At 38.6% G+C, this 144,179-nt stretch overlaps 6 protein-coding genes and 1 long non-coding RNA gene across 11 annotated transcripts in view; 4 read left to right on the top strand and 3 right to left on the bottom strand.

The window, feature by feature from the left end:
* The window catches only part of SNF8 (SNF8 subunit of ESCRT-II), a 10,375-nt gene extending 7,142 nt beyond the window's left edge, over window positions 1-3,233 (top strand). For both annotated transcript variants that reach the window (XM_014073944.2, XM_087713602.1), the window contains exons 7-8: window positions 741-815; window positions 1,359-3,233. In XM_014073944.2, coding sequence (XP_013929419.1) covers window positions 741-815; window positions 1,359-1,496 — 213 coding nt within the window. In that variant the 3' untranslated portion in view covers window positions 1,497-3,233. The remainder of the gene's footprint in view (window positions 1-740; window positions 816-1,358) is intronic.
* A 2,465-nt stretch (window positions 3,234-5,698) lies between these two features.
* On the bottom strand, window positions 5,699-31,288 carry UBE2Z (ubiquitin conjugating enzyme E2 Z). The gene is made up of 7 exons (XM_014073943.2): window positions 30,895-31,288; window positions 28,752-28,824; window positions 23,828-24,015; window positions 18,446-18,557; window positions 15,098-15,210; window positions 13,207-13,297; window positions 5,699-6,880 (listed from the first exon to the last, which is right to left on the bottom strand). The coding sequence occupies exons 1-7, from the start codon at window positions 31,269-31,271 to the stop codon at window positions 6,710-6,712; spliced, it is 1,125 nt and encodes a 374-aa protein (XP_013929418.2). The 5' UTR covers window positions 31,272-31,288; the 3' UTR covers window positions 5,699-6,709.
* A 2,792-nt stretch (window positions 31,289-34,080) lies between these two features.
* Window positions 34,081-40,604, bottom strand: ATP5MC1 (ATP synthase membrane subunit c locus 1). Of its 3 annotated transcripts, none has more exons than XM_014073945.2 (6): window positions 40,491-40,604; window positions 40,090-40,240; window positions 39,064-39,112; window positions 37,597-37,674; window positions 36,266-36,441; window positions 34,081-34,272 (listed from the first exon to the last, which is right to left on the bottom strand). In XM_014073945.2, exons 3-6 carry the CDS (start codon window positions 39,100-39,102, stop codon window positions 34,158-34,160), a joined length of 408 nt encoding a protein of 135 aa, XP_013929420.1. In that variant the 5' UTR covers window positions 39,103-39,112; window positions 40,090-40,240; window positions 40,491-40,604; the 3' UTR covers window positions 34,081-34,157. The 3 variants fall into 3 exon arrangements, with proteins under 3 accessions (XP_013929420.1, XP_087569729.1, XP_013929421.1); XM_087713603.1 differs by having other exon boundaries at window positions 40,584-40,599; XM_014073946.2 differs by lacking the exon at window positions 40,090-40,240.
* Window positions 40,605-55,642: 15,038 nt separating this feature from the next.
* CALCOCO2 (calcium binding and coiled-coil domain 2) lies at window positions 55,643-73,620 on the top strand. The gene is made up of 11 exons (XM_014062013.2): window positions 55,643-55,859; window positions 56,952-57,054; window positions 57,977-58,110; window positions 59,719-59,844; window positions 60,769-60,875; window positions 66,195-66,285; window positions 67,720-67,842; window positions 69,530-69,616; window positions 70,857-70,977; window positions 72,130-72,158; window positions 72,573-73,620. Exons 1-11 carry the CDS (start codon window positions 55,665-55,667, stop codon window positions 72,747-72,749), a joined length of 1,293 nt encoding a protein of 430 aa, XP_013917488.2. The 5' UTR covers window positions 55,643-55,664; the 3' UTR covers window positions 72,750-73,620.
* Window positions 73,621-82,098: 8,478 nt separating this feature from the next.
* Window positions 82,099-83,010, bottom strand: LOC106545447 (uncharacterized). The gene has a single exon (XM_014061999.2). It carries the CDS (start codon window positions 83,008-83,010, stop codon window positions 82,447-82,449), a length of 564 nt encoding a protein of 187 aa, XP_013917474.2. The 3' UTR covers window positions 82,099-82,446.
* A 1,643-nt stretch (window positions 83,011-84,653) lies between these two features.
* LOC148046003 (uncharacterized) lies at window positions 84,654-92,171 on the top strand. Its single transcript, XR_015696441.1, has 3 exons — window positions 84,654-84,860; window positions 90,173-90,268; window positions 91,603-92,171. It is a non-coding gene; the product is annotated as an uncharacterized LOC148046003 (long non-coding RNA).
* A 454-nt stretch (window positions 92,172-92,625) lies between these two features.
* Window positions 92,626-138,749, top strand: TTLL6 (tubulin tyrosine ligase like 6). 2 transcript variants are annotated; one of them, XM_087713601.1, is made up of 14 exons: window positions 92,626-94,072; window positions 94,577-94,695; window positions 94,814-94,944; window positions 95,385-95,541; window positions 97,359-97,502; window positions 99,279-99,364; window positions 107,791-108,016; window positions 109,487-109,668; window positions 112,208-112,396; window positions 124,546-124,663; window positions 133,378-133,674; window positions 134,437-134,797; window positions 136,188-136,400; window positions 137,562-138,749. In XM_087713601.1, the coding sequence occupies exons 2-13, from the start codon at window positions 94,594-94,596 to the stop codon at window positions 136,397-136,399; spliced, it is 2,205 nt and encodes a 734-aa protein (XP_087569727.1). In that variant the 5' UTR covers window positions 92,626-94,072; window positions 94,577-94,593; the 3' UTR covers window position 136,400; window positions 137,562-138,749. The 2 variants fall into 2 exon arrangements, with proteins under 2 accessions (XP_087569727.1, XP_013917466.2); XM_014061991.2 differs by having other exon boundaries at window positions 124,546-124,699.
* The last annotated feature ends 5,430 nt before the right edge of the window (window positions 138,750-144,179 follow it).

Below are 144,179 nucleotides of genomic sequence, written 5' to 3'. Positions count from 1 at the left end.
AATTCAGGGATTGTATAATCTAGTTTTGGGAGAGAAGAATTAATCCTACCTTTTTGTATGCTACAGTGTCAGTCTGTATTGGGTCTTATGTTTATTAAAAATAAAAAAGTAAGTAGTTGGGAAACATTTAGAGCAACAAAAGATGAATTAATAATTATTCGTAGATTGCAATTCCTTTCATCTAACATATATTATGCTTGTTTCACAGAACTATGCACATGAGCTATGTACATCACATTGAAGCCACAGTCAATAAGCCAAATACTAAACTATCATTTCAAACTGTTTTTTTTTTACCCTAAACAAACCATAGATTATTCAGATCTCTATTCAATGTCATGCTAAGCAAAAAACAAACATACTGTAGGTTTCCTATTAGACAGCTTATCAACCGAGCAGTTCTTTTTCCCAACGTGGACAGTTCAGTCTTAGCTGTTCTTTCTCCAGACAGATTTTAGAATTCTGTTAATAATTTTGAGTAAGTCCCATTTTGTATTAAACTGTTTCCTCATAGTTTCATTAGGAAAAAACTGGTAAGGAAATCTTTTCTGAAATTAATTTTAAATCATAGATATTAGGATATTATTTGATGTTTGGGCATGCAAAGTACATGTTCTGCTTTTGATATATCTCCTCCCAAACAGCAGTCACTAAATGTATTTTATTCTCTTTTTTTAATGCATTCTTTTTCTGACTGGGTAAATTTACTGAAATCCTATTTTTTCCATTCTTAATTTCAGAAAAAAGGGTATGTGACTATAAGTGAAATCAAGTCCAGTTTAAAGTGGGAAATGGAACGAGCCAAGCAAGTGCTGGTATGTCAGTAATTTCGATATATAACAGCCTGAATTTAGGTTTAAAATTGAGATTTTTAAAAAGTTAGAAATACTATTTTCTCCAGAGGCTGATAATATTTACAGAATCCTCATATGTCATCTTGTTTAATTCATTAATGGGGCCAGCGTCACAGTAAATTTTGTAATATTTCAGTTTTTGTTCTTCAAATATTTCTTGTTTCTAGGCAACCATCAAAGCCATGAGATTTTGGGCAAGATCACTGATATATAGGGGAATAAGCTTTTTCAACTTTAAAATAATAATAATAATATGTAGTCTTGCTTGAAATGACTCAGTGGCATAAAAATGTTGCTGAGCTTTGCATTGTGTCAAGATGTTTATAATTATATAATTATGAAATTCTCCCTATTCAGCATTTCAGTCAGTCTGTTCCCACCTTCTCTCCCAAATATGAACCAGTGTTTCATGGTCACTAAACATGCTCAGTACCTATGACAGTTTGTACCATCATCCACTTACTTTTGGTTACTATTTTTCTGTTCTTTTTTCTTCCCCAACAGGATCATTTGCTGAAGGAAGGGATGGCCTGGCTTGATACACAAGCTCCAGGAGAGCCACAGTACTGGCTACCTGCCCTCTTTACCGAACTGTACTCTCAGGAAATCACACCCGAAGAAGCAAAGGAAGCTTTACCTTGACAGTATCAAAGATGTGTATTAACTGAACATGGAATTAGGTTGATTGCTGGTTGTTAATATGATAACATTGAACAGTAGTTATTATCTTGGATCTTAAAATATAAGAAAATTTCTGCTTTGCTAATAACTAATTTCAGCATGTGTTTGATACTAAATGTGGATTTCTGCCAAATGAAGGTTTTTATTTCACAAGCAAGTTTCTGGTTCTTGTAATGGGGATGAGACAGCAGGAGTCTGTCCAAAATTGTAGCCTTTTCTTTCAGTTATTGTAAATGTTTAGAATGAGGACTGATGTCAGATGCTAAAACTGTTTGATTTCTTTTCATTTGCTTATCCCAAGATTGTTGAGTAGTATATTGGCTGAGCTATATACATACTGAATCCCTTCTCTTGTAAAGGGTTCTGTGTAAGTCTTTCTCTGTATAATGAAACAGCAGGAATTCTTTATTGCTACTTGGATTTGGGGTAAAGGACCAAACTATTATTATTGTTATTTCCAACTTATGGATCATTGGAGGTTTCCACTATTTCATTTTTTTTAAAGCATTTGGAAAGACAGTTTAGAAAGTCATGGGTAATTCTTAGTCCAATTTCAGCCATTCAGGCAGTCAGGATTCCTCTGACCTGAGATACTGTGTGAAAATATACCTTCACAACCGTAACCATGTTGTGCCTTAGCATGTTGAAATCTGTAAACAGTAAATATACCCTTCCATATTTGTGCAGTGCACATACAAATTTGAAATTCATAAAGCTATGTCTTAAATTTCATGTTGTGAATATAAAACTTTATTGACATTTGAAAAACCATTGATTGCATTGAAGTCTTACTGATTTCCATAAAATAACAAGCTTATGTTCTGGATATAATTCATGGATACAAAAAAACACCAGGATAAAACTTATTTGAAGATTTATTACTCATGACCGAAAAGTTACACAGCCTGGTAAAAGAGTTTTCTGTAGCTATATTCACAGATCATGCCACGTGGAAGAAGAAACTGCTTCCTTTAACATCCTAAGAATCATCTTATGACTTCATACAAAATACAAGGGAAAATTTATTGGGAATAATTTATGTGCAGAGTTGGCCTGCTGTAGATTGATGCCCTATCCAATGATGTTGAGGTTACGAATATATCAAGAGACAGCTGTTTATCTAGAAGATGCAAGCAATAGGCTAATGACTTCCCACAAAAATTACTGGACAGTCATCCTGTAGTGCAGGAACTCAATCTAAGCTACATTTTACTTCAGCCTATTAGTAAAAAAAATTCCCCCTCAGAATTCCCTATCAAGAGGTGAAACAATACTGATGGAACATTGGCAATAAAATGAATAGTAAACTATTTTGAATGTGAAATTAATATTTCCAATGTACAAAAAATAAAATCTGAATTTCACATTAATTTGGAAGATTAACTTATTAACCAAGCAGATCAGTGCTTTGGGAATTTTTCTCGTTATCCAAAAATGTACAAAAAGCCATTTTCTTTTCATGCATTTTTGAAATAGTCAGAACTTTTATTTTTCAGGTTGAAATGTAAGGTTTCCAGATGCCTTATGATTTTTCAGGATTCAGATTAGCCAATATTTGCTTGCAGTCAGTGCACTGTATATCTGGTTGCTTATCTTGAAGACTAAAAAACCCAAACTTGATAAAAGACTGATGCTTCAATTTCTTAATTGTGACTGAGCTTGTATCATAAAAAGAACCAACACCCAACAGTACTGGATTCCCCCTCTTCTCCCCCCCCCTATTCCTTGAAATTATATCAGTTTGTAACCAATGATTGGTATTTGAAACACTATTAGGCTTATTTTTAAAAAAAACAACAACACTTATCTACTTGAGCATTGACGGCATGGATTTCTTTCATTGTGATTGCCGGAAGCTACTGAAGCACCACCTTCCTATTGCCTTTGCAAACACAGTTCTCCAAGTTTGCTCTGGAGAAAGTTGCATTCCAGAGCAATTTCAGGTATACTGCACACTGCAGCCAACAGTATAATCTTATATTTCTTTACCACTGGTAATTCCTGTAGAGCTCAACAGGACTGTTTAGCAGGCATGTACATAGGAAACCCCCTTAAATATTAAACATACATTCACATACCCATATGCAAATGCTGTCTGTAGTGTTGAAGTGGAAGGAAGGGAATCACCACAATCATTCATTCAGAATCAGAGTTTGGCCTTTTTTGGAATTTGGGGTAAGATAGGGAATCAAATTTATGTGTTCACAAATAGAATGGGAAAGGCAGCCGTCACTTCTTGTTCAGTGCTTGCAAATCCTAGTGACCGGTACTGTCAAAATGAGAGTGAATGGCAGGAGGTTAGTGGGTTTTTTCCCTTTCTCTTGTGCAACTCATTCAAGTCCTCCCAGAACCTAGCATGGGAAATCTATTTAACCAGTCAAAACCAAACTTGCATTATGGCTTTGAATAATATGTGAAACAATTTTGCAATTTGCCTAGGAAAGCATTGTGGCTCAATGTACTTCTGAATTGGAAGCACGAAAGGCGCTTCCATTTCATATATTCTTAAGTTCACATGATTATTATTCAGGTCTGTATTTTCCTTTGTTGGCCACACGATTTTTGGAAGCCTTTTGAGAATGGATGTACCAAGGGATTTAGTTTATATGCTGCCTGGAGAACATCAGTTACACACATCTAATATACATATTTTTATGTCATCTGAATTTTGCAATTGGAGATCTCTAGAATGCTTGATTAGGATTATTCTCTTATCTCCATTGCTTTTGGAAGAACAGAGTTTAGAACACTTTCAAGATCATAGGCTGGAGCTGAACAATCTAGCCTCCAGTAGGAAATTCCATCATTGCAGATCTGGTAATGATGCTGGAGAAAGCATATGTTAAGTATATTTATATAGTTGTTCTTCCAGTCTCTAACATACATTACGGATAGGTAGCAGCTTTACATTTCAGATATGACACAGTTGAACTCCAGATCCTGCCAAAACAAACTTTATTGCACCAAAAAAAAAAAAAACCCTTATGTACAACTGTATATAAACAAGGTTTCTTTATTTGAAGATCCTTGTGCATGTTTCTTTTTTTTTCTTAAGCTTGCTAGGTCTAAAATTATGTCACTAACATTTGTCTAGATCAGTCATCTAGGATTGTCACTTCTTAAAATGGAAACGTTCAGAAGACAGATAATTATGGGCAGCTACAAAATCAGATTCCTTTTTTTCTTACACCCACATGCGAGCCACATGAAAAAAAAATCACATAAGGCATTTTTCATGTTTTGTTTTAAAGAAATGTATGCAATACTTCCAATAGCCAACATGCACCTGGAGTTAAGATGCCTTGAAATCACAGTGCTCTAATCCAGAAGCACTTCTAGCCCTAGTGAATAGCCAAATTTATTCAGTTGGCACAGAGTGCATAAGGCCTAAGTCTCACTGATACCAGGAGGACTTAAAAATTACATCCCTTTGATTTTGAGGGAAGTGAGAAGAGAATAAGTAAATCTGTCTTTTGTTGGATTATATCTAGAGATTAAAATGAACATGATAAAATTTGCCTCTTGAAGCCTTCCCTTTTACAAGGCATCTACATGTAAACTTGTATTGCAATGTTTTTTTCCAGATACCACCAGCTATTCATATCCCTTGGACAGACTCTTGGGGGAGAGGAAAGACAGAGAAACAATTCTACTTTGTTTTTAGATGTAATTAATTTTTCCAATACCCCAAACTGCTGGGTATTTTGAGCAGCAGAATGCCCTCTCTTATATCCCAAAGGAAGTACAAGAACAGCTGGAAGGATGCTGCCTATGAACATACAGGATGTTTAAAGGGAGAGGTGAGATGGATGGCAGGTACAAGCATTGAACCCTGTACATTACTAGGCTGATGGCTAAATACAGTCTTTCCCATAGAATGGCTCCTGCTTCAGATCACATGTGCATCAATAATTAACATAAATTCCTCCAATTTTCTAAAAGCTTAGAGACAGTTCTAAAAGTGCTAAGTCGTCTGGATTTTCTCTAGAAAGACTTTAAATTCCTACATTTAAAAAAATCTTCAGAAATCTGGAATCTTTTCTGTATCATAGATGCAACCTGTAAGAATGGAGTTATGATAGATTTTATAGAAAAACTCATCCACTACCGTGCAATTCCATATTCCAGGTTCAATAAATTCTTATTAAAATAAGATCTGATCCTTTGACTGGATAGTAAAAACAATTTATTCCCCAGGCGTAACAGTCTAAAAGACATTGAGGATATTTCTTCTTTCTCTGTCATGAAACTCCTAGGTAGGTTCCCCCTGCCTCCCAAAAATAAAGCATGGAAGCTAAAGCTACTTCAGATAAACATGCTAATTTGTTGGTTCTGCTGCACTTATTTGTACTTCAGTTCTGCAATCATTATTTCTCCCTCACTATATATAACCCATCCCCCAAATTATATCCACCTTACTAAAGGAGATATTTTTTTTTTCTCCTTTAGAACCATTGACTTGCACAGTAGGCTTGAAACCTGAATTTTAATTCTTTTCCTGGGTTGTGTTTTACTCCTTTCTGCCTGGACTTCCTGAAAGTCACGAAAACAAGAAGTTAATAAAGCTGTGGAAACTTCAAAACAAAGCAAAACAAAACATGAAGCCCAGTTCCAGCAAAAATTCTTCTTTGGTCTGTCTTTAAGACAGACAACATCAAACCAATTGGGAAGCTACAGTGCACCAGATCTGAAGAAATAGGATGTGACGTACAAATAGTCAAAAAGTGCTTTAACAGACTCAATTACTGGGAGCCCATCAAGGTGTCGAAACAAGCTGGGAGGGAAGTGCCAGGAATATGCAGTACATTTATGAAACAAGGACAATGGAACAAGGAGCCATGCTTTATCTCATGCTCTTTTGAGAATTGGCGGAAAGGGAGACATAAACCTGCCTACAGGTTTTTCCAAAATGCTTTTTTTTTGCGTGTCATTCACTCAGAGGTCTCCAGCAGAGGGAAGGGTCATTTCTAAAATGCAGCCTCTCACAAGCCCAGTTCGGTTTTAGCTCTTTTAACAGGATGTACCAGGTAACAAAAGGCTGTTTTTTTTCCACTTGTGTGCTCACTCTGGAACCTAAAACAGTTCTTAGGTCTCTCTGGGGTCCTCCACAGCACCTGGAGTTGGAAGATCCCACCCTCACGTTTTGGATTCCCAAGTGATCAGGTGGGAGGCATCTAAATCTTAACGCTCCCCTGAGTGTCTGTTTCTGTTTCGGAAGAGCTGCTTTCTGAGTCTATATCTGGATTCTCCTGCTGGTGCTTCTCCTGAACCTTCAGGCGAATTCCTTGCAAACGTACTAAAAGTGACTGGTAGTCAAAGTGTCCTCGCTTCTCTCCAAAGGGATCCTGGAAGTGGGAAAAAAGTGCAGATTTCAGTTGTCATTGGAAGATCAGTAGATTGAACGGAATTTAAGCATCCATCAAGTTAATTATTCCAGCAATAAAATAACACTTCCCTATTCACTATAAATTACATTAACAAATGAAGAGAGCTTGAAAAAGTTGGAAAGAGATATGTAAATCCTGTGTGAAATGCTAATTGGTGGGTTCAGAATTTCTGAATTAGGCTGTAATTTAGGTGCCAGTTCTGATTCCCCAGCTGCTTTGGCATTCTTGATGACATCCTTGCTCCTGCAGTAGAATGCTATCTCTGACATCCTCTTTTATTCAAGCAGTGTTTTCTTCTGCATGGATAATTACAATTTGTTCTGGACAAAATTGAGGGCTGGTTTTGGCCTTGCTGCCCTGCATCAAGCATCTTCAATCATTTTTTTGCCTTTACCCCAAAAGGAAAGTTTTAAAACTCAAATCCCTGCAGATTGGGCTCTTTCTAAACTGAGTTGCTTCAAAGAAGGAGAGAGGTAAGGAAGAGGTCTGACAGCAGAACTTTTGGAAGAGAAAAAAGCTAATATAACTATGATTTATTTGAACTAACTTGCATTGAACCACACAATAACCACAATGACTAAGTTCAAACAACGTATTGAGCTACCAATGAGCCAAAACAAGGTAGCTTAATATGATGTGTATTCCCAGCCAGACTGCCCACACCTGATTGAATCCTCAATGGCTTTAATCCTGTAAATCCAAATGTAGCTTTTTTACAATGGAAATTTTGAGTAAAAATCTAGCATGCATTTTAAGATGCTGCTATGGTCTAGAAACAGAATTCACCAAAAATGTCTTGCACAATAAATTTCAGAGGAGCATGCATAGGAGAACAGTAAGCTGAACAACAGCCAATGGCTAAAACTACTAAAGATCTTGTCAGTATCAAAAATATTTACAAATATCAGTATCAAAACAATAGTCTACATTTAGGATGTTGCATTGAGAAAATATGATCAGTACAAAAATAACGTAAAGATTGTGATAGCTGTTTTGTGAAGAAAATGGCATCCCTAAACAAATTTCTTATTAACACCAGAAAATGCAATAGCAATAGCATATCGCCCCCACAGTCTGGGTCCTCATTTCACCCACCTCGGAAGGATGGAAGACTGAGTCAACTCTTGAGCTGGTGAGATTAGAACCACTGAACTGCAGATAACAGTCAGCTGAAGTGGCCTGCAGTACTGCACCCTAACCACTGCGGCACCTTTTATATTGGGGTCAAGCAACCTTTTTGGTGAGCACAGATTCATATTTTATATACAGTGGAAAGAGCAAAAGCAATGGTCCAAAATAGGCACAGTCATGCCACATATATGTGGCCACGATCCTTAGGGTTTTTTCCTGATCTTTTTGTAGGGAGCAGAGTTGTTACTTTTTTGGAAAAAGAGGTAAAGCAATTTTCAGGCAAATGCTACACCTCTGAGTTTATTCTTCAAAACTGCTGGAAAGGAACCACTAATTTTCAACAATCATACCACTATCATTTAGCGGCTCAACCCTAGGACCCACAAGAAGGGATTTGGTCTCCCACATAAAATTCTCTTGTAATTTCTGTTTGTAGAACAGGTAACTTTTGTAAAGTCTGCCTACTATCTTAACATTCCATGTGTTTAGGGAAGCATTCAAACTAAAGCAGCATAATCCAGAAATATGATAATCAAGCAAGTTTGCTGATTGAGAGAGAGACCAGAAGTACCTCAGCGAGACAGACAGAAAAACCATGGGCTCTGAAGAGCCTCACGTAAATTCTGGCTGACAAACCGATGCTGAGGCTCTTTGGACCAGAACTTTCCTGAAGGAAAAGTGAAGGAGGAGCTGCGTCTCATTAGACCCAGAGGAACATAACAGGTTCCTTGTAGGTCAGAGATTAGCTCTCTGAATCGGGGTCGGGAGAGGCGGCATTGTAAAATGGCTGCTACAAAGCTGAAGCTTCTGGACTAAGCATTTCAGCAGGAGTGGTGTTTGGAAGGAGTGATGAGACCTGGAGAGAAGATTTAAATAACCAAATGACACAAATCAGAATTTGGAAAAGGCAAAGAATCTTGTGAGTAGAAAATAACATTAACAGACAGATTGGGACTTTGGCAGAACGAAAAAAAAGGAAAACAATAACTGCTTGCTTTAAACAACTTGGAGACAGAAATAAGAACTGACTAACCCATTGAAGTACAAACTTTGAATATGGATCTGAAAAGATTGTGTCTTTAAAAGAGATTGACAATTGGGAAATTCACGGGAGAAGGAGGTGGGAACAGAAGCTAAAAATACCAACACCAAGGAGACTTGCTTTGTTTGAGCTTGTTCTAATTTACATATTCTAAACAAGCCTAATCAATGAGAGGTGGAAGATAAGAAGAAAAATGAAGAAAAAGCATTATTTTTTTCGTTCATAATTTTATCTTTCCTGGATTTAAAAATATCAAGTTGTATTGCTGAAAATCATCGAGTTGAAAGAATACGGAGCATTTACCAGAGGGAAGAACAAAGAAAGTGAAGCGTTTAAAGAGGGTTCAAATTTTGGCTGCGGAGGAAAAGAAGAATGTCCCCCCTTCTCTTTCTCTCCACTTCAGCTGAACTGGAATATTGGAGCTGGATCAGAATTGGGAAATAAGAAGAAACTGTGGAACTTAAATTATAATTAACTGTAATTTTTGAACTGGACATTATGAAAAGTTGGAAATTTGAAGAAATATATGTCATTATTAAAAATATGCATGAGTCATTAAAATTAAAATTAAATAGAACTTTCAAGTTAGAAATTAAGACGAAACAAGAAGCAAAGGACAAAGAATGAAAAGAAAGACTAGGGAAGACATGATAGCAGTGTTCCAATATCTCAGGGGTTGCCACAAAGAAGAGGAAGTCAAACTATTTTCCAAGACACCTTAGGGTACAACAAGAAGCAATGGGTGGAAAGTAATCAAAGAGAGAAGCAACTTAGAACTAAGGAGAAATTGCCTGACAGTTAGAACAATTAATCAGTACAACAGCTTGTCTCCAGAAGTTGTGAATGCCCCAACACTGGAAGTCTTTAAGAAGATGCTGAATAGCCATTTGTCTGGAATGATATAGGGTTTCCTGCCTAGGCAGGGGGTTGGACTAGAAGACCTCCAAGATCCCTTCCAACTCTGCTATTGTATTGTATTGTAAGAAGGGGAAGGTAGTGAAATTACAGAAGCAATAGAAAGCAGACAAAAGATTTCACTGAGTTTGACAGTGGCGCAGGGAAAATTGAAGCGGGGTGGGGGTGGGGGTGGATATGTCTCAACAAAGAAAAGGGAAGGAATTACAGAAGAAAGGAAAGGAAATGGCCAGACAGGAATAGAGAAGATTTAGATTTAGATTGTTTAAGAAAGAAAGGACTGATAAGAGAAAAGAGGAAGAGAAGACAGGGAGCTAGAGGGTACATCGAAAGATGCTGCAGTGGGTGATGGAAAAGTTTGAGAAGGAAGAATATATACCCAGTAGAAAGAAAAAGCAGCTTAGAGTTTGGGATAAAAGGCTCACTATAAAGAAATGGAAAGGATAAGGGGAAAAAAAGAAGATTGGCAAGAGAGAGGAAGAAGGGAAGCACTTATATATACAGAAACACATATATTAATATGAATGACTAGCTAATTGGATATTTAGAAATTACTATATGAAGAATATAAAGTAGAGTTATGTGATTTACTCTTTTACATGATAGTTGAACTGAGTTGCTAATTGATTATGATAATGAAAAGATAATCAAATATAAGCTAAAATATATGAAATATAGTTACATATAGAACTTTTAAGAAGAGAATATAGGTAAGGTGCATATTGCTTGTTATTTTATATAGTAGATCAATGGAATTGTAATAAGCTTTGAACAGCAAGGATTGTAATTAAAAAATAATTAAATATAAGCTAAGTAAAGATATGGAAAAATGGAGGAGGAACTTGAAATATACTTATAATGGAAAATTATTGAGATTATAAAGAGAGAACTAAAAATTTGGGATATGTAATGATGTATAACTATACAATATTATGATGGAAATAGCTAGAAATTATAACCAGGTCCACACTTCGGCCAAAAAATAGGTTGGGGGTGGGTTTAAAAATATAATTGCTATACATTATACTTTTTTTTAAAAGGAGGATATATGTTAAAATTATTAATATGAAATATGTTTATTAAAATGAAATTACTAACACCATCAATATTAAATGGAGCTGGCTCAGATGCTGAAATACACCATGCAAATGAGATGAAGAGTGTGGAAGAGAGGAAAGAGGCAAGGGGAAGAAGAGAGAATTAGGAGAGGGGGGGAGGAAGAGAGAAAGAAGGAGTGCAAAGAGGAGAGAGGAGAAGGAGAGAGGAAGGGGTGAAGAGAAAGATGACGGGGAAGAAAGGAGATAGGGAGGAGGAGAGGGAGAAGAAAGTGATGGATAGGTTATAAATATGATGTATGGAGAGCAGAAGAGCCAATGATAGTTTTGGGGGTCTGATGGTAAGACGAACTGACATAATATTGAATAATACAAAATAGTGTTGGTTATGTAACGGTATACATGTGATTATTTGTATGAAAATGAAAAAATAAAAAACTTTTTTAAAAAAGTTTGCTGATTGCAAATCTCAGCTTTTATATCCTAAATTTGTGGCAGATGTTAAAAGTTTTGATAAAGCAAACACTTATTTAGTCCCTTTTACTTTTCCACCTGCAGGCAGTACACAAACACAATTGCACTGCAGATTTTGTAAAGTAATTACAAATTTGTGAAGTTATGATAATTGTTTTGAGCTATGGTGGTGCAGTGGTTAGAGTGCAGTACTGCAGGCTGCTTCTGCTGACTGCCTTCTTCTGCTGCTTCTTATGCCATATCCGTCATTGGATGTTGGCGATCATGTTGGCAATCCTATTTTTATCAACAACCACATGAAAAATTGCTGTTGAGTTTTGTTCAAACCAGATCCTTAGATTTTGAAGCCATGATGTTCTTCTGCTTGGACCTCATTTGCCTTCAATCTTTCCTTGGAGGATTAAGTGAAGTATGCTGTATTTTTCTGGGTGTCGCATCACATGGCCAATATATTCTAACTTTCACTTTTTTATGGTTTTAATGATTTTCCTTGGCTTTCCCACATGGCTTATCACCTCCTGATTTCTGATTTTGTCAACCCAGTTGCCCGTAAATCCACATTGCTGACTGCCCATTGACTGCAATTTGGCAGTTCAAATCTCACCACGCTCAAGGTTGACTCAGCCTTCCGAGGTGGGTAAAAGGAGGTCACAGATTGTTGGGGGAAATAAGCTGACCCTGTAAACCACGTTAGAGAGGGCTGTAAAGCACTGTGAAGCTGTATACAAGCCTAAGCCTTCACCGTATTGGGCTGACATTTGAGAGAAATATATTGTGTTCTTGGAGGCTGTTCTTGCTTCTCATACACTGTGTTAATCTAGACCAGCAAAGGCATTTTTATTCAGACAATGAGAGTTATGAAGTTACATTTGGTAAATATTTTATTTTTATTTGTTACTTATGCATGGGAGGAAACTAAGTTATAGAGATTTATTTTCTGTTAATGCAGGTGGCCACAATTGAGCTAACTAAGACAGTTAAATAAAATTTGCCCAATTTGCAACTTTTCTTGCAACAGTTGTTAAATGAATTGTTGCAAAGTTGTTAAGTTAGTAACATGCTTGTTAAATCAATATGGCTTCCCCACTGACATTGCTGGTCAGAAAATCATAAAAGGTTATCACATAATCCTGGGATACTGCAATTCTCATAAACACATGCCAGTTGCCAAGCATCTGAGTTTTGGTCACTGCTGCAATAGTCATAAGTCACTTTTTTCCATCACTGTTGTCAACGCTGAACTGACCTGACACTGTTGTAATTTTAAATGGCTACTAAATGACTTGTTGTAAGTCAAAGACTACCTGCATTTTATTTTTATCCTTTAATACATTTGGTGGGTAAAATGGTAGGATTTATTTTTCATGAGTATATGAAAAAAAAGAATGAAGATTCCCCTTGTCCAACAAGCCAAGACTGATTCAAATTGCCTCCCATTATTCATAATCATTTCCTGCTTCCTTATAATATATTAGCACCCGCTGCTCTAAAATCTTTGAATAATATGAGGATTCCAATTCAGATTTTCATATTCCTATTCAGAAAAAGGTCCTGAATGACAAAGTTATTTTCTCAGATCAGAAGATGAGAAGTCAATCCCCGATTATTGTTAATGTTTTTACAAATCTTCCTTGCCAGTCAACATGTACACATCATCTCATCCTTACCTGTATGGACTGTCCTTGGAGGTGAAGCCTCTCTTTGCATACCCCCTCATAAAAATCATAGTATTCCATGAAGGATTTCTCCATAACTCCACTAGTAGAAAAGAAACAATAAAGTATGAGACCCACCAGCAATAAAGCCGTTTTATTCCCATCAAAGAGTTAATGCCCAGTTTTAAAACTCTTTTTTAAACCCAGACAGAAAACAACAGCTTGTTCAAAAAGGGTGTTCCCATTATGCATAATATTCCTAAATCTTGAGGTGCAAGAGCAGACTAGCTTTTCATTTATGTTTATTACATATGACTAAATGGTTCCACCACAAAAGCGCGTAGGACAAAATCGCGCTCGACAAAAGCGCGCTGTGACGTCATCACAGCGCGACGAAAAAGATCGAAAAAATGTAAAAATAAAGCTAAAACCTTCCCCTAACCCCCCCAAACCTAACCCTAAACCTAACCCTAACCCTAACTCTTAACCTAACCCTAAACCTAACCCTAAACCTAACCGTTAAAGTAACGAAAAACGTAACGCTAACCCTTATCCTAACCCTAACGCTAACGCTAACGCTCTAAAGCTAACCCTAACCCTTAACCTAACCCTAACCCTAACCCTAACCCTAACCCTTACCTTTATGTGAATCGGCTTGCTTTAATTTAATTTTTATTAATTTTTATTTGAATTTTTCGATCTTTTTCGTCGCGCTGTGATGACGTCAAAGGCGCGATTTTGTCGATCGCGCTTTTGCCGTCCGCGCTTTTGACGGGTCACGGACTAAATATCTATATGTACCACACTATTTTCTTCTCGAGTAAAAACAATAAGATCATTTCTTTCAAAAGAAAATCACCTCAGTATTTATAGCTGTGTTTGTATAAATAAAAAGGCAAAATTCTGAGAATCTCATTTTATCATCCAAAGCAAATGTGCAACTACATGCTAGTCAGAGGAGCACTTTGCGTTTTCCCATTAATTGAATTAGTTGCATCAATTAACTCACTTTCAGGTGAGTTTCAGAAAACTTGCACCAACATTTCTGGAACCAGTGAGCTCCAGATAGATTGCAACACTCAGAATTGAGCATGGCTATTGTAAATACATCTGGAGAACACTAGTTTGAAAACACTGATATATTGGCAATGCTTTCATCAAAGAAAGGATCACAAATGTATTTCATATATAAATTCCTTAATATATAAATTCAAACATTTTATAAATTGTTCTAAATTTTTTGGGATGGAAACACAATGAAGATGATAAAGTGTAGCCATTAAGAAACCAAAATTGAATTTGATGATATTAGTACATTTCTATTAAATGATTGGGGTGTGGAAGAGGGAGTGAACAGCTTTAATAAAGGCCTAAGATTGTGAAGAAGAAATCTGAACATGGACCTTCTGAACTTTTTAACTCATGAAAAAGGGGGGAAACACCAGTCAGATGTTATGTGATGGGATTTCTTTGGTCCCTGCCAAATTATTTTGCCTACATCTAATGCTTTTTCCTATCTTGACCAAAAAAAGAAAAGAACTACCATATCTAAACACTGCAATCTTATTATTTACCTAAACCAAGTTTCCTCAATCTGATATACACTAAATATATTGAACTACAACAGCCATCAGCCAACATTCAACATAAGTGGAAGGTACAAACCTTGAGAAGCCATATTATAAAACTGCAAAGTTTTTCTAGAGTAGCATGCAGAATCTGCCAGGATATTAACTATGTGGCTATAAAAGCAGTGGAGACTGAATACTCAAATGGTGAAGATTATATTGCCAATTTTCCCAGAAATGGGCAAAGCCTCATTCAGAAATATATTTTCTGATGTTTTCAATGGAGTATAGAAAGTGAACCTGCTAGTTAAATCATGATGTCTCTCCAAACATACCGTAAAGGTTCTGGACAAGGGCATTTCCCTTCCAGCATGTCACATACAGCGATGCGGATAGTTTCATGTCGAATGCACTCATTGTAATTTTTACTGTCTCCTGGATGCCTTTCCTACAAAACATCAACAATTGAGAATCTCTCCACTTATGACATACAAACGGAATAAGAATTATTACAATATACCCCACCACCAATATAGAAACGTACTCTTTTCACCATTGAATTTTATTTTATTAGATAGTGCCCAATGTTCAAGTTTGTCAAGATCCTTCTGTATCTTAAGCCTGTCTCTGGAGTGTTGGCTATTCCTGCCAGTTTGGTGTCATCTGCAAATTTGATGAGTTCCCCATTTATTCCTTTCTTCGTTGTAAGCCTTAACTTTCCTCACTTCATCTTTGTAGGCTCGGGCTATTTGCTGACATTCTGCCTTAGTTATGTCTCCCCCTTTCCACTTTTTATACTTATCTTTTTTGTCTTTCAATTTGTCAGAGAGTTCTTTATGCAGCCATGCTGGTTTCTTTTGGGAGCTTTTATTTTTCTTCTTCATTGGTATTGTGCTAGACCTATGGCAATGTCATTTCCCCCCCCCCCGCCAACCTTTAATATTGACCCAAATGCATTCAAGATAGTTCTCATCATTATTGTGCTCTATTTCTGTAGAGATGTAGTTATTTCTTATATATAGTGCAACTCCACCTCCTCTTTTATTTGGTCTATTTCTTTTAAATAATTTAAATACTTCTAGCTGTATGTTCCATTTGTGGGTTTCATCCCACCAAGTTTCCATAATGGCAACAATATCGTATCTGACCTCATTTACCTGAATTTCTAATTCACCCTGTTTATTCCTCATACTCTGTGCATTGGTGTATAGACATTTGAATCCATTTTGATTGATCTTGTATTTACTGTCTACATAACCTGTGTTATGCCTGACTGCCCCTATTTTCTTGTCACTTGTATGATTCGTGCATATGGTATTGCACTAACTATTAAATGCTTGGTTTTGCTTGATAGCAAGAGTGATAATCTTACCTGCACAAACATCTATGTTACATGCACTGATAACCCTAGGAGTTTTAGATTGCTGGGGACAGAAATGTTCTGTATCAATTAATTCTCTGTCCCCACTGTTCAGTTTAAATGTTTATCCAGAAAATCTGTGAATTTAATGCCAAGTAACTTGGTCCCTTTCTTGGATGGGTGCAAACCATCTCTTTTGTACAGAGATTGTTTGCACCTATCCAAGAAAGGGACCAAGTTACTTGGCATTAAATTCACAGATTTTCTGGATAAACACTTAATTTTTATATATAAATATGTTATATTTATGCTGATAAACCACACTTGGGCATACCAGGGGTTGTGACTTTAAGTATATATATATATATATATATATATATATATATATATATATATATATATATATATATATATATATATATATATATATATATATATATATATATATATATATATATATATATATATATATACAATCATTATAAAGTAGTATATAATCTTTTATTTGTTATTAGTCACTAAGTCGTGTCTGACTCTTTGCAGCCCCATGGGCCATAGCACGCCAGGCCTACCTGCCCTCCACTGTCTCCCAGAGTTTGCCCAAATTCACGTTTATTGCATTGATGACCCTACTTAACTATCTCATCCTCTGCTGTCCCCTTTTCCTTTTGCCTTCAGCCTTTACCGACATCAGGGTCTTTTCCAATGAGTCTTCTTTTCTCATTGGGTGGCCGAAGGATTTGAGAAGTTTAATACTATTATAGGAAATTATATTTCAGGTAGTTCCCAAGTTGTGAATATAATGGAACCTGCCCATTCTATTCGTAACCCGAGGATTCGTAGGAGTGAATTGCATAACTTGAATGCGATCACTCCCCCCTTTCGCCCATCCATTCTCTAACCGAATGTATGGCTCGTTAAGTGCACATTAGAAATTTCAGGGTGGGGTACTGATGGAACAGGTCACCTGCTTCAGACCACCCAAGCACTCGAACCCACTGAGATAACTCATTCTCCCTCCTCTGGGGTTCCCACAATTGCTCCCCACTCCCACCTCCTTCACTTACCTTGTGAAGATCTGTTTCCTCTCCAGCCCATTTCTTTGCCTGTGAGCGGCAAGAGCAGAGGGAGAGCAGGACAAGCACCCTGATTGGCTTTTCTGATTCACCAAGGCCGCCTGCCACTTCTGGAGCGGCGGGCAGTCCCAGTGACTCTCCTCCAAAGCTTTAAAGCCTCCCGCTGACATACAAAAACTTTTCGTGCACCGAAATCTTGGGAGATTTCAGGCACCTATTCTCTGAAAAAGTGCATGTGTGCCTGAAGTTGCAAGAGATCATGGACCCCAGAAGCTTTCAGTCTCTGGCCAAAAAAGTGTTTATGCCCCAGTAGGGCTTGAGGAGGCCTTTGCCGAAGATAAGGGAGCCCCCGGAGGGAGCATACATTGCTCCAGTTTTATTTTCTCCAGAAAAACCCTTTCCTCAAGGCCTCTGCCTAACAGAACGGAGCTCCGGAGCAACATGTGCTCCCTCCAGGAGTTTCGTTCTCTTCAGCAGAGGGCTTGAGGAAAGGCCTTCCCTGGCAAAAACAGAGGTCTGGAGTGACACACATATCCCTCCTGGCCTCCATTCTTGGCAACAAAGGCTTTTTGCAAAGATGGCAAAGACTTTGTGTTTCAGGCCTTCCTTCCATTTGCAAAGCCTTTTGCTGCAGATTTCATCCAAAACCTCTATTTGCAGAGAACAGAGGCCTAAAGTACCGTGAGAGCACAAGAGATCAGTAGCATGAGATCTCGTACCACTGATCTTGCGTGATCTTGCAGACTTTAAGCCTCTATGCTCTGCATACTTACTGAAGGCCTGAAGCACCGAAACAGGCCAAGAAAGCGAAGGCTCTCTAGATCTTCACGGGTAGAATCCAGTGCCTGTGAAAACCTGGAACTGGGGATGGGGTGTGTGGGGGAAATAGCAGGGTGAATGTTGCATAGTCTGTCTGGTCATTTGTACGGGTAAACAACCACTGTGGTGCTGCAACATTCATAGTTTCAAGACTTGTTCATAAATACTAGTGGGAGTTTAATGCATTACTGTGAATGTTCACTAAGGGAACAGTATTAATTTGGGGCTTACCTCTATATGAAAGATTTTGAAGCTGAAAAAAAGGTCACTCATTGCTAACTCCAATCTAAATGAGGGAATCGAGAAACCATGCTCCGCATGCTTTCTCTAGTCTAGCCTCTTTATATTCATATGTTACACCAATCTTTTCAAGTATCAAATGAAAAAATGTCCCATTAGCCATATAATCCCAAATCTGGGTTCCTTACCTGTTCAAAGCCAGGTTCATTGTGATAGGGATTCTCAGTCATTAAAGACTGTATAGATATAAGTACTGAAGAAATGCTCTGTGCAGGACTCCAAGCTGGACCAGTCCATGTGCTGTGAGATAGCAAAAAAAAAAAAAAAAAAGCTTATTTCCACAGATGCAAACACAAAATAATTTCTTAAGGACGCATAGGTATTTTGATGTAGCTTATCACATTTATGAACCCAGCTAAATAAAAAAGACATGTTGTAGGGGGAAATAGCTCCCAGGATTCAGAAGCAAAAAAATACTTCAAAGCTTTCAGGGGCACATAGGTAATATCTGTCCACAAGTCTTTAAGCAGTTGTGCTTAAACTTTTATTGGGATCATGTGGCCACTGCAAAAGATACCTAATATATGCAAGGAAAAGATGTCACTTCACTATAAAGAACTCTAGATGAATGCCATGTGAATGCTACAAAAGGCTCAAGTCCCCTTTTCTGCTTGAATTGAAAGCACTGTATCTAGGTCCACAAAATGGTAAGTCAAACTGAAGATTGTCAACACTTTGAAACAAAGAAGAAAATATTACATTCCTGAAATGTTTAGTAGTATGAATAAGAAAAACACCAATAAAGATCAATATATGTTGTCCAGCAATAATGCCTAGCCTTACATCTGTTGACAACTTACTTATAGGCAATAATCAATGTAGTAACATGAGGTACTGTATTTTTCAGAGTATAAGACACACCGGAATATAAGACGCACCAAGGTTTTGAAAAAAAAGTTTTTTGCACTCTGCAAACTTCCCCAAAATGGCCCGTTTTTCGTGAAAATGGGCCCATTTTTTTAAGGGCATGAATAGCCCTTTGGAGGTTTCCAAAATGTTCATGGGGGCCAAAAACGAGAAAAAAATGAGCCCTTTTTTTGTCAAAAAAGGGCATTAGGAAGCTTATAGAGTCCTCCTGGGGGCTGGAGGGGGCAAAATAGAGCAAAAAACAGCCCATATTTTGCTCATTTCTGCCCTCCCCAGCCCCCCAGGAGCTCCCTGAAAGCCCCCTACAAGTATGCACACCCTTTTGATGAAAGGGCAGGGTTTCAGGAGGCAAAACAATGCTGTATTCAGTGTATGAGACGCACCCAGATTTTCAGCCTCTTTTTTGAGGGAAAATTATACTCCAAAAAATATGGTAATACAGTCGTAATCAGAAAATACTTTCTGTAGTTTGCAAGTTTGCAAGTTTAATAACATTTATATGCCGCCCAATCCCGTAGGACTCCGGGCGGCTTACAGTACAGACATAAATAAAAAAATAAAAAAATAGAGAGAAAGAAAAGATAGATAGGGAAGATTATTGGCTATAAGTAAGTTGTCCAAAGTCAGCAACAGGTAAGATTAGACCTTAATGTGTTGTGTGACTCTTCTTCTCTGACTTTTCTGAGCTGTTTGGAAAGGATACATTATCACAGATCTGAACTAATTGCTAAAGTCTTCTGTAATTAGGCTTAAGGCCATATTCATAGTGTCTTAGGGCTGGAAGGACCTGAGATGGTCCTAAGGGACCTACTCAAGGCAGGACTCTTATACCAGCCCAGTCAAATGGTTAACCAGTCTATTCTTGAAAACCTCCTGTCATGGAGCACTAACACCACCAGGGGGCAAGCTATTCCACTGATTAATTGCTCTCTGTGTCAGAAAATTTCTCCTTCTAGGTTGGCACTCTCTTTAAGAGTTCTACCCATGATTTATTGTTTTGTCTCTGGTGCCCTAGAGAATAAATCAACCCCCTTTTCTTGAAGTTGAGGGAGCTATTATACCTCGCTCCCTCAAACTTTTGTCATATAGCTTCGATTTAGCTTCGAGATGCTTTATTGTTGTTGCTCTTCTGTGCAAACTTTCCAGGGTCTCAACATCTTTTTTGTAATATAAGGACAAGTACTAGATGCACATTCCAAGTGTGGTCTGCAGGATCCAATCTGGGTCGGTCCAAAATCAGAGGTTTAGTCTTCTGAGCTTTTGCATTTATGCTGTAGCCCATCCACAGGGAACATGAACACATTCCGACAGAGACAAGTTCCCTGTGGATGCGCTCCAGCAGGGGCCTGGAAGTTTGGAATACTCAGATCAGATCCTGCAACATTATCCTGGGACATGTATATTTGCCTTCATTCACAAGTGTGGTCTTACAAGCACAGTGAAAAGTGGTGTTATCACTTTTCATTGTCTTGGTGCTGTTGATGCAGCCTAGAAATCCACTGGCTTTTCAGCAGCTGAAACACATTGCTGACTCCTACTTAAATATTGATCTACTAGGACACCTCCTTCCCTCCCTCTCAAGCCAGGCCCTTACTTTTCTCATCACAGAATTGCATCTTCTTGGAATAGATCCAATGTTCAAGTCAGTAAAGATCCGATCAAATCAGTAAATATCTTGAGCTTATCTTTCAAAATATTGGCTATTGCCCCCAGCTTGGTGTTGCCTTAAATAGGTTCCTCCTCTATCCCCTCATCTAGATCATTTATGAAGATGTTTAAGAGTCCTGGACCCTGAAACTTGAAGCATCTCACTGCATGCTTTCCTCCATGTAAATGTGGTTCCATGAAGATTACTGTTATTTTTCGGAGTATAAGATGCACCAAGGTTTTGAAGAGACAATTTTTTTAAAAAAGTTTTTTTGTGAAAACTGGCCTGTTTTTTCCCCACAAAAAGGCATGAATAGCCTTTAGGAGGCTTGCGGAGTGCTCCTGGGCGGATGGGGGCCCAAAAATGAGCAACAAATGGTCCGTTTTTTTGTAAAGAAAAAAAGGGAAGGCATGGATAGCTTTTAGGAAGCTTATAGAGTGCTCCTGGGGGCTGGGGCAAACAATGGGCTGTTTTTTGCTCATTTCTGCCTTCCCCAGCCCCCAGGAGCTCTCAAAAGCTTCCTAGAGCACAGCCATTTTGGTGAAGGGTTTCGGGAGGCAAAAAAATGCTGTATTCTGTGTATAAGATGCACCCAGATTTTCAACTTCTTTTTTGAGGGAAAAATATGGGTCTTGTACTCCAAAAAATACGGTACCTACTGAGTGTGGTTAACCAACCAATTGCAAATCCAACTGATGGTGATACTGTCTATCCCCTATTTGTGGTCTAGTTTGTTAAATGCTTTCCTGAAGTCCAAGTGTGCTATGCACATTGCTGATTCACTAATTTAGTTACTTTATTTTAAAAAAGGCATGCTGGTTTTGACTAATCACGTTGTTTGTTTCTAGGTGTTTATAAATGCTCTGCCTGATTATCTTTTGCGGGATTTTTCCAGGTATTGATGTCAAGCTGATTGGCCTATAATTTCCTGGATCCAAAAAAATTGGAAATGTATCTGCCATTTTCTGATATTTCCCCTATTCTACATAAACTTTGAAAGATTATACTGTATTCTTCAGCTCCAAAGTTACATCTACCAGCTCCTTCAAAATCCTAGGATGTGAACCTATCAAATCTAGGATTACTGGTTATCAATTCACTGTAGAGATTAGCCTGGATATGCAATCTCACAAAAGGTAGCATAATATATGCTAATGTTCTGAGCAGACATAGAATTCAATATTTTAATAATTGTTAGGCTAAAATGGTTTTGTTTTTATATACAATAGTACAAAAGCTGGCTAGGGCATTATAGAAAATACCCAATGGTCAGCATATAAGTAAACAAGGATTACTTATTTAGGGTTACGAATCATTATACCATCTATAAGCATAGTCTATTAGAGACCCTATCTTCCCTTTAATTATCCTTGGCAGAATTTCCACTATCTAAAGTTATGATCAAGTCTCTGATAAGATGTGCCACCAAGCCATTGTTATTATTTATCTCATTTGTCTCTTAAGTATAAAAAAGGTGCTGAAAGTCCCTAAATAGGGTGGGATACGAAGAGCCCCTAGTTCTTGCTGGGAATTATTTTTGGCAATAACCTGATGTCCAAAACCATTAGATGAAGAGTAACAGTATATAGGATTTCTTAGAGGGGAACATGGAGGATCAGGTAACAGTCCCAGACAGGCCGCAGTGTTAAAGGTAGCCAATGCAACCGTACTTCTAGGACAGCAGTACACAATCCCATGTGGGGTAGGTGTGCTCTGTATCTTGATCCACCTGGATACTACAGTAACTGAAACCTTGAAGCCCAATTGGAATGCTGAACTTGACCAAAATTCAAATAAAGACTAAATTCACCATGAATTGGCTATGCCCCAAATATCTGTGTTTTGTAGGATGTGTAGAGCTCCTTCTTGACAGAGACATCAATTTTTGACATTCCTTTGGCTCAATTTACAGGTCTTAGAAATACTGCTTTCCACACTAGATGTTTTATGGCACAAGGACTGATCTGGGCTCCAACTGGATTTGGACTCCTAAGATATGTGAAGTTTTACACAAAACAAAACAGTTAACAAAATAAAAAGTTTAGAAATGTACCTATGCTTGTGAGTTAATAAACATTCTATAGAAAGTGATTACAAGTAGTCCTCATTTAGCAACTGGTCAAAGTTACAATGGTGATGAATGAGGAGGTTTCACCACAAAACCGCGTTCGACTAAAGCGCGCTCGATGAAACCACGTAGCTGACGTCATCACAGGGCGACAACAGCACGGAGACAGAAGCACGCTGTAAACGCTAAACCTAAAATTAACCCCTAAACCTAAACGTAACCCCCCTAAACCTAATCCTAAACCTAACCCTAAACCTAACCCTTAACTTAACCCTAAACCTAACCCTTATCCTAATCCTAATCCTAATCCTAACCCTTAGAAATATCATTGAAGCATCCAATGGATCCACACAAAGTCAAGTAACTGAAACAAACAGATGGAATACAGGAGTATGGAGCATGTTTTTGAAGTAATTTCTCTGTGGTTTCAAACAGTACACATGTATTTTTTTGTATGTGTGCACTTTCTTCCTTTCTTTCTATACATCTATACCAAACTTCTACATACATTCCAACAAACATACAGAAGTTTTACAGTATTTTTTTTTCTGGATTGAAAAAAACACCAGATGCCTAGAAAGTTAAAAGGAGCACCACTCATGCCGAGTACTACTGTGTTTGGCATAAGACTGGGGGGGTGCACAAACTGATCAAAAGTTGTAGAAAAAAAGTATGCAAATTTAATTGCCCCAAGTTTGCCTCTTTATTAAAAGATGAGAAATAACAGTTTGTGACCAGGAATGGCTTGCAGTTATGTGGTTGATTTGGCCCCACTGTGCTGTAATTCTCATGCTTTTCCTCTGCCCTATTCTTTTGAAAAACACACATTCGCATGTGGTCCTTGAGGAAAAATAACTGCATATAAGCCTTCCAAAGCACCACCCTGGGTTTCCCCTGGAAAAGAGCTTGAGCTGAATGGGTCCTTACCCTAGAATACTGAGGCAGACCTTCCCATTTCGGTAGAAGTTAGGGTTAAACCTCACTGTATTATTCCCAGTTGTCATCAGTTTGACCCGCGGCGGATGGATAGGATAATCTGGAGGACAGCGAAACAGGAACAAGAAGAAACCCCCTTCGTAAGGCGTGTCAAAGGGGCCTGTGATCAACGCATGAATCTGCAAGAGAAAAGCCCAGGCTTGCGCAAATACTTCTGATGGAAGCATCAGTGGCAGCACCTGCCCAGTGCCAGCAGCTGTTGACACAAGTCAGGGGAGGCAGAGAAGGTTCTCTGCAAGCAGTCAGAAGAAAAAAACTCAAATACTTCTTTAAATGGTACAAGTCTCAGATTTCATTACTACTTATTTAGTTGAAACGGTGAAAAACGGTATATGCAATGCATATTTTTTTGCAATGCACAGGAGAATTCCATAGCAGCTTCTCCAGCTTTTTCTATTTTCCTTAGAGGCAATCCTTGAGTTACAAACATTCATTTACCAACTGTTCAAAGTTACAACAGCATTGAAAAAAGTGACTTACGACCCACGCCAGAAGTTATGGCGGTAGCAGCACCTTCATAGTCATGATTAAAATTGGGGTGCTTTGCAGCCTACATGTGCTGATGACTGCAAGAGCACTGCAACTTCCCCACTTGCCCAGCTCCCAGTCTATATAGTTTTGCCCCTCTGCCGCCAAGCACTTCGTCACCCCAGCTGACCTTCACCTTCTTCTTGCTCTCATTTTTGAGACATGGCTACCCTGGCTGCTGACCAGACTAGAGGTGACTTCATGCTGCAAAAAATAAGGCAAAGGCCCTTTTCCTTTTTTGCAGCTCAGCCCAGCCCAGCCAGCAGTAGGAACAAGAAGATGGGTGTGGCAAAGTGTAGGGGGGCAGGGCTCTCAGAATTCAGGATGACAAGGGCAATTGAGAATGGGCTGCGGGTGGCTGCGGCTTTCCAAGGCATGGCAAGCAGCTCCAAAGCCATGCAGTCCTGGGGTTGATTGTCACCATGAAAAACAGGGTGCAGGGAGGCCAAAAGGGCAGAAATGTGGGGGGGGGGGATAGGTGGGTATAGTGAGTAGAGACATTCCTTTCCTTACTCAGAAGTGGGAGGAACCAAGCCTGAAATGGATTTGAGTGGATCATTTGTTAACAATGGTAAAACTTGCTTAATGATGGCGAAAGGAATTACTAGGATTACAGTTGCCAAGTCACATGACATTTCACTTTATGATTGTATTGTTCAGTGACCAGAATTCCCAATTGCGGTCCTAAGTCCAGGACTACCTATAATTAAATTAAACCAATAATTTTGATCTTTAAAGCCTTAAGTGGATTGGGAACACGTGAAGGACTCCCCTCTTCAATCTGTCTAACTTTTAAGATCAGTCAAGTGACTCTTGTAGGTTCCTAGTAGTTGGCGAACACAAGACATGCTTGTCAATTCTGCACCTACCTCATACCTGCAGAATTCCTACTAAAATTAGACAAATTTTATTCCAGCTTTATTTTTTGAGTGGAATTTTAAAACATTTTTACTTCACCAGTTTTATTTACTACATATCTTTTAATGTGGTTCCACTCTATCTTCACAAGTTATATAATTTTCTTTTCTCTCAAACACCCATGCAACTGTCCCAGGTGCTCTAAATTTTGGTTGGAAATAATGTCATCAAATAAGATGGTCATTGCAAAGCCTTGGTTGCCTACCCTTAACTCCACTGAGGCCTGATTTTAAAATGTGTAAGGGCCATTTCCATCCCTACTAGTTAACCCAACAAAACTTTACCATGAAACAGAAATGTTTTAGTTTTTAACAATCACGCTGGAAATCTTTCTGAATAAAAAATGGGACAATATATTTTTAAAGAAAATAAACACTTACTCAAATTTCAAATTTGCTTCAGAAAATCCAAATGCTTAATAAAATATCACAAATTTTATGTTTCAATGAGAATTTCAATTTCCAAGAGACCCTTAGGGGTATAATCTATTTCCCCAAAATAAGACCTATCCTAAAAATAAGCCTTAGCATGTTTTTACACATGCACCTAATATAAGCCCTACCCCCAAAAATAAGCCCTACTTAAGTGCTTGTGCAGCCGGCTGGCCAGCCATTCCATCTTGTTGCTCATGGTGCCGCCGACAGAAGGTGAGGCAAAGGGGATGGAGCTGTCCCACGTGCCCCATACCGGTTTACTTCAGGCCCCCGCAACCATCCCATCTGCACCCCAACTGCCTTGTGGTTATGGCACCAGTGCATTGCTCGGCCTCCTGCTCTGTTGTGGCTGTGAGCAAGCAGAAGAAGTGGGCTGGCGGCCATGCGGCGTCCTGTTGGATAGGGCTGCTGGAGCCGCCACTGCAAGGCAAGTGTCGGGGGGGGGGTCAATGGCCTAGCTGTAGGGGCCCTGAGATAAGCCAGTACAGGGCCCGTGGAGCAGTTCCAGTCGGTGTCTCATGGCGGCAGCACTGGCACACCACATGGCCTCCTCCCCCACCATGAGCAAGCAGAAGAAGTGAGCCTCCCATACATGGGAAAAAATAAGACATTCCCCCAAAATAATCCCTGGTGCTTATTTCAGTACCCCTCAAAAAATAAAACTGGGTATATCAACCTTGGATTGACATACTATTCAATTATAAGATCAATTATTATAACTGACTGGTGAATTGATCATTATTTTACTCTATATACACTAAAAATTATGTGAATGATAACTAAAAAAATAATACTGTCAGCAAATGTTAGATTGAGGCTTGCTGTCTGTCCTTAGTCTTACAGCATTTGTGGGGGAAACCCAGAGATGGAGCACTTTTTAAAAAGTAGTCATCTGTTATAACTGCAAGCATGTCAAAACAAGAATACTGTCACTAGTGCTCAGTGTCCAGTGCTTAAAACAATAGACTGTAACAACTTTTCCACTCTAATTCATAATCTTGTTAGGAAATATAGGGTCATTAAACATTGTTAGTCAAATTTTCCTCCTAGGGCATTTCTGAAGGGAAAAATGGGAGGGAGGCTAAGTACATCAAGGCAAGCTAAGAACTTTGGAATAAAAGACAGAACACAATAGCAATAAACAAGTGGTTCTTACTTACATTTACCACTACCTATTTTATGTATTTATTATTATAAATTAATCCAATTCACAGGTTATGTTTATGGCAGTTCTAATGGCAGTGCTTAGAGTATTTGATGAAATTTGATCTGTCACATGGCTTAATCTGACAGAACAGGCAATAGCAATAGCACTTAGACTTATATACCACTTCACAGTGCTTTACAGCCCTCTCTAAGCATCTTACAGAGTCAGAGTATTGCCGCCAACAATCTGGTCCTCATTTTACCAACCTCAGAAGGATGTAAGGTTAGGTCAACTTTGTGCTAGTCAGGATTGAACTGCCAAACTACTGGCGATCAGCAGTCAGCAGAATTAGCCTGTGGTACTGCATTCTAACCATAGTGTGCTGCAGTGCAGTGCATAGCATAGCACAGCATAGCATAGCAGAACAGACTAGAACAGAACTGAATTCTTTACTAGCCAAGTGTGATTGGACACACAAGGATTGTCTCCAATGGATAAGCTGACAGTGTACATATAAACAGCAAATAATAGGGCAAATATTATAAATTATAACTGTTAATCATAAATTGCGAACAACAATTGGTAAGAAGAATAAGAAACCAAAAGGAGAAGACAATAGGAAAGATGAGGAGAAAAGATAGGAAATGAGACAGTATTGTGGGTATTAAGTATTCAGCAGTGATGGCATGGAAGGGTGGGGGACTGTCTCTGTGTCTAGTTGCAATGCTCTATAGCAGTGTTTTTCAACCTTTTTTGTGCAAAGGCACACTTTTTTCATGAAAAAAATCACGAGGCACACCACCATTAGAAAATGTTAAAAAAAATTAACTCTGTGCCTATATTGACTATATATAAAGTAATTCTCCCACGGCACACCTTACACTATGTCACGGCACACTAGTGTGCCGCGGCACAGTGGTTGAAAAACACTGCTCTATAGCAGCATCCTGAGGGGAGAAGTTGAAATAGATTATGTCCAGGATAGGGGGGCGGTCGTCTTTTTAGTTCATGCAGTATACAGATCCTCAAGGGAAGGTAGGCTGGTTGTGATTATTTTTTCTGAATCCTAACTATCAGTTGAACTCTGTACTTGTCCTGTTGACAGTTATTGAGGTACACATACTCAATAATTCATCTGTAGAACTGCACTGGCAGATCCTTGGACATATATGAATAACATACAACTTAAGTGACGTAGAATTTTTTTTCCTTTTCTGTAAGGAACTCAAATCAAGGGAAGTTTCTGTAGTGTTTAAAACATTCACGGTTTTAAAAAAAATGTTATCTCCATGCCTCAGCCTTTTTCTTTCATAAACATACTATATTTTGTGCCTGAAAAAAAAAATCAACGTTACAAGACTAAACATGTCTTCCTAAAGATCAATACCAACAGAAAAATTGGCCCAGTTCTATTTTTATATAGACACCTTTTAGCAATTTCATCTCCTCCTTACCACCAATTTTCTAATCCACTTCTTCTTTTTGACTGCAAATCTGAAAGCAGAATCTGTGCTTTATATTTTTCATAGCAATGCAGAGAACATAAAAATATTAGGAATGGCAATCTAAATATATATACTGCTTTTTTTAATATCACCCTCCCTTTGTTTTGTCTCATTTCAATTAACTTCTCAATATAAACACAATATGAGCATTACTGAAAGCTTCCTAAGGTGATATTGCAATCAATTAATCTCATTTTGCTATTTATAGCAGTTTTTCCAATAATTAGAGGCACCCATGCCAAGTCATTATATTATGAAGTACTTCTTTAAAATTGTTAGAAAAACCTTTTAGTTGGACTACAGACCACTTGAATACCACTCACCTTGGTCATATCATGTGGGTCAGGTACGACAAACATTCCAGGAGGTGGTTCCTTATAAATTGACATGATATCCCTAGGAAAGAAATACAAATATATTTCAATTTAGATAATAATTTTCTTAAAGATTTGTTCTGGTCATACAGTAAACTGTTTCTGCTTATTTGTAATTCACATCTATTCTTATATCACATAAGTCCAAAAAGAATGAGAGAAAAAGAGATCTCCTACAAAAGGGGAGGGAACATAACAAGAAAGGACTTATCACAGCCCACGCCTGTTCATAAGGATCTATTGCCTCATCCCTCAATCTGTCAGCATACATTTATCAACAAAAGTGTCTATGTTGATAAGCTGTTTTGAAAGTGGCTGCTCATCAACTTACTTGTTACTTGTTTCTTCTCACTAAAGTATAAAATAAACTGAAAGGTTGAGCATAGTAGCCTTGCAGTCACCAAATGTATAAAATATATATCAATAGTGCTTTACAACAATAGTTTTGCTTGAAAATAACAGCCCAAAATCCCTGGAGGCATTCAGTCAGACTTCTGTGAAATACTTCTGCAAATTGATTTTCACTTTGATGCTCTATATCCCGACAATATAACTTTTGTTACTGTGGTTACATAAAACTGTTGTTAACTATTTCTGAAGTATTTATATGACTAATTATTGGAATAACCTCAAACTGCCCTTTATAGTTGGTCCTCACTTTTTGCCTAGTAAACTTTGCTTAGCAGCTGTTGGGAAATGAAGCATCTGCAAGAAAACAATCAACCTCAGAGAGCACCAAGGACACCCCCACCCACCGCGCTACAGTTCTCGTTTTTTCAGAATCTCCATTGCAAGTGTCACCTAATTGTCCAGGAAAAAATTAACTTGTGGCCTTGTTGGTGCTAAGGAATATGTTAACTAGTACTTAGGCAAATAATGGAAGGGACTTCCCTTCTATTGCACTTTTGACATGATTTAATAAGATTAATTAAAAGAAGAGACTGTTTAGGCTCATAAAATCTTTCTTCACCTCCACCATTTAGTTACACCTGGATACATATATGTTGGGTATCTTTTGAACCAGTGGTTCCTAACATGGGGTCCATGCACAACAGGGGGCAATTTGATTTTTAATGGGGGCAATTTAAACCTTGTTTAAACCAAGTTAATGGCCTTTTAGGCTTCCTTTGAGTTCACTTTTGGAGTAAAATAAGAATTATAAATTGGGAAGGGCATCAGAATTTTAAAGATGCAGGTGGGGCATGGCCAAAAAAAGATTGAGAACCACTGTAATTAAAACAGATAAATGTTTTCTATTTGAGTAAGAACTCAACAGATAATATGTACAATAAGCATGTACAATAAATTACCAGTACACAAAAGGAGCAAACTGGAAGCATGAATGCAGATCTATTTCTTCTATCAATTCAACATATGTCCTTGGCCAATAACCTACACAACAAAATAATGCTGATTGCCTGCCTTTAAAAGCTGTTGATGCAAGACGAAATGCATACAGAAAAGACTACAAAACGATATGCAATCAAATAAAGATATAGCACTGCTTAGAATTCTCCTTCCTTGGGCAGCTATAAATACACAGAACATATTCTTTGAGTATACTCATTAGTAGAAATTTAACTGAAGTTGTAAAGTGTTAAATACCAATTGCTTTCTGATGCAAAATAAGGAAGTCAGTTTTACAATGAAAGCAATTTTCGTTCAGTGCCATTAAGGTTCAAATGACATTGGACTTTTGTGTTCATGGAGTCTGGGAATTGCCGGGTGACTGGAAAGCATAAAGCTTTTGTAATCAGAAGCTTATTCTATTTGCATTTAATACGTTTAGAGATCTGTATTTTTACAGGAAAATGCAGGGAAGAAACAGGTGAAGCTGTCCCAAATGCCACAATCTATCACCAGCAGGAATATAAAATAACATTTCAAACGGGACTGAACTGTGGAAGCATGAACCCGAAATACAAGGCGCAAAGCGGAAGGCTTGGGTGGGGAACGAAACTAAGCACTCTGCCCATGCTCAGAAACTCTGCCCTTTCCTAACACTTCACGTTTTGCCAGATGTTGGCTAAATTCTCTAAGGGAAAGATGGGACGACTAACATCCTTCTTTCGTTTCTTCCGGAGTTCCTTACCGTTTAATGCGGAGCAGGCAGGCAGCGCTCGGTCTCTCCCCGTCCCAATCCCCACTGGTCGTGGGGTCCCAGAAGGCCGAATGTGAAAGGAGCACTCCGGCAGCGGCGGCGGCGGCGGCGGCAGCAGGGGGAATCCCAGGCACCGGAGCTCCTGCAGAACCGACTCCCGCTCCCGCTCCTCCTCCCGAACCCAACCCCGCTACCGCCCAAAGCTCGGCTGGTAGGAAGACGCCCGTGCCTCCGCCACCGGCTCCGGCTCCAGGCCCTCCGCCTGCCGGGGCTGACAGTACCGCGGCCGAAGCTACCTCCTCAGCAGCCGGACTCTCCGCCATCATCGCCAACAGTCCCGGCTGCGCTTCCGGGACTTCCCACACCATCGACAGAGGTGGGCAGAGCGGATCACGATGCTCCGCCCACTATCGACAGCGGGGGCCTATCAACCATTGAGGTACAGAGTTCCAGAGCGCCCCCATGTCGTTAATTCCTTCAATCGCGGCTAATGGAACATTGATTGTATAGAAATTCTAGAGCATTGTTCTCATTTCCGGTCCCGAATAGTTAAGTTCTATCAAGCGTGGGTGAAAAAGTTCTCAGGAAGACCATTGGGAAGGGAAAGGCTCCCGATACACGCGGTTGGCGTTATTGCAAAAAAAAAAAAAAAAAAAAAAAAGCAAAAACAAGCTTCTGCTGTTTGCTTCCGGGATGTCTTTCTGACAGCTGTGGGTTTTCCTCGTGGCCATCTGTCCCAAGAATTAAGCAGATCTGACCCTGCTTAACTTTATTCAAAGAACTTCGAGTAGGAAAACTGGGATGATTTCCCCCCCACTCTGTGTTGGCACATCGACAAATCTTTAATGCCTCTAAAAGCAACATAATAACTAGTTTTATCGCTTCCCAGGCAACGGTCGTTTTGATTTTATGATGCTTATTTTCGTAGAACTACCACCCGGAGTTTTCAATTGTATTTTTAAAAAAATGAGATGCCAGGTAGAGATTAAATGGGTAAAGCATTTCACTGCTGAATTATTCATTTGATTGGCAAAACAGCGTGAGATATGTATGTATGTGTATATATGTGTATATATGTGTATATATGTGTATATATATGTGTGTGTATATATATATATGTCTGTCTGTCTGTCTGTCTGTCTATCTATCTATCTATCTATCTATCTATCTATCTATCATCTATCTATCTATCTATCTATCTATCATCTCACGCCATTTAAAAAAGATTCTGAGGGGAAACCCAAAGATGCTTTTTCAGGAGACAACTGCATTTTTTTTCTTTCAAGACGTTTCGCTTCTCATCCAAGAAAGCTATCTTCAGGGAATATAAATCCTTCCGTTCCACACTGTCCTGTCAGAGCTGAAGAAGCTTCTTGGATGAGAAGCGAAACGTCTTCAAACAAAAATCAGAAACTCCTAAAAGCACCTTTAGGACAACCATGACTGAGAATCTCTACAGACCATTATGAGGGGAAATAAAATTCCTTTTGCATGACTCTGAACATACAGCACGTGGCAAAGTGGAATCTCCCGCATGATCATCCTTATTACTTATTCGGCGTCAGCTTCAATTTCCAACTTGATCTGCACATGGAGGACTCTTACATCGGGAACCAAATTTCAAGGGGGAAAAAACAACCCTGCAGCTCTGCATTTTTCCCCCTTTTCTGCAGCCATGCTAGAATATCGCCCCGGAACCTCCTAAATAGCTACAAGATTATATCTTTTTTTCTTTGAACGGGGCACTAAAAACCTAAGAGAATATATTTTGAAGGAAACTCTTTGTCGATAGTTAATCCTACGAAACTCAAGGCAACGAATTCCCACCTGCCTTAAGTAATTCTTTCAAAAAATTCCTTTTACGGTCGTAGACACCACCCTTCCGCTTCTTACATAGAGTTTGCTCAGTCGCGAGCAAGCATAAGCTCCGCCCTCGAGCCTTCCTGGAGATAGATTATGTTCCCTAGGCTACCTGTAGGAGCTGTGCGGTAATCTCCGTGCCAGCTAAGGTGTATCTTTATAGCAGTATCGCTTTTATGCTCTTAATTCTGGACTCCGCAAAAACATCGTCCGTTTTACCCAGTTAATTCGTCTCCATTCCTCATAGAAAAGTCGAGGTCAGAGTCCAGTTCTTTGTCGAACTGAGAATAATCCTAAAAAAATAAACCTTTCTCCAATATGTGTGTGTTGTGTGTGTTTTATTTGTGCTTTATTTGTATACACACACATACACACACACACAGACACACATATATGAAGAACTCTGCAGTATTCGGAATGTTCTGCTACCTTTTGCACTTGTTTTGGTGGGAGCTTAAGCTTTTCCCATATATATGTTGTATTTGTGCTAATATATATATATATATATGCGTGTGTGTGTGTGTGTGTGTGTGTTATTTGTGCTTTATTTGTATACACACACACACACACACACACACACACAAAGACACACATATATGAAGAACTCTGCAGTATTCAGAATGTTCTGCTACCTTTTGCACTTGTTTTGGTGGGAGCTTAAGCTTTTCCCTCAGAAGAACCAAAAAGCAAAACATCAGATGGAAAATAAACAAATTCAGTATGGCTTTAACTTTCATAAACTTTATTTAAATATCGGTTGCAAGAAACAACTCCTCTAGGAGAGAAGTGAATCAAAAATGGGTATCAGATGATGGAGTCTGTGAATGCTGATTGGCAATTTTTCGATTTAAGGTAAAACTATATGTCAACAAGTTGCAAATCTCATTACATACTTTTGAATACCAGTATTAAATAGACTCTCTTTTATTATGTGTTTTGTGGACTAAAATCCATTTTGTTAGATGATTGAAATATCCCGAGGTTTCATAAATTGGCAGAACAGTAAACAATGAAGTAAAGAAAAAAAATAGGATGAAAGTACAGTACATTATTTTAGTGGGAAGTATTTTCTATTTTAATTCGAGCATAGTAGAAACTTGGAACCAACTTCCAGTGCAGATAGTGGGTCAATCATCAATAACTGAGTTTAAACATACTTGGGATAAACACATGTCCATCATCTGACAAAAAATTAAAAATAAAATTACAAACATCAGAAGGGCAAGCTCAATGAACCATTCGGTCATTTTCTGTTGTCAATTTTCTGTTTTCCTGTTTCTATGTGAAGCATACAGAATAATGAATGACAAAAACAAAAACCTTGAATTATATTTATTTAAAGTTTGTTTATATCTCTAACAGAAGGCTTAAACTGAGAGGACAGCAGAGCCTTTTTACATGGCAAACAGAATCAGGAACGCCACCATCAAACAGAAGAGCCCCATGGCTTCCGAAAGGGCAAAACCAAGGATAGCATAAGAAAACAATTGCTGCTTGAGGGATGGGTTCCTGTAGATAGAAAAAAGAAAGAAAAGCCTGTGACATAAACTCTTATTAAATTCTCCAGAATAAAATATTACGTAATTTTTTCCAAACCATTATGGATCCTGATAATTGTTAAACAGCATAGATGATAGGTACTTGACTATAATTTAAAATCTTAGGAAAGTTTGCATAGTTCTGCTCCTATGTAAATAAAGGCTATATATATCCATAGAAACTGCTTCTGTTTTGTCAGCAGTGGATGATACATTTTACCTTTTCTTCTGGGTTCTTTGTCCCTAGAATGAATGGAAGGAGAGATTCCAGAAGCTAGAATGAAGCTGGAATTATTTTTCTCAAAACAAGGATAATTTAAACCAAAAGAGCTGAATATGATCTCAGTATTCTCGCCAGTTTAAAATTCAGTAAAAGATGTTCCTAAATGCAAAACGCTTTACAGGTAATCTTCAACTTACAACCATTCATTTAGTACCTAATAAAAAATTACATTGGTACTGGGGGGGAAAAGACTTATGACGAATTTTCACATAACCGTTGCAGCCTCTCTGTGGTCATGTGATGAAAATTTGGATGCTTGGCAATTGGCATGTATTTGTGAACACTGCAGTGTCCCAGGGTCATGTGATCACCTTTTGTGACCTCCTCACAAGCAAAGTCAATGGAAGATCTAGATGCACTTAACAACCTTCTTATTAACTTAACAACTGCACTAATTCACTGAACTGTGGCAAGAAATGTCATAAAATGGGGCAACATTAATTTAACAATCATTGCTTAGCAATGGAAAATTCAAGGTCAATTTTGGTCAAGTACTACTTGCATCATTTTTCTTTAAAAAAAAAAGACATGATTTGATTCAAAGTTTTATGAACACATGAATCTATATACCATGCAGAGGGGAAGAAAATGACAATAAAGCAGAAATATAATTGTTTTGTGAAAAGGGAGATAATGCCCCAGATGGTAAAAACATGCATTTAAGACAAGTATGCTTTGCGTGCTTTGGAACTGTTTATGATTCTCTTAATCAATGGATTAAGCCCCAGACCACAGACCACTACCGGGCCATGGCCTATTCAGAACTGGGCCAGGGGGAGGCATACATGCACATGCAATTCATGGCCTGGTTCCCCTCTCTTCCCCAAAGCCAGACCACCAAACTACAAAGATTGGGCACTGCTGGGATGCATTCATAGCATTAGCTGCATCTCTCCTGAAAGTTGATGGTTTGAGTCCGAAAAGTCTACTCTTTTGCAATGCCTTCTTTTGGGAATTACTGGAAGGTATACAAAAAGATACCATCACCATTATATCCATATGAGTCAGGATAAGTGGAATCCATTAAGCATGCCACTTTTTACAGATTGAGAGTGTTTTAACAAACTGCATCACTGTTTGGTTTGGTGGCTGCCGTGCCTGAGATAGAAACTCCATAAAGAGAGTGGTAAAGACACCCAAGAAGATTATAGGAAGCTCGCTTCCTGTCATTCAGGATACTGCTTATAAGTACTATGTGCTTAGAGCTCAAAGCATTGTTAGAGACCCTACACACCCGCTCTACAGTCTGTTTTTGTTGCTCTCCTCTGGGAGGAGGTTTTGAAGTATTTCTAGCAGGACTACCAGATTCTGTAACAGCTTTGTTCCCTATAACATTTGTCTGATAAACTCACAAGATTCTCTTGCCATATACATGTATACATGTGAACTAGACTTATGTTGTTTCTCCTTGTCATATAGAATTTTGTATTTATGTATTTATTTTGTCATGTTTTTTTATTAGAGTTGAAGACCATTTAAGAGCTATATGCAATCTAATTTCATTTTAATGTATGCCAAAGTGACAATAAAATTATTCTAAGTCTACAGTCTTCCCTAACTAAAGTTTCAGTATTTCTCAACTATCAGTAAAATTTATTTCTTAGAAGATGGATCTATTTGTGGACAAAGGTTATAAAATAGTTTCTAACTATATAGAAATAATTCTTGCATATTAGTTTACCTGGCATAACCAATGATTAAGCTGCCAAACACTGTTCCAATCCCAGCTCCTGAACCAGCTACTCCCACTGTAGCAGCACCAGCACCAATGAATTTAGCAGCTGTATCAATATCACGGGAGACAGAGCTGGTTTGGATTTCCCGATGAGCCAGCTGATGAGTGGAAAAGCCAAACGGCTGTGAAATGAGCAAATAATTAGTACAGTTAGAGCCAAACATCTGAAAGTTCCATTGTTTTCTTACACAAAAATATGTAATTCAGCATTTAGCTGGTAATGTATTAGGATACATCAAACACAGATATATGATGAGAGTAAAGAAACAACAGAAAGGTTAATGGCTTGCCAACTTTTAGCCAAAGGTAGAAGTATAATTTTCATAATAGTGTTGACCTCTACCTCCCATCAGCCCCAGCTAGCATAACTGATAGTGATAGAGACTAGTATTCAACAGCATCTGGAGGACTAAAGGCTTTTTATAGTTTCTAAGTACTGGAGGTCCATAATAATAAAATATAGAAAGGGAGTTTTTGTAGAACAAAAACAAAAGTTAAATTTCCATAAGTCAAACTCCCTATAAGAAATTTTAGAAAATCCAAACCTCATCTGTGCCTTTTTAAAGATGACAGCTACCACTAAACTGAAAACCTCAGTACTGGACAGATTCACTTGAAATGTTTGTCCATATATGAGATCCTAATTGTGTGATCTTTTATGATTAAGAGGAAATTCCAGAAAACAACTGAACAAGAATAATAGAAATATAGGCAGTTGGAATCAGGTAGCATTAACATTGAATGAATGAATGAACGAACGAACGAACGAACGAACGAACGAACGTACATACTTACGTATGTATCTATGTATTTATGTATCTATGTTTATTTAAATGGTCCTTGGAAGTTGAAATTCATGAACCATCTAATTTGAAGTAATTTTTACACTAATGTGAGAGGTAAAGAAACATCAGTTGGAAAGATGGCAATTAGACTAGGGGGAAAATAATATCAGGATGCACACTGTCTTCTTTCCCATATTTGTGTTCACCTATGCTTGTGGTTTATGAACATTACGAAAGAATTCTTTCTGGTCTTATTTAAGTAACATTAAACCTTCATGATCTTATGGAAATAATTCCTATAGTGACATTGCCTCCCTCCCTTTTGGGGAGACCAACACTGATGTGCAAAAGACTATATAAAATTCTTCTTATGTTCCCAGTTTGTAAAATATTGTAACAGGAGGCCAGTAATGTCCTAGAGTTCCAAGGGTTAAATAGCGCCATTTCTGTACTTTTAGAATATAATGTGTAATAATAACTGTTTATACTTACCTGCACAGTTTGTGTCTCAGGCCTACTCAGTAAAGATAGGGAAGCTGGCCTAGTTAGAATTCGAGAACAGCAGCGGAGCTAGAGAGAAAAACATTTCAGTTTATATCCAACTACATACAAATCTATGCAGTGGTCTAAACTAGCTATTCAAATCTTAACTAATCCAAATCAATTTAAAATTCCTTACGTTTACACTGAAATTTTTTACAGTGACCTTCAATATGTTCTCAAGGAAATACCAAAAAAATAATCTTTTTTATATTATTCAACACATCATTTATACACACGGACAGCACCAAATGGACAAATCTGATAGATTATTCTATATAAAGTACTTTATTATGAGTAAAGTACTTTAAATAGTACTTTCCTATTTTAATTGTGAGAAAATGGCAAATATTGTAAATATATAGTGTACAATTTAATTTGTACTTCAAAACATAAAACATTAGATTTTTTAATATTCAGGATATTATATATTATGTTGCCAGACATAGCAGAGCCGAGGTGGCGCAGTGGTTACAGTGCAGTATTGAAGGCCACTACAGCTGATTGTTATCTGCAGTTTAGCGGTTCTAATCTCACCGGCTCAAGGTTGACTCAGCCTTCCATCCTTCCGAGGTGGGTAAAATGAGGACCCAGACTGTGGGGGCGATATGCTGACTCTGTAAACCGCTTAGAGAGGGCTGAAAGCCCTATGAAGCGGTATATAAGTCTAACTGCTATTGCTATTAACAGTCTATTGCCATTTTCTCTTAGTCACATTATTACAAGGCTGTCAAGTAAAGGCACTTTTTTCTTTCTATTGTAAATTTTTGGATAAATTAACAGTCATGGGAAATGTGGAAAATTGTCCATGTTGAAATAATCTGGCTCCAGAACAAATTGTTTTTTTCCTTATATCTCTAATCCAAGAATTCCAGGGATAATTTGTGCATTTGTGGAAATGCGCTGTTCAAGAAGAGAAAGAAAATTTCAGTATTTCAAATATAGGCTGCTTCTAAACTTGTCTGGAACCAGAAACCATTACTATGCTAACCACTTTGTAAATGCATAAACTATCCTTGAAACACACCAATTGGCTTTTTTTTTTTTAAGGAAAACAGATTCCAGAGTAGAGAATTAACAAGATGCTCCACGACCTGATTATTCCAGGAAGTCCATTTTGCCCAAATGCATCAGTTATTAATAAATGACAGAGACCTTGCCTAGCAGATGAGCAAATACAATGGGAGACATTTTGTTTGCACTTTTTACAGAATTATTTGACCATTTTAATAATTTTTTTAGAAACTAATTTCACAAGGATCAGCAAATAATCTGCCAAAATTCATTGTGCGGCTTAGAAAAAGTCACTTAGCTTTCTCTGTAAAATAGAAATTATATAGATCAGTAAGATCAAATAATTTAAGAAAAATGTATTTATTAGTTTTCCATTAAGCCAGGTGTAAGGCAAACATTCCATACCAGAGCTGGTGAAGCTAGAAGAGTTACTGGAGTCTGCATTCTGATTGTCCTGAATGAAGAAAAGAGCTACAATGAGATACATATAGCTTTAAAAAATAATTGAGTTAAAAAAGACACACACAACACCTCCACCACTGTATGGCAAATATTGCCATTATTAAAAACTTTTTTTTCTTTTACCTGTTGGCTTCCCATTACTAGTATATTTTTAACGAAGTATAAATACAAAATTAAATGATAGATTTAGCAACTACAATTGAGACTGGCAACTCAGTTGTTAAGCAAAGTGTTGCTAAATGAAATCATGGCTGTGCATAATGATCATACTTTGGCTTTCCTTTGTTTTACAAACCTTCAAGGATGACAAATGCCACTATGGTCACTAAATATGGAGTATTAAATCTGTAAGTTAACATGACTACTATGGAGTGAAGGAGGAAGGAAAAGAAGGAAAGAAAGGAAGGGATGTGAAAAGTATTAATTCTGTTACACTACTCCAACTGACATAATTACTATAAGATAATGAAAAATTATCAGAAAAGTACATGTTAATATGGCTATGATATTCAACAGAAAATTACTTTTTTCATTCTTTTACAGGCTATAGATTCTATTAGTGATATTGAAAAATATTAAGCTGCGATGGAAAGAAAATGCTCACAGGATGACACATATCGGACTCTAGTTACAAATATCTAATATTTGTACAGCTATCTCTACAAAATCTCTTTTCTCAGTTTTCCTGCTTCAAACAAGAGCTTTCTAACCAAACCAGATACTAAAATATATCACTAACAGTATCCCAGTACTTTTTCTTTAATATACCCATCCTAGGCATGTAAAAATTTTAGATGCACCATTCATTTCTCTTTTCCCATTTAAGCTCCCATTTTTCATCCGTTTTGCCAGTTTCTCAAAATGATACAGCACAACATAAACAGCTTTTGAGGATTAGAGTAGAGCCACACATTTGTTTGTTCTCCCTAACATCAGTCAAATATATAATTATCCAGAAGCCAGTTTCACCGTGTTCAATGGAGTTATTCCTTGTTGGCATCAGGATTACACCTTGAAAAGACGGGTTGTAGTCTAACTCAATAATAGTAACGTCGATCAATCACAGGTTGGGAGTTCTCCGAAATTTGTCAGAGAAGAGGCTGTGCAACTTCTAGAAGCCCTAAGAGATTTTAAGCCATGTTATTTTGGTTAGTCAGAAAAAAGAAGCTGTTATGTGGGGGAAATGAAAATACCACCGGGGGGGGGGAGACCTTCGTCCTATCTGACTTCCTCATTGCATCTCTGTACATCATTAATCATTATTTTCTAGCGGTCTGTACCCTCAAGTAACCAGTCTTCCCTTGCACAGCTCCCCGCCTCCTTCGGGTGCAGCACCTACTGCTGCTTACAGTCCCTCCGAAGCTGCTCACCTTCTAGTCTAGAGCAAAGGAAGATTCTACTGAACCCTCAAAATCGCGGCTCTTCCAACCAGCGAAAACCAAGCTCCGCCCGCCCTCGCTCACCTTGCCAAAGTATCACTGCGTCCTCCGCTCCTATTGGTTGACGCGACGCCCAGGGGCTGACGGGATACAACTTTCTTCACTATTCGCGTTTTGGGCGGGGACTCCGCGCGCTCCCCCCCCCCTCTCTCTCCCCCTCTCTCTCAAAGAGGATTGGGTAATTCCAAAAGACTCCTTGCTCGCCCATTGGCTAGCTCCCTTACACTGTCGGAGATGGTTCATAAGATAATGCTAACTAGAGGAAGACAGAAGGATCACACGTTCTGGTTATTTCGTGATGTGGAACGTGGAGAGCCTATTTGTGCAGGAAATGGACCAGCCACGTTTTGTAATGCATGGGAAATTCCGAATACGAAATTGTATTCTGTGTCATTTTCGTTGATGTGGCATTTTTGTTGCCATCATAAATTTTGGTTTTCATCAAACGTATTTCTAAGGCTCTTGCCTTAGATTTGATTTACCTGCTGCTTTTCTATCAAGGGCCTGTCTTCCCTAATCTGGTACTTTGCGGATTCTTCCTATATGGGATCTCCATAGATTGTAGCCTGCAAAATATGGAGATCTGAGGGATAGTTGAATGTGAATAACTGTTAGGATTTTTAAAAAAATCAATGTGAATTTGTAACTTGCAGTTTTGTTTTTACACCACTTTTATTTTGTATACCTAATACAAATCTTTCATACTGAATCAGAATAGAGCTGGAAGGGACCTTGGAGGTCTTCTAATCCAGCCCCCTGCTCAAGCAGGAGATCCCATACCAGTGGTGGCGAACCTTTTTGGCATGCATGAGTGTGCACGCCGGAGAACCAGAAACCCAAAGACCAGCTGTTCTTTGGGTTTTCAGCATATGCATGCACCACAGCCAGCTGGTCTTTGTGCATGCTAGAAACCCAAAGACCAGCTAGACGACGTACATGTTCATTGGCCAGCTGGTCTTTGGGTTTCTGGCACACAGGAAGACTAGCTGTCCAGTGTACATGTACCTGCTGGAAACCAGAAGAGCAGCTGGTGATGGTATGCATGTCCACAAAGAGGGCTCTGCGTGTCACATGGCGTGCCATAGGTTCACCATCACGGTCCTATACTGTGTCAGACAAGTGATTTAAAACCTCCAGTGATGAAGCAATGATGACGTCTGAAGGCAAGCTGTACTATTGGTTAATTGTCTTCACTGTTAGGTAGTTTTAAATCAATTCCAGGTTGCTTTTCTCCTTGATTAGTTTCCATCCATTGTTTTTTGTCCTGTCTTCTCTGCTTTGGAAAGTAAATTGACCCCATCCTCTTTGTGGCAGCCTCTCAAATACTGGAATACTGCTATCATGTCCCCGCTAGTCCTTCTTTTCTCTAGATTAGCCAAACCCAAATCCTCCAAGTGTTCTTCATATGTTTTAGTCTCCAGGCCTTTAATCATCTTAGTTGTTCTTTTTTGCACTTTCTCAACATCTTTTTGTAATGTGAACAAAACTGGACACAGTATTCCAGGTGTGGTCTTACTAAGATTCTATAAAGTGGTACTAATATTTCATGTGATTTCTATTCTATGCCTCTATTTTTATACAACCAAAGATTGTATTAGCTTTTTTGGCGGTGGCTGCACACTGCTGACTTAAGTTTAAGTAATCCTCCGCTAAGATTCCAAGGTCCCTTTTACAGTTTAGGAGCCAAGTTTCACCAAAGCTGTACTTGTACCTTTGGTTTTTCCTGCTCAAGTGTAAAACCTTGCTTTTTTCCACATTAAATTTCATTTTATTCAATAAAATAAATGCCCAGTGTTCAAGTCTCTCAAGATCTTTTTGGATCTTGAGCTTGTCTTCTGGGATGTTGACTATACCTGCCAGTTTAGTGTTATCTGCCAACTTGATGAGTTCTTCTGTTATCTAAATCATTTATGAAGATATTGAAGAGTACTGGGAGTAAGACAGAACTTTGTGGTACTCCATTGCTTACTTCCCTCTATCTAGATGTAGTATCCTTAAGAACTACTTGTTGAGTATGGTTTGTCAGCCAGTTACAAATCCATCTATTGATATGCTATCTATTCCACATTTTTCTAGCTTACTAAATAGGTTGTGCTTACTTTGTCAAATAATTAAATAAGATTGGTTTGGCATGTTTTGTTTTTAACTAACCTGTATTGGCTACTAGTTTTAACTTTATTTGTTTCTAGATGTTCGCTGATCTATTTTTTGAATAATATCATTCCAGGTATTGATGGTAGGCTGATTGGTCTGTAGCTTCTGGGGTCTGCTTTTTCATTCCTTTTTTGAAGATGGGAACTACATCAGCTCTTTTCCAATCCTCTGGTAACAACCCAGTGCTCCAAGATTGTTTTAAAGATATGATACTGTAGGAAGTTATCATCCAGCCCTCTCCCAGAAAAATGAAATATCCTAGGAAATATTGAAAAGGCAGAATATTTCTCTGGATATGAAAAGAAAGAAACATGTTTTAAAAGACAGAATAGTTGCCTGTAGCTTCCTGTCCATCCCCACTGTTAATGGGCCATTGAGAAGGCCAGGCTAGTCCCTTTTACATAATAAAGACTTCTCCACTGCAGCCCCAGGGGGTGGGTGGGAGTAAAGGCATGATAATATTGACACTTTACTCAACTGACCACATGGCATCTGAGAACTCATCCATACCTAGATTCAAAACACAGCCTAGAGAGTAGCCCCTGCATGGCCCCATGGGAGTCTGACAACCAATCAGAATACATTTCTTACACAGGAACAGGAAACAGAGAGGTGGGACTGAACAGGTTATAAAAAGCCTAGCAAGCCCCTCCCTCAGCCCTTCTCTTCTTCTTCACCAACATTGAAGCATGTGATCACCTTTTCTGTTCAGGGCTCAAGCCATGTGGCCCTGTCCAACAATAAACCATCTTTCCAAGCAGCCTCCATGTCTCCAGTGTCTTTATCCTCACTTGGAGCTGAACCCAGAAGGACATTTCTTTCATCAATACAATGGTTCTGAGATAACATCTGCTGACCCTTTCAGAACTCTGGGATGTAATCCATCAGGTCCCAGTGATTTATATTCATCAAAGTCAGATAGGTGTTTTCTTACCATTTTCTTGCTTATTTAAATTTTTATTTCTACTCTGTCTTTTACAGTTATGTTTTTGGTATGTTGGCCTATAGTTTCATTTTCTGTGAAGAATGATGCAAAGAATGAGTTAAGCAGCTCTACTTTCTCTTTGCTCCCTGTTACTTTCATGATATCTTCTCTCTTTAATGGGAGGTTTAATGAGTAGAAATGAAGAGCATACTTCCATTGTTGTTGTTGTTATTTGGAACTTTAAAAAGTAGTGGATTCTAAATGATTGCTTAGCTAAGGATAAATTGTATCTGTCCTCAAAGGTAAGTGAACAGTATAGCAAAGATAGGGAGACCATAGTCTGTTGTAATTTTCTATGGAATAAGAAATTCAATATTCACAGGAGATGGAAGGATTACTTTTAAAAGATTGACAAAATAATTGTGGACAATGTGTAAAATAGATTTGGTGGCAAGTTTTTTAAAAATCCTGCTCTTCTATAAATTTTGCTTAAGAAAATTTCTTCGGTTTATCAGAATGGATAGCAATAGCAAGAGTACTTAGACATTTATACTTCATAGTGCTTTTACAGCCCTCTCTAAGTGGTTTGCAGAGTCAACATATTTTCCCCAACAATCTGGGGCCTCATTTTACTCACCTCAGAAGGATGAAAGGCTGAGCCAACCTTGAGACAGTGAAATTTGAACTGCCGAACTGCAGCTAGCAATCAGCTGAAGTAGCCTGCAATACTGCGCCACCTCGGATGAAAGTGAAATCCAGACCTCTCATTTTTTAATAAATCCTGTCCTTAGTTTTTTTCCTCAGAATTCTTAATTATGAAATCATGAATTTTAATCTTATTCTGGATTTAATCCTGTCATAAATCTTAATACTAGCCTGGATTAAATCCTGCCGTCTGTTTTTTTTTCTGTGTCCACAATGGCATTGTCATTTTTTTCTCCATCTCAAAGCTTAGGCAGCCTTAAGTAATTTTTAGCTGATCCATTATTAAAGTGTTGAAGCCAAAAGCCAATTCCAAGATGAGTAAAATATGAGACACTGTATTCTGATGACAGTAAGAGGTGGAGTCTATTTAGTACCTAATGAGCATTTTAGACTGGAATAAACATGTCCCTTCTGCAAATTACCAAATTACCTGCAAATTAACTCTATGCATGGGGCTACGAATATCATTTGTTTATTAGCTAGGGTCTGCCCATTAAATCAAACTCTCCCTCTGCCTATGACTTCCTGCAGTCTGCAGATCATCTGATTGGTGGGTTTTAGGAAGTGATGGGTATCAAAAGAACTACATAGTTTTGCTGTATCACACTATCAGAATCTGCCAATGAAGTGATCAATAGACTACAAGAAGTTCAAGCTTGATATTCTTACCTAGCTGATTCCCATCCTGCTGATTAATATAGTTGGGGATTACCCAGTAAAGTAGGAGAGTTCAATTCTTTCAAGACTTGGATTCTTTGTGAACTTGCCTAATTGTTCTGCCATTAACTGATCATGTGATCAACATTTATCATCACTCCACAAGAAAAATGTACATTTATTTGTACAGTACACTATGCTCTGTCCAGCAATCTTTTTACATCAAGCTCATCTGTCAATTCTCTCAGATACCACCAGGAGGAGATATTCACCAGTCTTCTATTTTAGAAACAGGTAAGTCACTACCTGTACATGAGATCCACCAAAGCATTCTTTTCTAAGGTTACTCAGATAGCAACTCAGTACATGCGATTTGGATAGTATTCTTTGGTGACTTGTAATGACAAGATTTTAGACCAAGAACCAATTTTCACTTCATTCTTTCTTGCTTTCTGTTTTTGTTACCATTATTCCAAGAACTGAAACTTTCCCATAGTAATGAAAGAAAATGTACATTAAAATGTTTGCAAGATGCTTTAAGAAAGACAGTTGAGCATTTTTTCCACAAGGAAAAAAAGTAAGGAAATAGTCTCTTTTACCATTTGTATTACAAATGAACTAGTGATTTGACAAGCTTCAGTTTGGAGGGTTGATCTGAAATCACAAAAAATAAAGGATCTGCTAAAAGTGATCCTTGATTCTTCCTCGTCCTGAACCCCAATTGTTATTAACTTAGAAGATTATAGGTGCGCTGCATTTGCACACATCTGAAAAGAAGGTCTGCGAAGAATGCCTGGAAGAAAGCTTTTTTAAAAATTGCATTACAGAACTACACCTCCCAGCATTCTTTGCAACGCTTTAGGTTGTAGCATCCCACAATGGGCGTGGGTTTTTCTTCATAAACCGGGCAGGCGTCTCTTACTGCGAGTCGAGTTGCCGGCGTCTTTCGATTCGAGCAGTCTTGCAGTTCTCGTGGGAGATCATCGCTTCTGCTAACCACCGGCAAAGAGGTGAGTAGGAAGTTAAAGGAAAGTTTGGTTCTGGCAACAAAGTAACTATTTCGTTCGCAGGTCCGAGGAAGAAAGGTGCTTTTAAAAGGCGGGGTGAAAAGTCCAGAAGGGATGTTTTAAAAATTGCCACACTCTCGCTGTGTATTTTGCTTCTCTGGTTCGCTGCTATGTTGACTTATTTCTGGGATGACTGTTCACCTAATTCTGTAATGCATAAGTCCTCCAACTTTCATTTCATTTCGACTCTTCAGGACATACATTTAGGGGATATTGTACGTTTTCTGTGTTTTTTTCTGATTTCTACCGCAATTTATTATTAATTGGGAAATGTGATTAAATGATTACTGGGTCTCAGAAAACAAAGTGCATTACCTGTTACTTTCTGCTGTAATGTAATGTATAATGGTCAGGAATTCATTGGCGGCGGCGGGGGGGGGACGGACGGACGGACGGACGGACAATGCATCAAAGCTCCTGCTCCGCTTTTGCTTTGATTTCTCCCTAGGAATTCTGCACACATGCAAGCACAATCCTTGAAGGCAGCTCCGAAAAATGAACTTTATTTATTTGCAAAATTCAGATCATGCATGTTAGAAGTCTTGTAATGCATATTAGCATTAAGATGGGACTTTTTCACTTGATTGCTTATATTTTAACTAGGCTATGTTTTCCATAAGAATACTAAGGACCGAGAGGAACTTTGAGACAAAAGTTGTATAATATTATACAAAGCATTAAACAAAAGTTATATACAGCGTTTGTTTTGCACTTGTTAGAACTCTATTTATTCTTCTGACTTTTCCAGGATTTGTTTCAATCAGTAGAAAACTATTAACAAAGCAGATGAGCCTTAATTGTTTGAATGTATATAGAAGATAGCATCCTCAAAGGAATGGTGTTTGAAATAGTACCTTACTAAATCCAGCAGAAAGTTTCATAATTGCATAGCTTTATTTTTTGATTCTCCTTAATCATGACTAAGCATTACAAAATGTTGTAGGGAGAATCTCAGATTAGATTTAGTGGCTTCTATTTTTGTAGGTTATTGGATTAATGCTATACCTTGCTCATTTTCTAACAAGTTCTTGCCAAATAGTTCAGAGTTTTTCCTGCAATAATACTGACAGCTGTGTAAGTCTAACTTGGTTCTGGTCAAATTTTCAGTTTCATCGTGCATGAACAGATCCTGTTGCTGACGGTCCTATTGTACATATTTGTGTATAATCACAGTTTCCAACTTTGTTTTGTCCTGGTCTTTATTCATCTACTCAGGTAGAATTTACTTTCCCAACACTTTCCCCATATTCAGAAAGAAATGCCATATTCTATATTTACATATCAGACCACTGTGCTGTTTTATAGCCCGGGGGGGGGGGGAGAAGAGCAGGGGCGAGGGTTATACATTGGATAGAGTCCATAATATAGCAAACAAACTGGATTTCCAGAGAGTTTAGTGTTTTTTTAAATTTTTGTTTATTTTATTTGTATTTCCCATTTCTAAACCACCCATCTCCATCAGTCTTTTTAACAATTATGATTGTTTCAGAGATTCTGCTGACGTGTAAGATGTTTTGCCTTCTTAATGTGCCTACCTATAGGTTTCTCATTTGAAAGTGTACTCATTAGAATAAAATAACACTTCTATTTTCTATTTGTATTTACTTTAAACTTCTTTGTAATGTATCTTCTGTATCAGAACTCTAAAAGACTTGTTCCATTTGCGATCTAGAGTAATAAAAGAGAAGTCTGGTGCCCCGTGGGGTAGGTGCTGCATCAAAGAAGGCATGGCTCCTGGGTCGCACTAGATGGCATTTTTTTTCAAGGAAAGAGTTGGAGCTTGTCCAGTAAAGTAAAGATTATTTTGACACAAATGCGCAAGTACCCAGCCATAAAGAGTTTCTGAGAAAATTCTAAAACAAAAACCATGCTCAACCAACTTTCAGTAATATATTCAAGGTTGGCCTTTTCATTTACAATTAAATCACAAATGAGAGGAACATTATTGCATTCAATAGTAATGCCCCCAAAGTGGGACCACTGGGGCTCTGATCACTAGGCATCACAGGTGATTGCATCACAGGTGAAACTTTGGTTTCAAATGATGCAATCACCTTTCCCATGAACAATCTGCTCTCAATCTCCACTATATTATTGTCCGTCCTTTCCTCTCTTCCCATCCCCACACTATACAATGATGTATAGTTTTTAACATGCTAGACTAGAACTGGGAGAACCTGAGTTTGAGTCCTGTCTTAGGTATAAAGTCAGCTTCATATCTCCCTCTCAGCTTTCATTGCTGAGAGGGAGTGACAAGTCTGTCACTCCCTCTCAGCAATGAAAAGATGGGAATGAAAAATTACTTCTGAAAATTCTTCCCAGAAAACTGCATATAGTTTTCAGAGGAAAGCATAACTTTACTAAAGACCTGTTAAGAAATACCAGTGTGATCTATGGTTAAAGCACCAGGCTAGAAACTCGAACACAATGATTTCAAGTCTAGCCTTAGTCATGAAAGGCAGCTGGGTGACTTTGGGCTAGTTACTGTCTCTCTCAGCTGTTGTGGGACATCATCACTAGGCATCTGTTTTGGCCTATACCCATGATGGTGAACCTATGGCACGCGTGCCACAGGTGGCATGCAGGACCCTCTCTGTGGGCATGCGCACCATCGCCCTACCTCAGTTCTCCGTGGTGTTTCTTTCGTGAGCTTCTGTTTCCCTGCAAACAATGCTCACGAAAGAAAAATATCTCACCTCTGCAAAGTTGCCAGTGTTGGGCTGCCCCGCCTCCCTCTGGTCAGCTGATCTTCGGGTCTCTGCTGTGCATGCGCCTTGCAGTTTGGGCATGCGCACGCACAGTTTGGACATTCGGTACCTAAAAGGTTTGCCATCACTGGCCTATACATATCTTAATATTGGCAACTCATTAATCAAAACACCACATTGGATCTCTATATATGAAATGGCAGGGATAGATTGGCAAGCTAAAATGGTATTGTCAAATATTAGACAATACCATGCTAACTTGTCAATCTAGGGGGTGAGAAATCTTCCTAAAAATTTTGTTTTTAAGCTTCTGTTTCCCTTCATACCCCCAAATCTTGTATTTTTTTCCTCTGAATATTGATATCTCTGGCACTTCAGAGACTTTGCAGGACTGTGTTTACTCAATAAAACAGACTGAAATGCACTGTATAAATTGTTAGGCAGTGAACTTTCTTTGGAAGAATTGAAGAAACAACGAATAAGGAGTGATAATGAGCCAGGAGAAATTCTTGATGCACTTGATATAAATGTCAATTGCTTTTTTAATTTATTATTCAGCTTCTTATAAATTTGAAAATTAAACCCATAAAAAACAAGGGTGGAAATAACAATTTTAAAATGTTTGTAGCTACAGCTGTTGGAGATCACATGCCACAGTATAGTTCATGCAGATTTAGCCCTTTATGTATAGATGCAGAAATTTAGATTTCTTGAAGTTAATATTGAATTTTCTTTGCATCCAGGGACATCGAGTTCGGTTCCTGCCTGTCACAGAGCTCTTGAGACAAGCACAGGTTCAGAATTCTGTTTCTGCTCTTTGGTAAGTACCAGTAGAACTTATTTGATGGTCTCATGACACAATTAGTAGATCCCATTGTTTCAAATGTTAAAGAGAGTGTGGGTTTCATTAGCATATGAAAAGTGGAAGTAGAATACAGTTGGTTCTTTAAAAAATTTTTTAAAAACATTACAGTATTTTTGGACTAAAAGACGCACCAGTTGTTCACCAAGATTTCGAAGAGGTAAGAGGTAAGTAAGAAAAAAAAGTTTTTGTTATCCCCAGCCCCCAGGAGCACTCTGCAGGCTTTTTCTGAAAAATGGGTTGAAAGAGGGACTTTTTCACAAAAACAGGGGCATTTCTTGCCTTCCCCCAGCCCTGCTGAAGCCTGCAGAGTGCTCCTGGGGGCTGAGAGAAGGCAAAAATGGCTGTATTTGGGGTATAAGATGCACCAACATTTCCACACTCTTTTGGGGGGGGTGCATATTATACTCCAAAAAATACGGTAAAATGCTTTTTCACTGAGCAGTTGGCTCTTATTTAATTATTTTACTAAGATCTAGCAATATGGGGGGCCACTTCAGCCAAGGTGGTGGTAGGACTGCCTGAAGAAGTCTAGCCAACATGGATTGAATTCAGAGAAGGTAGAGTTCATGCTGGTAAGACCCCTGCCTCACTTCCTGAGATTATAACAAGGTCAAGACAATTTGTACCATGTTTCCCCAAAAATAAGACATGGTCTTATTTTCTTTTGACCCCTGAAATAAGCGTTTGGTCTTATTTTCAGGGAGGTCTTATTATTTTTGAGGTGCAGGAGGAGGCGAGTGTGGTCACCTCATGGCTGCTGCTGTGTTGCAATATTTTGGGGGGAAGGCTTATTTGGGGGGAGGGCTAAAGCGCATGGGCTCAAAAGCCCAATTGGGCTTATTATCCAGGGAGGTCTTATTTTCGGGGAAACAGGGTAGTTACTTTGCAAGTCATTGCCCTGATATCTTTCTTGCTTCTGCCAACATGGAATGTAACTCAGCATGAATACAAGTGATCTAGGCTGTAAAATAGTTTGCAACCATATCTGAATAGCCTTAAGGAAGGTTGTTCTGCCCTCCTTTCTCAATAAGATAAGGGCCAAAAGGCAAGCATGCTTTGTCTTTAGTGTTAAAGGTAGCATGACCATGTTTGGAGGATAGATAGTTTCTGTGCAAAGTTCTTATCATTAATTTGGCTCTCTGTCTGCAAAGGGAATCAGAAGGAGGGGAAGGGAGAAGGGACTGAAGGGCGGGGGTGGGTGGGGGTGGGGGGAGGAAGTAACTTCAAAACTGATGGAAGAGATTTACAAACACTAAACACAATTAAGATTTGGAGGTCAAGGGGAGCAATGTTATTTTTGCTTATTCCTCATGTGAATAAATACCTCAAAATTGTATTTCATAGTTGTTTTTTCACAGTTTGCTACAGCTTCTACTAATACATGTGTTATATTCAGAGACCCAAAGCCAGGGTTTGAGAATTTTATTAAAAGGAATAATGAACAAGCAGTAGAATACATTGGTAGTTAACTACTTTGATCTGACACTTGCTTTGCTACTATTAACAATGACCAATATATCTTTTCAGGCTGTCTTGGAGTTTTCTTATTCTTATTTTCATTCTGAGCTGGGATAATTTAAAAAAAGCAGACAGTTGTATGAAATTAAATTAAGTCAAGAATAATGCAAGCAAGTTGTTGTTTGGTGGGCAGAGGCAAGCATCCAGCCAGCCAGGTTATAGACATTACAGTCTTATAGACATTACAATCTGTCCCCCTATCCAGTCATCCAGTTCCCTCCTCAAATGGTTCCATATCAAGGACCTTCTTTCTTACGTCTAAGTTGTCCTTGGGGGTGTATACCTTATCTCACTTTCCTGGGCAAGATGTCTCCAATGCCTCTGAGCAATGAAGAATAAGAAAGTCAGCAAATCTTAAAACAAGATACGGCTTCTCAATCTAACTAAAAGTGTAAATGCTTAAATAAAATGTTCTAATACTAAATACTATAAAATATTCTAACAACCATTTAAGAATTTATTTCATTGTAGGACCACTTCTCTCCTTCTCTGCTAATGACTATTAGGTCTTTATTCCAAATTCCAGATACAAAAAAAAGAGAGGAGTACCGTATATACTCGAGTATAGGCCGACCCGAATATAAGCCGAGGCACCTAATTTTACCACAAAAAACTGGAAAAGTTATTGACTCGAGTATAAGCCTAGGGTGGGAAATGCAGCAGCTACCGATAAATTTCAAAAATAAAAATAGATACCAATAATGCCATTGCCCATTGAATAACATATACAGCCTGCCTGTGCCCATTAAATATACAGTAGCCATTGTAAAAATTTGCTCTGCATAACAAATTATTATCACACAATACCGGTGTATTCAATGAAATACTTCACTCACCTCATGATGCTGATGTCCCGCTGTGATGATGATGTCCCGCCTCCTATGACACACGGCACAGTGATTCCTATCATTGGATCACTGTACCAGAGAAGGTGGGACATTGCTATGTGGCTGCTTGCCATAACAAGGAGGAGGTGGGACATCATTGCAGAGCGGCAGGAGGGGGAGGAAGGGGAATCGTAAGATAGCCCTGCATTACATTAGAACGTGAGGAGGGGGGATGGTGCGGTGCACGCTGCGCGGCAAACTGACACAGAGGGAGGGGAAACTCAGGGGCGCTGGGCCATTCACGAGCGTCACCCAGCGGCATGGCCCCGCCCCTTTTTCTCCTCCATTTCGGGCAAATTTTTCACTGACTCGAGTATAAGCCGAGGCGGCTTTTTTCAGCTCAAAAAGTGGGCTGAAAAACTAGGCTTATACTTGAGTATATACAGTAGTATAATTCAGAAACTTGAAACCTAGTTGAATTGATTGGGAACTTTTCTTCTTTTCCAGTTTGGTGACATACATTCTTCCAAACATGTCCCTTTGCCATTTTTAAAATTTCTCCTATAAAAATTATCAATCAGCTACTTGTTGCTTGAGAAATTAGAATTTATTTCTGGCAAGCTTCAAGGACTTAATTTGATATCCATGTTGCTTAGAGCTATTGTGTGTTGAGCAATAGATTCTTGGGAGACACAATAAAGTGATACAACAATGATAGATACTGGTATTCCCATCCAGACTCATCCTCATCTCTGACATCAGCACCATCCCCATTGCTACATCCCAACTCCATCCAACCCTGTGCATGTCTACATTCATTAGATTTAGCTTACAGAAAATTGTCAGGGGATTTTGTGGTAATCTTAAAGAGTAACTACTGGGTTGCATTGTGCTATGATTTGAATTAGATTGTTTGCATCCCAAAGTGTCTCTTCACAATCACCTGTCTACAGTTCATTAATCAGTCACATATTTTTCTAGCATCACTCAGCTGTGTCAGAGGTTTCCACCACAGCTGTACAAATCTGGAAATAGAGGTAGGAATTGCTGTCTGGGTTCCTGAGTTTCCAAAGTTCCTGTTTCCAGTTAAATTCAAACCATTGAAAACCCTACTAATAAATGCATTGTTGTATCACTTTATTGTGTCTCCCAAGAATCTATTGCTCAAGAGGACTTATATGAGTATCTGTCTAGGTAATTTTAAGGCATGTTTTTCCTCATCTTTCATAAAAATGTAAAAGCAATATGTACATAAATTTGTCATCAACAATTGTGCAGCTTCCCATTTTTTTTTGTTTTATTATTTGTATCTCACTTTTATTAGTTTTACAAATAATTCAGGGGTAGCAAACATATACCTTCCTCCTCCATTTTCCCCACAGCAACAGCCCTATGAGGTGTGTTGGGCTGAGAGAAAATGGCTGGCACTAAGTCACTTAGCTGGCTTTCATGGCTAAGACAGAACTTGAACACAAGAGTAGTCTCTGCATCAAACAATGGTATATCACATGGTAAATGAGAAATTCTGTTCTTGCCTCCCTATTTTTAAGTGTTCTTTCCAAGGAAGCTATGCTAATACCAGTATTGTTTTTGTTTCAATTGTTGGCTCAATCCAACACTGGGTTCAGGTTATCTAGCACTGTAGGCCAATGAATTCATGAAGAATAAGGTGTAATGCAAACTCTTTATTTCTGTTACAGAAGTAAAGAGATACACTTGGGACCCAAGTTCAAATCAAGCATACTTATTGAAATTCAACAAGCTCTTATTATGCCATAAAAAAACCACATGTACACAAAATCACATGTCTTTTTTTTTAACCTACTAATGATAACCTTTCTTTTAGTTCTGGACCATTTGCCGACATGTTGTTAAACTCAGCTAAATGCCATGTTACTTTCCTTGGTTCCATTAACAGGCCCATTGGCAGAATTCCTTCCCAAGGATACAAAGCCGCATTCTGTCAGCTAGTCTATGTATGTGATTAACCTATGAAGTGTTTATTGTCTTCCCCTCTAGCTCCTACTAGCATGTTCTAAAGAAGACATCAGTTAACTGCTAGTAACTATGTCTAGTAAAGGCACAGAGAAATTAATAAAAATGGAGCAGCCAATTCATGATTTACAAAAGCTCCTGATGATTTGTTTGCAAACCAATGTGCCAAGTAGTTCACAAGCTACTAAATGAAATCATTTCCTGTTTATTTTCATTTCCTATTAATTTAGATATGTTTTGCATTTGATTGTGCAAACTTATAAAGTTTAAATTCCTTTTTTCTAAAAACAACATTTTTAAATGATAGATTTATGATTTTTATTCTTTTCCTAAAGAAGAAGGGCTAATTTCTCTAATCATGTTCTTTAAAGGCTACAAGGTGAAGAGTTTGCATTATAGAATCTAGTTTTATTTTTCATCCTTATTATACTTTTACACTATCCTAATAATTTGCAAGCAAGACCATAGTGAGTCCTATCACATATGCTGGAGATAAGGGAAGCAGGAAAAGGCATCTCCCCAAAAAATAGTTGTAGGCTACACTAATTACCAGTCAGCTACATAAAGGCAAGAAAGTGGGTAGAGGAATATAAACATGGTGTTTCTGGGAAAGGAGGTTTGAGAAATTCAATGTTTTACTTTATGGTCATTAAATGTATGTTGCAGTGCCAAGCTCTAAATAAGTGTACTTGTTCCATTCAGCCATGTTTTCTTCCCTGATAATATTTTCTGTGATAAGCAGTACAGAATTACTACATCTATCCTTTGCCATTGGTTGTGCTGGATAGGGCTGTTGGGAGTTGATCCAAAACATTGGAGGCATTCAATTTGATTTCATTACTCCCCCCTTATGTTTCCTGTTCCAACCTCAGAGAACTCATTCTGTATCTGTTGACAATCTCTACTTCTGAGAATTGCTGTTATTTCTCTCTTGTCCATCTGGCTGGCATCTGTTGGGCAGTGTCCAGCCAGGCAGGGCAGAAGAACCAGTTGGGGATTTAGCCTTGAATAATTGCCTAGTTGCAAGAGCTTTAGCACTGACACCCATGGAACCTTATCTATCTGTTTTCAAGGAGCCTGGAGTCTTGCGGATGTTGATCTACTGTTTGGGTTTGACAATATCATTTTGATTGCAGAAGAAGTATTGTTTTTAAAAATGAGTTTGCTATTAGTTTTAGAACAATTAGGGCATAGTTTACTGGGCTGTTCTCCTATGCAAGTCTATTTCATTATATTATGTCTTATGAATCAAATCTGCTGCCTCTACTTTGATGTTGTCCTTGAATAGAAGTTGCTATGACATTATCATATTACATAGGAAAGTCATTTATGTGCCCATTATTTTGAGATACTTCTAATGGTCAGAAATCTTGGGAGCCCATTTTAGATAATGCCACTAATTTCTTAACACTTTAAAATGTTAGTAAAAACATCATTTAGCCCAGGTTGCTAAAACTTTAAAGTTTGGATTCATCTTAATATGGAGTACAGTGTCTTGCTCTTTTGAATAATAATTACCCATAACAGAAATTTAAGAAGTTCAAATAACCCAAGAACTTTGGGTACAACTTTGCATCATGGGGTCAAGATTGATGAGAACATTTTAATAATCTTGCCTTTGTGTTCTCCCCCCCCCCTTTCTCTCTCTTTTTATATTTAGTTCTTTTTATTACAGGACTTCAATATGGAGGATATGTTTTGTGCATGCAACACTTTGGAGGAACCACCTACTTCTGCTGTCATGTTAGAAACCCATTTCTCTCAGGTGGTCTTTGCAAACGTAGAGAAATTCTATGTTCCTGGAACAGATGTAACTTGCTTTTATAACATTTCCCAGTACTTCATGCCTCAAAAGAAGGATTGGGTGGGCATATTCAGAGTAAGTTTGATTTGCAAAAACCACTGATATTTGAATAGTAAAACACACCAATTGGAACTGATGTAGGATAGTTGATCTCTTTTGATAAAGACATCTGGAGAAAAAAATTCAGGTTTTTGGAAAATTGAGATTTGGTAGTTTTTAGGTTTATCTGAGATCCATATGTTGAGGTCAGGAAGAAATAATACAGGATGGAAGCTATTTTTTCCATTCAACTTTCAGTTTTTGTTAATAAATTATATGTCTTTTTAGCATGTAAGTAGTGCTTGTGCCATTTTCAGCTGTTTACTCTGCCAATTGTACCAAGCCAACATTTATATCTTACGGTTCTTCCCCCCACCAAAAAAACCCCAAACCTCAGTTGAGTTTTACTTTTCCTTGAATATTACTTTCCCCAAAATTGTGAATGGGTACTATTAATAACAACTTTAAGAGAGAGTTCCTAAAGTAATCCAGAGATAAAAATAAGAGAGTTAAAGGTCTCTGAAGTCCTTAATGGAAAATGATATTTCAGTAGAATGATAAGTTATGCCACTACAGGTTCCTTAAAATGCAGAATAAACATTTTGCCATGTCCAATGTTTCCCATTGTTGCTCCATAGAGATGTGTTAAGATGAAGTTTTCTCTCTGAAAGCCTTACAATTTTCCTATCTGTCTTCAAAACTCTTGGGATTTGATTCTAGCCCTATTGCTAGTGTGGGTAATGCCTTCCTATTCATTGTAATTTGAACGTTGAAGGCTTTCCCTCTCCTTCTTTCCTTGGATGAAGCAAAGCAATAGGGCCAACATGGATCATTATTCCTTCCTTCTTCCAACATAAATTTCACATTAATATTGCTCTGTCTGAATGCAGTTTATAATTCCTTCACTCGGTAACTATTTATTAGTTGGCGCCAAGAGGATGCAAAACAAATAACCACAGCTTCTCCAAAACATTTGAACAGTCTTCAGCCTGAAACCTTGAAGATGTGCTTGGACTGCAGTTCCCCAGATCCATAGTTAATATAGACTTTTAGCAGTCCCAGGCTGGGTGATGACTAGTTGGAGCAGGAATCGGAAGCCTTCACATGCACTTTGTGGTTGCCTTACAGGTGGGATGGAAGACAACTCGTGAATACATCACATTCATGTGGGTCCCTGAGTTCGGTGATTCCAAGAACAGATATGCTGAACAACAGCAGGTGACTTTTAAAGGTCAGTGATGAGAAGAGAATTGGTGGTGTTTTTTTGCAACAGGAAACCTCCTACAGTAATCATCACACCTGCTGAAAACCTGCCTTGCATATGGTGCCACAGTGGCATCCAAAATGGGTTGATTGAAATCTAGGCTTTATTCACTAGCAGTCCCTTAAAAAGAACCTGTGAAACCAATTAATGTGTTTATTAAATTTATGAATTATTTTTATTATTTGGCCAGAGTGAGAGTTAGTTGCTGATAGTATTGTTTGAAGTGATTATAGAAAACAATGTTGGGGGTGGGTGGGGAGAGAAATGACATTGAAGGACTTTGTGGAGGTCAATAAAATAAGAAGAAGGAAACAAAAGATAGTTATATAAACAATTTTTTTTTACTTCTTATACATTGCTGTATGGCTGTTACTTCCTGGCTTGGTAACTTTTACCACTGGAAAGAAAAAATAAAGCTGTTTGTTAGGAAGTGATTGTAGTTCAGCAGTAAATTCTATCCTGGGAAACCTGGTGATATCATTTGTTCCCCACCAGCTATGGCTATGGTGAGACATGAGCCTGAGATATGAGAGAGCTATTGATAGTAAGAATATACAATATGAGACTGCAGTCATAAAAAGGGAAGAAAAGAAGGGTGAGTGCACTAGGCTTAATTTCATTTTACGTGCTTAGGCTTAATCTGGGTATGATTTCAAAATCCTTGTGCAAGGATCCAAAATCCTTGTCCAGACAGATATCTACCTAGAACTGTCAGCTTTGCTACTTGGGGAAGAGACACATTTTAAAAGCTGTCAGCCTTCCTTCTGTTTGGCATCCAGCAGATTATCTCTGAAAGGTAAGTCTTAACTAAGTGTTAGATAGCTAACTTTTGTATTTCTTCTCAGTGACTGAGACTCTAAACAAGGAATGTGGCTTTTTGTTTTTACAGCCTACTATCTGCCAAAGGATGATGAGTATTATCAGTTTTGCTATGTTGATCAAGATGGGCAAATCCATGGGGCCAGTGTTCCCTTTCAATTCCGTACTGAGACTAAGGATGACATGCTGGTAGTTACTAAAGAGGTTAGTTCCCTTTCTTAAGTCCTAAACTGAATGAAGGCTTGTGCAGAATGGGTTAGGGTGTTATGGTCTTCAAAATGCGTGGCTCTAAGCATAAAACAGCTGTTTGAGTATTTTGGAAGTGTTTCATTGGAAATTGAAACATTCCCAATCCACTTTAAATCTTTTCACATTAGAAACAGTTGTTCCAAGCCTTAAGGGACGCATTTTGAAGTCAAAGAAGTTTGAAAACATTTCGCATTTTTATAATGGTTTGCCTGAGATAAGGTAATCTACACGATCAATTGAATGCCTTTTTGAATTTATTCTATGTTTTTTAAAAAATTATAACATCCTTTTGTGAAAAAGAAAATCCTTCCAATCTGGCTTCTATTGTAGCATTTTTTTAAAAAAATAGATCCTATACAATAGGAATGGGCAGCTGGTTGATTGGAGTATAGAGGTCTGGATGTACCCATATTTACACCTGTCTTGACAGGAAAAGGTACTTCTTCCACCTTATCTATAATGTGATCATCTTGAGTAGCAAAGAACTGCCAGACCTCCTTTTGTCTCTCAGTGCTACTGAAATTGAAATATTGACATAAAACCATTAAGCGCTCACATAGAAACATCCAACACAGATTTTTTTTAAATAATCAAAACTAACATTAAATATTTCTAGCAATTTGATGAAATAATTGTAGGAGAAGGGCATTGAACATACATTCAGAACAGAATGCATATTGATGTACAGCGAATTCTTATACCTTTGTCAGGGTGCTGCCTGCTAACATGGGAAGTGGAAAAAGGCTTAGTCCATATTATCTCCATGACATCTTTGGTTAAACTCTTGCTAGTATGTATTTCTATTTAATCTTTATTTAGACATCTGGGAAAGATTTTTGAACACTCATTAATGTAGACATGTTTTTAAAATATTCTCTTAATCCACTTCTAAGCACAAAAGAGATGGAAAAGCAGTATTTAAAAGTAGTAGAATGAATCATCAGCATCTTTTATGATCACAACAGTAGGAGTTCAGATACTGATGGAATATTTTAACAGTTTTTTTTAAAATGTTGTGTTACCAGATTGATCTCAGTAGTGGCTACTTACTATAGAGAATGGACACAAAAAAAGAGTTTGCTGAGATGTCTTAGTAGTTTCCATTGTTTGCATATGTTGGCTGACTTACCTAAATTAAGTAGTCCACCCCATTCATAAAAATAAAATCTATTGAATGATTTTATCTAAAAATGTTCCATAATTCAAACAGCTAGTGCTTCATCTGTGACAGATGATAAAGTATGAAAATAATGCTTACTAAGATAGTGCAGCATAGGCAAGCATGGTGGCTAATTAAATTTTTCTATTTTTCAATTCTTTAATATTTCAAAAGCAGAATCCAAAGTGGTTTGACCCAACTAGAGAAATCAAAAACATCCTTAATGCACTGTTTCTGCTGATGCAATTAGCACTGCATGTAATCGAAGACGAATAAACTCAGAACTCATTACCAATAATATATAATAAACATTTAGATCAAAAGATCTATTTGCTTCCTGAATAGTGTCTAGCTCTCCAGAACATATTAATACCATGCATTTTTCTTTTGATTTTGGTGTGCAGGGAGAAATGGAGAAAATACAGCAGCAAAATGAAACATTGCTTCAAGAAAACAAGAACCTGAAGAAGAACCTAGCAAGTCTCCAGGATCAGAATATGCATCTACAAGAAGAACTTGTGACAGCTAAGGTAGGAACCATCTCCAAAACAAGGCAATACACAACAACAAAAAAGGAAAGTGAACACATTTCAGAGGTGGGTTGCTGCCAGTTTGCTCCAGATCGGGCAAACCAGTAGTGGTGGCAGTGGGAGGTTCTGCTCACCCTCCCAGATGCTTCTGCGCATGCGCAGAAGCATTGAGCACGCGGGAAAATGTCCAAATCAATAGTAAAAAAAAATTGGCAACGCACCATTGATACACTTAACTAGCGTTTTCTTCCTAGAATGATGTAGAGTTCACAGTCTCCACAGAAATTGAGGAAGGCAGGAATAGCTATGTGCTATTCAAAGTGCTAGTCTTAGTGAACTGCAATACTAAGAAAACATTCCACCTGGATTGGGGAGAATGAGGAAAGACTACTCTCAGTTACTATAGACAATGTGTATTGGTGTAATATCCAGGTTATTAAAAAAGGAAGCATGTAACACTACACAGTTCCTTTTAAAAATGCCAGTCTAAAAAGTAGGAAGTAGGACAAATTATGCACAGGTTAGAAAAAGTTGAATCCTAGTCACTAAGATAATATTGATGTTAGGACACTCTGGATGGGAAGGAGGTTTTTTTTTTTTCAAACAAAAATAAAGGTGGTTCAGAACAGAGGATATTTTGATTCAGAATTGTCTGAATTTAGAATTAGATTTCCTTAGTAATAATGGAAGCTATAGAAAAACTGCAAAACAAAATTACCCCAAAACAAAGAGAAAAGGGAATCTACTGATTATTCACTGTAGAGTGGCTAATAGATTGGCCCAAAATATAATAGGGTAACAAAGTTTAAAACATAACTATATGTTAAAATAAGCAAAACAGACATGTCAATTACTATTTTCTTATCTGTGACATTATAATAAATGGAAATCCTGATGATTTATTTTTCTGCCCTGCAACTTCAGGCTCTTCAAGATAAAGTGAACACTTTAGAGGACAAATGTGAGGAACTTGAATCCCAAAAGAAAGATCTAGAAAAGGAGAAATGTGCCATGAAGGAAGACCTGATGCAGTAAGTATTTATTTTTCCTCCTAGAGATAGCTAGTTCAGTCACAACACTAAGTAAACCTTTAGTGATTGAAATGTAGGAAAGCCTTAGATTCATGAAATCCATGTTCTCTTTTCAATGCAGCCGTAAAAAAATCCCTTGGTTCTGTTTTTATTATTTTATGTTATTGTGTGTGGAAACAAATACATATTTTTATGAAACTGGTTTTTTTTTAGTAGATATAGTTTAGCTATGGTTAACATTTGAATAAGAATAATAACACTGAAAGTATATTGTGGTTAAAAACATTGTTCTCTGGGTTGCATTGGAATTACTAAGACAGACGTTCCCAACCTTTTCTACACCCCACACTCCAAGAACGCTTTCGATATATTTTCGCACCTCTTACAAAAGTAAATAATTATATGCATATAATAGCAGTTAGACTTATATACCGCTTCATAGGGCTTTCAGCCCTCTCTAAGCGGTTTACAGAGTCAGCATATCGCCCCCACAGTCTGGGTCCTCATTTCACCCACCTCGGAAGGATGGAAGGCTGAGTCAACCTTGAGCCGGTGAGATTAGAACCACTGAACTGCAGATAACAGTCAGCTGAAGTGGCCTGCAGTACTGCACCCTAACCACTGCGCCACCTCAGCTCATTATAATTATGCCTATACATTATAATTTTGAAACTTCTAAACCCAAATTTTCGCACTCCTGGGAATATCATCTTGCATTCCCCAGGGGGTGAAGCATCCCTGGTTGGGAACCCCTACTCTAAGGGGAGTAAAAAGACATTCTAGCTTGGAATCAGTTCAGGGAAGGAAACGCCTAAGGCTAAACCTGTAGAGAAGGCAGATGGTCTGGTGAGATGTTTGTAATATGCGTGATCGGCAATAAAGTATCTACTTGGGCCTATTCATGGAATGGTTCCTGTTACTTCCGCCTGACATTAATCTTGCCAGACTCAGCGCTTCTGGGAAGGAGAAAGCAACGGATATGGCAACAGAATCGCAGGCAGCTGCTATGTCTTCACAAGAGATGGCGAACACCGTACTCCTATATCAACAGGAAGTGGAAGCAGAAATGAGGAAGTTACAAGCAACGATACTTAAGTTGGTCCAGCCACCGGGGGCCCCACTAGCTCTGGTAGAGCAACCAGTCTCCTCCCATAGTGGTTTGCCAGAGAAGTTTGGAGGAGAAGCAGACAAAATGAAAAACTTCATTGGACAGTGTGAATTGTTTATGGGAACCCGAACTGCAGAATTTCCAACAGATCATTCAAAAGTATCTTTTATATTGAGTTTGTTAAAGGAATCTGCGGCCAAGTGGGCAAAACCAATCATAGAAGGCAACGACCCGATAATGGGCAACTATCAAAACTTCATGGAAAGATTCAGAGCATATTTTGGGAATCTGATCCAAACAGTTTCAGCCAGTCAAAAGATTCAGCAGCTTAAGCAGGGCTACAGAAGAGTGCAGTTGTACATTGCTGATTTTAAATTATTGGCAGCAGATGTTAACTGGAGTGAGCCAGCCTTGATGGACCAGTTCAAGTATGGCTTGCACAATGACATTCAGAGTGAGCTGGTGAAGCGAGGAGTTCCACAGAATCTAGAGGAGTTATTCCAAAGTTGCTTGCTCATAGACACCCATTTGCAAGAATTGAAATGGAAACAGGAGAAATCGTGCAGGCCTAAGGTTAAATCAAATTTCATGAGGCCTCCTCCCTCAACCAATCTGGAGATGGTACACCCGATGTTGTTTGGAATAGGCAGAAGAATGGCAGTTGTTAGGGAAAGACAAAGACGGCGGGAATCAGCCGCTTGCTTTTACTGTGGCAAATCAGGGCATATCAACAGGGCTTGCCCAACAAAGGGGCCATCTAGAGAAAGCGGGATGCCTGATCAGGATGCAGAAAAGCCTCATTCCTCTCATCAGTCGCCAATTTAAGGAAACAGCAATGGCCCCTCTCTCAAGAGCTCGCAGAGGGGACCATTCATCTTGTAAAGAGAGCTCAAGTTGGACCATAGTATACTCTTAATTGTTTTTGCTAGATTATCTTTTGACTCTGGGCATGAGGAACAGCAAGAAACCTTGCATGATTTTGGGGACACCACAAATTTCATAGACTTACAATCAGTAGAAGAATTAAAGATACCTACAGTATGCCTGCCAGATCCCCTGAAGATAGATATGATAGCAGGCAGCCTTTAAGAGTACCATTGTTGTTAACAATTGGAGAACATATCAAGCACCGATAATCTTAGGGACAGCATGGCTAAAACTGCATAACTCAACAGTTGATGGGGAGAGGAGGCACCATCATTCCCTTCTCCAGCCTAAAAACTCAATCTGCAGTTTTCCACAGGCCTGCTGGATATCCTGAGCCAGAGTGAATAGAATAGCCAGTCATGTATGCCACCTTTGCAGACATTTGGGGGGGGGGAGATGAGGCTTCAATCCTCCCCCCTGCATAGGGATTATGACTGTAATGTTGATTTGAAACCTGGAGCTTAAGTTCCAGAGATAATATCCAATATTAATGGAATACCTTTTAATCAAGCATTTTTATTCAAATTTTTGAGGGTCATTAGAGGAAAAAAAATCTTCTAAATCACTATCTTCAGTACCTACTTTTTTTGTTCCAAAGAAGCAAGAGGCAGGTATTCCGAACTTGAAGGGAGACCTTCCGATGCTCACAGTCCACTATTACAAGGATCTCAACAAGGTTACAACAAGGGACCATTTCCTGCTATCAGATTTGATGGGCAGATTACAGAGAGCTCCCATATTTCCCAAGCACTTGGGATGCGTATAATCTTGTTAATAATCAAAGAAGACTATTTGACAGTCTTTGATACCAAGTTAGGGTAGAAGTTTGAATATAGATAGTCCTCGACTTACAACCATTCATTTAGTGACTGTTCAAAGTTACAACAGGACTAAAAAAAGTGACTTATAACTGTTTTTCACATTTATGATCACTACAGCACCCCCATGCTCACATGATCAAAATTCGGTCACTTGGCAACTGGCATGTATTTATGACAGTTGCACTGTCTTGTGGTCATGGGACATTTTTACATGTGGTAAAATATGGCCATTTTTTTACTTTCTCAACTGGTTTCCCACAAGCAAAATCAGTGTGGGAAGGCAGGTTCACTTAGTGACCAGATGATTCATATTACAATGCAGAGATTTGCTTAATCGCTGTGGCAAAAAAGGTCAAAAATGGGGCAAAGCTTAACAACTGCCTTGCTTATCAACTGAAGTTTGGGGCTCTGTAATTCGAGGATTACCCACATACAGTTTATACCTTTGGGATTGTCTAATTGTGGAGTAGTATTCTCTAGATTCATGAACCAATTTTTCCTCGGAAATGACAAATATGTGATAATTTATTCAGATGACATCTTGATTGTCTCTGAGAATGCAGAGGCTTGTGTGCAGCCTGTTAGGGAGATGTGAAATCTACAGGAGAATAAGCTTGACAAATGCACCTTTGCCCTCCACCAATTGGACTACTTAGGTTATAGGATTTGGGGGCAGGACAACAGGTTTAGGATTTGTTTACCAGAATCAAGACACAGCAGCAGCAAGACCCATATGTTCGGGTCTGGATGGACGACATCTAGGAAACTCATCAAAGTACATTATCTGTTTTCGGTCACAGATGGAAAATCTGCAGAATAAAGACAGATCTTCATGCATGTACCTTTAAGGGAGGAAGTACTGCAACTTTGAAATGGTACTGAGATGGCTGAACATGGGGCAGTCTTCAAGACACTGCACAGAACATTAAGAGACTTTGGTGGCCTAGGATGGCACCAGACATTAAAGACTATGACAAGTGTGCCAAAGAATCAGGACCCTTACCCTCCCCCCCGCAGCCTTGGCATACAGTACTATTTGACTTTAGAACAGATTTTCCACCAGTGGTGGTGGATCTCTTTACTAACAATCAGATGTTGCAATAATATTTGAGGTGTTATTGTACATACAGCCAACACAATTATCCATCATTTAGTCCATTAGCCAATTTTGTATATAATAATTGTATCCATGCATCAATTTGCAACGACCCAGACCTTATGGGAAACAGGGGTTTTATCTGCAACCTCACACTAGGGTTGCATCCCCGGGGCCTGGATTTTTCAGAGGAGCAATGCACTGCTCAGGCACTGTTAAAAGAGCAGCTGGACTAAACCAAATGGTCTTACTAGAGACACACACAGCAACAACATAAAAGAGCTTGGCAATTGCAGAGCGGGATAGTGTATGGCTTCCTACTACATTTTTATCTTATACCAGACCCTCAAAAAAGCTACATGCAAAATTTGGGGGCCCTTTTAAGGTCCTATGATAGGCCAGTGCTATGGACCTTTGTTTGCATTTGCCACCATCTATCAAAGTGCACCCATTTTTATTCGATATTGATGTTGAAGGAGGCACTTCGCAGTCATTGGCAGCCTCCACACACCACCTACATCCATGAACATTGAAGGCCAAGGGACTTCGAAGTGAGGGAAGTATTGGACTTGAGGCAGGAGAAAAGAATACCGTGTTTGATTCACTAGAAGGGCTACCCAGAAACAGAGCATTTGTGAGGAAATGTAAGGTACAGTACATGGATGCTTCAGAATTAATAAACTTTTCATAAGTGCTTCTCAAGAAAACTAAGATCTTCCATGCTCCCCAGTCCTGAGCCTGAGGAAAACCAGTGAGTGAAGGGGTTAACTATTCAAGGGTGCCCTTTGTGGAGAGGCACGAGACTGGCAGTGGTTCAGTTTCAGGGGGAATTTGGGTGGTGGGGGAGGACCCTTCTAAAATGCTTTAGATGTTTTGCAGGGAGAACCACCTGACTGGGAGGATTCCTCGGACCTGTAAGAGGACAGCTCTTCTTACATGTTATGCCATTGCTAACCCTATTGTCCAACTGGAAGAAAGAGGAGGGGTTGTTTAGAGAGGAGCGCATGATATGATAGCCCCCTCCTCCAGGGGAGTAAAAAATCATTCTAGCTTAGAGTCAATTTGAAGGAGGAAAGTCTGAGTAAACCCTTAGGTCTATTCCTGCCATTTCCTAAGAGAAGGCAGACAGTCTGACAAGATTCTTGTAATGTGGGTGATCAGCAATAAACTTGGGGCTATTCATGGAATGTTTCTGGTTACTTGTACCTGACAGGGTTCCCCTGAAGCAATAAATACTGAATTTATACTGAATTTATACTGAATTATAGTATAATTTTTATGCTCTGAATTATCCAGAGAACTATTCTTGTTAGTATATAAATGCAATAAAGAAGTAATAATAATCTATTATGCCTGTTTCCATATAGGATCAAAAAAGAGAAAGAATCTGCATTATATGAGAAAGAAAAGATTGGAAACCAACTGAAAACCATTTGGCATCAAAAAGAAGAATGTCAAGTGAGTTAGCAGCTCTGGGGTCTTTCTTAAGGGTTTAAAAGAATTGCTCCTGAGCACATCCTCTCCAGATATGTTAGCCAACTTGACCAGCAGTGCAGATTCTGCAGGTTCTTACAATCTCCACACATACAAAGGATATCATATTAGACAAAGTTCAATCTTGGAAGGAGGAAGCTTTTCAAACGCCAATTTTAGAGAACCAGAAACAGCATTTGTGCTTGAATGGAAAGGACCAAATATATCCAATTGCTTCACATTCCTTTCTTGCAAACCAGTATCTAACACAAATGAATTCTGATACATATAGTATTTTCATCCTTATCTCAATTTAGGAACAACTTCTTTCAATAGATAATTTATGCTGCATCTATATGCTTTACATTTAACATCATAGAATGTTATTTGAGTTGTTCCATAAACAGATAGTCCTCGAATTATGACCATTGATACAGTGACCATTCAAAGTTATTACTGCCTGGAATTAAGGGACTTATGACTGACTCAAATTTCTGGCCATTGCAATACCCCACATGAACAAAATTCCTGACACTCTGGCAGCTGTGAATTGCAACCATCCGGGTTTCTCTCCACAGGTAAACAGTTTGGTCATCTAGGAGTCATCTGGAATTGTTCCTAGTTGCTCCCATTTTTTTTAATTTTTTTTTACTATCAAATCATTATACACATCAAAGGTTAGGTATCTTATTCCTTCCCTCCCTCTTCTCTTCCCTCATTTCTTCTTTTCCATACCCTTTTCTTCCCTCCCCCCTTACTTCCTTCTCCCCTGCCTTCCCTCCTTTCTTTTCTCCTTTCCTCCTTTCCTTCCCCCTCATTTCCCTCCCTCGATCCCCCCCTCCTTCACACATACCTTCCCTCCTTCCCTTCCTCTTTCCCTCCTCCTTTCTTTTCTCTTAATCTCCCTCCTTTCCTCCCTCCTTCCTTCCTTCCTTTCAACACTCCTTCTCTCTTTCTTTCCCTCCCTCTTTCCCTCTTTACTACCCTCTCTTCTTCCCTCCCTCCTTCCTCCCCCAGTTTCTTATTTTTATCTCCCATTCTTCTAGTTGCTCCAATTCCTATCCCATTCTTATCCATGGAGCAAGTGCCTCCAAAGAGCTGGCTTTAGCAGTGAAATCAGCCATTCAGCAACGGGGGTGGGGGTGGGGGGGGACTCCCAGCTGCTCAGAGGATAGAGAGTAGAGGATTTCTAAATAATATGTACATACGAACATTTTTGTTTGTTTTCTAGTCACCTCAGCTATTGAAATAACTCAATCGTAACATCTGCCAAAATGGTTAAGGTTTTTTTAGCTTCCACATCTCTCAAGAATTTTATAATTTCACAATTATCAAATCTGCAAATTTTACAGAACTGTCCTAAAACTAACTTTGAGCCGATTGCCTAATGATTTTTGCCTAATCCCTCCTCTTTGTTAGATACAATTGCACATTCAACAGAAGGAGATGGAGAACCTGCAGGAGGGAATTAAAGAAAAAGCAATGCACCTGGAAGAATTGAAGGGAGAGAATTATCAATTAAATGCTGCCTTGTTTAGACAGGTAACTTTCCTACATTTTTTCTTCTTTTGATATATAGTTTTTAAACCTTAAATAACTTTAAATTTGTATTCTTCCCTAGGAAAAGCATAGTTTATTAATCTAATGAAGCAGTTCCCACTCCAGATAATCTAGCTGCTGCAGATTGATGCATACTTTTCCAACTCTGCAAAAAATTTATTATCCCTTCTTCCTGGGAAGCTGCCACTTCATTGTATCACACCACCTCTCCCTTCATAGAAAAAAAATCAATCACAGAGAGAAATTTCCTTGAACGGCATATAAGAATGTAAACAACTCTTTGCTCTAAATCCTTTCTCTGTCACCCTGACCCTCTCCCAGCATTTTTGTTGTTGTTATAGCTTTCAGGCACCACTGTCAGATTACAAGCAGAAGGTGTTTTGTCTACGAGGGATTCACCACACAATAATTATTTTCCGAAATGCACAATACGACAGCAGTGACCTTCCATAAACTAACCTTGCAAATTTCAGTGGCTGACTATGTTTATGAAGCGAGAGATGGGGTGATAGACTGTTGACGCACTTTATGTTTAAGGGAGGAAAGGGGGCAGTGGCAAGGGCAAAGGCTCACAGTTCTACCATAAGGATTTTTCTATTGGGCCAAGAATGGGAAGAAGAATTAGCAAGCAAAGCCTTTTGGCTAAGAAAAATATATAATAAATATGTATAAACAAGAAAGAAAAGAAGGAAGGAAAGAAAGAAGGAAGGAAAGAAAGAAAAAAGAGAAAAGAAAAAGGAGAAAGAAAGAAAGAAAGAAAGAAAGAAAGAAAGAAAGAAAGAAAGAAAGAAAGATTTGTTTGCTTAACAATTGGAACAAAAATATAAGCAGGATTGGACAGTGGGGTGAATGTCTTAGGTTATATCACTCTAGGTATGATTTTCAGTTAGTCCTCATTCGATATCTGAACATTTTAGTTTGAGGCTCCCGATCTGTTCATTATCATTGTTTTCCTTCAGTGCCTAATCAAGCAGAAAAAAATGGGAATGCACTAAGGCAAATTTTGAGCTACATTTGGAGAATAATCCATATGTTCTGACTTTCTCTGTATATGCTGTCCTTTTATTCTTTCTCTTCTCCCCATTAAAACTTTTAATTGACTTCTTGCTTTGGTTTTGGGCAAAAATATCCCTCCATAGCCATGCCATTCTATTATTTGCCCTATGCTGAAGCTTGTCCTAAACACCGTATGGTCCATTTCTCTTGAATCAGTTAAATATATCCTACTATTACAGAATTTTGATGTACATTTTAAACTGGGCCAATTCTAATGTCTTTCCTGTTGCCCACTTCACCCATTTTATATGTGCCTAAAACAAAAAAATTACCTATCACTGCTTTAGATTATATTATATAGAGATTATTTGATTAGGGCACCTAGTGTGAATGCTATCATCTTTCTGGAAGTGCTGGCTTGTCTAGTAATTAGAGATGGTGCCTGACTAATTTAAATTCCCAGTCCTGACACTTAGTAGAAGATCTTGCACTCCCTGTTACCTTTCAGTCTAATCATACGGTACTCCACAGGGCTGCTCTAAGAATTAAATAGATCTTAACCCTGAGTACTACTGGTAGTGGAAAGTGTGAAATAAGGATTGGGGGTGGGGGAGGGATGTTTACCATTTGCCTTTGGCTTCTAATTATGATCCACCTTTTTTTCTTTTCTCAGCAAATGTTGAACAACATCCAGGAAGAACAAACACTTGCACTTCAAATCCTGAAGAAGCAAAAGGATGAACTAGAGCTGGAAAATCAGGTGCAAACTTTGTTATGTGGGGAGTGACGAGAGTTGCTACTGTTGGATTATTGTGCAGAGGGCAGTATTGTACAACTAGGGACAGTCTGAGTTGCTTGGGGTAACTTTTTGTAATCTTGTGGCTCCTTGTAGCTGAGTATGAAAGAAAGCTTGTAAATAACTGCAATATTTCAATACTAGGAAACTTAAAACCTAAAAGAGTGTGGATTAATCATCAAATTTCTCTTTAAAAATGTTGAATAGTTAACTCATATCCATTGTGATTCCAGAAAACACAGTAATAATTCACAAAGTATAGTGTTTCCCTGCCATCATTTTAATATTTATTTCTGCCGCTACTAATCAGAGTAATCTGGTATTAAAAACATAGGTTTCAAATATTTTTTATGCTCAGTGAATAGTCTGCAGGTGTGCTTCTTGCATTCTTAATAATTCAGTCTTGAGCACCAAGCCAAATCTGCTGCCATTACAGTATTGCACATACAGTATATTACTGTGCAGATGTTTATAAGGTGATTTGATTCTTTATCTTTACCTGTACTGGAGACTTCTTGGAAATACTATTTATGGCTGCATGTAATTCTTCTCCCAGAGTGCTGCAGAGCATAGGATCATTGATTAAGGTAACATTAATGAGTAATCTCATCCAAGTTTGCATAGTTTCACTAATGGCCAGGTAGAGCCATTGAAGACTGTTAGTAAGACATTGTTTAATTCTAGCATTTTTGTAGACAAGACACTTTACTCACTAGTTATAACCCTGGTTGCATGTTGCTTCAATGGCAAGTGCATATTAAATTTTACTTGTAAACAAACTCTAGGAAGAAGACAATGATGCTATAGGATGGAAGAGCAATGTGAGTTTTGATGGCAGGAGGTGGGATAAGCAAAAGTTTCAAATATGGAAGAAGAACCTGCTTACAAGCTTTGCAATATTTCAAAGGGTTGTGCCCAATTTTGCTCAGGTTTCAAATCACTACAGAACAAAACAAACTTTTCCAGTTCCCTAGATCAACCAACTGAACAAAGTCAGAAAAATCTACAGCTGTTTCTGAACTGTTGCGTGGATGTTCCCACTGTGAAACTATGTTATGGGACTGGTGAGAAACAACTTTCATGTGTAAGCAGGGAAATTTGTTCCTATATTTCAGATGCAAACAAGTGTTTCTGGGCCCAACTATCCATATATCATAACTTCCAATTACTGGTTATACATTTTAGCTTTTTTTTTTTTTTGCAGAAATTATGGCAAGAAAATGAGGTGTTGAAGGCACGCCTCCCTGAAACACGCAGTTCATCTGCTGGAGTCCTATCCCAGTCACTGCCTAACTCTGCGATTCTGTTTGGAAATCCAAATTCTGGTGAGTGCCCTTCAACTTCCAGCTGGGAGGTTCAACCTAGCAGCAAAAGTATGCTAATTGAGAACTCAGTGCTGTGCTGTTTAAAAACACGTAATTGCTTAGGTGGTTCTCAACTTATGACTGTAATGGACCCTGCTCATTATTGACATAAGTCGTGATGATAAATAAGGTGGGTCATCAGGTGGCTGACCCAATTTTATGTCCCTTTTTTGCAGCAGTTGTTAAGTGAATCCATGGTTCACTAAGGGATGTTTTTGCCAAAAATCAGAAGCAAACAATGGGTTTTGGCAAAAACTTTGTAAATTGTGGATACTTGACCATGAGATGCTGCAAATGGCTGTAAATGCAAGCCATGGCCAAGCACCCAGAATGTGGTCACATGACTGTAGGCAGGGGCAGTCATTGAAATTTTGAAACCAACCAGGTTATAACTACAGTTTTTTGGGTGGGTCCATGCTACCTTTGAACAGTCACTAAGCATAAATGAAGGATGGCTGTACCAAATTTTGCAGTTATGAGAAGGACTACTTCTTTTGGATTTGTTATCTTTTGCTGAGAAATAATAAAAATGCCCTGAGACAGACATTGGCATTTCTATGAGTTGTACATCCAAATAAGATGAAATAGATTATGTATTGGCAGATCTTACTAATGCACAGACTTCCTGATTGATTCCTGACATTACTGTTCTTTACCATCACAAGTATTTTGAAGTGTCACTGAAGCTATATATTAACATTAAAGGTAAGGTAAAGGTTTCTCTCGGACATATGTGCTAGTCATTTCCGACTCTAGGGGGAGGTGCTCATCTCTGTTTCAAAGCCGAAGATCCAGTGCTGTTTGAAGACGTCTCCGTGGTCATGTGGCCAGCATGACTAAACACTGAAGGTGCACGGAATGCTGTTACCTTTCCACAAAAGGTGGTCTCTATTTTTCTACTTGCATTTCTACATACTTTTGAACTGCTAGGTTGGCAGAAGCTGGGACAAGTAACGGGAGCTCACTCCTATGGCGCTAGGAACTGCCAACCTTTCTGATCGACAAGCTCAATGTCTTAGCCATTGAGCCGCTGTGTCCATTTATTAACATTAAATAACTCATGTAATTTAATGTCAAAATGTTTTATTTTTCTCATTATGGTTTGTCTTACAGCATCACCAGCAATTGCTCAAGTGGACCCGGTGAGTTTTCACTTTTAATGTCTTTATTATTGAGCACAATGTTAAAAAAAACCTGAAACCATACAGTAAAGACAGTGCCACAGTGAAAAGAAGTCAGAAAAAACAGGGAAAGGATACATGATTGTTGAAGCCACAATTGTTGGCTACAATCATTGTCCTTAATAGTCCTTTGGTGCTTTAAACCAGCCTTGTTTAGAACTGAAGGAAAGGCACATTAGTGGTGTGAGTCCTTAATCACTTAATGTTTTGCATGATGCTTTGAGGTATCCATCTCTTTTTTCTCTGCTACAGTTCCACTCCATCACTTGCCACAATACCACAGAACAAAGCTTTCCCATTCCTGTAACAGAAATTTACTGTCATGCACTTTCAAAGCAGTTTGAAGAAAAAAACATTTCCATTGTCTTCTTTCAGGTCTCTCTGAAAAAGTGTCCCATATGCCAAGAAGTCTTCCCTAATGACATTGAAGAACAACAATATTTGGATCATGTGCAAAATCATATTCTCGATTGTCCATACTGCAATAAAACCTTTGACAGCGCTGAGAAGCAAGTGTATGATGATCATGTCTTTTGCCATAACTTAGACTAGGCTTAAGCCTGCTGGCATCACCAAAAATATTACACTAATGCTTTTTTTCTTTCCTTTTCCCATTTCTCTCCTTTGTATGATCTGGCAGGGATAGATACTAAAATGCTAAAATTGACATACCAGGCTAAAGTCTGTTGTTGGGCCTTAGGTACTGATTACTTTAATTTTCTTGTGATACATGTGTTAAATTAAATAATACATTATGCTTTTGCTTTGGAAGCAGATTATCACATATTTAAATCTTAGATTTAAAAATAACATGCTAGTAGAGTATCTCTAGCATATGGGCTCCAACACAAGTCTGAAAGTTTAGAAGGCAAAACCTCTGGTCCCTCTGGATGACCCAGATTGGATCCTACAATATTATCCTGAGACACATATATGCACCTTTATTTGTAATTTCTAGCTCTGCCAATAGTAAATAATAAAATTTGCACTTTTGCTTGTGTTGTTTCTGGTTTATGGCTGTTTAGGCAAAGCAACAATTATTCTTCCCAGTTTTAAAAAAATGTTTCCTATCTGTTGTCAGGGAGCTCACAATCATATCAGAAGTAACTGAAGACTGAACCCATTTTTTTTTAAATAAAGATTTTTTGGGGGACTGTCCAGCAGCAAAAGTATCGACTGCGATCTTGGGGCTCCAAGATCACACGTCGTGTTGTTGCAACGTCAGCTCCTCCTTCCCCTGAACCCAATTTTTTTTTAATGTTACTGATTGATAAAGGTACTAACAGATTTTCACCAGTCTTGTCACTGTATTGAAAAGGTTAAACAAAAAGGGTCTTTTTTGGAGTTGCAACATATAACCAGAATCTCTTTATGATAATGTAGAAATGTGCTGCTTTTTAAAAAAAATTTCTCTCTCTCTCTCTGACTACATTGTCAAAAGGCCACGCCTATTATATAATTAAGAATACTGTATTAGAACAGAACACATGAGTGGACTTCTTTTTCTTGAAAAAGCACAATATTATTTTTTAGTTTAGTTTGACAGTGCACTTTCTACTCTTTAAGACTGAATGTTGCAATAGAAATAAGCTGCTTACATAGAGATTATATACTATGTATTGATTAACTAAATAATATTACATATATCAAAATCTTTTTAGTAGCACTTTTAAGTTGTATTGCTTTTTTTAAAAAGTACTATTATTGTTTATCATTGTTTTCTTTATTCTCTCTTTTGCATTATTATGATTATTTTGCTTTGATTGTACACTGAATGATTCTGTACCTGAGACAAATGCTTGTTTAATTACATTTGGCCAAATAAAGCATTCAGTTTAGATAATTAAATAAGTGTTGGTTTTTCTTTTTCAAGTACCTATCGATTGCTTATTGAAAATATACCAAATTCAGAATGGAGATATGCACCTATACGGATTCACTGGATACGCACATGTATCAGATGTAGTGAATCATATGTAGTGAATTCAGAATATCTACCCTCTACTAGTAAATTTATTTTTGGTTCTAAACTGAGACAATTTTAATACTTAATATGTTAACTCAGATAATTAAACATACCAGAAAAAAAACAGGATTAGGGTAATTTCCAAAAAATGCTCTGCTTGCATTTGGAAATCAATTAAAGATCCTGTCTTATCAGTTGTAGAAGTATTTTCTTCCTTTATATTTTTTGTTTATACTATGTGCCATCTGTTTCTTTTGACAAAGTTCTGTAGTTCCTTGCAAGTTTACTTTGGCTCTCTTCTCACTTGGCTGCTTTTACCAAAATAAAATTATTATCTGCATACTTTCTAATTGTTGGTCTTCCTTGGTGAGATTTCTACCACAGGAGCTGCACAAAGATTGTAACAGATGTTCTGTATAAAGATGCCTTACGATATTTTGCTGCCAGAAATAATGGCCAAGATTTTATTTCCCTAGTTTCACATAGCGAAAAGGAATGGATTTGCAGTAGAATTTTTCCTCATGCACAGATATAAAGTGATTTACACAAATGAAATGGCAGCAGACCAGTTCCTGACATATCCAGCTCTGATTGTTTAGCAATAGCTACTGGTTAGTAGTCCCAGGGCCTGCCTAATGATAGAGCCAATACTGCAGCATCCTGTTAAAAAAAATTACACACCATACACACACACAAACACACAATCAGCACAGTGACAGGATTGGAAAAGGTCTGATTTATCTATCCTTCTCACATCACATTTGGGCAATTTCCAATCTACAATAATATGGGATATGGAAATATACATAATTAGCTTATTGGGGAACACCAAATATAAATAGTTTCTTCCAGAGAAAAGCAGATCCTGCTATCATTATGCAAGTAGTTGAATAACTAATCCTAAACTCTGAGCGGAGGGGGGGTGTGGTCTTCAAGATTGTAGACTCCTCAAGGAGTCTACAATATGCATCAAACATGGAGAATAAAACAAGCCACGTGGGTCTTCTGCTGACACAGATACTTTACTGGGTTGAAGGATAGGGAAGAAGATAAATACTAAACTGTTTTAGGAATTAGATTCGCAGCTGATTTAGGCCAGTTCCCTTCTTCCTGCTGGTTAAGAGTAATTTTTCCAGCCTAGTTGTAATCCTGAACTGCACATGGCTGAGGTTTTTTTTTGTCATTACTAGCAACACAACTATCACCACTGCTCTCTATATCCCCTTGTTCTGTATTCCCTGCCCCAAGAGCTCCTGTTACTCTATCAAGGTTCTCATGCATCCCATCTGTTACAACCCCAACTTCTGTTTTCTTCTTCCATAAGTAAGACACTCTGCCCACCTTACCGCTTAGGTTATACCAGGCATGAAATCTTATTTTCACTACCGGTTTGGAACCAAGAGTGTGCGAGTGTGCTTGCTTTGCTTGCGTGCATGCTTCTGCACATGTACAGAGTGTCCGTGATGACGGCTTGGTGGTTGGGAGGAGCCTATCACCACCACCACTTTGCCTGAACCGGGGCCAACCGGCAGAATTCCACCTCTAGGATATACCACTGACTTCCTTTTAAGTCTTGCCTGAGCACCAACCTCACCAATATGCACCTTCCACCCAAAGTTATTAACTTTTGTATAGTGAGGAAACTTCCACTGTCTATGCAATGACTGTGTGCTTTAATTGTGTTTAGTAAAAAATAAATTGAATTCAAATTAAAATTGAATTCATGCTATGTTTTTATTATTGTTTTATTTTAGTCAACAGATACTGAAAGTCCTGCTAGTGTCATATGGGATTCCACAAAAGTTTAGACATTAAAAGGGGTTCTTCGTGCAATTTGGGGGGACCAGTGAGCTAGAATATGGAGCTGAAGAAGTAATTAGAATTATATTGAATTTTCTTGTCCCTATCTAGCCACAGAAAATGGTGGTGAAGGTGTTGGACTAGGAACAGACACCGAGTTCTGGTCCACCCTTCCCAACAGGTGCTCCATGGTGGTCTGATATTCTCAATCTAATTTTCTATAGGGATTTTCTGGAGAAAAATTGGAGCACTACGTATTTCACTTTGAACTCCTGAGTGAAAGGAGGATATAAATCAAAAATGGATTTCTGTGATACAAAAAAGCATTTAGCAATGGTTCTATAGTCAAGGTGATAAAGCACAAGTTGTGATCTTCCAAATAGACTAAACTACATCCAGCATACATGAAGTTGTGCTGCCTGCTGTACTGGCAGATGTCCTTCGTAATATATGGAGAGCTACCCAATGAGGTATCCCATCATTGAACTCATACAGCTTGCTCAGCCATCTTTTGCAAACACCTGCAGTAACCCAAAGTTAATCAGAAAAACACCCAAAGGTACCATATCAGGCATAATATTGCCACAGGATCCCTACGCTCCTCCCATGATTTAAAATACAACTTTAAAAATGCATGAAAACTTATAAATTGTCAAATTTTGCATTAGACACATAACACACATATCCCATAATTGTTGCTTTATAAATATCTCAAGGTGGTTTACTTAAATAAGTCACATCTCTCCTCCTATTTTCCTCGTAACAACAATCCTGTGAAGTAGATTGGTCTAAGAAAGAATGACTGGCCCAATGTTACCCAGATGACTTTCATGTCTAAGGCATAAAAGGACTAGAACTCACAAGTTCCTGATTTCTAGGCCAGCATCTTTTCATTTCATTTCATTTCATTTATTGGACATTTATAGGCCGCCCTTTTCCCTGAGGGGACTCAGGGCGGCTTACAATCAAAAAGGAAAGGGAGTGTAGGACAATACAAAAGAAATGTGAACAAAAATAAATTAAACAGTAAAACTCAACATTCACTCAGCATTCGGGAGGGGCGAAAGTAGACTTATCCCCAGGCCTGATGGGCTAGCCAGTTCTTGAGGGCTGTGCGGAAGGCCTGGACGGTGGTGAGGGTACGAATCTCCACGGGGAGATTGTTCCATAGTGTCGGAGCCGCAACAGAGAAGGCTCTCCTCCGAGTAGTCGCCAGTCGGCACTGACTGGCGGATGGAATACGGAGGAGGCCAACTCTATGCGATCTGATGGGACGCAGGGAGGTAATTGGCAGAAGGCGGTCTCTCAAATAGCCAGATCCACTACCATGGAGCGCTTTATAGGTGGTAAGTAGGACCTTGAAGTGCACCCGGAGATCGACAGGTAGCCAGTGCAGCTCCCGGAGGATCGGTGTTATGTGGGCGAACCGTGGTGCGCCCACGATCACTCGCGCGGCCGCATTCTGGACTAGCTGAAGTCTCCGGATGCTCTTCAAGGGCAGCCCCATGTAGAGCACATTACAGTATTCCAGCCTGGAGATCACAAGGGCTCGAGTGACTGTTGTGAGGGCATCCCGATTCAGGTAGGGCCGCAACTGGCACACCAGGCGAACCTGGGCAAATGCCCCCCTGGTCACAGCTGAGAGATGGTGGTCAAAAGTCAGCTGTGGGTCCAGGAGGACTCCCAAGTTGCGGGCCCTTTCTGAGGGGTATAAGTTTTGTCCCCCCAGCCTGAGTGATGGTATGTTGGTCAAATTTTTGGGAGGAAAACACAACAGCCACTCGGTCTTGTCTGGGTTGAGTATCAGCTTGTTTGCTCTCATCCAGTCTTTAACGGCTTCTAGACCCCGGTTCATCACGTCCACCGCTTCATTGAGTTGGCACGGGGCGGACAGATACAACTGTGTATCGTCCGCATATTGGTGGTATTTTATCCCGTGCCTTCGGATGATCTCGCCCAGCGGTTTCATGTAAATGTTAAATAGTAGGGGGGATAGGACCGACCCCTGCGGCACCCCATAAGTTAGGGGCCTCAGGGACGATCTCTGCCCCCCCACCAACACCGACTGCGACCTGTCCGAGAGATAGGAGGAGAACCACTGCAAAACAGTGCCGCCCACCCCTATCTCCCGCAGTCGTCGCAGAAGGATACCATGGTCGATGGTATCGAAAGCCGCTGAGAGGTCCAGGAGAACTAGGATGGAAGCATGGCCTCCATCCCTAGCTCTCCAGAGATCATCGGTCAATGCGACCAAAGCGGTTTCTGTGCTGTAACCGGGTCTGAAGCCAGACTGGAAGGGGTCAAGATAGTTAGCTTCCTCCAAGGTACGCTGAAGCTGGAGAGCCACCACCTTCTCAACAACCTTCCCTACAAAGGGGAGGTTGGAGACTGGACGATAGTTATTAAGAACAGCTGGATCCAAGGACGGTTTCTTCAGGAAACCGATCTTCCCCACTACACCAAACTGGTGTTTATATACTTATTTCCACCTGAAAACTCTGAAGTATAAAAGAACATTCATAATTTGATAGTTTGATATTGCTGAAATATGAGATAATTTGAAAATGATTTATTACTTTTATAATCTACCCCCACCCAAAAATCATATAGCAGTAGCAATAGCAGTTAGACTTACATACCACTTCATAGGGCTTTCAGCCCTCTCTAAACGGTTTACAGAGTCAGCATATCGCCCCCACAGTCTGGGTCCTCATTTCACCCACCTCAGAAAGATGGAAGGCTGAGTCAACCTTGAGCCGGTGAAATTAGAACCACTGAACTGCAGATAACAATCAGCTGAAGTGGCCTGCAGTACTGCACCCTAACCACTGTGCCACCTGGGCTCTTATAGCACCAGAAGCTGTGGATCTTAGCATACCGAAGGAGACCGAAGGATACTATTCTGCAGGGTTGTCATATATCATTCTACCTACCAAAAAGAATATAGGTAGTCCTTGTGTTACAACTATAATGGAGCTATCCATTACCATTATAAGCCAAGAGGACATTAAGTGAATCACATTAAGTAAATGAGACAGGGTGAAATGCTATCGGTTTGGACCGGTTCACCTGAACAGGTAGTAAAATGCTACCCGTTCCCCCGACCGGTAGTAAAAAAATTGCTACCAGTTCGGGTGAACAGGTTTTTCTGACGATCAGCATGATTTATATTTGCTGCTTTCTAACTAATCTAAATCGTCTGGCCCAGCACATCTCCCTCCCCCTCTGTTCACTTACCTTTGCATGCGCACTCTGTGCCTGCATGGAACGCGTGCTCACATTGCTATCAAACCGGTAGCAAAGATAAGTGGATTTCATCCCTGAAATGAGCCCTCATTGCTGTTCCCATAAATACGTGTGGGTCTTTAAGAGTGCATGGGATACCTGAGGAGTGGGGATAACCATGGGAGCCTAGTACAGGAACAAGTCCACCTGCTCCTGGCACCCAAGTTCTCTCCCCACCCACTGAGATATCCCATGCTCCACTTCTCACAACTTGGGGTCCCCACAACTGCTTGGGTTTTCTCCACACCAAACCCGTCACTGATCGTTTACTTACCTTTTGAAGATCTCCAGAGTTCAAAAGGTCGGAGTAGGAAAGGAGAACAGGTCGGGAATTCCCAAACACTTTTGCAAAGAGAAGAGAAACCTATAGGAAAGAGAAATTTGCTGTTGGCTGCATGCCTTTCTTCTCCCACTATTAATTCATAGTGTCTATGCCATTACCTGATTTTTGTAATAGATACATTCAATGATGGGTTGTATCCTTGTCCATTGCCAGAGTAACTTCCAAAGGTTAGAAACTCAGAAAATACCTTAAGTAAAAGAGAAATTTGCTGTTGGCTGCATGCCTTTCTTCTCCCACTATTAATTCATAGTGTTAATTAGAAATACTAACCTCCAGTTGATGCTTACATTTAATATACTGGTATTTAATTACAGTTATACATAATAATGGGGTTTTTGAATTATTTTAATGAGGCAACAATTACATTTAACTATGGAATAGATTGTTTTAGGATACTCTTTTTTTCAAAGAGAATGGTTGAATTGACACCACATCTTTGATTTGGTTGCCAAAACCATAATAATACAGTGAATTATAAATTAATTAAACAGTCTTGGTTCACACAATATACTAAATCACACTAACTATTCATGTGCAAGAAATATGCTAAGTGTATGTGCGAATTCAAACAGTATGTGTATCGATCATTACAAGCAGGGTTCATTTACTAGTTGCAAAAACAAAACAAATAACTTTTTGTTCTAAGCCTGCAGAAATGAAACTTTTTCGCCCCCTTCTGGATGTTAAGTATGTGAAGCAAGAAAAATGCACAACCATGGAGAAGTTCTGTTAATCTGTTATGCCAAAAATCATTGAATATTCTTGGGATAACTTTTATTTGATGATATAAGCCAAACATCCTGGAATCATTAAATAAAAAGTGGTGGCTCAAAATTGAACAGCTACCATCTTTGTCTTTCATGGATCTTTAAGCTAAAAAATCTGAAGAATCAATCTGCTCTGTTTGATGGCAAAACAGTGAAACTACATTCCCAAATGCGAGTACTCTTCCAAAAATGGTATGTTACTTGCTAACACTGAACTCAAACAAATTCATTTAAGCTCCATTGATAAGTTACTGATCTTATAAAATCTTGCACATTCATTAATTTAGAAAGCTTGGATAATAGTTGACATTACAGGCTCCAATCTCTATCCATGCTTCAAACAAGCCAGGAAATTGTATAGGTTTTTCAAGAGAGACGAGTGATGAAACATGCAGCATGGTCCCCTTAAATGCTTTTATTAAATATCAGGATGTTTGCATCAAACCAAGATGCATATCTATCATCATTTTGAAGCAAACTAACTGCAGTTCCCTATAATATAGCTCGTTTAGCATCTATGTAAACAGCAAAAAACTGATCCGGTCACTGTTCTATGATGGTGTTACTAATCACACTTTAAAATGATTGGAACTTTAAAGCCAAGAGCCCAGGCAGATGTTCAACAAATGTAAATTCTCCCCATCACTTGATACGGGAATGAATCCCAGGTGCCTCTCAACATGAGATAGTGCTTCCTCCAAATTCCATATAGGGAAGAAATTCATCAGACATAAAACTAGCTGCTTTAATAATACGTAGCAACTTCCTACACATCTAGATTTCTTTCTGATGCTCTGTGACTTTTAGAACTGGAGTAGCATGAACTACAATGAAAGTATAAAAAAGTAACTAACTTTATAATTTGATCACTAATGCTTTGCACCAGAAACTTTTCTCCGCAATTTATTAAACTTCATAATTATTGAATTGTCAGGTGTGAAAGATCAGATCCTCATGAAGTCCAATTAAACTAAGTTAATCATAGTTAGGCAGCAGAACTAACCTGATAGAGCCAATGATTAAAGAGGTTTGTACTCATTTTGCTAGTGGCTACCTAGAATTCTAGGCTGATCCTTCTTTTAACTTTGTTTCCAGTTTCTGCCCTTCTCTTACTATTTCAACCCTCTGGTGTGTGAAATAGTTCTATTATAGCCAGTGTTCATCAGCCACCATCAGTCTTTTTAATATATATTGTTTATTAGGGCTATGCACGCTTCAAAAAATATTTAAGGGAAAACCTTTGAACCTTGCACAAATGCAGCACCTCCCTTCTAATTAACTTTTCAGGTTTCCATATGGTCTTGAAAAAAATGATGATCTTTTAAAGAACCCATGAAAGCTAATTCAATTCTTAAAGTAATGATAGTTTTAGGCTCACATAGAACCATAAAAGTGGTTTGTGTGCTTTAAAAAATAACTGGGACGTCTTCAAAGCTAAAAGATTTATGAACTTTTATCAGGGAAACAATGCAGCTCTCCCCTTCAAAATAATCAGCATCTTCCAAAAGCATATGAACTAAGAGCAGTAAAATGAGACTAAAGGAATACATAATGAGTGGTAAGTTTCCCTCCCACAAAGACAAACTTTAGCGCTGTGCTTGGAATACTTCAGTGTTTAAGAAAAGCGGAGAATGAATAGTACACTTTACCCAACCACCAAAGAAGAAATACCAGTTTTAACATGCAATGTATTTATTGTTATAGGTTTTTATATGATATGAAGCAAGGCATCAACTTTCTTAATAGAACTAGAATTATCACAATGAAGCAGCAGAATTAACATGTTAGTAATTCAAAATAAACTTGTCCTCTTCTTTAAACAAAACTCCAATGTTGATACTAAAGTTTCATTTATTCAAGTCCTGGCATTCTCAACTTGGTTCAGTAGGAGGATGAAAATGGCAAACTACAAGTCCAATTGTTACTTAGTCCAGAAGAGTTTTATAGTGTACTCTATATTCAAAGAGCAGTCCCAATGTCATACGGCCCATGGAGAGAATCAGGAGTAAATGGGATTCAAGAGGCTTTTTGCAAGTGTCTGCTGCAAGTAGAAAAAAGTTAAAGCCTTATCTTCTTCATATTTTGAAGTCACATGGACCTCTTAGCTTTGCGATATACCTTGACCATCTCGGATAGTTTTTCCATAGCCTCAGGGATCCCCACACCACTTAGAGCAGAGCAACCATGAATACGCCATTTGCGTCCAGATATTTTCCTCACTCCCATCCTTTCTGCCACTTCCATGGAAGGTCGTGCGTCAGCCAAATCTTGTTTGTTGGCTAGCAGCATCAAAGGCACCCCTCGCAAATCATCAGCCTCCAGTAATGACTCCAACTCCAGCCTGGCTTCTTCAAAACGATAATAGTCCATACTATCCACCATGAAAATCACCCCATCTGTATTGGTATGGTAGTGCTTCCATAGAGCCCGGATGCGCTTTTGTCCACCAACATCCCACATGGTGAAAGTGACGTTGTTGAAGGACTGAACTGTCTCCACATTGAAGCCCACAGTGGGGATGGTGAAAGTTGCTTCCTTCAGCTTCAGCTTGTACAGAAGAGTTGTTTTTCCAGCTGCATCCAGACCCAGGAGGAGAATACGAGCCTCCATTCCATAGAAAGAATCGTAAATTCGGCTGAGTAAAATCCCCATGGCTAGTTTAAGCGTAAGCAAGGTATGAAACAGAGGGGAAATGTTTGCAGTTTTATATCCAACCAGCCTTGATTTCATTGGCTGACGCTAGAGGGAGTGGTGTGGAAATCCCTATTACAATACTATCTTGTTGGCAACTGACATGCTGGAAGTTTTGACACAACTATAGTTAGTTAAGGCCTAGCCATGTTTTAATGATGCTATGAATGGCTGCTTAAGACTTTATGCTTCATTGTGATTATTAACACATATTCAGGGAATATTTAGGCAATTTGATACTTTTCATAACTTTCAATTAGAGCATATGTATCCATAGATACCCAGAGACATTTTATGGCAAATTATTACTATCTCAGGGGTGGGAGTTCCATTTGATGAAGTTTCTTTTATCTTCCTAAAGATTTTTATACTCTTACAAACTTAAGTTTTTACAAAGTTTGTAATCTAAAGATCAGTATCATAGTGATCTACTGCATGGGAATGGGCCAATTTTGGAAAAATTGGGAAAGCATTAGGAAACTGATACAATATTGTATCTAATACAGATACAAAAATGATATACAAACATAGATAAATGTTTAGAATAAATTTGAATTGTGATATATCTTAAATTATGGGTTTTATCCACAGTAAAATATTCCTGTTTAGAATTAATTTGAATTTCAATTATTTACTTCCAAATAATTTTATGAAGTAAAAGCTTTTTTAAAAGCTTTAAAAAAACTATATATATTTAAAATATGTGCTTCATTTTGAAGACTTTTAAAAATACATAGAAATGTCTGTGATGTTGATTCAATGATGCATTACAATTTGATTTTAACTATGATAGTGTCCAGATTTTATTTTTTTATTTTTTTAATAGATTTTTTTATTATTCAGATTTAATTTTTTTAAACAAATGCCAAAATAAGTAGAGAACAAGAATAAACAGGAACATTTATTCAAGGCATTTATAACACAATGCTGATTCTTGACATCTCCCAATCATGTGTTTTTTAGAAATTGGTCTCATGTTAAGAACTATTCAATTGCTCATTTTTCATGCATAATAAAAGTAATTCCTGCTGGATGTATCATGGACAATTGAGAGAAAAGAAAAATATTACTGAGCATTGCACCTGGGTTTAAATATGTCAGCATTTGGTTTGTTAGACTGTTTAGCAAAAGTAACACTATTTAAGGAAAGGAGCAGAAACGCCATAATCAATTACCAAAGAATCTTTAGACCATGATAAATCCTATAAAATTACTATAGACCAATCTATGGCAACAGCAGATCATAATTAATTCTTGTCTCCCAAGGAGGGAGGAAGGTTAAGAATTTACAAATATTTAAATTAGCCAATTCTCCGGTAGCCATGATTTGTTACATTTCCAACTGTGATTAGATAAAGGGAAAGGAAAAAGCAACTGCTCGTCTCGCGCTAATTTCCTGCACCGATAGGATAGACCGGAGAAAATACGTGGGAACATTCGGTTGGAACCACATGTACGCATGTACAGAATTGGAATCAGGGGTTTGAATCATTAGGGGAACGATGGGAAAGAGGAAAAAACGAGAAATAGAATGCGCGCGCAGCCGCCGCGTTTGCTCTCGGGATTTGTATTCCCGACAGCTGTTCGAATCTTCTCCATGACAACCATCCTCTGCTCCAGCCTTTCTCTTCACGTCCGCATTTCCTCTTTGATGTCACCTAATTAAAACAAAGAAAGAAAGGCATCCCGGGATTTCATCTGGACCAATGAGAAAGCGGGATGTTTTGTTCCTTTCCAATGAATTTAAGCAGAAGGAGTTTTTCGGGTCTCGGATTCAGTTAATCTTCCGATTGACTTGCAGCAGACGACAAGTAATAAGTTCCATTGCTGACGGCTGGGATCGGTACAAATTGGGTTGAGTTGCGGGAAAGGCGAAAGGATGGTGGAAAGAGGGACGCATAAAAATGGGGCGATACAAAAGTGGATCTGGAGGCCACGCCCCTTTACAGAGCCAGACCCTTTGCATTCCGTCGCCCCCCTCCCCAAAACCCAACCCGATTTTGGCATCTTTTAATTGGCGGGGGGGGGAGCGTGCAGTTATGGATGTTGGCTGCTTTATTTGCTTTCAGACCCTGGCTTAGGTTGTAATGAATTCAAATATGCATTCACGAAGTGCTAAGTAGGAAATCCGTAGTATGCACAGGTACTCAGCAGTGAGTTCATTCGTTTCTCACGCTCTCCAAACAGTAGTAAACAATCCCCCCGCCTTCCCCCGCTAGTCTTGGGTAACACAAATGTTCACTCTTTTCAGACAATGCGATTTTTGACTAAGCTAGTTGCAAGTGATGAAAGATGGGTTCTCTCCCATCCCAGAGCTAAGGAGAATGGAGGCAATGCAGGTCTAAGCCTTCGCCTCTTTCCCTTCTCCATTTCCACTCTCTTTGATCCTGAAAGCAAAGGTACTTACTGCCTACCAAGAGAGTTTGGTTTTTGCTTATATTTATTTGGCATCTTTTTAAAACAAGGCACATTCTCTTCATACAGTTTTCCACATACAGCAAATATGCCACCTTTTTTGTCTCTAATTCACATATTTCTTTTTACTTAGGTTGGAATTGTATCCTTTCCAAACAGTCTCTTTAGCAGGCTCACACTGACTTTGCAAAACACATTTTAGCCTAGCCTACACACAGCCTTCTCACATGGATGGTTTATGATTTAAGACATTATGCAAATGCTAGGAATTAGATTAATTCAACAAACTGTATTTCAGTTAATCAAAGCTTATTGTGTAAACACTGCTCTTCAAAGCTCCTTAGCAACCTGGATTAAATCTCCCTTTATATTATTTATTCTGTTCATATTACCAACTCATGTTCATTCTTTTTTCCAAATATAGTTTCATAACTTTTTAAAATATTCTTTTTAATTTCCTAAATCTATTCGCATTCAGCATCGATTTTGTTAAACTCAGTTAATTACAGTGACTTTCTTTTTTTTTAAAAGAAGGACATAAGGAAAACTCATTAGCCACAGTAACAGAAAAAAAGAGGTGGCTGATACTATATCCAGAAGCAACATTGTTACCACTGTTGCTGTCCTGAAATCATTTACCTAATTGTACGGGTAACTATAGTTAACTATAGTTTTAAAATAATTACTTTAGGTTCTGGTGATGTATGGGAAAATTTATAAATATAAAGTAGCTGGGGAAACTATTCTCCGTTTTGTTTTTTTTTGACAATTGCACATGGATGATACCTCATGAAAGATAAATTGGAATTGGAATTGGAATTGATTTTTATTTGTAGGCCGCCCTTTTCCCTGAGGGGACTCAGGGCGGCTCACAGAAACCAGGGAGAGGGGAATACAATACAATACAGTACTAAGACGACAACACATAATAAAATAATACGCAACATGCATACAACATTCGGGCGGGGTAATGGTCCTTATCCCCAGGCCTGACGGGCGAGCCAGTTCTTCAAGGCTGTGCGGAAGGCCTGGACGGTGGTGAGGGTACGGATCTCTACGGGGAGTTCGTTCCAAAGGGTCGGGGCCGCTACTGAGAAGGCCCTCCTCCTTGTGGTTGCCAGCCGACATTGGCTGGCCGATGGGATGCGGAGGAGGCCCAACCTATGAGATCTTATAGGCCGTAGGGAGGTAATTGGCAGAAGGCGGTCTCTCAAGTATCCAGATCCACTGCCATGTAGGGCTTTATGGGTGGTCAATAGCACCTTGAAGCGCATCCGGAGATCGACAGGTAGCCAGCGCAGCTCGCGGAGGATAGGTGTAATGCGGGTGAATCGGGGTGCACCCGCGATCACTCGCGCGGCTGCGTTCTGTACTAGCTGAAGTCGCCGGATGTTCCTCAAGGGCAGCCCCATGTAGAGCACATTGCAGTATTCCAGCCTAGAGATCACGAGGGCCCGAGTGACTGTTGTGAGAGCCTCCCGGTTCAGGTAGGGTCGCAACTGGCGCACCAGGCGTACCTGGGCGAATGCCCCCCTGGTCACAGCTGCTATATGATGGTCGAATGACAGCTGTGGATCCAGGAGGACTCCCAAGTTGCGAACCCTCTCTGAGGGGTGTAGAATTTGACCCCCCAGCCTGAGTGTTGGATTAATGGCCGAATTTTTGGGAGGAAAACACAACAGCCACTCGGTCTTTTCTGGGTTGAGCACAAGCTTGTTAATCCTCATCCAGTCCATGACGGCTTCGAGTCCCCGGTCCATTACGTCAACCGCTTCATTGATTTGGCACGGGGCGGACAGATACAATTGAGTATCGTCCGCATATTGATGGTATCTAATCCCGTGCCTACGGATGATCTCTCCCAGCGGTTTCATGTAAATGTTAAATAGTAGGGGGGATAAGACCGAACCCTGCGGCACCCCATATTTTAGGGGCCTTGGGGACGATCTCTGCCCTCCTACTAACACCGACTAAACCCTTTTATTATTTCCCGAATCTATGTGACATAATTATTTTTTTCATTAAACTAATGAAATTAAATATAAGATTTTGTACAATAGGCATACTTCACTTTAAAACTTGTGCATGAACAACATTGGCTTATTTTGTTAAAGGAATAGAATGTATTTATTATATATTTACTAGGGCCATATACTTTTTGTTGTCTGGCCGCATGCCTTTGTGAATATATATATATATATATTTAAAAATATTACATTAAAACCAGCATAACACAAACATGCACATACACAAACATAGGCACACACACACACACGCACACACACACACACACACAGAACATTCATACATACCCAGAACATCAGTTACATTGTACAAATATTCAAAAGTTCAAAAAACCAAAGGTCTTTTGGAACGCCTAAAAAAATAGGGAGGACCATTCAAATTTCTTGGAGAATATTGTTTGTACAGAAGAGGGCAGGAAACTGTTGATGACATTCTATTATGGAATGTGCACCACTAGATTGGTGTTAGCCCAGAGACTAGACTCTGAGATCTAACTGAGTCCAGTTTTGCTTACACCTGCTAGAATCTTGCCCCACTTTAGCTACAACTTTCTAAGATATTAGATATTTCCTGATAGATTCTAGGATGTAGTTACACTGAACCATTTCCCTCTTCCCTCATCCAGCTCGGGACAGCAGTTTTTTCTGAAAAAGCTCTGAAGGGACCAAATCCTCCCTCTCTTGATGCAGGCACACGTTTGATCATACATTCTGAAAAAACAGATACCAAAATAATCTACAGTAGCAGATCTAATGGTGTCAATGGCTGCAAAGTGGGCAAGCAATACTAGCCAAGTCACATTTCTTCTATCCTGATCTTGTTAGAAGTCATCCACAAATAAAATTAATTGCTTTAGATCAGGTAATCCATGTATTGTAGGGCTCTCTAACTGAAATTCTACAGCCTTCTCAAAAACCTAAATTTGTTTTGTAGATGAGAGCTTCTTAGATGCACCCCATCATACCTGAGCTCTGCTAGTGTGCCATGTTATCCCTTTAATATGGGTATATCAATGTACATTTGGTTACAACAATTATCCAAAATCATTTTTATTTGCCAGTGTGTAATCAGCTTAAAGAAACTACAAGGAAATGGCACAATGTGAAAGTTTAATAATCAAAATCCCATTGTGCTTTTTGTAAGTTGCTGTTGCCGTATGTATGTATGTATGTATGTATGTATGTATGTATATATATATGTATGTATGTATGTATGTATGTATGTATGTGTATGTATGTATATATATATATATATATATATATATATATATATATATATATATATATATATATATATATATATATGTATGTATATATGTATGTATATATATATATATATTTTACAACCCCCGGTATACCCAAATTTGGGAGGAAGGTTATTACTTCCATTCTCTGTCCATCGACTCGTCACAAGAGACCATCCAGACAGAAACCCAATATTTTTACTGTTGCCTTTTACATATGTGTTGTATTTGTGCTGATAAGCTATTTAGCTCTCATCAGCTAGCCATACCAGTAAGGGTGTGTGTGTGTGTGTGTGTGTGTGTGTGTGTGTGTGTATATTAGATTTTTACAACCCCTGGTAAGCCCCAATTATGGGAGGAAGCTAACTGCTTCCATCATCTGTCAATCGGCTCGTCACAAGAGTCCATCACGACAGAAACCCAATGTTTTTTACTGTTGCCTTTGTTATATTTGTGTTTTTTTTACTTGTGCTGATAAATAAATAAAGGGAGACTAGTATAGATCTATTTCAAGCTATTTTAGCTCTCATCAGCTAGCCATACCCTTACTGGGATTTGAAGCTGGGCTATATTACATACTAGGCAGACTTCTTAGCCATTAGGTCACAGGCTCTTATCCGTTATCAGCAGATATTACCAGGGGTTGTAAAAATCTAATAGATACCTTTCACCCTGGCTTTGCTGATAACGGATAAGAGCCTGTGGCCTAATGGCTAAAAAGTCTGCCTACTATGTAATATAGCCCAGGTTCAAATCCCAGTAAGGGTATGCCTAGCTCATGAGAGCTAAAATAGCTTGAAATAGATCTATACTAGTCTATTTACCAGCACAAATAAAAACACACACACACAAACACACACGCACACACACACACACACACACACACACATATATATGAAAATGAGAATCAAAGCCACTCTTCTTAAAAAGAAAATAAGTACAATGCCATGTTTTGAATTGTATTGTTTTGAGTTGTATTGTATTAATGAATGTTGAATATGTAGAATTTTTTATTGTTATTTTAACTTTCATGCATTTATTTTTCTAATATAACAGCAGTTGTAGAAACCCTACTACAAAAAATAATGAATACACTTAATTTTTAAATTAAAAACATAATTCTTCTAAAGAATAATATACTTCGAGAGTCGTGGTTTAAAAAAACTCTCCACACTTTTATCATTTGCAATTGTGTACATATACATAGAAAGACATGCCCAGACAACTGTGAATGAAACAAACAAACCATTCCCTAGTGACAGAAGAACTGATTCATTGCCATAACAGACCACTCTGAAATAACTTTTGATTTATTCAAGACTCTGCTGGGGTTATAATCTGCAGTTAAACACACCAAGTATTTAAAGTATAGTTACCCTCTTATCAGATTGCACTGCAATGCACTGCACTGCACTGTGTTTGATTTTTTATTCTGCTTAGAAACATCAAGATGACAACCGCAACATACTCCTGCAATTATGAACAGATCTGGGACGAGACTAAAAATCATTCTAAGGATTGGATCCAGAGAATCAGGTTAGTTTAATAAATATAACAATTTAATATACTAAAGAAAGCCCCAGAACTAAATACAAAGTATTTTTCTCTTTTTAAAAATAAATAGAATAATACATTCTTAAGTGTTAAAAATGTTAAGGTTTTGGAAATCCAAATTAGTGTACCACTTATTCTTTAACAATATCCTCACTATATGCAATAAGATATACATGCAGATATACATACATTTTTTTGCTGACTTTTCTAAATGCCCTCTCAAAGTTATCCTGATTTCACTGGCATTTGCTTTCAGTTAAGCAAATGTTTGCCTTGGATTCCATTCTGCATATGACTATTTAGAAATAATTTTAGCTGAGCCAAGGAGGGAATGGAAATATAAAAGAGTGCACTGTGATTTTGTCATTCTAATACCTAAGAATATTGTCTGGAATGTTTACCGATATGGGAAAACCTTTAAAGAGGTAGAGGAAATACCCAACAATAGTCTAATCTGGAAGCTTTCCTGCAAGAGACGGGGTGGGGGGTGGGGTTAAATAAGTATTGGATTCTCATCTAAAGCAAATCCCATTGCTCCTACATAAAGGTCATTTGAGATATCTCTGTATGCATATTAATATAGTTTCTTAATAGATAAGGTGATATTGTACGTGTATATATATTTATTATATTTTTTTCTGATTTTTTTCCTTCAATTTTATTATTCAAATATTTATTAGAAAGTTAGTGTTAGTGAAAGTTAGTGTTAGTATTAACTACCTTGCATCCTATATTTAATTCAAAGGGTCTAACTTTAGGTAGTATGACGTAATATATTTGATGGGCTTTAATTTCCCTTTTGTGGAAATATGACTCCTCATATAAATATTTCTTGTATCATAACTTTCCCTTGAATTCTGCATACTTGAGCCTTTTAGATTCTAGTTTCAAATAACGTTCTCTTATTCTGCTTATCGGATATCAGCAGTGAGATTGTATTCAATAAGGGAACATGTTCATTTGAGGTATATCATTGTATTCCAAAATTTAAGAAGGGATAAGTTGCGAAAGAAACTATTCTTAAAGCTGGATACTTAAAATTTTGGATGTACACAATGGGTTGAATTCATAATAACCAGAGGTTCGTTAATAAAGAGATTGAAAATTTAAAAAGTTTTTTTTTCCTTTAGCAGTGATGGTAGCCCTTGTAACAAAAATATACTTGGAGAAATTGATCCAATTAATAACTGTAGCAAAGAGAGAGTGCAGGTTATTTCCTTTTCTAAGTTATTTAGTAAATAAATGCTCAGACTCACAAATTGGTGTACATTAATATTCACAAATGATAGATGAAATTTGCTTTCTTTTTCTGACAGAATGAGGATAGCAGATGAGAAACAAAAATATGTATTTCACAAAGAGAAACAAGAGTTGGGTGAGAAGGCTGTGTCTGAACTTGACTTCTTTCCAGGTGGACTGGAAATGGAGGAAAGTGTACTGGATGCCACTGACCAGGAAACGATGATGTGTGAAGAGAACAGCAAAAAAGATTCCTGTTCCATTGCTATTGTCAAGAAAAAGAAGAAGAAAAGGAGGTTAGAAATAACCACTGAAAGTTTACAAAGTCTGGTTTTATTTACTAAAGGAGGATAAAGATAGTGAACAAGTATTGAGAGAGAGAATTGTTGAACTAAATAACTTGCATGTTGCTCTGTGAGTAAGGTGGGTGGTTACTAAATCTGATATATAAATAAATAATTTCTAACTTGCCTTTCACACTCTAATGTTCTCTCAGTGTTTTTAATTGACATATATCTCATTATATCCTAAATTTCCCACCTCCCCTTATTTTTCATGTTTACTCTAAAATAAAAAGTGTGAAAGATAGCTGCTTGGTCATATTTTAACAGAATGTGTGTCCTCTTTGGTTTTGGCTTAGCATAACCGGTTCCACCACAAAATCGCGGAGGAGAAAATCGTGCTCGACGAAAGCGCGCATTTGACGTCATCACAGCGCGACGAAAACATCGCGCTGTGATCGAAAAATGTAAAAATAAAGCGAAAATCTTACCCTAACCCCCCCAAACCTAACCCTAAACCTAACCCTTAACCTAACCCTAAATCTAACCCTAAACCTAACCGTTAATGTGATGCTAAACCTAACGCTAACCCTTAACCTAACGCTAAACGTAACCCTAACGCTCTAAACCTAACCCTAACCCTTAACCTAACCCTAAACCTAAACCTAAACCTAACCCTTACCTTTATGTGAATCGGCTTGCTTTAATTTTAATTTTATTTAAATTTTTATTTTTTTTCATCGCGCTGTGATGACGTCACATGCGCGCTTTCGTCGAGCGCGATTTTGTCCTCCGCGGTTTTGACGGGTCACGAGCATAACCAATTCTCCTTCACTGGACAAACCTCCATGGAACATGCATGACTGATACCATGTGTGAATTGAATTACTAACTTTATAGGACTTCCCTCTGAGATTCTTGGCAATTGAACTTAACCTAAGTAGAGCTGGGCAGGTTCAGACACCGTCTGCCTCCTCCTAAGTTGCAAACTGAATATGAATACTATAGCCTTCTCCTGACATTTTGTTCTAGCACCTTCTTTTGATTCTTGAGCTTTCGGTATAGCATAATAGCAATTTAGCTGTTTTCATCATTTTTATAAATATAAAACAAAACACGCTATTCTGTATTTAAGACAGCATTTCTGTTCTGCTGGGGATTGACAATTGGCAATCCTGCTGCATACCTTTTCAGGCCAAGCAAGTTTTTATTACTCTCTCTGTCCAATGAAGCATACTGTTTGTAGTCTGACCAAAGCTATGAGACTTTGACACTCATTTTTCCTCTTGCTGATTCACAAGCACACAGGTTTGAAAGTTAAACATTATAGATGGTAAGGGAACCAATTGATGTTCTAAGAATGCAGACTGTGGGGCAAAAGACTGAATCTTTTTTTAAGAGCAAGAGCAATGTTCTCAGTCCTGAAAACATTTAATTAATTACTTTGGTTTTAAACATCCTGAAGATGTTACACTTACTAAAATATAGATTTGTGAGGCCTTTCCTGGAGTACCATACAACATAAAGTGAAAATAAAATCTCTATATTTGCATAAAGTATGGCAAGATCCATATCCAAATGCTCATTTAGTGATTGATTTGTGTTGGTTAAAATGAAATTTTGGTTATTTTTTTTCCAAATTCTATTATGATGTATTTTGATTCAGGTTAAAATGATATATTTCTGCTAAAAATCAGAACAAATTCAGTTTATGGTTCATTGTAACTCTCCCTGTTGGTTCCCTCTTACAAATATTATACCTCATCTTTATATTCCTGAATATGGGATTGGGAAGGTATATTAGCCCTTTTCTAAGTACAATTTTAAAAAGCTTAATTATTCATATATTAGGTGATAATTAAAACTGATTTGGTAATCAGTTTGTTAAGATTGCATTATAAGCTTAAATCCACTCCTTCTGTAAATCCTTAATCAAAGGGGGATTTCACTGAGCTTAGTTTTCTTAGTTCACTTGGTTTCCCACAATAATACTTGATCCCAGTGTCTATTGATCATCCTTACCATTCAGTCAGTACTGAAGAAGCTTCTTGGATGAGACGTGAAATGTTTTCAAGGAAAAAATCCAAGAAAGTCCAGTTACTTTTTGAAAAGCACCTTTGGAACTGGAGATGCAGGAACCAGAAGGTTTTTAAATACTTTGCAGTAGTTGTGCATTGGTTTTGCCTGTCTGCCTCTGTCTTTCTTCTTCTTTTTATGTTTTCCAGATGACCAGTGATAAATCTGACCAACTGTAAATATGAGAGTGGTAAGTATAATCTATAGTGATGAGGCTGAATATATTTCTCAGTTGGGTTCAGTGAGGAAAAAGCCCACAATTATTATTAAAAAGCACTTGCACATAAATGAAATTTTGAGCTTTTTTCCAGCTTTTGTTTGAAAAATTTAAAAAGATGTTTACCCTTAACAATTGAAAGTATTGTTTGGAATCTAACATTCATCTTCAGTATTCACACATTCACCTCATTTTTTCTTTCTTATAATTCATAAATTCATATTGTCCAATGTTAGATTTGCAATTTAAAAATAAGTGTGTGGAGGAATTCTAACAAGTTCATCAACTGGAGTTTGGAACAAGTTCATGTTAAACCAACAATAATCTGGTATATTTTTCTTTGAAATTAAAATACATAGTTTAGTTATTATAATTAAGTTATGATGTACCCTCCAAATGGAACTTGTTCTTTCATTTCTTCTCCCTAATATTTTGATATGAAACCGATGTGATTCTGTCTCTCTTTCTATCACACAGTACGTCGGGCTGCCAAAATGTGTGGGCTTCGGGAAGCAATCGAGATGGAAGATTGGACCTTGTATTGGACAGATTATTCTGTCTCTCTGGAACGGGTAATGGAGATGAAAAGTTATCAGGTATTACTGATAATAAAGATTATTAAAGTAAAGACCTAAAGATTCTATGTTTTTATTTGTGAAAAAAGATGTGAAGGTTTGAGTTGTACTGAATATTTATCTTTGATCCCATTTTTAGAAAATAAATCATTTCCCTGGAATGACAGAAATCTGTAGGAAGGACCTTCTAGCCAGGAATATGGGCAGACTGTTAAAGATTTTCCCCAAGGAATTCAACTTCTTTCCCAAGACTTGGTGTCTTCCTGCTGAGTGAGTCTTTATAAAACTCATCTCCCACATTTTTTATTCTTATTTAGTTTCTCTTTTTCATCATAAAAGTTTAGAAGATGAACATGAGCAAATAAATTTGGCCTAAATAGGCCTAAGTATAGAAGTCTCTTTTAAAATTCAAACCACTCTACTAGGAGCCCTAATTATTACTGAAAATTCTGTTTCCCCTCCCCATGGGTGGGACTTGAGAGGCAGCCTTCCCAACTGAATATTATCCCATATTGGATTTATGTTCCCATAATTTCCTATCAAGATATTTTAACAGTTTTAGGGCTAGCAGTTTGGAGTGTTTTGGGACTGCTGTATATCCAACCAGTCATGGCTGGAATATGTTTATTTGGAATTGACCAGAATTTCCCTATTGCTGTATATTTTTTAAATAACATGTTTTTTTTTTCTTTTCTTTTCATTGGTTTCAGCTATGGTGAATTGCAGGCCTTTGGGAGATCAAAAAAACATAGAACTTACATCTGTAAGCCAGACTCTGGTTGTCAAGGCAAAGGCATTTTCATCACAAAAACTGTAAGAGATATCAAACCTGGGGAGGATATGATCTGCCAGCTCTATATCTCAAAGGTGATCTTCTTGTATAGAAACAGGCTCCCTGTATTGCTGTGAGTCTTTCTAGCCATTTTAACTAAAACTGGCGGATATTCAAAAGCAGTCTACTACTGAGAAATAAAATCAGTGTGTCAAAAACCATTGATGATCAGTAAATCTTCTCCTTAAAAAAGAGAATGACATGGATTAAAAGGTGAGAGCTCCTAAAGAAGCATCAAGAAATGAGAAGATCTGTTTGTGGGAAAGCATCCAGAAATCACAGGAAGGTGGATATAGAGATAGGAAAACTTACTGGGATTGGAGACACAAGACTAAAAATAGCTAAAGTGAACCAGTTGGGCCACACGTTGAGAGAGGTAGAATCCTGGAGAAAGTCAGCCATGACATTGATTACAAAGTTCCAATCTAAATCATTGAAATACTCTGCTTTACAAAGTAAATTTAGAGATTGTTAGAAAGTTGATTTTAAATTGAATTCATAATCAAGTATAAGTAGTTTATACTTTATACAGTAGTAGATTACAAACTAGAATAACCATTGCTGAATTTGTATTATTTGATATTTTTGGTGCAAGTCAGTCATGGTTGGAATATGTGTATTTGGAATTGTTTGGGAATTCCCTGTTGCTTCCCACAACTTTGATCAAAGAATGAAGAAAAAGCAAGTGAAACTTCACTGGATCCTCATGAGCTGCCTGTTTTTTTTGACCTGCCAGGGTGCTAGCACTTTGTTACTCTGATGGCCCTTGGAACTTGAGGAAGATTTATGAAGTAAAGGCAGAATGGGGCAAGGAATTATTGGGAATGATTTGAGCACGGTATAGACACAGTATGGCAATGAATATTTGACCTGTAGGAGTGAACACTTGGAGAGGTCATAAAGGTGCAATTCAAATATCTGTTGCTGTTAGCATAGAGCAGATTTTAATTTAATGGTCTTCAAATACAGGAGATGGACTTTAATGAAACAATACTGTTAAGAAATTTCATTCTAACAAAGGCAGATCAACCATGGCAACTTCACTGGAGTAAGGGTGGACAACTTCTGTTTTAACTAAATGTTAAAACAATCTCTGGGGCATCTAGTAGTCAGTTGAAATAAGTGGGTGGAACCCAAGCTAATAGCTGAAGGCTCATTTCTGTTTCTGGCATGCTATTTTTTTCCATCTGATGCCATTTCCTTTTTCTCCAAGGCAGTAGGCTACTGGGAAAGATATCATATGATATTAGAAGTTGAATGAAATCTTGCAAATGTTTCTGAAATTAATGGCTACATGTAATATTATAGCTGTGGATCGTCTTCCCCTCAGAAGAACGTAGGGCCACTCTTACTCAAGTTCTCAAATAACTGGTTTAGATGGCCCTCTGTTGGGCTTGCAGTTAAAGCTGATTGTGTGTGTGTGTGGCATCATTCAAGAGTTTTGACTAGATGATTATTCAAGGCCTATCTGGATCTATGAATCAATGACAACCCTCCCCAATTTATTTTGCTATACCTCTAGAAAAAAATAAAAAGAGCTTTAACCATTATCAACAGATGGAGTTTGTTTAGTTTAGGAACTCATTGAGAATGGCCTTACATTGACCTTTTGATTACATACTTATATGAGTCCAATTACATGAATGAGATTGGGTACAATATATTCTTAGTAATTTCACATAGTAAAGAGCTTTTTGGCTTCCATTTATCAAAAAGTATGTCTGAATTGATTTTTATTAAACTATAAGCATAAGTTAGCAACAACTCAGAAATATGTATATTGCCTAGTATGTGGTTTTTCTGGATGAAACTCTGTAGATATTTACTTGAAAATTAATTTTCTTTTCTCAAGCCATTTATTATTGATGGTTTCAAGTTTGATCTTCGGATTTATGTGTTGGTGACATCATGTGATCCACTACGAGTATTTGTTTATGAGGAGGGACTTGCACGTTTTGCAACATCTGTGTATTCAGACCCATCACAAAGTAATTTGGTGAGTCAAAAGGCTGAATTCTGTTGACATTAGTAGTCATACTTATCCATCAGTGGATTTCAATTTGAGCCCCACCACTTTTGGGGGGAATATGTCTCAATATTTTCTCAAAATTAATATTTAAATGTCACTAGAACAGAGGAACCTTTACTACTGAATTATACTGATATATTTTTCACACTGGTGGATTGACAAGTGTTGACAATGGTCCCTTTAAATATGACTGAGATATTCCTCTAATTTGAATGAAAATTAAATCGGCTGATTTCACACACAAAAACACACTGCAAACTATTATCCCCCCCCCCCCACTGCTATGTAAAGGAGTATCCAAACATGGGAGTGTCATCTTTTGTTAAATTGTCAGGTGCAATAGGATCATTGAAACTGCCCCTTTCATATGTGTGAGTGCATGTGATGGAAGTTAAACAGGAATAGGGTGTATGCTCATCGTTTTGTATGCTGTTGCTTTGCAAAGGCTTCTGATTCTATGGTCTTCCATGTGCTACCCTCCACCTGGAATAGCAAGCACTTTCTTTATTGTCCAGTGGAGATGCATTGAAAACATCTACTACTTGGTGGTTCCCTACAAACTTGCTTTTACCTGGAAATATTTCTTTTTGTGGTCAAGATTATTATGATTATGTTAACTAGCCAATGTTTAAGAGCACAGCAAAGCTGCCCTCCAAAACAGCAAAAAATAGTGGGAAAATTACTGTCAAGATAGTTCATGAGAATATACGAGCCAACAAGAGGAACAAGTTAGAAATTCCCTTTGCTGGGGAGTGCATTTTTGTCTTTCTTTTCAACAGCAACTGAATAGCTAGAAGTCTGCAAAGTCATGGTCACGTGCCATGGTGGTGCCAGTATTGAATTAGCACAGCCATTGTGTATGTAAACCCTATAATTTACTTTACATTTTCTGCTTTTGAGCCTAGATAACTATCTCTGCCTCAGAATTGATTTTTGTAAAAGTCAAACATTTGGTAGATTGAATTTTGAAAAGAGAAGCCAAGCAAGGGGAAATGCACTTAACCCTTTCTTGCTTGCACTTCTCTACTTCAAATCACTGCTTCCAAACAATTTTAACCCTGCAAGATTCCAAATGCTGTTTTTTTAAATAGATGTTTTTATGAGATACAGACTAACAGGCTTGCAGAATGCATAATTCAAATGTTCCTGTACTACTTCTCCCAAAGTCCTTTATTATTGACCAGGTTGCTAAAGCTGTGGTTCACCAATATTTGGAGAATCATGCAGAATTAATAAAGTATTTTATCTTTTTTTATTCATTTTAGTGCAGACCATGGAATAGTTATCAATCTTTAAACCAGTATATTTTCCTTTTATATATATTTCTTATTTGTTTTAGATGTTCTCTTAGTTTCTCACAAAAGTGTATAGGTATACAGTATATGGGTTTCTTTCAGATCTATGGTTATACAAATCTCATGTTGCTTTCTTAAATAATTTATTTTTATCAAAAAATATAGAACACAAAAGTTTCAGCTTACTGTTTCATCCTACAAACATTTTTAAAAAATCATTTTTATGTTATTAAAATTCCATTACCAAATAAATTAAGGAAAACTACGGTAAGTAAGATAAATATTATTGAGCATCTGAAAGAAGATGTAAGGCCAGACAGTTTAAGCTTCCCACAAAATATGGATGTTTCACATACCATTCCCTGCCCTTCCAATCCTGAGACTAGAACATAAATGGGATAAAAATCTCTCTAGCCTAATAACCTGCTTGTTGTTTAATTATTTACAGGACAATGTCTGCATGCACCTGACTAATTATTCAATTAACAAACACAGCGCTAATTTTGTACGAGATGAAGATTCTGGTAGTAAGAGGTACAGAATATTTTCCAACATAATCATAGCTGGGGGATGCTGCAGGCTTGCTCTCATGAATCTTTACAGCCATTTCAGACTTGTTTAAGAAACAATTCTCCAAATTCAGCTGGCACATGGGTTATTCTCTGTCATTAGGTGATGTAAATCATTTAAAAAGCACAAATGAGAAACAGCGGGAGTCTGGAGGAGGCGAGAGGAGCATAGATTTATCCGCCCTAAAGGAAGCACAAATGAATTTATTGAAATGGAACTGCTGGGTTGTTGTCCCTTGTTTTATTATTTTTCCCCTTTAAATCTTATACAGAATGGTCAGTTTGATCTCATTAGTGCCACCTTCATTTTTCTCTCTCCTCCATCTAGGTCACTACCAGTGGATTTTCAGTTTGCTGGCTGCTATTTTTCTGCAGTGTTCTACCCACTGCAGCAAAAACTTGGCTTCTTTTGCATAGTTTTCCATAGCATCATGATTTTCCAGTAAATGGATTAAGTTCGAGCAGTGCAGTGCTTCCATCTGCAGTGCAGTGCTGCTGTCCAAAACTAGAATGTGCAGATCAATAAACAAGGAATCAATAAACAAGGAAGAACAGCTATTCCAGTAACTCTAATGCCAATATATTCAAGAAGTTATTTGATTCTCACTCAGATTAATAATTAGGCCAGAAAGTAGAAGGGTGATCCTGACTTAGGAAAAAGGAAATGTTAACAGCGAAGTATAAAAGTTTTTAGATCAGAGTTATGCAATGTATTTTTAAAACAATGCCTACTGTATTAGCCTTCATCATGCAATAGTGGAGCAGCGTATTAGTGGATCAACTATGCTGGATTTCATATAGTAAGAATATGTTTCCTGCAATTGTATAAATTGTGAAAGAGAGTAACTGTATGATCCTAGAGTTCACTATATTGTTCTACATTTCAAAAAAACTGACATCAATAAGTTAAGGGAAAATTAGGAAGAATTCTACAGATAAAAACCCTAAAAGGAAAAACAGTAAGCTTGGGAAAGGCCAAAACAATAATCTTAAACAAATGAAAATGAGAATTGAGACTGCTGTGATTATTTGAAGAACTTTCTGATAAACTAAAGAAAAAAGAACACATTTCTAATATGAAATATCAAAAGCAAAATATTAGAAATCAACACAAATTTATAAGAATGGAATGAGGAAGATCAAAATTCAGAATTTTCAGTGAATTTCAAAAATAACAGGATTATTTGGATATATGAAGAATTAAAGAAAACCCCAAGAAATGGCCCTTTTTTTTAGAGAAAGTCACAAATGGGGCCAAGAGGAACTATTAATTTATATTCTACACCTGTCTTCATAAAACAAAAATCCATAAGTGGCAGAAGAGAAATGCAGGCAGTGATAAGAAAACACCTAGCTTATTTGACGAATTCAGGTTGCAGGATCAGGTGGAATACATCACAGCATACTAAGGGAATTGATAGATGGGAATTGATAGATTACAATCTTTTTAAATAATAATTTATTAAAATTAACTACAATAGTAAAATATAGCAATAGCAATAGCAGTTAGACTTATATACCACTTCATAGGCTTTCAGCCCTCTCTAAGCAGTTTACAGAGTCAGCATATTGCCCCCAACAATCCAGGTCCTCATTTTACCCACCTCGGAAGGATGGAAGGCTGAGTCAACCCTGAGCCGGTGAGATTTGAACAGCTGAACTGCTGAACTGCAGTCAGCTGAAGTAGCCTGCAGTGCTGCATTTAACCACTGCGCCACCTCGGCTCTTCAAAATATCTGCCTCTACCTAGGATTGAACTCACAGTCTCCTGAGTGTGAGGTGAGAGCACCACCTCTAGGCCACCGCACCACTCAGCGGTGTATTTGTTTATAATACAAACTAAAAAGAAAAATAGAGAAAATAAAAGATGCAAGAAAGCTAAATAAGAGGAAAAAAGAAAAAAACTTCACCTTTATTGTATATAACCAGTTTCACTATCTCTTCACCACCTCTTAATTAACAGTTATAGAACTCTTCATCCCATAGCTTAATTATTAACTATAGACAAGTCCAATAAGCAATATCTTTTGCAATCTAGGTGTCAGCAAAAGTCCAAACAGATAGAGCCTTAAAATAATATTAGAATATTATTAGTTATTAATATTAGTTTCCAGTCTGGAAACAGACTGTTCATAATTACACAGCTGACATTATTGATTCAAGATGACAGTGCCATTCCTCAAAAATAGCTCTGAACATCATTATAAGTCACTTATCTTAATATGTCTCTAATATCAAAACAGTCTTTGTTTTCCATGAAAATGCATTTGTCCTTTAAGATTAATTTCAAAATCTTAATATTCCAAATAAAATATTCCAACATTTTTGGAGCCTTTAATCCATTTAAAATTTTCTGTAACCAATACCTTTCTTTTTTCTATTTATTTTGAATTCTTAAACTTATAGGGGTACAATTTCATTTTCTTATGTTAAGAATTGAAGGCATCATTGTTTCCAGTTTTGTCATTTTGAAGTTCTTTCAAAGTTCTTTAAAACAGTTAATAGATAATTTCCAAAAGTGATTAGCAAAGGAAGTGTGAATTGAGTGTCCTATAAAGGCTCCAACTGTGGCTTGAGAAAGAATAGCAAATTTCCTCATATCTCAGTTCTTCAGCTTCTGGAGATTGTTGCTTTGCAGCTTCTTAATAAGCAGCAGCCATATGGAGCTCATTGTGGGCAATTTGACATCCTCTCTCCAGAGAGGGTCTAAGGAACAAATCTACTTTATCAGCTTTCTTGTTGACTCCGCTTTTTGGAAAACCATCTCTTCACTATAATCTTTTAGAATTCTTGGAGCATAAGGGAGGTGTCATAAGAGTAAAGAACTAATATCACTCCAATATTTTTTTTAAAGGGGAGAAAAATGGACCCAGGTAACAAACCAATCAGCTTGACATCAATACATGGAAAAATCATAGAAAAGATAACCAAGCAGTGAGTTTGCAAGTACTTAGGAAAGAAAAGGATGATTACTGGAAGCCAGAATGGGTTTATTATAAAATAGGGTTCATTATAAAATAGCAATCTTACTGCTTTTTTAAAGAGATTAGACTGTTGTGGGACTGCTCTGGATGTAGTGTACTGAGGCTTCAAAATGGCATCTGATAAATTTAATCATAGCCTCCTCCTTGAGTTATTATTTTTTTTATTTGTGTCAGAAGCATCATTTTAAGGTTTTATGCATAGGTATAAATACAAACATAAAAACATAATATTTAAAATATATACAGTCACTGTGCCTCAGATAGGCGGGTGTGAGTCCCTTTTTGTGAAATGGGGCCTTGGAGTTCAGGTGGGCCTTTTTGTTACATACCTGTCTCCCTGCTACATCTCATCGGCCCTGCCGGAGCTGCTGATGTGTTAGCTGGATTGGCGGTTGATTTCCCCAGGCTTATGATCCTGGGGGATTTCAATCTGCCTTCCATTGGCGAGACATCTGAGTCAGCTCGGGAGTTCATGGTTTCCATATGGCTATGGACCTAACTCAGTTAATTCAAGACCCCACCCATAATAGGGGACACACGCTCGACCTGATTTTTGTCTCTGGGCAGTGGATGAATGATCTAGATTTAGGGGATATTTCTATCCAACCCTTGTCATGGTCAGATCATTTCCTCATCAGGCTTAACTTCCATACTGCTACCCCTCGCCGCAGGGAGGCGGATCTGACTAGATGGTTCTGCCCCAGGCGCCTGATGGATCCTGAAAGGTTCCTGATGGAACTTGGGACTTTTCCTGAATTCCATGCTCACAACTCAACCGAAGCCCTAGTGGAAGCCTGGGATAAGGCGGCCACTGGGGCCTTGGATCGTGTTATGCCTTTGCGGCCTATGACCTGGTGTCGATCCTGGGTAGCTCCCTGTTTTACCGAGGAGCTCTGGGAGATGAAACACCGGAAAAGACACCTAGAGAGTGGTTGGAGGGCCAGCTGGTCCGAATCTGATCGAACACTAGTAAGAATTCATATTAAATCCTACTTAGTGGCTATAAAAATGGCAAAAAGGCAACATTTTTCCGCTCTTATCACGGCCGCAGATAACTGCCCAGCCGCCCTGTTTAGGGTGACCCGCTCCTTACTTAACCAAGGAACTGGGAAAGACCCCTTGCAGGGTAAGGCTGAAGAATTTGTTCAGTATCTGCAGGATAAAATCGCTCAGATTCGGACAGGCTTGATTCGGGTGAGTCGACGGGGATGACTTGTGGAGACTGTCTGGGATGAGTTTGACCCTGTGACCCCCGAAGGCATGGATAGGATTATGGGGAGACTCAGTGCTGCCACTTGTGTGCTGGACCCATGTCCCTTTTGGTTAGTTTCGGCTTCCCAGGAGTGACATGAGGCTGGCTCCAGGCGATTACCAACGCTTCGTTGAGAGAGGGTTCTTTCCCACTGCCTTGAAGGAGGCGGTGGTGAGGCACCTCCTTAAGAAGCCTTCCCTGGACCCATTAGCCAACTATCATCCGGTCTCCAACCTTCGCTTTGTAGCGAAGGTTGTCGATAGTGTGGTAGCATGTCAGCTTCCCCAGTACCTGGATGAAGCTGTCTACCTGGATCTGTTTCAGTTGGGTTTCAGGCCCAGCACGGAGATGGCATTGGTCAGTTGGTCGATGATCAATGTTCCCTCTAATTTTTTTTCAGTGTGAGCAGAAAAGTATAGTGTTTGAGTGGCATATTTTCATGCCTGAGCACCTGAATTTTTTTCACAGATGTCACCTAAGACAACAACAAAATCAGTATTATTTGAAACTCAAAGTTATGTTTATTCAAGGTACCTGCTTAATTAAAAGTGTTATATAATATCAGTATCACTTAACAACGCTCCTGCTTAGCAACCAAAATGTTGGCTCAGAAAGTCTGGCATTTGAAGTACGCAAGTCTTAAAGCTGTTGTTACAAGACCCTTGCACCCCTAACTCTTTAGGGGGGAAAAAACCCCAGGGGTCTTCAAACGTGACAGCTTTAAGACTTGTGGACTTCAACTCCCAGAATTCCTCCCTGAGGGGAATTATATATTTGGACTGTTTCATAGTTACATTAGAGAACTACATTGTTAGAACTTAGCACAAAAGATACCTTTTATCTGAAAATCCAAATAGAGTAAACCTGCTATTATCCCAAGAGCACTAATGTCATTTGTCCCAATCTGTTTTACGAGTCTGTATTAAAATAGATAGAAATATTTTCACTAAATTTTATAGATCTATATTTCAGGAACCTATCAGAAGTCAGGGCAAGATAAGAGTGGAAGAATGAATTTTGTTGCAGGTCATGGGGATTTTTTCAGCATCTTAAAAGTGGAGCGCATGTGCATTGAACTAGCAATACCCATTTAATAACAAAAGGAAATGGCTGAATTAAATTTGGTAAAGTTGCAAGCGAGCTGTAAAAAGCTTGTGGTTTTTAAAATCATAGAATCAGAAGGGATACTGGAAGTCTTCTAGTCCAGCTGTTCAAGGCAGGAGTCTTTATATCATCTGAGACAAATGGCCGTCCAGTCTTTTGAAAACCTGTAGCAAATGAATTAAGATTCCATTGATTTTAATTGTTCTTACTGTCAGATTTCTCCTTATTTCCAGCTTGAGTCTCCTTCTGACAAGTTTCCATTGGTTCTTGTCCTGTCCTCAGGTGCTATTGCTGCTGCCTCCTCCTCCTCCTCCAACAGCACCAACACATTTGCTGCCCAGCGCTGCGGCTGAGGTGAAGCCGCCAAAGCTCCCGCTGGTGCCCCCGCAGCGTTGGGCGGAATCTGGCAGTGCTGTTGGAGGAGGAGGAGGCGAACCAGCCTGCTGCCACCGGCCACCGCCAGCCCCGCCGATCTTCCCGCCCCCTTCCCATCCCACAGTCCAGCGGACGCAGCAGGAGCAGCCCCGGGGCTCCGCTGCCGCTCCCCGCATTTTCTGGACGGGGTCTCGCAGGAAGGAATCCCCCTTTGAAGAGCCGTGCTCTTCAAAACAAGTCTGGGGAGGTCCTTTTCAGGCGGCCAGTTGTAGCCACTTGCAAAGGACTTCCCCACGTTTACTTTACAGAAATCTCTGCACGGCAGTTAGAAACTGCTGCGCGGGGGTTTCTTTCCACGTGCGCGGCCGCGCAGCCATGCACCTTAGAGGGAACAGTGTTGATGATCTCTGGCAGATCCAGGATTGTTCCTCTGTCTTGTTCCTATTAGACCTCTCAGCGATTTTCAATACCATCGACCATGTTATCCTACTGTGATGATTCGGGGGGTTGGGAGTGGGGGGCACCGTTTTACGGTGGTTTTCCTACCTGTCGGATCAATCACAGTTTGTGTTGACTGGAGGGCAGGGATCGGCCCGAGGCGAGTGACTTGTGGGGTGCCCCAGGGGTCAGTTCTCTCACCCCTCCTGTTCAACATATATATGAAACCGCTGGGTGAGATCATCTGTGGTTTTGGGGTATAGTATCATCAATATGCTGATGATACCCAACTTTTCATCTCTACCCCAAACAACCCAAACGATGCCCTCGACGTGATGTCTCGATGCCTGGAGGCTGTGTGGATCTGGGTGGGGAGGAACAGGCTAAAGCTCAATCCCTCCAAGACTGAGTGGCTGTGGTTTCCATCATCCCGATTTGTGCATCTTGCTCCATCTTTGATGATAGGGGCAGAAATTTTAGCCCTCTCAGAGAGGGCCTGCAATCTGGGAGTCCTCCTGGATATGCGGCTTAGTTTAGAAGAACACCTGACAGCCGTGACCAAGGGGGGCTTTTACCAGGTTCGCCTGGTACATCAGTTGCACCCCTTCCTGGACTGGGATGCTCTGTGCACAGTCACTCATGTCCTCGTCCTTTCTCACCTGGACTACTGCAATGCTCTCTACATGGGGCTGCCCTTGAAGAGCACCTGGAGGCTTCAGCTGATCCAGAATGCGGCCACGTGGGTTATCATGGGGGTACCTAGGTGCTCCCATGTTACGCCCCTTTTAGACGGTCTGCACTAGTTGCCGGTTGTTTTCCGGGTGCGATTCAAGGTACTACTTATGACCTTTAAAGCGCTCCATGGCTTAGGCCCAGGGTACCTGCGAGATCACCTACTGCCACCGGTAGCTTCCCACCATCCAGTGCAATCCCACAGAGTTGGCCTCCTCAGGGTGCCGTCAGCCAGACAGTGTCGGCTAGCAACCCCCAGGGGGAGAGCCTTCTCTGTGGGAGCACCTTCCCTCTGGAATGAGCTGCCCCCGGAGCTTCGCATAATCCCTGATCTATGGTCCTTCCGACGTGCCCTAAAAAGTTGGCTTTTCCAGCAAGCCGGCCTGGCCTGAACAAAATAAAATAAATGATTGATTAAATTGTTAATTTTAATCTAATTTTTAAAATGTTTTGTTAATATTAATTGGATTTGTTTTTGGATACTCTATCTAATTTCCTTTTTAACTTTTGTAATATGTGTTTTTTTTAATGTTGTGCGCCACCCTGAGTCCTTTGGGAGAAGGGCGGCATATAAATCCAATAAACAAACAAACAAACAAACAATCCTAATTTTTGTGCTTGCCCAGAAGCATGCAACATCAATTCATTCTGTTGCATGGTCATAATGTCCTCAGGAGTACATTGGACTGTGCCCAGGGGAAGTTTACATGTGTGTGATACTGTAGGTCTCTTTATTCACAGTGGGCAAAAGCCACCAAGTGTACCTGTAACAATATATTTAGCAGTTCCCAAACTTGCCAATTTAAAAAGATGATAGCATCTTACAATACTGTCACATCATCCTATCTCAGAGAAAAGGATTTGGATTTATTCTCTGTAGTACTTGAGAGTTGGGCAAGAATTGATGGGTAAGAAGCTTTACAGAGAGAAATTCAAACTCAAAGAGAACTTTCCAAAGAAACTACAAGAGTTATTAAGCAATGGAGCAGCCTGCCTCATAGAGAAGTTGCATTGCTAAAAATTTTCAAAACAGATTTTATAGGTACTGTATTTGTTTGAGATGGTTTAAGGATTCCTGCCCTGAGTAGTGGATTGGCTTAGAAAGCCTTCAAAGTCTCTTCTGACTCTATGATTGTGTCATCCATCTAGTTGGTAATTTCAGCTATTTATTATTTATGGAATTATTATATATCAGACTAGTCCTGAAGTTACATGTTGCTCTGAGGTAATGGGATTCAGCAAATTGTGAGTTATTCAGGAATCCATGGATAACACAATATGTTAATCAAATAATTTCTAAGTGTTAATTTATATTAGTTATTGTAAAAGCTACACTACGGATTTCTTATTGTTCCAAACTAGATTCATGTATTTGAAATAAAAAGGTTTTCATATGTATTAAGAAAATAGATTTAATTTGAAGCTAATTAAAAAGTGGAAGAGAAAAGTGAATTGCCCAAATATATTGTCTTGTGTTCTTATTCTACCCTCTTACTTTTTTTAAAGGAAGCTGTCTACCTTTAATAAGTACATGCAGCAAAATGGTTATAATACAGAGCAAATATGGAAGGATATTGAAGATGTTGTTATTAAAACATTGATATCAGCTCATCCTGTCCTCAAGCATAATTATCTTACTTGCTTTCCCAACCATACCATGTGGAGTGCTTGTTTTGAGATCCTGGGATTTGATATTTTGCTGGATCGAAAACTCAAACCATGGTTGCTTGAGGTATGTGCCTTCTTTTGAAATAAATAGATGTCTGGCTGCTTCCACAGAAAGCTTTTATTAGATAATTTCCTTCCTTATTTGTGGATATATTTTTTTTGCAACTCACTATTTCCCCAACAACTTCTACTTAATATTTCTTATTGTGAACTCTGCTGTATTTTCTAATTTGTAGCTCCAAGAATTATATACTGGAAAGATTCTTGGATTCAGAATGTCTACCCCTCTTTCTTTCATTTAGAGTTAAGACAACTTCTACTCCTATGTTTTTCTGAAGCTCTATTTTAAATTCTTCCTTTTCTATCTCTCTGCTTCAACAATGGGTGCCTTGTGGCAATACTTCCAATCACATGGACTGCCAGCAGAGGGCATTAGACAATTGAAAATGTTGCTTTTAAATTAAACAACAATCTTGTTTTTGGGAATTACTAATTGGGAAGACTCAAGCGATTGTACAAAAAAAAATCTGCTAGAAGAATGAGAGCAATAATTTATCTAGCTAACTCCCTCCCCCCCCATATTGTAGCCAGTCACATTCTATGCCAGGCTTGATGATGATAGTTAATAATTATTTTTAATACTCTATACTGATAATTTGGGAAGAAAATTACTACTTAAAATATAAGTTATCGTCTTGGTTGTTTGGAACAGTTTGAAAGTTCAGCAGTGAGATTTTCTGAAACTGGTTAAACTTTGTGCACTGAAATATTTATCTTTAGTTTGAATTTATTGCTTATCAATTTCAATAATGTAATAGATATTTCTTGTGCTCTTTATATATATATAGCTTTCAAACCTTTCACAGTAGGAATTGGTATGATATCAGTGTTAGAAAGAAATAAAGGCAAAAAAATAATAACTATCTATTACACATGAAAATTTATATAATTGTATTGTTAATATTTATAGTAAATAACACGCTGCCAAGACTGAGATCAGTACCAAACATTTTTCATCATGAATTCAAATGTAAATTACTATTATCTAATAGTCTTTCCAAATATATAAATATTTTATTTAGGTTATGCTTCCAGGTTTTTATATTAAAATTGTGTTATCCTATACCAATGAAAAAAATTAATTATAAAAAGGATCTACTGATTCATGAAAGTCCCAGCAAAGACTGTTTCAATTCAAAATTCTTGAGTGTTGACTTAATTTTCCACATAAAGAGCATGGGCCACAAAGAAAGATCCTACAACTCGCCTTAAATTTTTTGGAACACAGCTGAGCATGTAATAAGTAAACTCAACGCTTGGGGAAATTATTTATTAATATTTGAATCTGTGCAAGCCCAGATATGCAATTTGATTATCATAGATTATAATTGCAAATACTTGAAATGTATCACAACCCACTTGCTGTCATCAACACTAGAAGCTTTTCTTTCTTCTCTGTTCTCCCCAAAACACTTGCTATTTTGAATTGCAAAAATGCAGTAACTACAAATATATTCAATTTCTGTGGTTGTAGGTGAATCATTCTCCAAGCTTCAGTACGGATTCGTGGCTGGATAAAGAAGTAAAAGACCAACTATTATATGACACTCTGGTATTGATCAACCTAGGAGCATGTGATAAGCGCAAGATCTTGGAAGTAGAGAAACGGCGAGGAAAAGAAAGGCTTCTCAAGCAGTGTCGTAATCGTGAAGCCAGGTTTCAAATTTTTAATCCACTTTCTGGGACAGTGGGAATGAACATTTATAATTCATTTGCAAAGCATCTCTAAATAGTATAAATTTCCATCACAGTGGCCTTCAGAATTTGAAATTGCTGTATTTACATGCAGTTTTGGTAGCCCCTATAAAACAGATACTATATGTGTTTTAAAATACAAAAATAAAGTTCCGTTGTTTAGATACTGTTACGTATAAGGTGACACTGGTCAGCATGAATTAGCAAGATGATTGTTGTAGCATTAGATAAGATGAAAGGGAATTTAAAGCAAGTAAATTTAGTTTTTTAAAGGATAAATATAAGAAGAAATTTATTCATGTATGTTTTAGGGAGAGTATTTTGGTCACACCCTTAACAGGACATCCAGGACATCGTTGTTGCTGTTCTTCAATTTTAGATGAGGTTATAAAATGTACAGGTGTGATTAAAAATAAATGACTCATGGCAATTGAAAATATTAGTAATTAAAATTCAAGCAAAATTCTACTGCATTGGAATATGATAGGTAGGCAGAAATGCATCCTTTATTTAGCCATTCAGACATAAACTTTTTCAAACATTGCCCTTTTTGTGCCTATCAGGGGTTTTTTTTTTTTTTTTTTTTAGGAATTTAAGGGACTTTTGCATTACCCATAAAAGTAGAAGTGCAGTCTCTATAGCTGCAGCTTCAGTGTGTCCCTTTGATCTCCTGGAAAACATCCTGCCTAACTGAGCTTTTAATGTGGCAGAAGAACATGATTAAGTATGCAGAAAATAATTATGTTAATCGTACTGAATCAAATTAAAATTAAATTGTATTTACTTTTATTCTAGTCCCACCTTTCTTTAGGCATACTTCCCCTTATTTCACTACTCTATGCTAAGGTGCACCTGAGAAGTGGAATGCTCCACCTTATACGTAACAGTGGAGCAAAACCGGAGGAAACTCAGCATTTCTCTAAGCTTTGCAGAATTCTGCTGGGTTCAAAGCTGACCAAAACTAGTTTGTATAGAACTGTGCATACTGGAACTCCTTTTATTTATGTATTGTTTTAATATATGAAAGAAAGAAAGAAAGAAAGAAAAAGAGGAAACAGAGAGAAAAAGAAAAAAACAGAAAACAAGCAGATAAAAAAATAGAACAAATATATACATATGATGTAATTTTTAAATAATAATTCAAACTTGGTCAAACAAAATGATTTTAGTTTTTTCATTGTAACAATAAAGAGGCAGTTCATAAAGAACAAATGGATATAGGTAGCCCAGGTTATAGCATTGAAAATAATAACTTTTGAAAAGTAATATTTTTTGCTTATCTTTGTGCCACAATTCTTCATGTAATCATAAACTACAACTTTCTGGATCTAATTCAGAAGTGTATTTATCCAGTTTTATTGTAATAATAAATGAGCAAAGCTACAGATAATTTTAAAAAAAACAGTGTATCCTCACTCATTTTGGGCTTCTAAAATAATATAGATGTTTAAATGTTCTAAGTCATTCAGTAAATGTGAAAAACGTTTTAGTGAATTAACCTTATTTTAAGATTTTAATAATTTACTATATTTTAATATTTTAGCTGTTGAGTTCTTAATATGGGATACTTAATTCTTTGTTTCAAACCTCTTAGAGGTAGTAATATTCACCTTTATGATGCTCCTTAATTATTTAAACTATACACTTAAAAAAACCATCCAAAGTACATTCCCAAATTATTATCAAATTTGGAATTTAAAAAATTATTGTGGTGATATATTTCAGATGCTATCAATGCATCTCGGACAAATTATGATATTAGTAAACATTTTAACAGAAATTGATCTGCAAGTAAATGTTTACTGATAAAGCTAAAAATCTAAGAAATTACATAACAATCCCCATTACAGGATAGCTATAATCCCAGTAAAAAAAAATTAGGCAGTTTACTTTCCATTAATTCTTAATATCCAATTTCTTATCAATCATGTATATTTTTTTTAAAAACTACACAATTAAATATGCATTTGCAATCATATTTTTAGCAGTGTGATAAACTTATATATTTATCTGGAATGCACATACAATATATTTGAGTCCTGTTGGGGCTTCTGTTTTACTAAAAAAGAAAATATAAAAAATGTTAATTTTTTTTAAAGGTCTCCTTTAAGCTTAAAAAGAAAAATGGAAACAGTTGTGTAAATTTCTGCCACAGACCCGTCAGCATTTAATTTTCCTTTCATCCATCCTACCTTTTGTGTCTTGTGGAGGAACTTGTTAAGTTATCCCTTTCCTGGCCTTGTTTTCTCCTGGGAGGGAAAAGGTGGCAAGGGTAAGGCTAACTATCCACCTCTGCAACCAAAAAATTTCTGTCTAGTAAGCAAAAGCAAAAAGATCAGGAGAAGATATTTTGCATATTTACATGCTTAAAAGCTAAGTGAAATTTTTTTAGTCCAGTATGAATAGAGCTAACTGAATATGGCCTGGACAGCAGAAAATTGAAATGGAAAAAACTCCCACTCTGAAGTTTTAACAGGGATTTTGGGGATGTTTTTTTCAGAGCCGAGGAATTCAAGAACTGCCAGGCTGTGTGGCTTCAGCAAGCAGAGATCTATGAAGAAAACAACACAGGAGGTTATCGCCGAATATATCCTGATTCCGATTCTGACAAATATAATAAGTTTTTCCAACAGAATTGTTCACTTTTCCAGGAAACAGCAGCTTCCAGAGCTCGTGAAGAGTTTGCAAGGTAAGAAAGAACATTTCTTTTTTATGTCGTTTACAATTACAATTACAAAAATAGAAACTAATGCAAACTAACAAAAAAAAATAAACACAGAAAGTTCAGAAAAGAAAAAAAAATAGGAAGAAAATTTGAAATAAAAATAAAAATAAGATATTGTAAAGAAATAAATATATAATGAAATGACTTCCTCCTTCATCACAACAAACACAAACAATTTAATAACTTATCACTTTCTCTTAAAATACAACAAATTATTCTTCCAGTACCCCATCTCTTATCTATAAATTAGCCTTTAAAACCTTGTTGTTGAATTCTGATACACCAAACTCTGGTAAGTATTACCAGCGATAATAACAGACCTATTTTAACTTTGATCATATAAATCAACTTTATATTCTTTCCTTTTACATTGGATAATTTTAATCTTTAGTCACTTCAAACAGTGACTTTGAACTTGATTTGTTTTAAATTTTTCTTTATTTTTCCTTCTAACAAAATTCTTCAAATTTTAACAACTCTCATTTGTAAATTCAATATAGGAAAGTACCTAAATCACTGTTTTGGTGTGTATTTTGTATTTTCCTTATAGTGTTTAGCTAGTTTCATTTGAATGCCCCGTCTCATGTTTTTCCATATCATTTTTGTAGCCTGTCATTTTTAATTTTAAAAAATCATTTTAATTTTAATATCTATTTTAGGTTAGTCTTAGTCTTGTATGATAAAACCTGTTCCTTTTTCATGACATATCTTAAATACAGTGTCTGTGAAGAGGCAGACACACTTAAAATTAAACTCTGGATCCATTGTTCATAAATATCCCTTAATGTACCAATGTTAAAATATCTTGTTCCATTCTGTATTAGTAAATCAAATTTAAGTATTCTCCTGTAATGTTATTATTTAGTTCCTTCTGATTCCCTCTAGTACAGTGTTAAAAGTCCCATTCTGTCAAGGTTTTTTTTAAAAGAGAATTCAAAACACAAGGATTATTATAGTTAATTCCACAATTAATTTAAAATCCCTCTGGACCCTTAGTTTGTTTGCAACTTTCCAAAATCAAAAGTTCTAGTCACCCTTTCCCTATTTAGTCTGAAAAAAGAAAAAAAAATGTAAGTCCTTAAACTTTTTAAAAAAACTCCTTTTGCTAAAGATTGAAGGAAACACTTTTAGTGCTATAAAATATATTGTTCTGAAGATTCCTAATGGCCAAAGAGCAGTTAACAAACAATTTCCAGAATTGTTCATTATAAGAGGAAGTATGCAAACCCAGTGTCTTTGAAGGTGCCAACTGCAGTTTTAAAGAGATGTCTATTCTTTCATCTCCCAAATCTCTAAACCCACCAGAAATCCCTATCTTGCGAACTCCTTGTAAGAAGCAGCTGTCCTCTCCTTATCCATAAAGGGCTGGACTATTCAGCACCTCTTCATTTTACTGAGGGGCATCAACTTTGCCATTCCCTACTGGAAGTCAAGAAAAAGGATTACTTGATCTATTTTGTCTGAAATAAAATTACAGGGACTAATTTTTAACATAAAAATGTTTAAATTTAATGCTTCATTTTTGTGTTTTTACAATGCTAAGTAAACTGGCAAGAGTCTTCTTGACCATAGAAGGTATCAGCAAGTATATATGTATGACAACAGGGTTCGCCGCCCTCCCGCCCCCTCTTTTTAAAATGATTTTTTAGATGTCCTGCGAGATCAGAATGCTGAAATTAACTTTGTAACAAAATCTTATTTATTTTTAAAAATACTATCCAATCTTCCCAATGCCATGTAAGGAAATTCATGGCAATTTAAAGCCAATGATAAATGGAAACCAGTAAAAGGAAAAAGAAAACTAGGCAGAAAAAGAAATAAAATTAAAGCTGGCAAGTACAGCAGATAATTTATTCAAATAATGTCTGCAATTTTTTTGCAATGTGTATTTCTAAACAGAAAAAAACTTAAAACAGCAAAAGACTATGGAAGTCAATTTGGTGCTGTGAGGCAGGGATTAACATAGTTTAGGATCAGTCTTCAAGAAGGTTCATATTGATTAAACAATATCTTTGTTTGCTCCCATGAGTCACCATTTTCCACAAGCTGTATTGGATACCAGTTGACTTCCGTGTGCTGTTCAACCTGCTTCTTTCTGGGGCGAGATTATTTGAAAGATCATTGATCACTGAGGGTTTCTTTCCCCCATGCAATAAGATATGAGTTCTATTAGTTAAACAATGTCATCTTGTGGGACCATAGAAGCACACTTTCAGAATCTTCTCTCTGAAACAATGTCCTCCAAGAGATTCACACAATTCCCACTTTATACATTCTTTATACGTCTTTAAAAATGTGGCTTGTTGTCTCCCAGGCCTTGGATTGGGTTGTTTGTTGAGACTCTGGTGGATTGGGGATTTTTTTTTTAAAATATAAGGTGTGGTTTTGTATAGGTGCAGATGTTTTTTGAAATTGTTTTTCTTTTAACCATGTGTAAGCTGCCCTGAATAATTCAGGATTCAGCCTACTAAATCTATATAAAGAAATTAAACACTTCATCTGCATCAGATACCTAGAATGTACAGTAGTTCTGAAAAAATATTTACACCTATATCTGCAATTATTTTGAATGGGAGAATGGGGAAAGTTTTCAAGAAACCAAATTGATAGTATTCATTTATCAAGTAGGCTTGACAGACATTTGCATTAAAAAGCTGGTCTCTGTTTAATCTGCAAGAAATTTGAAAATCTTCTAATGAATAATAAATTGAGTAACTACTGAAGTCAGAGACAGCAGGAAACATTCTAAACTTTAGCACAAATCAAACTTCCAGAATACAGTTTAATCCTCAAATCCCACATTTCCAGCTCCTTCCCCATCCCCCACCACCAGGTCCCTTTCATGGAAATCTTGTTGCAGTTTATTACTGGAAAAAATTGTTAGAGCTTTTTTATAATTGTATTAACCCATTATTGAGATTTTAAGAAGAATAGATTCTAAACCATGTTGTCTAGTATCTTGTAAAATACAGTATTAGAGCTGTTTTTGGTCTTCCTGGGTTCTATCTTCTACACAACTTTGTCAAGTAGGGGAAAAACAAACAACTTTGCAAAGAATTGTTAGCAATACAATACGATAGCAGAATTGGAAGGGACCTTGGAGGTCTTCTAGTTTAACCCCCTGCCTAGGCAGGAAACCTATACCATTTCAGACAAATGGCTATCCAACATCTTCTTAAAGACTTCCAGTGTTGGGGCATTCACAACTTCTGGAGATAAGCTGTTCCACTAATTGTTCTAATGTCAGGAAATTTCTCCTCAGTTCTAAGTTGCTTCTCTTCTTGATCAGTTTCCATCCATTGCTTCTTGTTCTACCTTCAGGTGCCTTGGAGAATAGTTTGACTCCCTCTTCTTTGTGGCAAACCCTGAGATATTGGAACACTGCTATCATGTCTTTCCTAGTCCTTCTTTTCAATAAACTAAACATACCCAATTCCTACAATCATTCTTCATATGTTTTAGCCTCCAATCTCCTAATCATCTTTATTGCTCTTCTCTGCACTCTTTCTAGAGTCTCCACATCTTTTCTACATCGTGGCAACCAGTCCACTAATTTCGTCACTTTTGTCAATTTTGCCACTAATTTTGCAATAAGTCTGGCATGATCTGTTTTGACAAACCCATGTTAGCTTTTGGCTGTTACTTTGTTTACTTCTAGATGTTCGCTAATTCGTTACTTGATCTTTTCCAGAATCTTTCCTGGCATTGAGGTCAGGCTGATAGGTCTATAGTTTCCTGGATCTATTTTTTTTTTCTTTTTTGAAGATGGGAACCAAATCAGCTCTTTTCCAGTCCTCTGGCAGTTCCCTGGTGCTCTGAAAGATATAGTTCAGTGGTTCTGAGATCTTGTCTCCCAGGTCCTTCAAACCCTGGGGTGTAATCCATCTGGTCCTAGTGATTTAAACTCGTCTAGGTTAGACAGGTGCTCACTTACCATTTTCTTCCCTTTTCCAACTTGTGTTCATAATCTGATTTTTGTGGTGCTGTTTTTGATAGGTTGGACTGTTTTATCCCTTTGTGTAAGGACAGATGCAAAAAATGAGTTAAATAGTTCTGCTTTCTCCTTGTTGCTTGTCACCCTCTTGCCACTTTGTCCCAGCAATGGACCAATTGTTTCCTTAACCTTTTTCTTGTTTTTAACATGTTGGAAGAAGCTTTTTTTTTGTTATTTTTTACTTTTGTGGCAAGCCTTTTTTCATTGTGAGCCTTAGCTTTCGTCACTTCATCTTTACAGGCTATTTCTGATATTCTGCCTTAGTTATGTCTCCCTCTTTCCACTTTGTATACTTATCTTTTTTGTCTTTCAATTTGTCAGAGAGTTGTTTATGCAGTCATGCTGGTTTCTTTTGAGAGCTATTATTTTTCTTCTTCTTTGGTATTGTGCTAGACTGGGCTTTTGTAATCTCAGTTTTCAAAATTTCCCAAGCTTCTTGAGTTGTTTTCCCCTTGAAGATTCTCATCCATGGAATTCTTCCCAAGCTCTCTCCAAGTTTATTGAAAATAGCTCTCTTAAAGTCCAAGACTCTAGTTTGACTTTGTTTTACTACTTGTGTTTGCATAATGTTGAATTCCAATATTGCATGGTCACCTGCCCCCAGCGTTCCTGTGGCTTCAACACCTTCTATCATTTCCTCCCTGTTAGTGAGAATTAAGTCCAATATGGCTGATCCCCTTGTTCCCTTCTCTACTTTTTGGGAAACAAAGTTGTCTGCTAGGTTTGTTAGGAACCTGTTGGATGTTCCACTTGGTGCAGAATTTGTTTCCCAGTTGATGTCAGGGCAGTTAAAATCCCTCATTACTATTGTGTTGTGCTTTCTACTTACCTTCCTTAGTTAGATGACTAGCAAAAAGTTCATCTTCCTCTACTTGGTTGGGTGGCCTGTAGTATAGACCTATGGCAATGTCATTTCCCCCACAACCTTTAATATTGACCCAAATGCATTCAAGATAGTTCTCATCATTGTGGGCTCTATTTCTGTGGAGATGTAGTTATTTCTTATATATAGTGCAACTCCACCTCTTCTTTTATTTGGTCTATTTCTTTTAAATAATTTTAATCCTCCTAGCTGTATGTTCCATTTGTGGGTTTCATCCCCCAAGTTTCTATAATGGCAACAATCTCGTATCTGCCCTCATTTACTTGAATTTCTAATTCACCCTGTTTATTCCTCATACTCTGTGCATTGGTGTATAGATATTTGAGTCCATTTTGATTGACCCTGTGTTTACTGTCTACATAACCTGTGTTATGCCTGACTGCCCCTATTTTCTTGCCGCTTGTATGATTCGGGCACATGGTATGGCACTCACTATTAAATGCTTGGTTTTGCTTCACAGCAGGAGTGATAATCTTACCCGCACAAACATCTATGTTACATGCACTGATAGCCCTAGGAGTTTTAGATTGCTGGGGACAGAAATGTTCTTTATCAATTAATTCTCTGTCCCTGCTGTTCAGTTTAAATGTTTATCCAGAAAATCTGTGAATTTAATGCCAAGTAACTCAGTCCCTTGCATGAGTACTTCTTGAAATAATTTTGTGTATGTTGTTTTCTGTGTCTGTGTGCACACGCGGTATGTCTTTCTGGTAGTTTGTTGTCTAGGCACATTAGGTTAGCTTTTGAAGTCGCTTCTAATGACACAACTCTGCAAGGATGTGCATTCAGAAAATCTGTTTTCTCTGTGCTTATTCTTTCTTCATCTCTTGGCAATCAGCCTATGAAGAAATAGAGCATCTTCCTCCTCTTAACACACACTCTCCTGCTGGGTAGTGTTACAGAGGAGAGGAAATGGGCTAATGAATGGAGAAATCTGCTCAGATTCTAAGAACACCTCTAAGCTTCAAACTACCATTGCTTTTATTTGATTGCATTACAGTTGACTGCTCTCATTAAATTCTTCCCTTTAAATACTTCAATAAAATTATTTGTATCCAGTTTTTCAGGATAACGATCATAAACTGTCTTACAGAAAGCCAGTTTGGTGTAATGGTTAAGGCATCAGGTTAGAAACTGGGAGAGTGTGAGTTTTGGTCCTAACTTAGACCAAGGCTTAGATGATCTTGGGCCATTCCTTTTCTCTCAGCCCTAAAAATGAGGCAATAAAAAAACCTTATCAAGATAACTGGAGGCACTTGTCCATACAGTCTCCAAGAAATGACATGATGGGGAAAATGTCTTACAAGCAATTTAAACAAATGTAAATGAAATTTCACAGCAGGTGCTGAAATATTGGCAGGACTATTGGTAGCTATGGACCAGATAGGAGGGAAGGGAGAATCCAACTGAGCTGACCATCTTGCCCCTGTTTTCAGGGATGCCCATTGGGCAGTTGACAGTAATGAACTGAAAAAAGGAAAAGGACATTTTTAATTAATATAATCACATTTGCTTATCTTCCTCCTTCTCTTATTTTGTATACTAGACCAGAATAAAATTTATGTACAAAGTCAACAATCATATAATGATATCTATCATCTAAATCATATGTTAATTTATTATTATTATTGATATTGAAGGAGTGCAATGGCTCAACGGTTAAAGATACTGAGCTTGTCAGCTGGAAACTTGACAGTCCAGGTTCAAGGCCCAAGTGTTGCCTGATGGGGTGAGCTCCTTGCTCCAGCTCCTGCCAATCTAGTAGTTTGAAAGCATGCAATAAATTGATACCACTTTGGTGGGAAGGTAACAGCATTCCATTTAGCAAAGTATATACTCATGCTGGCCACATGACCACAGAAGCATCTTCAGACATCATTGGCTCCCTCAGTTAAGAAACAGAGATAAGAACCAGCACCTAGGGTTGGCTATGACTGGCAGGGGAAACCTTTAACTTTACCTATTATTGAAATAGGTTCCTCCCCTCTTTGTTTATAGCTATACAGGTAGTCCTCGAGTTATGACCACAATTGAGCCCAAAATTTATGTTGTTAAGTGAAACATTTGTTAAGTGAGTTTGCCCTATTTTACAACCTTTCTTGTCACAGTTGCTAAGTGAATTGTTGCATTTGTTAGTAACATGGTTACTAAGTGAATCTGGATTCCCTATTGACTTTGCTTGTCAAACGTTTGCAAAAAGGTGATCACATGACTCCAGGATACTGCGACTGTCATAAATATGAGTAAGTTGCAGAACATCTAAATTTGATCATGTGTTCATGGGAATGCTGCAATGGCCGTAAGTGTGAAAAATTATCATAAGTCACTTTTTTCAGTGCTGCTGTAACTTTGAGTACTCACTAAATGAACTGTTGTAAGTTTAGGACTATCTGTATAATTTAAGGTGGCTACGATACCTAGTATTCCTGCCTCCTGTTATCCCACAACAACAACACTGTGAGATGGGATGAGAAAGAGTGACTGGTCCAAAGTCAACCCAGCTGGTTTTCATGCTTAAGGTGGGATTAGAATTCACAGTCTTCTGCATTCTAGGCCAGGACCTTCATCACTATATCAAACTGGTCTCTTAGTGCCTCTAAGATACACTATATTGTCAAAAGTATTCGCTCACCCAGCCAAATAATCAGAATCAGGTGTTCCAATACAGGTGTATAAAATCAAGTATCTAGACATGCAGACTGTTTTAACAAACATTTGTGAAAGAATAGGTTGCTCTCAGGAGCTCAGTGAATTCCAGCGTGGAACTGTGATAGGATGCCACCTGTGCAACAAATCCAGTCGTGAAATTCCCTCCCTCCTAAATATTCCACAGTCAACTGTCAGTTGTATTATAAGAACATGGAAGTGTTTGGGAATGACAGCAACTCAGCCACGAACTGGTAGGCCACGTAAACTTGTCCAACATCAGTGTGTGACCTCACAAATGCGCTTCTGGGAGAATGGTCAAAAATTCCCACAAACACACTCCTAAACCTTGTGGACAGCCTTCCCAGAACAGTTGAAGCTGTTATAGCTGCAAACGGTGGACCGATGTCATATTGAACCCTATGGATTAGAAATGAGATGTCACTACCACAGATAGCACCACTACTGGACGAGTGGGGGTACCTACAGTATATAGAAGGCCCTCTCTATTCCTTAACCATCTTGGACTTTTTTGGACCTTCCCAGAACTATTCGCACTTTAAATTAATTAACTTTTTGCGCAACTCATAATTTCTTTCTTTTCTTTCATCTTTTTCTTCTTTCTTTGTATGGGCTATGCATGAGGTACGCTTGAGATGAATGAATGTCCCACTTTTTATGATTATATTGTTGTAAATTTTGTGTTTTTTAACTTTTTACGTGGGGATTGTTTGGGGGAGTGTATGAGTATGCGTGATTCGGAGGACCTGCCGGGAGTTGCGGGGGCCACGGGGGTGGGTGAGGGGACCAGAGACACGGGAGAGGGTCGGGGTATTGCGGTCGTAACAGGGAGGGGCAGATACGGCGGGGACTTTAGGGCAGGCCATTACCGGGGAAGGAGGGTTCGCTACATTACAGAGATCCCTCCTTCCGGCCCTAGGAGTCCCACTCCAAGACCAGATGGCGCAAGTAGTCAGGACCCTGGTCTCAGGCTGTTGTCGCTAAATGCCAGGTCTGTCGTACATAAAGCTCCTCTCGTCCGGGACTTAATTGTAGACGAGAGGGCAGACCTGGCATGTATTACTGAAACCTGGCTGGGCCCAGAGGGAGGAGTCCCCCTTGTAGAGCTGTGCCCAGAAGGATTTCAGGTGCTGCATCAGCCGAGAGCCCAGAGAAGGGGTGGGGGTGTGGCCGCTGTTATCCGGGAGTCGTTAGTTCCTCGTAGGGTCCCTGCTCCGGAGATTGTCGGGTGTGAGTCTTTGCTGTTAAAGTTGGACCTCAAGGGTCAAGTGGGTCTGCTGCTAACGTACCTGCCTCCCAACAGCGTTGCAGCAGCCCTCCCCTCGCTCCTCGAGTCGGTAGCCGAGCTGGCAATTGAGTTCCCTAGGTTGATGGTCCTGGGGGACTTTAATTTGCCGTCGCTCGGTGAAAACTCTGATGGGGCGCAGGAGTTCATGGCTTCCATGACAGCCATGGGCTTGACCCAAGTAATTCGAGGCCCAACCCATTCAGCGGGACACATGCTTGACCTCGTATTTCTCTCGGAGCAGTGGATGTGTGATCTTGGTCTGAGGGGGAGTGACATCATACCCCTGTCGTGGTCAGACCATTGCCTACTGAGGCTCGACTTCCGGAGGCCAAACCCCCACTGTAGGGAGGAGGAACCGACCAGGTGGTTCCGCCCCAGGCGTCTTATGGAGCCTTCAAGGTTCCAGACAGAGCTTGGGGTTATTCCTGACACTTTCGCCCACAGTCCGGTGGAGACTCTGGCCGCTGCGTGGTACTCAGCAGCGTCGGAGGCCCTCGACCGGATTGCGCCACTGCGGCTCCTCCGAGGCGGCGGATCCCGAAGACCCCCTTGGTTTACCGAGGAACTCCGGGAGATGAAGCGCCGGAGGAGATGCCTAGAGCACCGTTGGAGGTCCGATAAGTCCGAATCGAACCGAGCAATGGTAACCACCTGCACCAGGGAGTACACCAGGGCACTTAGGGCAGCAAAAAGATCGCACATAGCCACCCTGATAGCATCCGCTGAGTCCCGTCCAGCCGCCCTGTTTAGGATAACCCGCTCCCTATTGAACAAAAGGGAGGCGGGGGAACCCTTGCAGGGCAGAGCTGAAGAGTATGCCCAATTCTTAGCGGACAAAATTGCTCGGTTTCGGTCGGACTTGGACTCCACCCTCGCAGTTCCAGCCGAGGCGCAGGGGGACCAAGTAGAACAGCACTGGGTTGAGTTTCAGGACGTTACCCCCGGGGATGTGGACAAGGCCATGAGAGCTGTAAGTACCTCCACCTGTGTTCTGGATCCGTGTCCTTCATGGCTGGTTACTAACTGCAGTGAGGTGACACGAGGCTGGATCCAGGCGGTTGTAACCGCCTCCCTTCGGGAGGGGAACTTCCCCGCCACACTGAAAGCGGCGGTGGTGAGACCCCTCCTGAAGAAACCAACCTTGGATCCAGCTGTTCTTAACAGCTATCGTCCTGTCTCCAACCTTCCCTTTCTGGGGAAGGTTGTTGAGAAGGTGGTGGCCTTCCAGCTCCAGCGGTCCTTGGAGGAAGCAAACTACCTAGACCCCTTCCAGTCAGGCTTCAGGCCCGGTTACAGCACAGAAACCGCTTTGGTCGCATTGATGGATGATCTTTGGAGAGCCAGAGATGAAGGACATTCCTCCATCCTGGTCCTCCTTGACCTCTCAGCGGCTTTCGATACCATCGACCATGGTATCCTTCTGCGACGACTGCGGGAGGTGGGAGTGGGAGGCACCGTGCTACGGTGGTTCTCCTCCTACCTCTCGGACAGGTCGCAGTCGGTGTTAGTGGGAGGGCAGAGATCGTCCCCAAGGACCCTAAACTATGGGGTGCCGCAGGGTTCGGTCTTATCCCCCCTACTATTTAACATCTACATGAAACCGCTGGGAGAGATCATCCGCAGGCACGGGATTAGATACCATCAATATGCGGACGATACTCAATTGTATCTGTCCGCCCCGTGCCAAATCAATGAAGCGGTTGACGTAATGTGCCGGGGTCTTGAGGCCGTCATGGACTGGATGAGGGTTAACAAGCTTGTGCTCAACCCAGAAAAGACCGAGTGGCTGTTGTGTTTTCCTCCCAAAGATTTGGCCAATATTCCAACACTCAGGCTGGGGGGTCAAATTTTACACCCCTCAGAGAGGGTCCGCAACTTGGGAGTCCTCCTGGACCCACAGCTGTCATTCGACCACCATTTAACGGCTGTGACCAGGGGGGCATTCGCCCAGGTACGCCTGGTGCGCCAGTTGCGACCCTACCTGAATCGGGAGGCCCTCACAACAGTCACTCGGGCCCTTGTGACCTCTAGGCTGGAATACTGCAATGTGCTCTACATGGGGCTGCCCTTGAGGAGCATCCGGCGACTTCAGCTAGTGCAGAACGCAGCCGCGCGAGTGATTGCGGGTGCACCTCGATTCACCCGCATTACACCTATCCTCCGCGAGCTGCGCTGGCTACCTGTCGATCTCCGGATGCGCTTCAAGGTGCTATTAATCACCCATAAAGCCCTACATGGCAGTGGATCTGGATACTTGAGAGACCGCCTTCTGCCAATTACCTCCCTACGACCTATAAGATCACACAGACTAGGCCTCCTCCGCATTCCATCGGCCAGCCAGTGTCGGCTGGCAACTACAAGGAGGAGGGCCTTCTCAGCAGTAGCCCCGACCCTTTGGAACGAGCTCCCCGTGGAGATTCGTACCCTCTCCACCATCCCAGCCTTCCGCACAGCCCTGAAGAACTGGCTCACCCGTCAGGCCTGGGGATAAGGATTCCTACCCCGCCCGAATGATGAATGTATGTTGTTTACTATTTTATTATATGTTGTAATCTTAACGTTGTATTTCCCCCTCCCTGGTTTTTTGTGAGCCGCCCTGAGTCCCCTTAGGGAAAAGGGCGGCCTATAAATGTTAATAAAACCAAACCAAAACCAAACTTACAGAACGTTCATATGCGAGTAAAGGCAGGTGAGCGAATACTTTTGGTAATATAGTGTATATCATGCACTACAAAACAAAAATCACAACTGCAAACTGATTCTGTTTCCATTGCCTTCCAGTTTTTATCTTTTTGTCTTCCAGACCAAGGCATATAGTACTACTCTGCAAATGTTTTCTCTTGGTGCATAAAGTCTGATTATAAAGGACAGCATATTCTACATATACTTTATTCAATATATCCTGACATGTTAAAACATCAGTCTAAGTGAGGTTGAGAACTGCTTCCAGTTAAAGTCACAGATCCATTTGCCTTCTTGCCAATCATTCCAACTGCTGGAATTTCTAACTTTGCCTGCTTATTTTACAAACCATTTATAATACATTACCTGATTTCTTGCAAAGTATTTGCAAATATTTACCCAACATTGCATTAATAAAGGAAATCTGCTGATCTCTGATAATAGGCTTATCCTGATTCTGAGCACCATGGCCTGTTTTGGATGTTTGAAAAGCCACCAGTAGACAGATGAATTATCATAAATTGACAGTCAACAGTGTTTGGCATTGAGTCTTCCTAGAGTAATTGTTATATAACATTTTGATTAATTGATATAAATAGGCATCAGCTGCAGGAACTGCGTCTCAAACAAGAACAAAAACTTACACTGAAAGAAAAGAAGGCTGAATTCCCAGGAGAGTCCAGTGGAGAAAAAACAAAGATTCCTAGGCCAAAGACGGTAAATAGATCAACTATACTACCAGATTCTGTCCAGGTATGAATAGTAGAGAAACATTTTAGCTGATTTTTTTTTTTGCACAGGAATCTCTGGTAAATGAGAAAGCAAAAAGGCTTTAATTTTGTGATTTAATTTTTAATAAACAAATTTTGCTCTTCGATTGGCATGCCAACATTTATATGGACGGCTGTGGTAATGGCAGCAGTGGCATGTAGACCAACACTATTATCTTACACTCTGCATAGTGACATTTGTTATTTCCAATCCATAGTATTCTATCTTTTCTTTTGAAATAGAGGGCTTACTTCATCCTGTATTAGGCTTAAGGCCGTGTTGGTGAACCTGTGTCACGCAGAGCCATATTTGCCAGCATGGCAGCCCTCAGTTCCCAAACTTTTGTTTGGGCTGTTGGGCCATTTTTTGCTCTCTCTCCAGGCTTCAGGAAAACCTCTGGAGCCTAGAGAGGGTGAAAAACAGGCCCAACGGGTCAATCTGAAGTTTAGGAACAAACTTCAGGTTGGTTCATTGGGCCTGTTTATCGCCCTCCCCAGGATCCAGAGGCTTTCCTAAAGCCTTTTTTGGCCTCCCTAGGCTTCAGGAAAGCCTCCTGGGCCTGTGGAGGGCAAAAATCTCTTTCCCCCCCCCCAGTGCAGGGGTCACTCATGCATGTGCAAATGGGGGGGTCACTTGGGCATGCGCAGGTGGGTGAGCAAGTGTGCATGATAGCGTGCGTGCACACAGTTTTGGCACACCTTTAGAAAAAGGTCTAAGGCCTCTTCATAACTTCCATTACTTTGCTCTTTATTTTCACCATCAATCACCTGTCCTTCATTTTCATCATAAGAGATAATTACTTCATTTGAAAGTATTGAAATATCTGAAATACTTCTCTGGTTACTTTCAACGAGCCTTTCTCTCTCATCATCTTGCCGCTTTTTCCTTTTGATTAGTGATTTCTGCTTGGGCACATCTGGAAAACCAATCTGGTGCAATCCTAAAGAACCAGCCTTGTCTCTTTTAACAAAAAGCAAGTTCCTTCCTTTTAACAGAAGCAATAGTATCTTCAATAGTATCTTCGTCCTCTTAGGGCAGCCAGCAGGACAGCCAAATTCAACACACAGAACAATTTGATACTTGCAGTTGAGGGTATCAAACAATTTGTCAAGTTTCACATTGAAAGTCTCTTTGATATCTAGCTTTTCTCTACCCAGAGATATGTTCTGGCTTGATACTAGCTCTCTTGTTCAAGATTGTCATTTTTGAATTTACAACAGGGTTGACAAAAGAACTGTTTTCTCATTCCCACTTTTGAACCACTTTTGGATATATGCCTCTTGCAAAATGGGCTGTTGGGTAATTTCTAGCACCATCATTATTTTGTTCTCTTAATAGTAGCCCACATTTGAGAATGGCTTGCAGTGTTGGAAGCTCAGATGGCAACAAGTCTCTGCCAGCCCCAATTAGGTTGCTCATATGAGTTCCCAGTCTTCTTCTCTTTTAAAAAGCCATTACAGATTATTTATCACACTCCCAGGAAAAGAAGTCAGCAGTATTAACATTCTCAGAGGTTTGCAGAGTGCAAAAACTTTTTCCCCTTTCTGAAAGCTCTTTAACTGATTGATGAGAATTAGATTGATCAAGTGCTGTGCCAGCAGAAACAAAGTCTTAGGTGCTGCAGATTGTTAGCAATTTCCTTCTCCAGCACATGGATAAATACACCTGGAAACATCTCCCTACCTGCCTACTCTTTCTCTCTCTCCCCACCTACCTACTGTATTTCTCTCTCTCTCTATCCCTCTACCTACATACCTACCTACCTACCTACCTCTGTCTCTCCCTACCTATCTACCTCTGTCTCTCCCTACCTATCTCCCTACCTCTGTCTCTCTCTACCTATCTACTGCATTTCTCTCTCTCTCCCCATCTACATACCTACCTACTCTCTCTATCTCACTACCTATCTACTGTATTTCTCTGTCTCTCTCCCTCTCTCTCTTTCTCTCTCTATCACTCTACCTACCTACCTATCTACACACTCTCTCCCTCCCTATCTACTGTATTTCTCTATCTCTCTATTTCCCTCTCTCTCTTTCCCCCCCCTCTCCCCCTTTATCTACCTAACTACCTAATTTCTCTCTCTCTCTCCCTACCACCTACTGTATTTCTCTCTCTTTCTCTCCCCCTCTCCCCCTCTATCCACATACTTACTTTTTTTAAAATTTGCCCCTTCAAAACCTTGGTGCGTCTTATATTCCGGTGCATCTTATACTCTGAAAAATACGGTACATTTTATATAGTACACAGATATTTTTGTCTGTTTCAGCATTTATTTTTGCAACATACCATAAGGATATGGTGGCGCAGTGGTTAAATGCAGCACTGCAGGCTACTGCTAGATCAGCAGGTCAGCGGTTCAAATCTCACCGGCTCAGGGTTGACTCAGCCTTCCATCCTTCCGAGGTGGGTAAAATGAGGACCCAGATTGTTGGGGGCAATATGCTGACTCTCTGTAAACCGCTTAGAGAGACCTGAAAGGCCTATGAAGCGGTATATAAGTCTACTGCTATTGCTATTGCTGATTTGTACATCTTAAAAATTATCCATCTATTTGTCTGTCTTTCCCAAACATTCTACCAAAATATACAGATTCATCTACTTGCTCTATTTTTTCTGCATTTATTTATTACTTGAAATAATTTACTTTTCTCTGGAAACGTAACTATCTTGATATTTGATAACAGTAATTTTCAAATTAATGCTTGTCATGTTGGTTCTCAATCCACAATTGTACATTAAAGATTTAAAAATACGTATTTTTCAGAGTATAACACGCACCGGAGTATAAGACATACCAAGATTTTGAAGAGGCAAATTTTTTAAAAAAGTTTTTGCACTCTGCAGACCTCCCAAAAACAGTCCATTTTTCACAAAAATGGGCCCACTTTTTGTCAAAAGAGGGCATGCATAGCCCTTAGGAGGCTTATAAAGTGCTCCTGGGGGCTAGAGGAAGGCAAAAACTAGCATAAAACGGGCCCATTTTTTGTCAAAAAAAGAGCATGCATAGCCTTTAGGAGGCTTATAGAGTGCTCCTGGGAGGGGGGCAAAAACAAGCAAAAATGGCCCATTTTTTGCTCATTTCCCCCCCCCCCAGCCCCCAGGAGTACTTTGCAGACCTCTTAAAGTCTATGCACAGCCATTTTGGTGAAGGAGGCGGGGCTTCAGGAGGCCAAAAATGCTGTATTCAGTGTATAAGATGCACCCAGATTTTCACTCTTTTTTTATTGAAAAAGGTGCCTTTTATACTCTGAAAAATACAGTAGTTTTTTATCTCTATAAACATTGTAAAATATATTTTCTCATCTTCCTTTTTTTAAAACAATCTTTTTAATATTATTATTTTTCTCTCATCCAAGATCTTTTTCAGTTGATAATTATACCATCTGTTTTTCCCTTCTTCCAATTAGCATTTCTCCACACAGCTTTTATGACTCTGCATAAAATAATTATTAAGGTAAATACTGATCTTTAAACTACATGCTGTATTTGAAGTACAGCAGATACTCGTAAAACATCTCTATTCTCCTTCATTCTGGAGTCCCTGAATGGCCCAGTCACATTTTGTACATATTATAGAAATCACATTTAAGCTCCACCAATTTCAGCTGAAGAGAAGCATAACTTGGGGTTTTTTGCTAGGATCATTTTTCTTCTTTACTTCCTCTTTTACTACTTTGGATGTTGAGGGAGATACAAAGTTCTGGTTCTGGCTCTTTTGGCGGCCTCAACTATTGTAATTTGATGCTATTATAATGTCTTTGATGTTGCCCCTCTATATTCTTTTGGGTCTGCCTCGTGTTCTTTGACCTCCCCTTTTTTGAATATGCCTGGGTACAGTATGGAATCCCAGGACATCCACTCCAGATGAACAGACCACTTTACTTGCTGTTTTTGTTGTACTTTTAAGATTGGCTCTATGCCAATTCTTTCTCTTACGATCTCATTTCTGATTTTATCTCTTTTAGTTGCTTTAGCAACTTTTTAAAAACATCTCATTTCCGTGACGACTGTCATTCATTTTTGTTTTATTGTAAATACTAATATTTGGCACTGGTAACATAGGAGATGAATATGTTTGTATGAGATGCTTCTTTGTATTGATCTGTATTCCCTTAGGTTGTAGGAGTGGAGCTAGCTGTCCCAGTATTTGGTTTGCCTTACTGCAGTATATGTTAATCTTACGAAGATCCATTTTACCATCTTCACTAAACGTTCCTAGATATTTGAACTTTGATACTTGTTTTATGCTTGTTTCCTCTATTATATAGTTTAAGGTATGTTTACACGGCACAGAACCAGATTATTTGAGGGACTAGTACCTCTTTTTAGTCCTACCTACCCATCCCATTGGATTTGGTACGAGGGGCAGGCTCCAGATCCCATCACTCAGAGCTGTTGATTGGTGGTACCAGGGAAGAGACTTTTCTGCTTTGAGATCCACTATCAGGCCCCTGTTGGAACACTGCCATTTTGAAAGCGGGAGTGGGAGGCTCAGTGGAGGAATGTTTTGCATGCTTTCACTTTTTATTTACTTGAGAAGGTAGCTGAGGCAGGTCCTTACATTAGGCAGAGTCTACAAACTAGTCAACCCGGAGAGGCACCTGCCCTACCATGGGGACCGTGCAAACAATGGTCAACATAAGGCACCGATCAAGAAGAAGCTGAATGCTGGGGTGAAGCTTCAGCCAAACTTCAGCCGGGCACGAACTCTGCTGGATGGGTGGAGGAAGCTGCTAGCCTAGGAGATCCCGCTTAATGTAAGGATCTGCTGTCATGGTTCCAGTAATAGAAAGCAGAACTCCAAGGCAAGCAGATACATCAAAGAAAAGTTTTATTGGAAACATCATATTGGCACAAACTGGTGAAAACTGATTCTGAAAGTTCCCGTGGTTTCCACCTGATTAAAAAGTGTAAGTTCCCCCTTCCCCCAAACAATCAGTCACATTGTCCAATCAAGTTGCCTGGTTACTTCACCCCTCCTTTCTCCAGTCACCTGTTGGAATGCCCTTGGTTCCCAGAGGAAACTATTTTGTTTTGGCTACAAAACCCCATCTAACTGTGTTCCCCCTCCCTATCCCTGCTTCACATTGTGGCAACCCTGAAGCTTCGAAAATGGCCCCAGACAGATTTGCTTCAGAGTTGACACCTGCCTCAAGAAACTCTTGAAGCAGTTTGCTTTTCAGTACTGAGAGGTAGTGATTGCAGAAAAGTCAGCTGGAGTCTGCATTCATGCACAAAGCAGTAGGCTAACTATTCCCTACCTACTGTATTTCTCTCTTTCTCTTTATCTACCTAACTACCTATTCTCTCTCCCTATCTATCTACTGTATTTCTCTCTCTATTTCTCTCTCTCTATCCCTCTACCTACCAACCTACCTCTCTCTCTTTCTTCCTACCTACCTATGTATTTCTCTCTATCTCTTTCTATTTCTCTCTCTCTATCCCTCTACCTACCTACCCTCACACACTCTCTCTCTATCTCTCTCTATTTCTCTCTCTCTCTATCCCTTTATCTACCTAACTACCTAACTACTCTCTCTTTCCCTACCTACCTATTGTATTTCTCTCTCTTTCTTTCCCTCTCTATCCCTCTATCTACCTACTTACTTTAAAAAAAAGCCTCTTCAAAACCTTGGTGCATCTTATACTCTGAAAAATATGGTATTTGTAAGCCATCCAGATTCAACATGAGATATGCATCTATATAAACTGGAATAGTAAGTAAATTAATTACATACATACATACATACATACATACATACATACATACATACATACAATTTATATATAAAGTTTTTTATTTTTTCATTTTCATAACAAATAACCACATGTATACTATTACATAACCAACATTTAATAATATAATATGTTGGTTATGTAATAGTATACATGTGGTTATTTATTATGAAAATAAAAAAATAAAAAGCATACATAATATTTTTGAGGGATTTTCAATGCCCTCAATTCCCACTCATCTAATCATATCATATAAGGAATAACGTTTCCCACATATTGCATTTATTCAGAGTATTGCATAGCTCAAAACTCATGCTGGTTCTTTCATTCACTGCAGTAGCATGCAGTTCTCATTACTATATGAATTCCTATTTTCATGTGCACCCACAGGACTTAAATGATATTAGCTAATACCTTACTGACATATATGTTATCCTTTTCATTGATGATTAGCCTTTTGTTTTCTCCTCTATGTATGTATACATTAATTTCACTCTAAAGTATCAGACCTAATTCATTGTCATCTTTAATGCAACTTTCCCCTTTCTTTTAATTTTGCAAAATGTAATATATTTGTTTCATATTTCATTTCTGTTCTTTATATTACATTATATTACACTTCCCCAAAGTTACAATTAGCCATACATCCTAATTTATCACCAGTATTGTCTAAAAATATTGACCTCTGATATCAGGCATAACTTTGGTCTGTTATGGTTTTTATCTGGTACTGTGTACTGTGCAAGATGGAGAAAAAGTCATGGCAATCAATATATAGCATTTCTATATGTAAGGACATTTACCAGATATTATTTTGAACATTTTGCCACTGGGTTTGTATCAGAGGTAGGTTGCTCCCGAGTCAGCCAGGTTCAACTGAACCAGTAGTGGTAAAAGAAAGCAAAAATACATTGCAATTTTTCCATATAAACCCTTTCTTCCTGTAGCAGCATTTACCAGGTAGAGAGACATGTTATAATCATGAGCTACAAAGTGGTTCTGCAGCAACTGTTAGAACGCATATCATCATTGTTTTGAAACAGCCCATTATATTTTATTTTAAGTTTGGAATGCTAAAAATAGCTGTTTTATGTTAGAATATCAAGGTATATGATTAGTGGTATCAGCCTTTGTTCCGCTTAGGAGATAACCCAATCTCACAGGAAATAAACAAAATAAACAGGTTTAATGATTAATAACTCAATTGGAAAATCAGAACAAATCATCTTTTAAATTTACCCATTAAAATGCAAGTAATGAGCACTGGAAAATATAAATTACTGATTTATTGTAATTTTTTATCTTTTTATTCCAAAAAATAGCTGGGTAGGAGAACCTTAATCTCTTTATCATACACTGATGCTAAGGGAATGATTCCAGATGCACTTAAAAGATAAGTGATATCAGTAAGAATATTAAGCTATATTCCAGGGGCAAGAGGTGAGGCCACAGTATGAGGACCCAAAATACCACCCTATAGGCTTGCCGAAGAGTTTCATAAATGGCTTTGAATATAAATTATACAATCTGTAATAAAAAATTATATGATCTCCATAGCTTCCACACCTTCTTGCACTTTTATATTAGTGCCTTCTAGACATAAAATAAATAAATTATAATAGCATTAATAAAATTAATAAAATAATAATAGCATTAAAATTAGATGTGGTAAATGTTCTATTTGCGGTATATTAGGGTTTAGGGTATACTTATTTATTTTAACCTGTTCTCTACTTGATCTCTTTTGTTTGAATGCAATCTAGCCAATTCATAACAGGAATGAAGTTCATTATATGTTTAAAATATTAAGATAATCGGGGAAACAATGTGATTCTCTGACATATTTTAACAAGAAGGGAAAGCTGTGTGTAGGAAAGCTGCTTGGGAAGTAGGTTAAGATATTGGAAAGGAGATTGAGAACAAGAGCAAGAGAGAGAAAAGCAGTTCGTAATGAAAGGCTAAGCATGTAAAGCTCTTCCTTCAGTCAGTGAAATCTTCTGAACAACTATTGGTTTTTTTCCCTGCAAGAATGAGCAAAAGTGGGCCTTCGGATCAGTGGTGGGTTCCGGATCCCATCCCAACCGGTACAGTTGGAACGGGCCTGGCCGCATCCACATGGACATGCGCAGCACACACATGCGTCTTAGCGCTTCTGCGAGCCTCTGTGATGCTACAGCTGCTCAGCGGAGCATCACACAGGCACTGTATGTGCCATGCGCATGCGCAGAAGCGCCAAAGACTTAAAAGACCGTTAAAGAGCTTGGGTGGGCGGGCCCTCCAGAGCACTGTACTGGAACGGTATCCAGTGCTCCAGGCAGGCTCCATTACGCCCGTACCAGGGCGTACTGCCTGCAACCCACCACTGCTCTGGATTTGCCTGAATCTGTATCATTGTATCATGTCCATCAATCTGTACCATTGACCAGATTATCTAGAGTGAAACTTCAACAAATAAAATTAGGGTTTTCACTACTTTTGATTTTTGTACTGACCTGGTGAGTGTATGGAATTGAACTTGGAATTCAAGATAGATTTTTAAGCAATGAAGAAATAGCTTAAATGCATGTGACAAACATATAAAAAAAGATTTTTCAGCCTCTAAATCTAATTAAAGTTATATACCAAGCTTTTTTAAAAAAATGTTCAAGCTTTTATTTTTTACAGTAATGATTACAGAGTGTAAGCAAACAATTGCATCTTTGCAATTTACTCAGCACTTAAGTCATAATATTTTTGAAAAGTTATAATTTTATGAGTTTTTGATGTTTTTTAAATGTATACAGTGTGCTTATTGTCGAAGTCAATGAAATTCAACCTAACCTAAGCCGGATTGATCTATATACATACGTTGCTCTGAATTTACTGACCATCGTTATCATAATTTAATATTGTTTGGGGCTGATTTTTCCCTTTTTACACAGACTCAGCTTTGTTCAGAATCGGGACCTGGGACTGACCTCCTGCTGGAACATTTTCTGGATAAACAAGAGCCCAAGAAAGAAGTGATCTGTGAATTTTCAAGTATTTCCCCACATAACAGCCCTGAAACAGATAACCCAGAGCCTTCTGCAAAGCATCCAGTGAGGCCTTACAGCTCTGTATCTGATTTGACCTGGCAGAATTCATCCAGCACTGCAGAACAATTTAATTCCAGACCAGAACTGCGGAATACCACTAATATTCGCCATTCTGCAACCAGGATGAACATTGGAACAAAAGTAAGTAACAAAGCCACAGGCTTTGCAGCATTATTGCAGCACTGTTTCTGAGCTCACAATACCACACCAGGCAACACAAACAGAGCAAGCTTTTAAACCAAAAATTGTTCAGGATATTTTTCTTGTCTTGGCTTCATGTTTTAAAAGCAATAAAGGTTGGAAATCAAATATAAGGGGACTATACTTTACTTTGGTTCTAGGCTGTCTGTTTTTTTGTTAACTCTATCTACAGGAATGAATGAATATTAAATATTTAGTAGAATTGGTAAGGTTACCTTAATTTAATTACCGAGGTAAAAGCTTAGTCTAGTCACATATGTTTAAGATAAACATGGACAACTTATGGACTACATACAATTTTTTAAAAAAGGATGGCATGCTGTTGCTTTGCATCTCTCCACCCATGATTGTACCATCAAGATTGATTGCCTTAAGGTTAGATTTAAATAATAATAATAAAATAATGTATCAAGACTTCATTCCATTTGACATGCTTATTTTATTTAAATACAACATGCATCCCAAGGGAAGGGGGAAGTGCCAAAAATTTTGGGCTGATTCTGTGATGTTGTGTCTTTTCTTTACTGTGATGTTATGTCCAAATATTTTGGAGAACCCACCTCCCAAAAAGTGTGCCCCCCCCCATTCGGAAAAGACGTTGCCTATATTTATTTAGCACATTCTCTGGGTCTCTTAACAGCTAGGTTATCAATGAGGTTATGAAGCAAATGTATCCCTGAGCATCCTTCTCTTTCTTACCAGCGTCAACCACCAAGTGAATTTACAAAAGCACGCAGTAAACAAAACCCGTGTCATCCTGACAAACATTTTCCAGCAACAAACCAATATCATGTGAGGAGCAAAACTGCAAAAGACAAGGGTGTCTGTGAAACTCCAGCTGTTAAAAATTTCCACCCATTTGACGAATTGTCTTTCCAGTATGTTGGAGAAAAAGCAGTTCCATCACAGTCAGCAATCAAGGCAATGAGAAAGAACTTTTCTGAGAATGGCAAGGGAAAATCTTTCTTTATTTCAGAATTTTTCAGCAAAAGTTTCATAACATCTGAGAAGCAATTAAAACATGTCTGTCAACTCCGGTCTCAACACCCCATCAATCGAGCAAGTGAGAGCCATTTTCTTGGCTATTGTATTAATCAACTTTGGATCTGTAAAAAAAAAAGGGGGGGTGATTTTATCATTTGTATGCTGATCCTAAAATAGAAGCTTTTTCTTGGTCTTTGAGAATAATACCGATTAAATTGTAACTATTGTTATCAAATATGTTAAGTTCTTCAGCAATATCACCTCTTCTAGTCCACAAGAAGGGATATGACATAAGACAAATTCATACTGTGGGGTTTTTTGTTTGCAGAAGTCTTCTAAGAGAACAAACTTTACTTTCCCTGGTTTCAAGGCCCTAGAAATACTTATCACTTGAGCATTGTGTTTTTGTCTCTTCTTATGGCCATCAATTAATTCCTTATTAGGGATTGCTCAGATAAAATATAAAGCATATTGAGGCTTAGATTTGCAGGCTTCCTGTCCTTTGTCAGAAAAATAAATGTTACATTATTTTAAAAACCCAAGTACAGTTTTTCCACTTGCTTGCACACTATTTAGTGAATTGCCTAAATAAACTAAAAAATCAAAAGACAATTAAGATTTTTGAAGTTTAAAGATGCATTCAATTTCTGAAAGTCTAATATGGAATGTCCACAGAAGGACAAGATTTCCTGAGATTTGGGGACGAGAAAACTGAAATTATGCAAATTCTGACAATTTGAGATTCAGCCATTTGTAATTTATTGTATTATTGGGGATCTCATCATCATCACACAAAATCACAAGATGATGTGTGCTATCTGAAAAGATTATTGATAACTGCTTTTAAAACATGGTTCCATAATTGGGCAATTCATATGTTCTACAATGGATAACAGCTTCCATCACTTTTCAATTTTAATGGCTCTGAGAGATGGATGGACAGACAGACTCTCACTGACAGGCAGCATATAAATTAAATAAATAAATAGATGATAAAAGCCATAGCATGGCATCTGGTAGGTTTCGGAAAGTTGCTCCAAATCTTTCTTATCACAGTGGTATTTGCAGGCAGAAGGAGGAGCTTGGCTCATAGGCTTGTGAGGTTTTTATTTATTTATTGTTTGCAGTGATATATATTCTCTTTTTCTTTGAAACAGTGCTGAGATTAAGGAGGCAAATCCAGTGCCAATCTTACAGCTGACACTAGGGAGGAAAGGGAAGGAGATAGATTAGTAATAATAATACTGTATGATGTATTGATTCTTTCCCCTAGCAGTTGAATGATGAAGCATGCAGAACAGAGAGCTCACATGCTTTTACAGGGCTTGCAATAGTAGCCCCACTTATCTCTTTGTCAGTTCATACTTCTTGACACTTGCTTGAATTCAAGAAAAGTGGGGTTGGCATCCTGCTGGAGATGATCTATCACAACATTTGCTTTTTTACCCCTTTCTTATAACGTTACACAGAAAGTGCTGCCCTTCCCAGAGAAATCGTAGGGGCCAGAAGTGGCAAATGTATTTCTGGCAGGAAGCCAGCAAAATACTATAATATTCACTTCAGCCTGCAAAAGCCAACGATTCAGCAACAGAGCTTGCAAGATTTACTGGTGATCTCACAGATGAACAGCCAGACCACAAGACCCAATGACCACAGAGTGAGAAGTAGTCCTTATTCTTAAGGTAAAGGAAGAGCAGGTAACAAGGATGGCTTCCTGGGAATCTGTGATGGAAATTTAACATTCCACATATTGGGAGGGACTGGAGGTTTAAGGAAAGAGGACCTCACTACATCAATCTTTAAGCTTTGTCCCTGTTGCATTGATTTTAAAAAGTATGCACCAAGGCATACTTTTTGGAGTTAACATACTTCACCTACTTAACAATGTTTATTTGTTTCTTCTATCCCTCATGCGGAAGAGGAAAGGCTCTTCCAGGGGTTATTAAACTACATCTTCCAGCATTTAATTATTAAGGCCGCAGTAAATTCTAGTCCAGACAGGATCACAGGTCCCTGTCCTAGACAATAAACATTTTGTCCAACTCTGACTTCATTGTCACTAATTTCAACAACTCTATACCATATATTTTAACATTTTCAGGTACTAAAGAACTGAAACTTGTGATTTTTTGACTACAGATAATCCTTGACTTACAACGAACTAAGTTTCTCAAACTTACTTGAGAAAGGAGACTTACAATGTGGATCCAAAGTTCTGACAGGCAGGCTCCCACGAACCCCAGTGATGTGAGCACACTTTGGCCACTTGGCAAAATGGCCACATTTATTGCCATTTACATCATATCGCAGTCCTGTGTTTTACAAAAGTTTTGCTAAAAACCAACACCCATAACAAACCATTGGGTTGCTTAACAACTGCCACAAAAAAAGTTGTAAAATCAGGTGTCAGTCATGTGACTAACTCATTTTACAATCATTATGACTTATGATGACCATAATGATTAGGGTCTATTACGGTCATGGATTGTCTGTATTAAATTGAGATCATTAGGATGATGAAGTATCTATGCCTTGGATTGTACTTTGGAAGAATTATTTTATAATACTAGAATTGAGGCTGTTCTCAATAACCATAGTTATCACAAAGGTTAAGCTTAATTTTGTGAGTTTGTCAAACTTCAGGATGATGATGTTATCCATTCAGTCATGTTCAACTCTTGACAGGCCTCTCCATATATTCCTGCTTGGACTACTACTTTGAGTTTTTCTATGCTCTGGATGTGTCAACTTTGATGGTGCAAATTTCAAAACATATACAGTAAATTTAATTAATAAATAGGATATTTTAAAATACTTAAATATATAATTTCTTTTTCTTTCAGGGTCTAAATGAATTCTTTGTAATCACTGGATAGCATTGGAGCCTAGAAGAAATGACTTTCTATTAAAGAGAACCCAGAACTATTTGAACTTTTCAACTATACATTTTCCAAGCATAATCCTATTGAAAGAAGATTCCATGCAGCTAATGAAATTTGAGCTATGAACGCATTTTTTTTTAGACTAAGTGGATCTTGAAATAGCAGAGTGTCCTGATTTTTCTGTTTCTTGAAGAAATATGTAGTTATCTATAATTTTCTAAATGAAAAAGTCCTCTTCTGTACATTTTTAAGAAAATGAATGCTGCATTGAGTTTCAAATATAGAGATGTGATCTTTTGTATTACTACCAGTCATGTATTTCTGTACCTCTGTCTTACTCTGTGTACTCAGACTGACTCTTAAGGACTGGACTTGATCCAACATATAGTGAGAGGTTATCCCTAATTTTATTTTTAAATAAAAAATAAGCCTTGGAGGTTTCGGTAGAAAACTGAAGTGCTGTTTAACTATTCCCTTCCAGTTACCTACTCATTCAAATATTTCCCCATTCTATTATTGAGGAAAACATACAGGACTCTCCTATTCTGCCTTCTGTTTTCTATTGCAGCTCCCAAAGCTGCTTTTCATTTTAAAAAAAATCAGGGGAAAGAACTATGTGACAATTCATAGATCTAGAGTTTTTAAAATGGCAAAGATTCATATGCAAAGGGATTTTGTGTTTCTCAGTGAAACAAACCTTGAATCTGTATGATTTTGCATCATTTGCTATGGTGCATGTGCTTTTTCTTTTTCTTTTCAAATAAATTTATTTACTTTTAAAACAATGTTGTTAAAGATTACAAATAAAAGGAATAAAAACTACATAAACTGAAAAAAATTAAGAATTAGAAAAGAAAAAAGTGTGAAAAGAAAACAAAAAAGTACCGTACCCCTTTAACTCAAGTACAGTTTAAATAGTGTAATTTATTGCTATCTTTTAAATTATACTCTGTTCACCCCAAATCTTATCTTTTAACTAAAAACAAAATACAAAATCCTCATCATTTGTTTCTTATCAACAAAAGCCCAATAAAGGATATCAGCTATGATATCTATCTTAACCTTGATCAAATAAGCCAACCCTATATTCCTGCCTATACCTTTAACTATCTTAATTCTTAATTCCTTCAAATAAAGACCCAGAGCTAATTTTTTGTCACCTTTTTTGTTCTTTAAAAAAAAATTTCTAGAACTTTAATTGGCTGTGAAGTTCCCAAGAGATGACCTAATTAATTTACAAGCCTCGAGACAGAGTTCAAACAAAACCCCTTCACTTATTAGGATCAACATCTTAGCATTACTTCTGTGGAGCCTAAACTGACTTTCACTTAATTGCGTTTGAACTTTACCCTCCAAACTCCTCTCTTCTGTCCTGTGTCATAAATCATATTCTCCAACTAGATTGTAGAAATATGAGACCTAAGGTATGCATGGAATACTCCTCCCTTCTAAAGTTGATAATAGTCATGAAACTGCTTTAGACGTTGACATCGGCATCCTATGAATACCCAGGTGACAAAGTTTATCCTATAAAATTATCCATATCCTTTCTGGTGTAGTAGTTAGATATCCTCTTTAGACAATGAAACATCCTATTTAATTTGCAAGTCCAGTACATCCTTTTTTGTATCGTTATCTTTCTCGCCACATTTATATTCATATTAAGATTGATTTCAAACTTCTCCTGAGTATAGTGTGTTAATTATTCCATAATAGTCCAACTACCCATCATTTCTAAAAGTTTCAAAGACCCCTTTTCATAAATTTTCCCCAGAGAACTCACTGTTACAATATTTCATTTATTTAATTGTACTACTTGTTATCCTCTAGCTTCCTCTAGTGTTCAACTTTCAAAATCCCATTTTCTTATTTTGATTGAAGAAAATCCAATCCCAGGGGAGGACACTATTTTGGAATTCCAAGTCCATCTAAATCCTTAAACCATAGTTAACTTTTCAAAATCAGTATTCCAAGCATGCTTTAACTGTTCAATTGAAAAGGTAATATTTTTCAAAAAAAAAATCATGATTAATTTTTTTTCTCTTATGAAGGCAATTCACATGAAGAATGCACTATAATACTGCTTTCTTCAAAGCAACAATAACATGATTCAAATGATTGAATGTCCTTTAAAAAAGGCTGGTTTTATGACAGTGAGCAAAGATGGTTCCTCCCAAAACTTGCAGCTGCTCGACTCATAAGCTGATCACAAAAAAAATGATTCTCTGGTCCACTCATTAGAAGTAGATATACAGAATTCACATGGCAATCTCAAAGATCTCCTTAATTTGAAGATAATTTTAGCAGGCTGGATTCTACATCCAGTTGCCAACTCCACTATAATGCTGTCCCACTACAAGGAGAGATGTTTAGTTCACCATGGCTTTCAACCAGTGGTGGGTTTCAAAACTCTTTAAACCTCTTCTATAGGTGTGGCCTGCTTTGTGGGAGTGGCTTGCCAGCCATGTGACTGGGTGGGAGTGGCTTGCCGGCCTTGTGACCATGTGGGAGTGGTTTGCCAGCATGTGACTGGGTGGGCGTGGCCAACTTGTAAAATGTGGTGAAACTCCTTAACGCTCATGCTTAGCAACCAAAATGTTGGCTCAGAAACTCTGGCATTTGAAGCACGCAAGTCTTAAAGCTGTCAGGTTTCAAGACCCTTGCACCCCTAACCCTTTAGAAAAAAACTCAGGGGTGTTCAAACTTGACAGTTTTAAGACTTGTGGACTTTAACTCCCAGAATTCCTCCTCTAGTCATGTTGGCTCAGGAACTCTGGCATTGAAGTGTGCAAGTCTTAAAGCTGTCAAGTTACAAGACCTTTGTACCTCTAACCCTTTAGGAAAAAAACCCAGGGATGTTCAAACTTGACAGCTTTTAAGACTTGTGGAATTCAACTCCCAGAATTCCTCCTCTAGCTCTTCCTCTTGATGATGTGCGGACAGGCGAGGGTAGGGAGCTGGAAACGGTTCTAAACGGCATTGTAGATATGTGGAACCTCTTCTATAGAAGAGGTTCGAACTGGTAGGAACCCACCCCTGCTCTCAATCAGAAATCTGATCCTTTTGCTTTTTCCACTGAGAGAGATCTTGGAGTTCTCATAGACAATCGCTTAAATATGAGCCATAGGTGGCTGTGTATGGCAGCAGCCAAAACAGCCAATGGAAACAGCCAAGGCTGCATTAATAGGGATAGAATCAAGATCATCTGAAGTACTACTACCGATGTATAAAATCTTAGTATGACCACACTTGGAATACTGAATCTAGTTTTGGTCACCATATTATAAAAAGACATTCAGACTCTGGAGAGAGAACAGAAAAGAGCAAGATGATTAGAGGGCTGAAGAATGGTTGCAGGAATTGGGCATGTCTGGTCTTGTGAAAAGTAGGACTAGGGGTGATATGATAGCAGTATTCCAATATTTGAGAGACTGCCAGAAAGAAAAGGGGGTCAACCTATTTTCCAAAGCAGCAGAAAGTAAGACAAGAAACAATGAATGGAAACTAATCAAGGAGAGAAGCAACCTAGAATTAAATTCCCCAACAGTGAGAACAATTAACTAGTGGAACGGCTTGCCTTCCAAAGCTGTGGGTGCTCCATCATTGAAAGCTTTTAAAAATATACTGGAAAGCCACTTGTCTGGAATGGTATAAGTCTCCTGCTTTAGGGGAAGTTGGACTAGAAGACCTTCAAGGTCCCTTCCAACTCTTTTATTCTGTTAAACCAAAAATGAATTTTGTCCCAAAACAAAAGCAAGTTTGGCTTGATTGAAAGAAAATATATTCTGGTTGCAGACCTAAGTATTCAGATTACAAAAATTGCCTTCTACCCCTAAGCAATCTAGAATTATTTGCCAATGTATTTTCAATTCAATTGAAAATATAGGATAGTTTTTTTGTTACAAACATTTTACATTCAAGCCCAACCAGCCCCTTGGGCCACCCCCTCCATACCCAGTTCAAAACCTAGTCTTTCACTGAGTAGCGGGCAACCTTGCCGGAAGAAACTGGGCCCGCCTCAAGACCGTCAGTAAATAGAACCAGAGTCTCAGGGGTTGGATCAGCAACCAGTTCAGATAGAGGGCACCAGCTGAGGGCATCAGCATGCCCCAAGGTGGCGCCCGGCTGATGAACAAGGCGGTAGCTGTAGGCCACGAGGAAAATTGTCCAAGGAGTCATTTGCGGTGACAGCAATGCCAGAGTAGGCTGGTCCCCAGCCAGGAACCCCAAAAGTGGTTTATGGTCCATGATAATTTCAAAGTCACGACCATACAAGTACTTGTGGAACCTTTTCACGTCAGCTACCGCAGCCAGAGCCTCACAGTTCAGTTAGCTGTAGTTCCGCTTGGCAGCTGACAGGGTCCTCGAGTAGTAGGCCATGGAGCCTTGGTTCCATTGTGCATGCATTGGCTGAGTATCTCCCCAACGCCAAACGGAGAGGTGTCACAAGTTAGTACAAGTGGCAGAGTCTGGTTGTACTGGACCAGGAACATGTCCGCTGATAGCTGTCATTTCACCGTGGCAAATGCAGCAGCTTCAGCTCTGCCCCTGGTCCACCTCCTCTGTAAATTAATGTCCTGAATACCAGAAATAATTCTGTCCAGCAACAGTTCATCTAAGTACCTAAATTTGCAGTAGGCCACAGCCTTCCGAAGTGCAGCAACATACTGTTTGATCTTTTCTCCCTCTTTCTGCTTATGGAGGTAGAATTTGTGCCTCCCCACATATTTAGATGGTTTGGGAGCATAGTGTGTCCTCAGTGTCTGTTGTAGCATCAACTGAGTGACTGACTGTACCGACGTTGGCTCGGATAGGTCCTTGGCAGTGTTGAATACCTCTGGCCCACAGTAGTTCAGGAACATGGCTTTCTTTTGGCCTTTGGACAGGCCAAGGAGGTCATTGGCTTTGAGGAAGCATTCGAACCTCATCATATACAAGTCCCAGTGCTCGGTGGCTGGGTCATATGGAACTGGTGGGGCATGTGTAGTCATCTTGTTCAGTCAAGGCAGATTTGAATTTCCCGCTTAAAGATGGCCGCTTGATGCTGCGCTTAGCTCTGGCTGGATTGATTGGCTGGATTGTATTTGCTCTTTTGATGTCTAGTTGCCTTCCAATCCCACTTTGTCGCCAGTGTTAAGTAGAGTGAATGGAAGAGACAAGAATCAGGCTTCAGCAACAACAGCTCTTTATTAAGTGAAAACTATATACAATCCAGCAAAGATTCTGTCTGGCAGCAGCGCTTTTATAGGGAGCTGTCAGACTTCTCGACCAATCACATTTAAGTATCGTTTCCACCAGATCAGAGGACCTTGGTGGAAACTACCATAGTGGCTGTCAGTTTGTAACAGTGTGCATTTTAAATCTTGAGATATTATAGAACTAGAAACTTGTAGACCTCTACCATTGATACTATGTTGTCTTGTATTGTAAGAGGTGGTAGAATAGGAGGTTTCCTTCCAAAATCTACTATCAGCTCAGAAAGCTCAGACTGCCCAAGGATCTGCTGATATAGTTCTACAAAGAAATTATTGAGTCTGTCATTTCCACCTCTATAACTGTCTGGTTTGGCACTGCAACCAAAAAAGACAGACACAGACTTCAACAGCAGAAAAAACAATTGCAACAGCCTGCCTTCCATTGAGAACTTGTATACTGCATGAGCCAGAAAATGGTTGTAAAAATATCTACACACCTCTCACTTCCTGGACATAAACTGTTTCAAATTCTTTCCTCAAGACGATGCTACAGAGCATTGCATATCAAAACAATTAGACACAAGGACAGTTTCCCCCTCAATGCCAAGGGTGTCAAACTCAAGGCCCGAGGGCCAAATCTGGCTCATGGGGGTGCTTAGTTCTGGCCTGCAGGCTGTACTGGAAACAACTAAGGACCAGGCCACAGTACTCTGCTGGCAGAGCATTGCAGGAGGCTATCACAGCCCAAAATGGAGCTCAAGAGCCTGTATTCACTCACAGAGTGCTCAGGCCACTACAGGAATGACCTTGAGCTGGCCGTGCCCACCATAGCATTGTCCATCCCAGCCCTCTGAGGTCAAACACAACCCTGATGTGATCCTCAATAAAATTGAGTTTGACACACTTGCCCTATGCCAGCCCTCTGCTAAACAACTCATTCCCACAACACTGTCAAACTACCAAATAGGGCTGTATTACTATTATCCTTCTTTCTTATTACCTATTTCCTTATCTTCCTATGGCTATAACTAAGGTGACCAGACATAACGCTTTTGGCGGGACACCCCCTCTTTTTGATGCATTTTCCCGCATCCCGCCCGCTTTTTTAAAAGGCACGCTTTTTTTGGCGCTGGCAGCTCCCGCCCATCAGCTGCTGGGCTGGCTCATCGTTCTGTTCTATGCTACCTACAAATTTAAGCCAGCCCAGCCTGCCGCTCACTGAGTTGATTGGCTGGACTCCAGCCAATCAGTGAGCTGGCCAACCAGCTCACTGATTGGCTGGACTCCTTAGCTGAGCACGCATGGAGTCTCCATTTTATTTTGTCTTTCTTGTTGGGGTTGCAGCTGAGCTTACTGGTGGTGAGTAAAATAAATCATGTTTTGT

The sequence above is a fragment of the Thamnophis sirtalis genome, unplaced genomic scaffold (assembly GCF_051295495.1).
Source record: "Thamnophis sirtalis isolate CommonGarterSnake01/CBP01778 unplaced genomic scaffold, rThaSir2_p1.2 scaffold_4, whole genome shotgun sequence".
NCBI classification, from domain to species: domain Eukaryota; kingdom Metazoa; phylum Chordata; class Lepidosauria; order Squamata; family Natricidae; genus Thamnophis; species Thamnophis sirtalis.
The sequence above is the reverse complement of the archived record's forward strand: the minus strand, read 5'-3'. Positions and strand labels throughout refer to the sequence as shown.

Coding starts and splice junctions, on each gene's coding strand:
- CALCOCO2 (XM_014062013.2), top strand. CDS start 55,665: ATGGAGGATATGTTTTGTGCATGCAACACTTTGGAGGAACCACCTACT. Junction 59,845..60,768: donor AAGAACTTGTGACAGCTAAG/GTAGGAACCATC, acceptor CTGCAACTTCAG/GCTCTTCAAGATAAAGTGAA. Junction 66,286..67,719: donor ATCAAAAAGAAGAATGTCAA/GTGAGTTAGCAG, acceptor CCTCTTTGTTAG/ATACAATTGCACATTCAACA.
- UBE2Z (XM_014073943.2), bottom strand. CDS start 31,271: ATGGTGTGGGAAGTCCCGGAAGCGCAGCCGGGACTGTTGGCGATGATG. Junction 28,825..30,894: donor TGCCTGCTCCGCATTAAACG/GTAAGGAACTCC, acceptor TTTCTTTCCTAG/GGATATCATGTCAATTTATA. Junction 18,558..23,827: donor GTCTGCCTCAGTATTCTAGG/GTAAGGACCCAT, acceptor GCTATCTCACAG/CACATGGACTGGTCCAGCTT.
- ATP5MC1 (XM_014073945.2), bottom strand. CDS start 39,102: ATGCAGACTCCAGTAACTCTTCTAGCTTCACCAGCTCTG. Junction 36,442..37,596: donor CTGAGACACAAACTGTGCAG/GTAAGTATAAAC, acceptor CTCATTTCACAG/CCGTTTGGCTTTTCCACTCA. Junction 34,273..36,265: donor TTAATCATTGGTTATGCCAG/GTAAACTAATAT, acceptor TTCTATCTACAG/GAACCCATCCCTCAAGCAGC.
- LOC106545447 (XM_014061999.2), bottom strand. CDS start 83,010: ATGGGGATTTTACTCAGCCGAATTTACGATTCTTTCTATGGAATGGAG.
- TTLL6 (XM_014061991.2), top strand. CDS start 94,594: ATGTGTGGGCTTCGGGAAGCAATCGAGATGGAAGATTGGACCTTGTAT. Junction 108,017..109,486: donor TCAAACCATGGTTGCTTGAG/GTATGTGCCTTC, acceptor CTGTGGTTGTAG/GTGAATCATTCTCCAAGCTT. Junction 112,397..124,545: donor GCTCGTGAAGAGTTTGCAAG/GTAAGAAAGAAC, acceptor TGATATAAATAG/GCATCAGCTGCAGGAACTGC.